At 44.1% G+C, this 144,179-nt stretch overlaps 1 protein-coding gene across 1 annotated transcript; it reads right to left on the bottom strand.

Moving 5' to 3' along the window:
* Positions 1–41,368: 41,368 nt before the first annotated feature.
* LOC138267909 (uncharacterized) lies at positions 41,369–95,981 on the bottom strand. The gene is made up of 2 exons (XM_069217170.1): positions 95,562–95,981; positions 41,369–45,286 (listed from the first exon to the last, which is right to left on the bottom strand). The coding sequence occupies exons 1-2, from the start codon at positions 95,883–95,885 to the stop codon at positions 43,115–43,117; spliced, it is 2,496 nt and encodes an 831-aa protein (XP_069073271.1). The 5' UTR covers positions 95,886–95,981; the 3' UTR covers positions 41,369–43,114.
* Positions 95,982–144,179: the final 48,198 nt, after the last annotated feature.

Here is a 144,179-nt window from a genome sequence, read left to right as displayed (position 1 = left end):
CCATGATTAGGCTATTTGGTGAAAAGTTCCACCCCATGGTACGATAAGAAAAATGATTATGCTATACAATGTATTTGAGTATGCATTGTAGACCCACATGACACAATACCCCAGGGGGAAAGTGAGGGCTGGGAAAGCAACTATGATACAAATGTAGCCACAGGGAACCTTTATGGTAACACAAAGACAGGAACCAGTCAGGCTAACAGGATGCAGGGTTAATCAGGATAAAAAAAAATCACAAGGCAAATACACAATGCGCAGACTGAGACTGGTCAAAGGTGGAACACCACTGTGGAAAATGAAAACTGTGTGTTCTTCTGTGTGTTCTTCTGTGTGTTGGAACGTAACGCAATAACCCAAGGGCTCTGTTACACAGCTGATTTATACGGCAATGCATAACAGTGTTATAGATAAAATGGCAGCTTCTATGCTGTTCCAGGCAGCTGCAAGGACAGTGCATGTCCAAATGGCTGGTCTGCATGGAGGTGCTCACAGGTGCGTGCAGCTTCAGTCTCTCACAAGTCCTGTAGGTGAGAATCAGGTTCAAAGGGCCAACAGCACCTTTCACATGGGAAGCAATGTACAGGTGATTACAGGTCCTAAGGACTATAAGGCAGTGCATTATTTAACCAGAAATCCATGCAGACAGAAGTACAATGACTACGGCATACCATACTAAAGAGGGAAGTACACTGGATTCACTTTGTGAGTCTGGGTGTGTGTAGAGGAGGGATTATCTGGGTACACATATTCCCTTTCCAGGGACCTCTAAAGAAGGGTGGGGTGAGGCAGGGAACATGGGTGTGGCAGGACTTAGGACATGGGCTGCCATGTGCAGGGGATGTCTTGTGAGCAATGGTAGTCATACCTGGGCCACTTGTGCTATCAGTTTGCTGCTTATATGGAAATCTTGTCACATATAGTCCTTGCAAAGATAGGTGATATAACACTTACTGCTGTCAAGGGTCTGTTCATACCTTCTTGTCACCAATGCAATAGCGCATCCACTGCCTCATGTATGAGGCATTTTTTTCCCTTATTGACTGATGGTGTCTTAGTTGTGTGCCATATGCTGTGATGAACCATGTTGCCAACATGTATGTGTGAAATAGCTGTGGTCCTCTGCTATTGCCCTTCAAATGTCAAATGTACAGGATATATGTCATCTACAGTGTGTGAATTTGGCTGTACATTCATACGCATGAAATTTGCTGTGGATTTTTCTGTATCCTGATCTGTATTTCTGAAATGCTCCATGAGGCTACCCTCTAATTCTGATAGTTAGGGATAATGTTATGCAAAAATGATTATCCAGACCATGATATACTGATTAGAATAGGTGTTTATTGACATATGGTAAGACAGTGGTGATGGATGAGTAGAGTTAAAAGAAACTTTGGACAATATGTTGTCTCCGACGCAATCCTGCAGCTGTGTTTGGATGGTCCCCCTCATGTTGATGGACAGCATCTTCTTCTTCCTCCTCTTCAGGCATTTGTGGGTCAGGTTTATAGAGGGGAATGTCCCTTCTTGAACATATGTTGTGCAGGATGGCACAGGTCAAAATTATTTTGCACACCATTTCAGGTGAGTATAGGAGGCTGCCTCCGGTGATGTTGAGGCACCTGAATCTTGACTTCAGGATGCCAAAGGTCCTCTCGACTATGGTGCGTGTCCTCCTATGTGCCTCATTATAGGCACGCTCTGCTGCAGTGCTTGGGTTTGCAAATGGGGTCATGATCCATGGCTCGATCCCATACCCCTGATCAGCTGAAAGAGAAAATGAGTGAGAACATGTTGATGTCGCTTGCACCATAATTATCACTTAGCATGGCACTTGTTCTCTTGTGTTGTCTGTGACTCATCTGTGTTTGTGTTATTGTGTGGAATCCTAGGATTCTAGGATGTACCATCAGCATTGGGTTCTTTCCTTACCTGAACGGGTGTTTGGCTGATTGACCAGATGTCAGCAGTATTTTTGTAGAGTTGCACTACAGTGTGTAATCCCTTGTGTTATGTCATGTGAAAGAGGTGTCCCTGTGTCTTAACTGGTGGTGAGATGATACTTCCATACACAGAATCAATTCCACAGTGGTGGTAACACGGTTGCATCTATATACCCTGGACATCCCATCCAATTTCACATATGCAATAGAATTATTTAAACATCAGTGAGACCCTTAGATTTGGCTAGGTGACAATGTACAACACATCTCCGTACGTTGCCAGCACTGATGTGTTGACAATTGACTATGCACTATTTTCACATGTGTGACAAGTCCACTGCAGACCTATTTCTCTGCCCTTGCCAAGTCGAATCAGGTTGTAACGTGTACCTATACTACTGAACATGTTCTAGTTCAGATGACTAACTTGGTTGTGAGGTTGTCATTTTGAGTGTCATAAGGTCTGTATGCCTGTACATCTGTTGTGTGTGTGTGAATTTGTCTCAATGCGGATGTGTAGGAATGTGCACTTTCAATATTATCCCATCAACGTGTGTTCTTCGCACAGTCCACTTGCTTGTTGGTAGTGGGCAATGTGAGAGCAGGAGTGATGTGAGATATTGGCACAGCCTCAATGATTGCATGTCACCTTCTTTGTAGTCATCATCATGGTACATGTGCCATGGTGTTTGACCTGCAGCATAACACATTACACACCCTTTACACAGTACATATTGGTTGGAAGGGTGTTTGATTGAGTGTTATTGATGTGATATTGAAAGATCAATCTTCCAAATTGTACTGCCAGTTGAGGCCATGTCATTGTCAATTGTGTTGTTTTAAATTGTCCCCTTGTGTCTGTGGAGTGGCATCTGTTGTTATTTCGTACTGTCATTTGTCCATAGGTGTGTATCCCATTGGGTGAGGATATCAAACATGCCTAGCGGTGTCACAACCTCATTGTCTTCCTGGCCACGTGTCGATGTCGTGGTGTATGTGTTCTGTGTCCTAGAGGGTTGCTGTGCTGTGTGTATATAACTGGGTTTCTGTACTTACCAACAAGCAGGCCATTTCCATATCGTCCATCCTGGAAGTGTTGATTGATGGTGCAGTGACGGAAGATGAATTAATCATGTAGACTCCCAGGATACTTTCCACAATGTTGGTGATCAATCCCCGGTGATCGACAATGGCCTGCACATTGATGGAGTGTGTGTGCTTACTGTTGCGGTATAGATGTTCGGTTGCAGCAGGTGGCACAAGGCGTACATGTGTGCAGTCAATGGCACCAAGCACGTGTGGGAAGCCATTTATTTGGTAAAACCCCTGTTTTGTCTCCTGCTGCTTCTGCTGTGTGTGCCACAGTGTCCTTTCCTAGGGATCTGCATGCCACCGAACAACAAGCCCACCTTCTGGCGTCACCAACTCAGAAAGCTATTATAGCACAGTTATGGTGAAGCCCCTCGGGGGAAGGGAATTGGGGTAGGGAACAGCAGGGAGAGAGATCTGAAAAGGAACAATGGTTAAGCATGTATGTATATACTTGCTCATAACAGCATTAACATTCAATTATACATTTAGACAAAGGCGTCTCCGTGAATGCAAGTGTTGAGACCCTTATGGAATAAACAAAGGTGTCTTAGTGGATGCAAGTGTTGAGACCCTCATGGAACAGACAAAGGCATCTCCATGTGTTCAAGAGTTGAGACTCTTATGGAATAGACAAAGGCGTCTCTGTGGATGCAAGAGTTGAGACCCTTATGCAATCGACAAAGGCGTCTCCGTGAATGTAAATGTTGAGACCCTTATGGAATAGACAAAGGAGTCTCCGTGTGTGCAAGAGTTGAGACCCTTATGGAATAGACAAAGGCGTCTCCGTGAATGCAAGAGTTGAGACCCTTATGGAATAGACAAAGGCGTCTCCATATGTGCAAGAGTGGAGACCCTTATGGAATAGACAAAGGCATCTCCGTGAATGCAAATGTTTTTTTTGGGATCCTCATTTACCTTCCAAATTTCCCTCACATGACGGGGGAGGAGCAGTGAAGGTTCTCACACAACTGCTTACCACCCATCTCTGACCTCGTCGCCCCTGTCTGGGAAACACTTTCCACCCACGCTCCAGTGTGGAAAGCAGAGGAGAGAGTATAATCATAGGATCACCTCCTACCTATTCATACCTCACCACTTCCCAACCATTGCTTCAGCGGATTCCAAAATCTGATCCTCTTACAAACTTTATGACAGTCTAAGTTAAGATGGTAAATTAGAGAGTTTTTCCATTTGGCAATAGTAGGGGGAACAGGGCTGATCCATTTCCTACAGATCTCCCTTCTTGTCCACAAGCATCATATAAAACAACAGTTTAGCTCCATCTCTACCCATCTTCTGCGCCTCATATGAACAGCCAAACATCACTATCAGAGGTCTTACCTTCGAACTTGTGGGAAGAATCTTGTTAATTGCATCACCCACCTCTTGCCAAAACTTACGGAGTAGAGGGCAATCAACAGACATATGTAGATCGTCAGCTGATGCAGAACCACACTTCTTACACCTCACCACGTTATCCTGTCTCAGTCTGCCCAATTTTTTGGGAGTCCAAAAGGCTCTGTGAATAGAAAATAGATGATTTCTCCTTAACGCAGCCGGTTTAACAGTATTATACAGAAGTGTAGTGGATACTTGCCAGAGGTCTTTAAGCTGCGTCTCCGGCAAGCACTTCCTCCAGATTTCTTCCGGGAGGTTAAATTCACCATCCACAATGTCCATCATCAGCCAATACCATCTAGCCACTTCTTTCTTCACCGGAGTATCCAGCTGCATCTGGTCCTAAAGTCAGTTAGTACTTCCCACTTCCTCTGTCACATTCCCTACCCAAGTCTTCATCTGAAGGTATTTAAACTTAGACAGCCTTCCTCCTACCTCAATATTAAGTTTATCAAACTCCCCAAGTTCACCATTGTAACAGAGATGTCTCCATTGCACAAAACCTGCCTCTTTCAGAGGAATAGCCAGGGCGTCTTTAGTCCACTCCGGAGATCCCAGAGAATCCCAGATCGGCGCATACTCATTATAATAAGACAGCCTTGTGATCTTCCTCACCTCATACCACAACACTGCCCAATCATGTAATATCTTAAATCAATTTTTTTTTAAAGAACTTAGGATCCCCAAACTTATACAAAAAACTTCTCTGGACCTCCTGACCTTTCATCATAGCAATTAACACCTGCCCCAGCTCTGAATGATCTAGTGCATTAAAACTCTGTCTTACATTTTTTAACAGATAAGCCCATGCGTAGTACTGCATATCAGGAGCCGCCAGACCACCTTTTTCTTTCTTCCTCCTGAGCTTTTTCCATGATATACGAACACCTTTAGATGCCCAAATAAAACTGCTAATTTTCCCCTACAATTTCTTTAAAGCAGCCTTATTAAACATTAATGGCAATGCATTGAAAATGAAAGTTAATTTGGGAACAATCACCATTTTCACAACATTAATCTGACCTATTATAGTTAGTGGAAGATTAAGCCATTTTCTCAGTAAAGGGTCCACCTCCCTCATGACCCGAGCAAGGTTTGTTTCTGCCATTTTACATATATCATGTGTTACAGTGATCCCCAAATATTGAACTTCTTTCTTTACATTCACTAAATCATTTAGTTCCATATTCCATGCTATAATTTCGGTCTTTTGATTATTAACAGCATAACCAGAAATGCCCCCAAAATCCTCCATTAACTCTTGTAGAACTAGTTTGGCCTGACTTAAATTTGCTATATAAATCATTAAATCATCCGCATATAAAGAAACCTTCCTAACCAGATCTCCACACCAGAAAGGAAGTATTCTCTTATCTCTCCTAATTCTACTAGCTAATGGTTGAATATGAAGGTCAAATAATAATGGGCACCCCTGTCTCGTCCCTCTTCCTATTTTTACCGGAGGAGTGAGCATACCATTAACCAAAATTCTTGCACTTGGGTCATGATAGATTTTTTGTAATGTTCTAATAAATTGCCCTCCAATTTTATATGATTCATATACCGTAATCAAATAACTTCAATTAACCCTGTTAAATGCTTTTGTTGCATCCACCATTACCACCGCCAAAGGCATATGCATAGAAGTGGCTAAATCGATCGACTCTACCAATCCCTGTGTCAATTCATGCATATGCCTAGCCTTCAGAAACCCTTTCTGGTCTGTGTGTATGAGTTTCCCCATAACAATCCCTAGTCTATCAGCCAGGAGTTTAGCAAAGATTTTATAATCGCAATTTAACAGTGATATTGGACAGTACGAATCACACTTCCTGAGGTCTTTACCGGGTTTTAAGATTAACGTAATAATCGCCTCTTATCAAGAAGGAGGAAGATTTTCATCCCCCCTATAATATTATCACATTATTGCTTAGGAACTTTAGCAGTACTACTATCCAGAACTTGATAAACCTCCATGGGTAACCCATCTGGTCCTGATGCCTTCCCCAATTTGCCAGCTAAAATGACCCGTTCTACCTCACTCTGCTGAAACAGATCATTAACCGCACTTCTCTTCTCTTCATTCAGAATAGGTCAATCTAATTCCCCAAGCCACCCCTTCAATACCTTCAAAAACGGCATCAAATCTTCTGTATATAAGACCTTAAAGAAATTGAAAAAGCCTTCTTCCACCTGCTCGCCACCTTTTCTAATCTCATCCGAGTCTTCATCTCACATTTCTGTCACCTGATTCCTAAACCCTATCTGATTTTAACTTCCAAGCCAACAATTTACTGCTGTTCTCACTATACTCAAAATGTATCACTCTATTAGCTTTACATCTCAATCTAATCCTGCGGTCCAAAAGAGCTGCCTACTCCAAACTAGCTGTCTGACGTTGCTTATATAACTCGCCAAATTCTTCACCCTGCTCCTTACTTAACATTCCCTGCTCAAATTGTCGTATTTGACTCTCCAACCTGCTTATTTCTTCATTATATTATTTCCTCCTGTGTGCAGCTATCCTAATCAGACATCCCCTCAAAAAGGCCTTAAGTGTATCCCAAACTATCGCTAAGGGAGCTGAACCCAAATTTATCCGAAACAAATCCTCTGAATCCGCCTGCAATTCCGTAACCACCTCATCTTCCCTCCTTTTCGTTGGCAACCTAAGATCTAAACTGACCGCCGAGTGATCTGATAAATGGGCCCCAATATGTACTACTGACTCAACAAAGTCCCTCAAAACAGTATCCAAAAGGAAGTAATTGATTCTGGACTGATGCCGATACTTCTTCTTATTATAAGAATAACCTCTCTCTGACCCCCTCTTATCCCTCCAAACATCATATAACCCCCATTGGGACATCATTACCTGAATCTGACCCTGGATTTTCTCGTTTATTTTGGACCTACTACCCGGTGATCTATCTAATTCGTAGTTCAATACAACATTAAAATCTCCTGATCATATTATTGGATCTAAATATTGCAAAGAGGATCTGAAAGTTCCCTTACTGGGCATACATCATCCCTATTAGGACCATAGCATCCTACCAAGGTAAAGACATATTCAAAAGCAGACAGCTTCCCCAACACCCACCTCCCTGAGTTATCTATGGGACCTTCCAGAAAGGTAATATTGGCATGATTCTTGATTAGAACAGCTACCCCTTTACTACCACTCAAACAATTTGAGCTAGCTATCTGCTGAACCCACCCGCATGACTTAAAAACGTCAAAACATTCCTCCCTAGAAAGATGGGTCTCTTGTAAGATCAAAACATCAAAAGGGGCATCCTTCAAATATTGCACAAATCTCTTCTGCCTACTCTTTACCCTAAGACCATTTACATTCCAAGACAGGAGTCTCAAATTCTTTACTGCCATTTTCCGAAATCAAAACCACCTACCTTCTTCCAACCCACCACCCATCACTCCCCCGCCCCCCAGGTCTACCGACAATAATGAGGATCTTTTGTTTCCCTATTATGCTCCCCACCCAGTGCTCCCCACCATCATCCCCCTTCACCTGGCCCATCCCCCCTCCTCCCCAGGGAACCCACTCAAACATTAACCTGACCAAAGTCTGAGGAGGGTCACCGTACCTAAATTGGGGCATCGCCCTTGTTAAAAAAACAAAACAAAAAAAAAACTCCTTACTAGGAAAAACAATAGAAGCTTAGGTCAGACCTTTCTCATTCCCGCTCCCTTTCTCAATTATCCTAATCAACTCGTCCACCTCCTTCCAGTCCGTAAAATAATACATTTTGTTATTCACTATAACCCTAAATGAAGCAGGGCATTTTAACTGAGCTGTTGCACCAAGTTTTTTCAACATGTCTATTCTTTTACCCAGCTCCCACTGTTTATTTAAAGTCACAGACGCTAGGTCTGACCAAATTTCAAATGGGGATCCGTTTACTGACAATGATTTCTTTTTTAACGCCAGAGCCAGAATATGTTCCTTCAGTGAGTATGTTTGAAAAGAAACTAAAATTTTCCTTGGTCTATCCCTGTTGGAAGGCATTTTTGCCGGGACCCGGTGCACCCTCTGAATATCTTTAGCAATGTCCACCTCTGATTTTTCCACATTCACCTCCTGCTTTATCAATCGAACCATGAAGCCTTTTAAATCACTTTTTTTCCAACCCTTCGGGACCCTGAGAAACCTCAGATTATTCCTCCTCTGATTATTTTCCAGGGATTCCATTTTAGCCATTACCCCTGCTTCCCCTTCTTTTAAATATTTTATTTGCTCTTTATTTTCTTCCACCACCATCCTTAACTCGCCCACCTCCTCCTCCAAAGCAGCTGTCCGGCCCACCAGGTTGTCAATTTTCTTCCCTAAGTCTTCACAGAGACCCCCTAATCTCCACCTGATTGGCATTAGAAGTCTCAAAGTCCACCCTTCAGTAAAACAGATAATGCTTTCAACATATCCGCAACGGAGTGCCCACGATCTTCTCCAACGGGCTGAAAATCTTGTACTGCATTTGCCTCCTCTTGCCTCTCTACAGATCTCACAGAAAAGGAATACTGCAAAATACCTCTCCCATCCACCCGGAGGTCTGGGCTGATGCCCTATGAACTAGCAGCAGACTCTAACTTGTCCGATTTATCCAGCTCTTGCATACTCGCACCCCCGGTTGACATTCTGGGTGATCCTGGCAATACTCGAAAATAAGTCCTTACTGATGGGGAAACCCGGATTTTCTATAGTTCAAACCTCCAACACTCTTCTCATCCTGTCTCTTTATAACAGAGCTTTTATCGGGTTCCGCCTTACTTCTCGCTGTAGAGGGTTTCTGGAGGGGGACCAGACTTTCAACTTCCACTCTTTTCTTACTTTTTTTAGCGCTGTGCAGGGAATACGCTACTTGTCCCAAACTATTTTTAAATGCCACATTCCCCCTTCCATTCTGGTCCCCACCAGCCCCTTTAACCTGTCCACCATATGGTCTGAATGAATTTTTACAGTGCTTATACCAAAAGTAGCGTGTCCCTGGTGCACAAAACATTCAAACCCTTTAAATCTTTTTTTCCCCCTTCAGTACCTGAAATCCCCAAGTCCTCGATGTTCTGAGGAATCCTGAAAATCCTGCTCTTCTTTCCTGAAGAATCCGGCCCTGTGCAGGCTCTGCCCTGGTTTCCCCAGTAGGGAACACGAGCCGCTGCCTCCCTGACCCGAAAGAGCTCCAGGGAGGCTCTCAACAACAGCACAACCGTGTGCTCTGAAGCGTCCAGCCACCTCCTTTACCACCCTTGCACCGCCGTAAAAAACAAAAAAGCAAAGCGGACCTCCACCGCTGACCCGTCAAACCTTCACGTTTCCCCAGTAAGGCATAATTTTTTTACCACGTCATTCACGGAACGGAGCCTTCCGCGACTGCCATCTTTAGACGGCCGCCGTGTTCCCTGCGTCACTAAAGGGTTGTCAGAAATTTGCATCCTCTATTGCCCTATTGAAGTTATGCGAGTGTTGAGACCCTTATGGAATAGACAAAGGTGTCCCCCTCAATGCAAGTGTTGATAGAATCATGATACTTCAGGATGGCATGAGCATTAAACAAAACAGGACGTGGCCTTTCTCTGAATCATGGAACAAGAACAATTAGTAAAATCATGATAATTCAGGATGTCATGAGCTTTAAACAAAACTGTGCATGGCCCTTGTCTGAATCATGGAACAAGAACAATTAGTAAAATCATGATACTTCAGGATGCCATGAGCATTAAACAAAACTGGGCGTGGCCCTTCTCTGAATCATGGAGCAAGAACCATTAGTAAAATCATGATACTCCAGAATGTCATGAACTTTAGACAAAACTGGTCGTGGCCCTTCCATGAATCATGGAACAAGAACAATTAGTAAAATCATGATACTTCAGGATGTCATGAGCATTAAACAAAACTGGGTGTGGCCCTTCTCTGACTCATGGAACAAGAACGAAAGGAGGCCTCTGAACCTTGAGAAGGCAAGAGCTTGGAACATGGAGATACTCTGAACATCAATCATGCAACTACTATGCATTCATAAACATAAAACGTTTGGTCTCAGTCTAGAAATTTGCAAAGACTTAAATATGTATCTCACATATAATCAAAGACTTAAATATGTCTCTCACGTATTATGCTTCCAAAAACAATGAAACTATGATTTGCTTATCTTTAAAATGTTTTCACATTTGCCACCAAGGCCTGAAAGTTTTCCTCATGTAAACTGAAGCGTCTTGATTATTGGACCAAGGGCGCTTTACTCATGTGAACTGAAGCGCTTTGATTGCTGTGCCATGGGCGCTTTACTCCTGTGAACTGAAGCGCTTTGATTGCTGTGCGAAGGGCGCTTTACTTCCTGTGAACTGAAGCAATTTGAATGTTGTGCCAAGTGCGCTTTACTCCTGTGAACTAAAGCGCTTTGAGTGTTGTGCCAAGTGCATCTTGTCCACCAATGACCTGAACCTGCAGCTCTATGAGCTTTGCCACAGGGCAGACAACATTGATGGCCCCTTTGGAACAAGAGGGGATGACAAGTGGTGCGCAGAAAGCAGCGCAGAGCCGCGCAGCGGAGTTTCGGGAGGGACCTGGACCGCGCATGGTTCTATTCCTGACATTACACCCTTCTCCCAAGTGCCGTCCAGGGCCCAGTTTACCAGGATGGAGGAGGTGAAATCGTCGCACCAAACGTGGTGCATGGACATTTTTCTCAGGTTCCCATGAGTCATTTTCCGGCCCGTATTCCTTCCAGGACACTAAATACCAAAGGGAAGATCTACAATATCCGGAGTTTAGGATAGATCGTACCTCATACTTCCAATGACCTTGGCCTAATGGAGGAGCAGGTTTCGGAAGTGAAGTGTGAAACACTTGATGAATTTTTAAGGATGATGGCAACTTTAGTTTGTATGTTACAGGGTTCACCTGTCGAAGCACTTCATAGCCCCTTATGAATTTTGGATGGAACATATTTTTACTCTTGACCACAACTTCTGGTGTGGTTTGGGCAGAAGCAGGCAGTCTGACAGGTAAAATGTGGGGACGGCATCCACATGAGCCATAGAAAGGAGTTGAGGCTATAGAAGAATGGTGGGAGTTGTTGTGAGCCAGCTCTGCTACAGCTTGAATCTTTTCCTTAGTCATTAGCATGCCATTAGCTTTGGGTTCGAAAAACAACAGAGAAGCTGGTAGTGATCTTGATGATCTAATTAGTTAGTTGACTAAGCATTGATTGAGATATTCTAGTAAAACTTGGTTCTTTTTCTCATGGAAGACATCAGTATATTCTGAATACTCTTGGCAGGTGGCTGTGGCAACAGAATGTTGGGGATTTTCCTTTTTGTCTTCTCTTGGAAGAAAACACTTATCTAGGCAAGAAGATGAAGAATGATGTAAAACCTGGTTGCACCAGTCTATACTTGGATTGTGTGACACTAACCTCAGCATTCTTGTCATCTTTGCAAATTATTTGTATTCATGAGGTTTGCATAGTTCGGGGCCTCCTGCCAATTCACTACCAGCAACTGTATGGACAATTTCAGGGACCTTTTTTTTTTTATACTGGATATCTGTGAATTTAGTGCTGTTTGTTGATCCACAAAATATTTTATTGTTCCTAACTCTATTAAAACCTGTACAGTTTGTTGTTCTAGGATTCGAAAATATTTGGTAGGCGATTTGTGAAGAACAGACTGAAGGTATTGTCAATTTGCCCAAGAGATCCCCTTCGTTTTTTCTTGGGCTCTTTAGTGTTTCCTCTGGCCAAGTGATTTCCACCACTGATTGAAATGTGATAAACATGTTATCAAGTCTTTGTTTCCTTGACGTAATCCTAGTAACTCTTTGTTTTCACTAAAGGAACTGTCCAAATAGCGGCATCACTAGTCCGGTATGATAAGAATACAATTCTAGATTATGGGTCCGGAAAAGCACAGGGACAACAATTAAAATGCAATTCCACCTGTGTGAGGAAACACTGAACCTTATCAACCAAATTGGCTGAATTTTTTTTTTTGATTCAGTTAGATCACTTTGCACTTGATTAATTACCTGTCTGAGGGTATTTTGAGGTGGCCATCTTGATCAGCTGATGTACAGACCGAGACTATGCTAAGAGGCGCGTTACCTTTTGGAAGTCACGACTTCCTTCAAACTTGGATTCAGCAAGGCCCTACCGCTACGAGTACGACCTACTCGTTTTTTAATGCACCAAGGAATCAAGGATACTTCGGTTGGATGACACTCTGCCATTCAGGAACTCAGCTCTTCTCCAGAGAAACCCCCACGAGGTCTGGCTGCATCGAAGTCTTCAAAATAGTGAGCAATGTGCTTGGGTGTGGCTGAGCTTTATAGGCCTGCCACACCCCAAGATGGCTGCTGCCTCTAAAAACATGGGAATTGTAGTCCCTTCATGGAATAGCACTGATAAGTGCATCTTGTCCACCAATGACCTGAACCTGCAGCTCTATGAGCTTTGCCACAGGGCAGACGACGTTGATGGCCACCTTTGGAGCAAGAGGGATTGACAAGTGGTGGCAGAAAGCGCAGAGTTTCGGGCGGAACCTGGACGGCGCATGGTTCTATTCCTGACAGTGTGTTGGGGAAGCTGATGTGGCGGGGTGTGAGGGAGATGATAGCATCCAGTACCTTGTGAAGAAAGGCAGAGAATGAGGGCTGTGAAATCCCGGCAACCAGAGCAGCAGTGGTTTGAAAAGGAGCCACTTGCCAACATGTGGAGTACAGATAGCAGGTTGGTTTCTGGTGGAATGGTGCGGGGTGTCTGCAAGCTGGGTACCAACTTTGGCTCAATGTTGCACAGCAGCTGCTGAATGGCTTGCCAGTTGAGCCTGTACCTCTGGATGATGTCTTTTTGGCGGAGTCCCAGAAGGGTTGTCCTGCTGCGGAATATCCTCTCCTGCCTTCTGCGTTGCCTTTGGGGTCCCTCCTGGTGTTGTGGAAGGTGCTGTTGTTGGTCCTGTGCTCTGCATCTGCATGCATGCTGGATGAAAAGCACCTCCATGTCTTCCTTTTGGAGCTCTGCTGTTACTTCTGTGTGTTTTCATTAAGTACAAGTGTGTTTGCCTCATTTTAAAGATTGCCCTGACCCAGGCGTTATTTTTTTACGCAAATCGGGCTGTTCGGCATTTTCCAATTCCGCCTCACGGCCGTGTGTGATTTTTGCGCGATTGGATAAATAAGGCGCAGGGGTGTTTAAGTCATTTTTTGGACGGGAACGCCTACCTTGCATGTCATAAACACAAGGCGGTTTCCCACATCCAGAAAATGACGCACACAGCGGAATTTTGGCGTTCGCGGGCTTCCAAGTTTAAATATGGTGTACGGATTGCGTCAAATGTGGGTCAAACATTTTGACGCACATTTGGCGCAAACAGAGTATAAATATGCCCCTAGGTTTAGTAATCTTGATGTCCCCTGGTGGGGGTATGGGATCGAAACTCTCTATTGATTAACTAATAACTCACTTAAATATACTGCAACTCATGAAAAATAGTTACTGGGCTCTCTGCCATTGGGTCCACACCCCCAGATGTGGTCACCCAACCTTTCAGATGTTCAGTTGTTGAGGGTACTACATGGGATATCACTGTTGAGTCCGTGCCAGTATAGTGACGAGTGAGCTTAGTGTTATCTTTTTTGCATCTTATGGTGCTCCTATGTTCACCAATTCGTGTTTTAACCTTTCATGTCGTCATCCCCACGTACATCAGGTTACACGGACACATTAGTACATATATCACATCACTTGAGATACAATTTGTCAGTTGATTCAGTACCCATAATTTTGCCAGGAATAGATCTATTGTATTACATTTTGGGGCGAATCCACATGCCCCGCATCCTCCACACGGTTGATGTCCTTTCGGGGCCAGGAGATCCCATTATGTTGTTTGGGTATTTCTGCTCTTTTTGTATGGCCATGTATGTACCAGTACATCCCTCAAGTTCTCACTTCGTCTAAATGAAAACAAAGGTGGTTCAATCTCAAATTGCTAGTGTTCAAAATGCCCCAATGTTTTTTTTATCAACTTTGTTACTTCATTCGAGCTGGGACAAAAGTTGGTGACACATATAGGCCTTGGTTTCCAGAGATGTACATACGTACCCATAAGAGACTCTCTATTGTTGTTTCTAGCCCATTTCTTTGCCCTGGCAATCGTTCTCTCAGGATATCACTTCTCCTTAAGTTAGACCATTTTACTGCATATTGTTGGCATTTTTTGCCATCTTTACAGTTGCGACTTAGTCTCAGAAACCGATCAATTGGGAGCCCTTCCCTTAAGGCTCAGGGATGAAAACTATTATATAGCAGTAAACTATTCCTATCAGTTAGTTTATAGTACACTTCTGTCTTCAGTTCCCTGGCTTTATGGTAAATCCGTAGGTCTAGGAACGGCCTCTTGATACTGCTCATGGCCACAGTGAATCTGAGGAAAGGGTCCATACTATTCCGCCTGTTGGTGAAGTTGATTGCCTCCTCTCTTGTCCCCTGCCAGATAACCGGAACATCATCTATATACCTCTTCCATAGCCTCATATGTTTTGAGAATGGATTTTCTTCTGAGTATACAAACTCTGTTTCAAAGTTGTGTACATATAGACAGGCCGGTCTAGGAGCACAAGTACAGTCCATGGATGTCCTGTGTCTGGAGAAAGAACTCCCCTTCATACTCCAATACGTTTCTTGTCAGCAACACATGAGCACAGTCCAATCTAAATTCAGCTGGTGTCATTTGCTCACTCTGTCTGGGGATCAGCATACATTCAATAGCCCCCTTTACTGCTTCTTGACGATTGCTTATATATTAAGCCTCTACATCCAATGTTAGCAGTAGCTCCCTATCTGGGTCAAAGGGAATCCCCACCAACTTGATCAAGATATCTTTTGTGTCCTTCAGGTCTGAAGGCATAGTGCTGACCACTGCTTTTTTAAAAAGAAATCCACACATTTAGAAAGGGGTTCCAAAATGGAACCTATGCCTGACACTATTGGTCTTCCTGGTGAGGGTATTTTGTTTTGGTGGACTTAGCCAAGATGTAAAAATATGACTAGGGGTAGAGAGTGGGCATAACACCCACTACTGTATTCCTTTTTGTACAAATTTGTAATCATGTCAAGGGTACCTCCCTAATAAAACAGGATACTGTCTGTGGTTTATCCTTAGGTATTTTTAACAGAATCTGGCCCTCAGTTCCTTTTCCAGCTAGAACATTTCTAAGAACTCCCTCAGGATAGCACCACCTGAGGTTGAGTCCGCCCTGGTAGTATCATCTTACCAGAGTGGGATGAGGTGACCAATGATGTAATGTTGTGAATCACAAAGTTTTAGGCTAAAATTAGTCGGAGTGCCATGCATTTTGTTGTGTTGCTATAGTCTGAAACATTACCATCTCTGACCTGATGAGATCCTCCCACTAGTTTCCCAGAAGCTCTCTACACAGGCAGGTTGGCTCCCACTCCTAAAGATACTGTTAGAAATGGGGTCTTTAGTTGGCAGTCGGTTTGCACCCGGACCAAGTAGGGACTCTTATTCCAGTCAGGATGAGGGAAATACCCGCTCGGATAATCCCTGCTCATCCCCTTGGTTGCTTGGCACGAGTAGTCAGGCTTATCTCAGAAGCAGTGTGTAAAGCACTTGCACATGACACACAGTAATACAGTGAAAACACTACAAAAGGACACCGCACCAGTTTCCAGCGGTGCAGGGCGGGTCTGTGCTTTGTGTGTCTCTCACTAGCCGTGTCCACTGACCATGGTGCAGACAGGAATGCCTGGTGACGACATTGGAGTCGATGGTCCTGGTGTCAGTGGACCAGGGCTGCAGTGCGGGACAGGATGGTGCTTTGTGCTTCTCGCGAGCGGTGTCCACAGGCCATGGTGCAGGCAGCGGTGCCGGTGTCATCAGGAGCGGCGACGTAGGGGAGGCTCAGCCTGCACTGTGAGCAGGCGATGCCAGAGTCCGGGGCCCACGGGTTTCGAGCAGCAGCTCGGTGAAGTCGTCCGATGACGGCGTTGGTGCGAAGCGGGGCAGCTCCATGTGGCGTAGGCAGGTTACGGTGCAGGCCAGTGGCTTCATTGGCGGTGTCGCAGTGGTTTCTCCTCTTGAACAGCACAAAACACACAGTTCCCAGTGCTGCAGGTCGGGGAAACTGAAGTCTTTGGTGTCCCTGAGACTTCCAACAGGAGGCAAGCTCTACTCCAAGCCCTTGGAGAACTTTCTCAAGCAGGACACACAGCAAAGTTCACCCTTTGCACTCTTTTCAGGCAGAAGCAGCAACTTCAGGCCATTCCAGCAAAGCAACACAGCGAAAGGACAGTACTCCTCCTCCAGCTCTTTAGCGCTTCTCCTGGGCAGAGGTTTCTCTTGATTCCAGAAAGATTCTAAAAGCCTGGGGTTTTGGGTCTTCTTCTAATACCCTGTTCTGCCTTTGAAGTTGGCAAACTTCAAAGCAAATTCTCAAGTGTTTGCAAGATCCTTCCTTGTCCAGGCCAGGCTCCAGACACACATGAGGGGGTTGGAGACTGCATTGTGTGAGGGCAGGCACAGTCCTTTCAGGTGTAAGTGACCACTCCTCCCTCTAATCTAGCTCAGATGATTTATGAGGATATGCAGGCTACACCTCAGCCCCCTTTGTGTCACTGCCTAGAGGGGAAGTGTGAACAGTCCAACAGGAAATGGTTGGAGGGGGGGGGCTTACATTTCCCTCCACTTTTGCCACTTGCTTGGCAAGTCTGGCAGATCTACAGAACGCGTCTGAATGTTTTTTCTCATTTGGGGCCAATGAAAGTGGGTAACACGCCTGTCAAAGGTCTTGCCTTGCCCCAAATGTCCTGCCAGAGGCACATCATTAGCCAAACCCAGTAGGAAGGCTATGAAGCACTGGGGTATCACCAGCACACAGGCTGCCCCAGGTTCAGCAACCTTAGACTTGCTATACAGGAGATCATTCTCCTAATATGTCAGGTGATCCTTGGGCTCAGCACCAGCTGCCTGGTCTCTGGCCTGCTGCCTAAGACCCATGAAAGTAGGGCACACCTTCTGCTCTGCACAGAACTCCTCTCTGGTGGGACCCCCCATTTGCTGCCAATGGGTCAGCTCAGGTAGGTGTCCCAGTTTAGCCACTTGCTCCCATGTAGGTCCCGGGCTTCTCCCTCGAGGTCAGCCTCCTCCCGGACCGTGGGAACTTTTGGGATGGGTTTCCCGCACCACTTGCCCTTTCTCATGGCACTCACCTGGGCCACTGTTTCAGGCTCCAAGTCTGTCTGCTCCCCCTGACTTGCTGCCATGGATTGAGTGGGCACACATGCCCATTCTGGCAACCCCAACATCCCCAAGTGCGACCTGAGCTCCTCCTTCTTCCAGGTGGAAGTCTCCAGGTCGTTGCCGAGCAGACAGTCAACTGGCATGGTAGGACCCACAGCTACTGTCAAGGAACCTGAGAACCCTCCCCACTCAGAGGGTACCTGCGCCACCTTACGTTGGCGCTCCGAGTTGTCCACTGCAACTACTTGGTGGAAAACACCAGGGACCATGTGCTCTTCAGATACCAGGTGACACCGGACCGTGGTCACACTGGCTCCTGTATCTCTGAAAGCTTCTACCCTCGGCACATTGATGGTCACCCACTGCCTGTATTTCTTAGTGTTATCAGGCATTAGGTTTCTCTGGACCACTAGCGCGAGACAACGGTCATCTCTTTGGGATCCCCACACCCACCTGGGCCCACCTCCTCCCAAAGCGCTACACTGGCCAACCCCTTGGTCTGCCCACCGGTGGGTGGTGGTGTCCACTTGGGACATTTGAGATCTCCCTCCATGTGACCCTCCTGGTGACAAGTAAAAAGCACTTACAGTGCCCTGCCTCTGCAATCTTTTGTGAAGAGGCCCATGGTTTTTTATCTCCTGGGGGGTGAGATTTCTTACCCGGGTTAGTAGATTGGGGCCTTTTGGGAGACTCCTTTAGTTTACCCTTGTACCCACACTCTGCTGCTGGGAACCCTGCCTACCTTTGGCAGAATCTCCTCCATGTACCTTTTTGTGGACTCTGGTACTCACCCAGCGGTCCGCCTCCATAGCAAGCTTCCTGGGGTCAGTCAGCTTACTATAAGTCAAGTGCTGGCACAGCTCTGCAAAACACAGACAAGTGCTCCCACGCAATTAAATTATACAGCCCCTGAAAATCTGTCACATTACTGCCCTTCACCCAACAATCCAGTGCTCTGCAAAACAAATCTACACATTCTAACCAGGTCTGGGACTCAGTTTTCTTACTCTGCCTAAACCGATCTCTGTACTTTTCAGGAGTGAGACCATACGGAATGAGAAGGGCCTCCTTCATGTCAGTGTAGGGGAAGTTGTACCCCTTACCCAAAGCTAGCAAAGTGTCCCTCCCCTCCTCTGTGAAGTGGTTCTACAATCCTGCCCCCCCCAATTCTTCTCAGGGACCCCATCCATGTGGATGGATGCCTCATCTACCTAAAACCACCTCTGTATGTCATCTCCCTTCTTGTACTCTCTCCCTACGTTTTCTGGAATGTGCACAATTCTGACTGCACTGATGAATTGCTGCCACCATCCTGGCTGGACCTGCTCCTCACATCCAGCTCTTTCACTTTGAGCTCATGGTCCAAAAGCATCTTTCTTTCCTCCATGGCTCGCTGCTCCCTCGGAGCCTCCATTTTTAATCTCTCCAACTCAATCGCGTGCCTCCTGGCTTCTCTCCTGTCCTCCAGTTCCTCTGGAGTCCTGCCTTTTGGTCCACCCCTGCTGCTTGGCACAGGGGGTACCTACCCCCCCCCCCCTGGCAGCTCCTGCACCCTCAGTACATCTTCCATAGAATTTGTGTCAGCAGACTCTCCATTTGGGTCCTCAGACTGCCCACTGGCAGCTCTGGTGGCTACCCAGGCCCTCAGCGCCTTTTGTAGCTCCTCCTTTTCGGTGAGGCCTCTGACCTGAACTTTGAGGTTTTTACAAACTGCCTTCAGCTCTTTTATGGTATAGGTTTCCAACCTATCCTCCTCAAAAATCAAATCCTGGGATGCAACTGAAGAAGCTCTGGAATGAGACATGATGTAATTGGGGTTCACTTGAACTCAAGATCAAAATTCAAACAACAAAAAATCTGTATGTAGCACGTAGTGGTCTGCGATATGGAATTAGTGTACACCAATCACTGTAAGTTAAGTGGTAGTGCAAGTCCTATCCTCACCGCTGACAAACGATATTAGAAATGGGGTCTCTAGCTGTCAGTCAGTTTGCACTCTGTCCAAGTGGGGACCCTTATTCTAGTCAGGACAAGGGAGATACCTGCTCAGAAAATTCCTGCTCACCCCTTGGTACCTTGGCACGAGCAGTCAGGCTTATCTCAGAAGCAATGTGTAAAGGACTTGCACATGACACAAAAATGACACAAAGTAATAGAGTGAAAACACTACAAAAGGACAGTTTTAGGAAAATAGCCAATATTTATCTGTGTAAAACAAGATCAAACAATAAAAATCCAACATAGAGTGCTAAAGATTTACATTTTGTAAGATTTATCTTAACAATACAGTTCCTTGAAGTCGATAGCTCCACCTGGGGCTATCACCGCGTTGTGATCAACAAAACCAACAGTTCAGGCCGGCCGTGGCGTCGCGGGCCAGCTACGGTGTGGGGAAGACCCGATAACAATACCTTGGATTTGCAGGGTGTTGTGATCCTCATGGTGAGCTCCGGAGAGCGGCGTTGCTGGTGTTGCGGTGTTAGTTACGGAGTTGGTGCATGAGTCGTCTGGTCCTTGAGGTCACACGCGTTGCGGATCGAACTCTGGGCTGATAAAGTCAGGAGCGCTGGCGTGGATGGCGTCGGGGCTGCGGTGCGAAGCGGGACGATGCAACATACGGTGCCCAAAGGTCACGGTGCAGGCAGCGGCTCGGTGACCGTGTCCAGCGGCGGGGGTGAGACCAGGGCTACGGTGTGAAGCGGGGCACTGTGACGTGCGGTGTCCACAAGTCACAGTGCAGGCAGTGGCGTAATGGTTGCTGAAGCGCTTTCATCGGTAGGCCCAAACCAGCGGTGCGGGATGGGACAGTGCTTAGTGACCCTCACTAGAGGTGTCCACATGGTGCAGGCAGGGATGCCTGGTGAAGACACTGGAGTCGATGGTGCTGGCGTCGGTGGACGGGGGGTGCAGTGCGGGATGGGATGGTGCTTCATGCTCCTCACGAGCGATGTCCACAGGCCACGGTGCAGGCAGCGGTGCCGGTGTCAGCAGGAGCGGCGGCATCGGGGAGGCCAGGCTGCGGTGTGAGCAGGCGATCTCAGAGTGCGGTGCCCAAACTTCAATGCAGTCTCAAGAGTTTGCAAGATCCTTCTTTGTTTAGGCCTGGCCCCAGACACACACCAGGGGGGTTGGAGACTGCATTGTGTGAGAGCAGGCAGTCCTTTCGGGTGTACGTGACCACTCCTCCCTCCACTCTAGCTCAGATGGCTTATCAGGATATGCAGGCCACACCCTTTGTGTCGCTGTCTAGAGGAGAGGTGTGAACAGCCCAACTGTCAAACTGACCCAGACGGGGAATCCACAAACAGGCAGAGTCACAGAATGGTTTAAGCAAGAAAATGTCTACTTTCTAAAAGTGGCATTTTCAAACTCACAATCTGTTGGAAATGGCCTTCCTGCAGTGTCACCCCCAAACGTTTTGCCTTCCTCCTTCTCTTTTTCTGAACTCATTTTTGCTGGCTTTAGAACTCTGCGCACTTTGCCACTGCTAATCAGCGCTAAAGTGCATATGCTCTCTCCTTAAAACATGGTGACATTGGCTCATATCCAATTGGCTTATTTCATTTACTTGTAAGTCCCTAGTCAGGTGCACTACATGTGCTGAGGGCCAGTAGATTAAATGCTACTATTGGGCTACAGCACTGGTTGTGCCACCCACATAAGTAGCCCCCTAACCATGTCTCAGGCCTGCCACTGCAGTGCCTGTGTGTGCAGTTTCACTGCCACTACGACTTGGCATTTAAAAGTAATTGCCAAGCCTTAAACTCCCCCTTTTTCTACATATGTCTCCCCTAAGGTAGGCTCTAGGTAGCCCATAGGGCAGGGTGCTATGTAGGTAAAAGGCAGGGCATGAACATGTGTGTTCTATAGGCCCTGGTAGTGTAAAACTCCTAAATTCGTTTTACACTGCTGTGCGGCCTGCTCCTTTCAAGGATAGCATTAGGGCTACCCTCATATACTGTTTGAGTGGCAGATCCTGATCTGAAAGGAGTAGCCAGGTCATATTTAGTATGGCCATAATGATCATAGAAAGTCTGCTTATTGGTGAAGTTGGATTTAATATTGCTATTCTAGAAATGCCACTTTTAGAAAGTGAGCATTTCTCTACAATTCAATCCCTCTGTGCCTTCCAATCCACACCTGGCGAGGTTTAGTTGACAGCTCCCTTGTGCATTCACTCAAGGCAACCCCAAACACAGGATGCTCAGTCACACTTGAACACATCTCCATTTTGAATGGGTCTTCCTGGGCTGGGAGGGTGGAGGGCCTGACACTTACATGTCAAAGGACAGTAGCCTGCCCTCAGACAAAGGGCTGCTACACCCCCTACTGGGACCCTGGCAGACAGGATGGAACCTTGTGCATTTCTAAGCAACTCTTTGAAGTCTCTCCCACTTCAAAGGCACATTTGGGTATTTAAGCAGGGTATCTGACCCTACCACCTCAGAAACGTCTACTTCACAAGACACTTCTGGACAAGATACTACTGGAAAAGAAAGCCTGAACCAGAACCTGCAACCTGCCAAGAGGAACTATCTGGCTGCCCAAAGGACCCACCTGACTGCTTTACTGCAAAGGACTGCTGCCCTGCTGCCTTGCAGTCCTCTGGCTCTGCTGAGAAGTGCTCTCCAAGGGCTTTGATAGAGCTTGCCTCCTGTTCCCTGAAGTCTCAGGAGCAAAAAGACTTAATTCCTTCAAAATAACTCCTTGTGTGGCGAAAATAGATGCTCAGCCTGCAAGAAACGAAGCACAGCCTGGCTCGCGGTGAGAAAATCACCGCACACCGAACTGTATTGACGCAGCCCGACTCCCCGAAGAGGAAAACAACACAGCGCCATTGTTGCAACCAGAAATTAGACGCACAGCCCACTGGATCGATACAAACAGAGCCGCAATGATGCAGCCTGACTTCCTGAGAGGAATTGATGCAGCACCTGCCGTGCGGCCCAAATTTCCATGCAACACACACTGGATCGACGCAGCCCCTGTGACTTCGTCCCGCACACTCAGGATTTTAACGCATCGTCCCCGGGGCGTCCGCAACCCGAAGAGGATCCCAGTCTCTGCACCAGAAATCGACGCAAAGCCTGCCCTGCGTGAAAACTCAACGAGGCATCGTGTGTGTGCGCCGGAAAGATTTACGCACACCTCCCCGTTTTCCACGCAACTGCTCCTCTGCAGTCTCTTGCAGAGAATTTGATCGTTTTGACCTGCATCTTACCAGATACATATTATATATTTTTCTAAACACTGTGCGGTGTTTTTTTGTTGTGTTCTACTGTGTTATTGCATGATTTATTGCACAAATACTTTACACATTGCCTTCTAAGTTAAGCCTGACTGCTCAGTGCCAAGCTACCAGAGGGTAGGCACAGGATAATTTGGATTGTGTGTGACTTTCCCTGACTATAGAGAGGGTTCATGCTTGGGCAGGGGGTAACCTGACTGCCAACCAAAGACTCCATTTCTAACACAATCTAAAACCCAACTTCACTAAAAGATGTATTTTTAAATTGTGAGTTCAGAGACCCAAACTCCATATTTCTATCTGCCCTGAAAGGGAATCTGTGCTTAAAGTTATTTAAAGGCAGCCCCCATGTTAACCTATGATAGGCCTTGCAACAGTAAAACCCGAATTTGGCAGTATTTCACTGTCACATGTCCTACCTTTTAAATATACTGCACCCTGCCCATGGGGCTACCTAGGACCTACCTTAGGGGTGCCTCACATGTAGTAAAAGGAAGGGTTTAGGCCTGGCAAGTGTACCCACTTGCCAAGTGGAATTGGCAGTTTAAAACTGCACACAAAGACACTGCAGTGGCAGGTCTGAGACATGTTTACAGGGCTACTAATGTGGGTGGCACACCACGGCTGCCGGCACACTAGTAGCATTTGATATACAGGCCCTGGGCACTTCTAGTACACTTCACTAAGGACTTATTAGTAAATCAAATATGCCAGTCGTAGATACATCAATCCACAGTACAATTTATATGGGGAGCACTTGCACTTTACCACTGATTAGCAGTGGTAAAGTGCGCAGAGACAATAAACCAGCAAAAACAGAGTCCAGTACACCATAAAACCAGGAGGTCAGAAGGCAAAAAGACAGGGGAGACATGCCAAGAAGGTGCCAGGTCTAACAGATACCTAAACTAGAACTTGATGATCTCACCAACTACAGGCCCATTGCTCACCTACCATTTATCCGAAAGATCATTCAAAAAGCAGTTCATGTTCAACTCCAAAATCACATCAATGCTAACCATCTCCTGCACAACACCCAATCTAGTTTCAGATCATGCTGCAGCATGGAGACGAGTACTTTACACATGGTAGACAATGCCCTCTTGACCACAGGTAAAGATGGCCCTTGCTTCCTGATATTGCATAACTTTAAATCTGCCTTGGATACAGCCGACCACTGTATCCTCTCACGCATGTTGGAGTCCTGAATGGGATTTACCAGCAGTGTCCTTCATTGGTTCTCCTCCCGCTTTTCCAACTGGCACAGTTTGCTCGCATGGCCACCTCTAGGTCCCAAAAGATCACCATCCCCTATGGAGTCTCCCAGACTTCCATACTGTCATCTGTCATTATCACCCTCTACATGGCTCTGCTTTGCACTCTAATCATAGATAACAACATAAAGATTCACCAATATGCTGATGACAAACAAGTTTACTTTAAAGTGTCCTCTGCTTCAGACTGTCAATGTCTCAAATACTGCCTGCACATCATTCAGACTTGGATCTCCAGTGCCTCCCAAGTTCCTATTTGAAGCTCAATCCAACTAAGACAGAATTCATGTTATTGTCTAGATTTGTAGAACAACAAACATGAAACAGTACAAACCTGACTCTGTGATATGAGCTACACCTTTTACTGACTGCCAGGTGTAAGGAAATGCCTTCCTTGGCATGGTTACCCCTTGACTGTTTGCCTTTTGTTGATGCCAGTTATGATTGAAAGTATACTGGGACCCTGCTAACCTGGCCCCAGCACCAGTGTTCTTTCCCTAAACTGTACCTTTGTTCCCACAATTGGCACAGCCCTGGCACACAGATAAGTCCCTTGTAAATGGTACGCCTGGTACCAAGGGCCCTTTTGCCAGGGAAATCTCTAAGGACTGCAGCATGTCTTAAGCCACCCTGGGGACCCCTCACTCAGCACATGCACACTGCCTCACAGCTTGTGTGTGCTGGTGGGGAGAGAAAGACTAAGTCGACATGGCACTCCTCTCAGAGGCCCATAGCCACCTCTCACTGCCTGTGGCATAGGTAAGTCACCCCTCTAGTAGGCCTTAAAGCCCTAAGGCATGGTGCACTATACCAAAATTGAGGACATATGTGCATGAGCACTATGCCCCTACAGTGTCCAAGCAAAACCTTAGACACTGTAAGTGCAGGGTAGCCATAAAGAGTATATGGTCTGGGAGTTTGTCAAATACGAACTCCACAGTTCCATAATGGCTACACTGAAATCTGGAAAGTTTGGTATCAAACGTCTCAACACAATAAATGCACACTGATGCCAGTGTGGGATTTATTGTAAAATACACCCAGAGGGCATCTTAGAGATGTCCCCTGAAAACCAGTCTGACTCCTAGTGCTAGGCTGACCAGTTTCTGCCAGCCTGCCACAATCAGACGAGTTTCTGGCCACATGGGGAGAGTGCCTTTGTCACTCTGTGGCCAGGAACAAAGCCAGCACTGGGTAGAGGTGCTTCTCACCTCCCCCTGCAGGAACTGTAACACCTGGTGGTGAGCCTTAAAGGCTCATGCCTTTTGTTACAGCATCCCAGCTACTGGAGATGCCTGCCCCTCTGGTCACTGCCCCCACTTTTGGCGGCAAGGCAGGAGAGGATAATGAGAAAAACAAGGAGTCACCCAACAGTCAGGACAGCCCAAGGTGTCCTGAGCTGAGGTGACCCCTGCCTTTAGAAATCCTCCATCTTGGGTTTAGAGAATTCCCCCAACAGGATTAGGATTGTGCCCCCCTCCCCTCAGGGAGGAGGCACAAAGAGGGTGGAGGCACAAAGAGGGTGTAGCCACCCTCCAGGACAGTAGCCATTAGCTACTGCCCCCAGACCTAAACACACCCCTACATTTTGTATTTAGGGGTGACCCTGAACCCAGGAAATCAGATTCCTGTAACCTTCACACAGAAGAAGGACTGCTGACCTGAAAGCTCAGCAGAGACGACGGAGACGACAGCTGACTTGGCCCCAGCCCTACCGGCCTGTCTCCAGACTCAAAGAACCTGCACAGCGACGCATTTGACAGGGACCAGCGACCTCTGAGGACTCAGAGGACTGCCCTGAACCCAAAGGACCAAGAAACTCCAGAGAACAGCGGCACTGTTCACAACCTGCAACATTTTTGCAACTTTGAAACAACTTTGAAAGAGCTCTCCCTTCCCGTCGGAAGAGTGAGACTTCTCACTCTGCACCTGATGCCCCCGGCTCGAGCTCCAGAGAACTAACACCGCAGAGAGGACTTCCAGGCGACTGCAACGACGTGAGTAACCTAAGTCGACCCCCCTGCACCCTCACAGCGACGCCTGCTTAGAGGATCCAGATGCTCCCTCTGACCGCAACTGCCTGGTAACAATGAACCCGACGACTGGACCAAGCACTGCACCTGCAGCCCCCAGGACCGAGGGGAACCACCTTCCAGTGCAGGAGTGACCAGCAGGCGGCCCTTTTCCTAGCCCAGTCGGTGGCTGGCCAGAGAAGCCCCCCTGTGCCCTGCCTGCATCGCCTAAGTGACCCCGGGTCCCTCCATTGCTTCTTATAGCAAACCCGACACCAACTTTGCACACTACACCCGGCCCCCCTGTGCCGCTGAGGGTGTGTTTTGTATGCCTGTTTGTGGCCCCCTGAGTGCTCTACAAAACTTCCCGGTCTGCTCCCCGAGGTCGGGGGCACTTACCTGCCAGTGGACCGGAACCAGAGCACCCCTGTTCTCCATAGACACCTTTGTGTTTTGGGTTCTCGTTTGACCTCTGCACCTGACCGGCCCTGTGTTGCTGGTGCGGTAACTTTGGGGTTGCCTTGAACCCCAAACGGTGGGTTGCTTATGCCCAGGAGACTGACTGTGTAAGTGCTTTACTTACCTCCAAAACCTAACCAAACTTACCTCGCCCAGGAACTGTTGAGTTTTGCACTGTGTCCACTTTTAAAATAGCTTATTTGCCATTTTAACCTATACTGTGTCTTCTACTGCTTTAATTCAAAGTCCCCTACTTACCTGTGTGGAGTACCTTGCATTTTATGTATTTACTTCAAATCTTGTGGTTCTAAAATAAATTAAGAAAATATATTTTTCTATATAAAAACTATTGGCCTGAAGTTAAGTCTTTCAGTGTGTGTTCTTCATTTATTGCCTGTGTGTGTACAACAAATGCTTAACACTACCTTCTGATAAGCCTACTGCTCGACCACACTGCCACAAAATAGAGCATTAGAATTATCTAATTTTGCCACTATCAACCTCTAAGGGGAAACCTTGGACTCTGTGCACACTATCTCTTATTTTGAGACAGTATACAGAGCCAACTTCCTACACCAGGTCACTTGGGCTCACCCTGGCCACCAAGATCACCCTCAAGAAACATATTGCAAAAAATCAAACATGAGCTGGTACCAATCCTCTGTTTGCAAGAAAGAGAAATCATTTCTTCCAGAAAGCGACTTCAAAACTGCTGTTCAAGCCCTCATAATCTTGCATCTTGATAGTGGCAATGCCCTGCTTCCTGGCCTCCCAGACTCCACACTAGCACACCTTAATGACATCTTACATGCCACAGCATGACTCATCCAAGGCATGGGGAAATATGATCACACCATCCTGATGGAACCCCACTTGCACACCTTGTCGGTGTGCAGAATCTTCAAAACCAGCAGCATTAGTCATAAAACCATTATGACCAGCACCCTTGATTACCAGCACCCTTGATACAAACAAGCTCACAGTTTCTGGAGGCTCTTGGCACACCTGCTGCCAGGATACCATCAGTCTGCAGACTAATTAGCGTAAACAAAAGAGAAAAAAACAAGGCAGTAGGGCTTTTTCATCTATGCACTCAGGATCTGGACCAACATGCCTGTATCCATTAGGGCTGCCCAAACACTGTTCAAATTTAAGAAAAGAGTTGAAGACTCACCACTTTACAATGCATTAACTGTTTGCTTAACTACCTTGCCAATTACATTATATATATATATATATATATATATATATATACATATATATATATATATATATATATATATTTAAACTGCCTACTGTAATCGTAATTAAGTTTACACCGTTCTCCTAGGCCGTATGCCTCATCCATAATCTCTGCAATCCAAACCAGAGGAGCACATTTCCAAATTGCTGCTTCCATACTACCATGTAGCCCGATGTGGAAGCCCTACCCCACTGTCCCAGAATGATCTCTTGCTACATCAACTGAGAAACATTGTGAGTCAAGAGACACTGCATTCTCAAGCTGCATCGAGTGTCACAATACTTCCTTTCCCTGTTGGCTGTATGATGGAATATAAGAAAGAACGTTTTTCTCAAATACCTGGTCATAGCATAAAAGGTCAAAAGTGAGAGTATGTTGTGGAATTGTACCAAGGTATGGAAGATCACCTCAAGCAATTTAAAAAATATTACTGATTAAATAAAAATCTTTTTAACAATCGTCAAGAATTCACTTAACATTGGCAGGAACTAATTTACAAATAAAATACTGAGCAATGAAAACCAAATAGTTCAAACCAGCTATTGCTTGTCATACTAATTCCAGGCTGTTGTTGGTAATGATCACCACAGAAGCCTGGAGTGGTTTTGCCTATAAGTTTGCAGCCCCTAAATTCTTCAAAACATCAGAATAAAAATGCTTATTACCACCCCAAAGTTTGACATGAGCTTTGTAATTTATAGGTACAAAATTCAATGGTCTGTTTCAAATACTATGGAACTGACATGTTTGGATGTAAAAGACCTCTGCATGGTAAAGTTCGTGGACCCCCTGCCCCGAGTTGCCCATTTCTAGTGATGTCTGTATCGCTAATGCACATTTTTGCTGTCATGGGCAAACACGGATTATGGGTGTGCACCATGACATAGGCCTGTCTGCTGGACTGTGGTCTTGTTGGACCGGAGGGGGCCCAAAGCAGTACCCTTTGCCAGGAGTTAAGAAGCACAAGTGTGGTGGTGGCAACATATGGTGTAGTGACCAGTAGGAGTTTACAGGTCCTTTTTAACCAGTGTGACTGGAGTGTAGCATACAGTTTCACTCACCTTTTAAAGTTCTGCGACTGTGTGCTGAAGTTCCTTGGTCTACATCTGGTTGGTGCGAAGTGCTGCACTGCAAAGAAATGGTATCTGCACTGGGTGTATGTGTGCCTGGGAAGGGTACAATATAGGGATAACACAGGATTTAGTGCATGCATGTGCTGGAGTTGCATGTGTCTGTAAGTGGAAGAGTCCCGTAAGGATTTGGGTTGTGCAGTGCCTGCAGGATAAAAGCATGTGCTGGGAGTATGTGTACCTGTGAGAGGTACAATACGTACAGAGGGCAGTACTTGCAGGATAAGGGCATGTGCCAGTTGTATGAGTGCCTACGTCTGGTACAGTACCTAAAGGAAACAATGATGGGCAGTGCATGCATGTGGAATGCAAGTGGTGGAAGGATGTGTGCCTCTGAATGACGCAAACGTGTGCCATCTGTTTGTAAAGCTGAGCCATAGTTTATAACAAGTGGTCCATATTGACAGCATACCTCCACCCATGAATGGTGGGAGCAAAAGACCCAAAATGGGCCTTAAAAGCCTGGGCTCGGGATTTCTGATCATGTGGAAGTATTCCATTAATTTCAAAAGGATAATTAAATAATACAATATAGCTGGGTTCATACTTGATATAAAAGAAAGCTTCATATTGCTGGACAGCTGTAAAGCAATCATGATTGACCTAATATGTATGCATAAAATGCATGTGTCTTCTTAACCGGTTCTGTGCCTTGGACGAGATGATCTCGTCCAAGGCTACAGTTCCCCTGTGCCTTGGACGAGATCATCTCGTCCATGGCACAGGGGAACTTGGGGGCGCGCTAGCGCGCCCCCCGTGCACCCCCCTTCCCCCCCAAAGTCGAGATGGAAGGGGAAGACCTTCCCCTTCCACCCCCGACCCCCCCCCACCCCCCCTGTGACGTCATTTCTTTTTTTTTTGGTGGGGAGCGACCCCTTAGGCAAGGGTCGCTCCCCTTGGGGGAAAATTATATTTTGGCCATTTCTGCCCCCCTTGGGGGCAGATTGGCCTATTTTGATGAGGCCAATCTGCCCCCAAGGTGGGTAGAAACCACTAGACACCAGGGAATTTTTTCTTTGCGTGAATTTCACGCAAAGGGAGCGACCCCTTAGGCAAGGGTCGCTCCCTGGGGGGGAGGGCAATTTATTTTAGGCCATTTCTGCCCCCCCTGGGGGCAGATCGGCCTATTATGAGGCCGATCTGCCCCCAGGGGGGGCAGAAACCTCTAGGCGCCAGGGCAAATTTTATTTTTGTGTTTTTTTTTTTTGTTGTTTCTTTTTTTAGAGATGAGGAGCGACCCATCAGGCAAGGGTCGCTCCCCTGGGGGGCAAACTGTATTTAGACCATTTCTGCCCCCCTGGGGGCAGATTGGCCGATTTTAGGTCAATCTGCCCCCAAGGGGGCAGAAACCACTAGGCACCGGGGATTTGTTTTGTGGCGCCAATGTCACGCAGGGGGAGCGACCCCGTAGGCAAGGGTCGCTCCCGGGTGGGGTGGGGGTTGGGGGGGCAAATTTATTTTAGGCCATTTCTGCCCCCCCGGGGGCAGATCGGCCTAATATTAGGCTGATCTGCCCCCGGGGGGGGGGGGGGGGCAGAAACCTCTAGGTGCCAGGGCAATTTTTTTTTTGTGTTTTTTTTTTTTTTTTTTTAGAGATGGGGAGCGACCCATCAGGCAAGGGTCGCTCCCCTTGGGGGGCAAATTGTATTTAGGCCATTTCTGCCCCCCTGGGGGCAGATTGGCCGATTTTAGGTCAATCTGCCCCCAAGGGGACAGAAACCACTAGGCACCGGGGATTTGTTTTTTGGCGCCAATGTCACGCAGGGGGAGCGACCCCGTAGGCAAGGGTCGCTCCCGGGGGGGGGGGGGGGGGGTGGGGGCTGGGGGGGGGACAAATTTATTTTAGGCCATTTCTGCCCCCCCTGGGGGCAGATCGGCCTATTATTAGGCCGAACTGCCCCCGGGGGGGGGGCAGAACCCTCTAGGCGCCAGGGCAAATTTTTTTTTTGTGTTTTTTTTTGTTTCTTTTTTTAGAGATGGGGAGCGACCCATCAGGCAAGGGTCGCTCCCCTTGGGGGGCAAATTGTATTTAGACCATTTCTGCCACGCAAGGGTCGCTCCCGGGGGGGGTGGGGGCTGGGGGGGAATAATTTATTTTAGGCCATTTCTGCCCCCAGGGGGGGGCAGAACCCTCAGGGCGCCAGGGCAATTTTTTTTGTTGTGTTTTTTTTTTTTTGTTTTTTTTTTTTAGAGATGGGGAGCGACCCATCAGGCAAGGGTCGCTCCCCTGGGGGGCAAATTGTATTGAGGCCATTTCTGCCCCCCTTGGGGGCAGATTGGCAGATTTTAGGTCAATCTGCCCCCAAGGGGGCAGAAACCACTAGGCACCTGGGATTTGTTTTTTGGCGCCAATGTCACGCAGGGGGAGCGACCCCTTAGGCAAGGGTCGCTCCCGGGGGGGGTGGGGGCTGGGGGTGGTCAAATTTATTTTAGGGCATTTCTGCCCCCCCCCCTGCCGGGGCCGGCTGAGCTAGAGGCCAAAGTCCACAGGTAGGCACTTTGCAAAAAACACCTCTGTTTTCTGTGAAAAAATATGTTCTGTCCACGTTGTGTTTTGGGCCATTTCCTTTCGTGGGCGCTAGGCCTACCCACAGAAGTGAGGTACCATTTTTATTGAGAGACTTAGGGGAATGCTGGGTGGAAGGAAATGTGTGGCTCCTCTCAGATTCCAGAACTTTCTGCCACAGAAATGTGAGGAACATGTGTTTTTTTAGCCACATTTTGAGGTTTGCAAAGGATTCTGGGTAACAGAACCTGGTCCGAGCCCCGCAAGTCACCCCATCTTGGATTCCCCTAGGTCTCTAGTTTTCAGAAATGCACAGGTTTGGTAGGTTTCCCTAGGTGCCGGGTGAGCTACAGGCCAAAATCCACAGGTAGGCACTGTTTTCTTTAAAAAAAATGGGATGTGTCCACGTTGCGTTTTGGGGCGTTTCCTGTTGCGGGCGCTAGGCCTACCCACGCAAGTGAGGTATCATTTTTATCGGGAGACTTGGGGGAACGCTGGGTGGAAGGAAATTTGTAGCTCCTCTCAGATTCCAGAACTTTCTGCCACAAAAATGTGAGGTGCATGTGTTTTTTTAGCCAAATTTTGAGGTTTGCAAAGGATTCTGGGTAACAGAACCTGGTCCGAGCCCCGCAAGTCACCCCTCCTTGGATTCCCCTAGGTCTCTAGTTTTCAGAAATGCACAGGTTTGGTAGGTTTCCCTAGGTGCCGGCTGAGCTAGAGGCCAAAATCTACAGGTAGGCACTTCGCAAAAAACACCTCTGTTTTTTTCCAAAATTTAGGATGTGTCCACGTTGCGCTTTGGGGTGTTCCCTGTCGCCAGCGCTAGGCCTACCCACGCAAGTGAGGTATCATTTTTATCGGGAGACTTGGGGAAACGCTGGGTGGAAGGAAATTTGTAGCTCCTCTCAGATTCCAGAACTTTCTGCCACAAAAATGTGAGGGACATGTGTTTTTTTAACCAAATTTTGAGGTTTGCAAAGGATTCTGGGTAACAGAACCTGGTCCGAGCCCCGCAAGTCACCCCTCCTTGGATTCCCCTAGGTCTCTAGTTTTCAGAAATGCACAGGTTTGGTAGGTTTCCCTACGTGCCGGCTGAGCTAGAGGCCAAAATCTACAGGTAGGCACTTCGCAAAAAACACCTCTGTTTTTTTCCAAAATTTAGGATGTGTCCACGTTGCGCTTTGGGGTGTTTCCTGTCGCCGGCGCTAGGCCTACCCACGCAAGTGAGGTATCATTTTTATCGGGAGACTTGGGGGAACGCTGGGTGGAAGGAAATTTGTAGCTCCTCTTAGATTCCAGAACTTTCTGCCACAGAAATGTGAGGAACATGTGTTTTTTTAGCCAAATTTTGAGGTTTGCAAAGGATTCTGGGTAACAGAACCTGGTCCGAGCCCCGCAAGTCACCCCTCCTTGGATTCCCCTAGGTCTCTAGTTTTCAGAAATGCACAGGTTTGGTAGGTTTCCCTAGGTGCCGGCTGAGCTAGAGGCCAAAATCTACAAGTAGGCACTTCGCAAAAAACACCTCTGTTTTTTTCCAAAATTTAGGATGTGTCCACGTTGCGCTTTGGGGTGTTTCCTGTCGCCGGCGCTAGGCCAACCCACGCAAGTGAGGTATCATTTTTATCGGGAGACTTGGGGGAACGCTGGGTGGAAGAAAATTTGTAGCTCCTCTCAGATTCCAGAACTTTCTGCCACAGAAATGTGAGGAACATGTGTTTTTTTAGCCAAATTTTGAGGTTTGCAAAGGATTCTGGGTAACAGAACCTGGTCCGAGCCCCGCAAGTCACCCCTCCTTGGATTCCCCTAGGTCTCTAGTTTTCAGAAATGCACAGGTTTGGTAGGTTTCCCTAGGTGCCGGCTGAGCTAGAGGCCAAAATCTACAGGTAGGCACTTCGCAAAAAACACCTCTGTTTTTTTCCAAAATTTAGGATGTGTCCACGTTGCGCTTTGGGGTGTTTCCTGTCGCCGGCGCTAGGCCTACCCACGCAAGTGAGGTATCATTTTTATCGGGAGACTTGGGGGAACGCTGGGTGGAAGGAAATTTGTAGCTCCTCTCAGATTCCAGAACTTTCTGCCACAGAAATGTGAGGAACATGTGTTTTTTTAGCCAAATTTTGAGGTTTACAAAGGATTCTGGGTAACAGAACCTGGTCCGAGCCCCGCAAGTCACCCCTCCTTGGATTCCCCTAGGTCTCTAGTTTTCAGAAATGAACAGGTTTGGTAGGTTTCCCTAGGTGCCGGCTGAGCTAGAGGCCAAAATCTACAGGTAGGCACTTCGCAAAAAACACCTCTGTTTTTTCCAAAATTTAGGATGTGTCCAGGTTGCGCTTTGGGGTGTTTCCGTCGCCGGCGCTAGGCCTACCCACGCAAGTGAGGTATCATTTTTATCGGGAGACTTGGGGGAACGCTGGGTGGAAGGAAATTTGTAGCTCCTCTCAGATTCCAGAACTTTCTGCCACAGAAATGTGAGGAACATGTGTTTTTTTAGCCAAATTTTGAGGTTTGCAAAGGATTCTGGGTAACAGAACCTGGTCCGAGCCCCGCAAGTCACCCCTCCTTGGATTCCCCTAGGTCTCTAGTTTTCAGAAATGCACAGGTTTGGTAGGTTTCCCTAGGTGCCGGCTAAGCTAGAGGCCAAAATCTACAGGTAGGCGCTTTGCAAAAAACACCTCTGTTTTCTCCCAAAATTTTGGATGTGTCCACGTTGCGCTTTGGGGCGTTTCCTGTCGCGGGCGCAAGGCCTACCCACACAAGTGAGGTATCATTTTTATCGGGAGACTTGGGGGAACATAGATTAGCAAAACAAGTGCTATTGCCCCTTGTCTTTCTCTACATTTTTTCCTTCCAAATATAGGAGAGTGTGTAAAAAAGACATCTATTTGAGAAATTCCCTATAATTCACATGCTTGTATGGTCACCCCGGAATTCAGAGATGTGCAAATAACCACTGCTCCTCAGCACCTTATCTTGTGCCCTTTTTGGAAATGCAAAGGTTTTCTTGATAGCAATTTTTTACTGTTTATATTTCAGCAAATGAATTGCTGTATACCCGGTATAGAATGAAAACGCACTGCAGGGTGCAGCTCATTTATTGGCTCTGGGTTCCTCGGGTTCTTGATGAACCTACAAGCCCTATATATCCCCGCAACAGAGGAGTCCAGCAGACGTAACAGTATATTGCTTTCCATAATCTGACATTGCAGGGAAAAGTTACAGAGTAAAACGTAGAGAAAAATTGATGTTTTTTTACCTCAATTTCAATATTTTTCTTTTTCAGCTGTTATTTTCTGTAGGAAACCCTTGTAGGATCTACACAAATGACCCCTTGCTGAATTCAGAATTTTGTCTACTTTTCAGAAATGGTTAGGTTTCTGGGATCCAGCATTGGTTTCATGCCCATTCCTGTCACTGACTGGAAGGAGGCTGAAAGCACAAAAAATTGCAAAAATGGGGTATGCCCCAGTAAAATGCCAAAATTGTGTTGAAAAATTGGGTTTTCTGATTCAAGTCTGCCTGTTCCTGAAAGCTAGGAAGCTGCTGAGTTTAGCACTGCAAACCCTTTGTTGATGCCATTTTCAGGGGGAAATCCACAAGCCTTCTTCTGCAGCCACTTTTTTTTAAAAAAACGAAATTTTCACTGTATTTTGGCCAATTTCTTGGCCTCCTTCAAGGGAACCCACAAAGTCTGGGTACCTCTAGAATCCCTAGGATGTTGGAAAAAAAGGACGCAAATTTGGCTTGGTTAGCTTATGTGGACAAAAAGGTATGAGGGCCTAAGCGCGAACTGCCCCAAATAGGCAAAAAAAGGCCTGGCACAGGAGGGGGAAAAGGCCTGGCAGCGAAGGGGTTAAAGGAGTGAGAGCACCATTGGGAGTAAGGTGCAGGGCAGTCCTGAATGGGTCCTAAGGCAAAATTTCTACATTACAGGGAGATGTACAAGTCTGTCAATTGCATCCTGAACTAAAAGCAGGATGACCTAGTGAGCACCTGGTGAACACCCTTAAGTCTAAATAGACAGCTCACTAGATAGAAAGGGCATGGTAAGTTGGTATCTATCTTGGTGGTCCTGCCCACTTCCTCTCCCAAAGCAAACAACGAATCAGTACCTTGAGAAACCTGCCTGTGTTATAACGGGAGCGATTTAAATGTGAACAGCAGTACTGGCAAGTTTACCCTACTTTTCGTCTTGCACAGCCAGGTGAGTTATCTTGAATGAACTACGCATGTGACATGCACCCCCCGCCTCCCCATTTAGGGAAGGTTTCATACACCATATGAAAGACATGCTGTTACAGACACTTGTTAACACAAAATACAAACATTGTAATAACCAGGACGCAGGAGCAAGTTAATCAAGCCAATTATCAATTTGCGGCCTCTTGTTAGAGGATATTGTTCTTTTAATACACAACTCTCGAGACCCATTTGCTACACTGATAGCATCAATCCCAGACAAAGCCAATAAGTATTGCATTTGAGACCTATTGGCTTTGCAATGTTTTAGCCACACTGTACGGTATACCCAATGTTTTGCAGCACGGCTAAAGAAAACAAACAAAAAAAAGGATGTGCCAGTCATGTCATTTTGTACGTGAGAGCATCACACCCTTTTCTCACTTATCGAGCAAATAAAAAAATAAGTAGTGCAAAAGTGAGTTTTTTCTTGTTTTTGAAGTTCAGGTGGAGTGAAGCAACACGTATAGTACGGGTGGGGAAAGCATCACAAAGGACGGGGGGTAGGCATCACAAAGGATGTGGATTTAGGAAAACAACCATGGAGGGCAGCGTAAGCACGAGAAGATAACATCGGGGTGCAGGTGGGCAGAGAAGCAATGGGTGAGAGAAAGCAAAGTGTCTCTGGCGAAGAGAAGCAACGAAGTGAGAAAGCAATACAGGGGGACAACTACACAAGGATGCGCTCAAAAGAGCCAGGGAGAAGCATGTGGGCAACAGAGGGCGACACGGAGTGCAGGGAGGGAAAAGTACAGAGGTGAGACAGCTGTAAAACATCTACAATCTTACACAAAGTGCTTATCCCACAAGAAAAAGTAGTGCTTAGAAAGCAAGCCCTGGAAGGTCACATTATGCTGCCATGCTCCATGAGAGACACAAACTCAAGAGGAAGCAAGCTAATGAATAAAATTCAAGCAAAGGAGAGTCACAATGAAGTCAATCAAATGATTAACAGTGGGCAGTCTCTAAATTCAGCGTAAGCTGACAGTAGGTCTTTTTCACCAGAAGAGAGCTTGCGCTGTCTGGTAGGTGAGACGTAACCATCAACTGATAATAAAATATATCCTTACCCTTTCAATGATTGGTAATGTTAGAGAAAGCAGCACTTTACATCTTAACACTCCAAGGTTCTTCATAGGATCTTTTATTCTGTTTTATTTATCGGTGATGTGGTGGCCCAGTGATTGTGACTAGTAGCTTTTATTTCTTAGATATGTTGTCATTAGAGCCAAATATTGCAGAAATATTTTTGTGGTGGAAACATTTAGGGCCAGATGTATCAAAGAATTTTGCATTTGCAAACGGTGTGAATTGCAAAATTCGGTCATTTGCGAATGCAAAATCACCTTTCTGAATGTAAGAAAGGCATTCGCAGTGCAATTTCAAGGAATCGCTAAAATAGCGATTCCTTAAAATTGCGACCCCATCTAGAGAATCTCAAATTGCGATTCTCTAAATGCGGCATCGCAAATAAGGAATCCTTATTTGCGATTTATTAAGCACATGTATGAAGCAATTCCTTAATGCAAATTGGGCATTAAGGAATCGCTATTACCACCAAGTTGAACTTGGTGGTAACATGTGCACATTTTTAAAATGCATTTGAAAAATTGACATGTAATGCACACATGCCCTTTTGGCATGTGTGCACCTTACATGTCTTCCAAAATTGTTTTGGTGTGCAGCAGAGGGGGCCTTAGGCCCCCAGCATCCTGGAGTCTGCATTTCCCAAATTGTGAATTCCCGTTAAGAATTCGCAATTTGGGAAATGCAAACAAATTGCAAATATGGGCCGACAGGCCCATAGGTGCGAATGGGGGCTGTATTGCAATTTGCGATTCGGTAATAGCATTAGCGAGTTTTAAGAAATCGCTATTGCGGAATTGCAAATATGATACATAGCATTTTGCGACGCAGAAATAGCGATTTCTTAAAAATTGCTATTTCCGAAACGCAAAAGGCTTTTTTGATACAACTGTCTCTTAGACTATTACGTTAAGCAGCTTTGAGGTCTTAAAGACGTAATCCATCCACTGAGAGTAAAATGTCCCTGAGTAGATAAATGGTCTGAATCATGAAATAGTGAAGCAAGGCAAAACATAATGATGGCTTTTAAATGATGCTGCCTTCAACTCTCAAAGCGGTGTTATCCTCAATATAGACAATTTGCTTTTTTGTGGTGAAGAATCCACTCATACTGTTGAGTCACATGCAACCACAAATTTAAAGATTGTAAAGTCTAGCTGTAGTTGTCAAAAACAGCAAGAGAATTGTTAGAAATATATATTAAACCGAAGACTAAATAGTGGGTCTTAAGATATACTACACACCTCTGCGTTATTCAGCAAAGATTGTATGCCTTTTTTTACTCAAGCAAATGCCTAGCAACACTTAAAGACAGTGGGGCATCCTTATGAGTCCCTTGTGCCACCGCAGCATCACTTTTTGTGACGGTCCGACGGCGCATACTACAAAATCATAGCTTTGAGGCCACACAAAGCCACTTTGTGCAGCTTTGAATGGCCTCATGGATCTGGAGTAAGGTAAGGTAGCGCAAATTGCTGTGTTGCCTTACTCTGCGCTCAGGAGCTGTTCCAGGAGCATTGCGTTGGGTGTTTCCACGCAACACTCATGGATTTTGAAGCTTATTAGAGGAAACCCATTTCTAAGATGCTCACTTTCAACCACAATGCATGAACACCCACGCACATGCATCATGATGCATGCATATGCTTGCATGCACCATGAAGCATGCACATGCATGCTTGATGTCTAAGGCATGCACATTCAACATGACACAGCCACCATTTTATTTAATTTGCTGTTCTAATCTTTGAGAAGTAAAAAAAAAGGTATATCCATACAAAAGCACATTTCAATACATGAGTGGCCTGGCAACATGTTGCAACTGCTGGACCCTTACCTTCCAAAAACATAAATAAAAATAATATTAGTAAAAACAATGATGTGATGGGGAGTGGCAGTGGTCATAAAGGCAGGGGTAGGGGAAAGTTAACTTCATGAGAGGTCAGAGCAAGGGTAAAGGACAATGAAGGAGTTGGGGCATTTAATTAAAAAAAAATAAAGAGGAAAGAAGCCGGGTGGGGAAGCTCTGGGTGAGCAGGGTGGGATAGTGGACCCAGAAACATGGCAAGGAAGGGAAAGCAGAACATCCGGGAGAAAGCAAGAAAACACAGGCACTCTCCTTCAATGGTTAAAGAAAAATATTAAAAGGAGTGTCCAGAATTCAAGAAGCATCTGCCGTGAAAGGATGAAAGTCAACCAATCAAAACACTGTGAAACTGAATTGCTCTTCAACAGAACACGCAAGAATAGGGAGGAAAGTCATCATCAAATCGGGAGAGAACTGAGATGGACAAGCTGGCCCAAAGCTTACTCTATGTATACTTGAAACAATAAGTATTGGTGCAGGAATGTCCCCTGCATAATGTGCAGTTGTGGACTATGCACTGAGTGACGGATTGCTTGTATCTGGTATCCTGATTTTTGGCCCTCACTTTAATCTAGGGTGTATGCAGAGGCAAAGGCCTGTTCCTTGACATGAGTGAAGTCCTGGACTGTCCTTTGACCTGAAGCTGTGCTCCAAGCATCCCTCCAATACACAATCTGTAGAGTACTGTCCTTGTCATGGACTTAGTTCCTAGGGGGGGTGGTGATATCTTGTGTAGCGAATCCATAATTGTGGCCAGACCTTTTTATCTGTTTCACTGGTGTGGAAGCCCACTGTCCCACTCATTTAAAGTTCCGCTCCTATGTACTAACCTAGATTCTAGCAATAACATCCCAAGAGCGTGTTGAGAGTGTTTGTCGCCTGCATGTTATATGCATGGCGTGTATGAATGAACCAGAGTAATGGAGACAAAGGGAAACCATTATGATGGTCCCTGGCCTGCCCTTTCCGCAAGATGGAGGCAAGGATATTTTCTAAAACAGTAGAATTACATTGGCGATATTCCTGAAGCTGGAAGGAGAAGACAAGGCTTCATTAAAAATTAAATTAGGCCTTTTGCTGAGAGGAGCTGCTGATTTGTCTTCTTGTAGCACTGTCCTATGGGAGACTGTGGGAGTGAAGGGTGGCACTGCTACCTCTGTTGTTCAAGGTGAAAGGGATTCCTTAGGTAGGACCATCCTTTTTTCTTAATCGCTCATCAGTGTAGCTGAAGACAAGTGCAGAAAACTCACACCTCTTTGCACCTCTGTTGTGGGTGCTGCAGGCTGAAGACTCCCTGCTATGGGGAGCATCACTATGCACAAAAATGGTGCCTGGAGAGCATCCTGAAAAGGGCACTTAAAAAGAATACCACCAGAAACCAGTTCTGAAAGTGCATACAGTTGATCCATATCTCCTGTCTGCTTTGACAGTATAAAGGTAGAACCTGCAGGCTCACTTGCTGTCCATTTCCAAGTTCTACCTGAACAAGGCAAGGAGTGTTCCATGGAGTTCTGAGACATCTGCTGGACAGCCAGAACTGGTATGTGCCTGACTCCCAGCTTCTCAAAGGTGAGAGATATCACCTGATTTGCTGTTCCAAGTAGTCATGTGTAGCGTGAACTGGGTCTATGTGCCAAAAGATTACTTTTGTAATATGTCCAGCACAACACATGGCCAACCACTGGTACTGCAACACCTTCTAACAGAAAATAATGGATTTAGAGACTTACTACAAAAGTGTAAGTTACTACAAAAGTGCACTTCGAGAATACCAAAAAGTAGTAAACTTACTCGAGTGTAACTACTGTAGTTCCAAGCAATCTATAACAAAGTGCAGTTTGTGAATCAGACGAATCGTGTCACATAAAGATATGCAACATGACATAACTTAGGATGGAACCGACTGCTGTGCTTTCAAAACTCCGCTGAACGTTGTATACGTTTAGAACTTTTAAAACTCCACTGGATGTTGCCCTTCAAGTACAGCCTGCAAAATATTGACTTCCTGCCACCTTCCTGCACTCGGCCCTGTTCGGAATGGTATCGGTGTGACTTGGGTCCTCTATGGGAAAATAATCAGGCAGATAGCTACTGAATGACTGGCGGGCCCATTTATCAAATTAAATGTCTAGCTAGAAAATGTATGCACTTATGTGTATTCCCGCAGAGACTAAGCATTTTTTTGGCAGCCCTTTCCTTATCCAGACCTCGCCCGTGAAACTTGATTGACTCAGTTTTCTTAATTTTTTCACATACTGTTGTGGCTATTTTCTCTACTTTTACATTTTGCTATGATGCAAATTATTATTACATCCTTAAGTGTCATACACAAATAGCACCCCACGCAATATTGTCCACTAATTCAGATAGTAGCAATTTCAGGTTCTGTGGGGCGAGTTTTGAATTTCCCCAAGCTAGTCTTAAATCTTGGGAAAGCAATAGTATCAAAAACTGTTAGGAAGTGTGCTACTCATAAGGTTAACTTTGGGGCAAAACCCGTTGTACACGGTTGTGATTTTTATTTTCTGTCTCACACCGAGAACATCAAAAATGCACTATGTAAGAAGGCAAGCGAAAAGATTTGTGTCTTAACTAATCAACATAAACCATTTTATTTAATTCATTTAACATAAGTAATGTGTTATACTTTTGTAGCATAGGCCCCGCAAAAGGTTTTATACCTATAATTATTTGTTTTATAACAGACAGCCTTGTAATGAAAATTAACCAATCACATGACCAAAAATACTTCCATTATACCAAAATTTATAGCACTTCTGAATGCTAATTCCTTGATATTCTCGCCTGCACATCTACAGTTGTGTGAAGGATGGGTTTGGAAATGAGAAGAAAAGAACCGAGTGGCCACGTGCCCCAGGAATAGTTAAGCAAGTTTGCCAGCATCTATGGCCCTCGTAAAGAAAAACCATTATTGACTCTAGTGGACGTGACCAGAATGAAGGCTGTATGGAAAACCCCTGCAGCAGCTCTACATGTTGTTTTTAGTTTTACTATTTAACAGTGGTTGCATAGTATTCGTCCTTCAATCATAAATAGGAGTTGCTGGCGAATCAAACACACTGACAGAACAATTGCAGCTGATCTCCTAGTTGTCCCTGCATGGTGATTTGTCTATGATGGCCACTCGAATGTGACCAATATTAAAAACCCAAATTCTATGAGACCAGTGTAGGTATAACATTAAGTGGATGGTACGAAAATGTTTTTTTCCATCTTGTTTCTAAATTCCGATATAACTGAGTTGGCAAATACTGATTCTGCAAATATAAATTCCCTTGCGATTATGGGAGATTACTGCCCTTTCCCAATTTTCACTGATCGTCATTATGCCCCATCAGTATATGCTTCTCCTTCCTGCCCCTTTCTGCCTCTCCTCCTGTCCCCCTGACACCCAACGTATGGCCAGTTCAACCCTGCTACCATTCTCTGCACCTGCCATCCTCCGTTCTCGGTCCCAGTGAATGTGGTCTCTTACTGTGTTCACCTGGTGATCCATTGATGCGTTTCCACCAGATTTATGCCCACTCTCCTTCTATGTCCTTTTTGCTTCTCCCCTTCTGGTTCTACCGGTGACACCAGCCATCTTTTCTCTTCACACAAGTTTCTGTTCTTCATCTATGCCTGCTTCCCTTTTGTACCAATTTGCTACTGTTCAATCAGACCTTTTTACTGCTAGCTCACAAGTCTCTATTAAGGCAACTCTTTTATTTTAAATATTATTTCATACCCTATTTAAACAGAAAACTGTTTGAATATTTTGTAATATGATGTTTTGTAGGAGATATTTTGACCCATTACAACTTGCATAACACAGGAATGTCTGTTCCATCGCTGTAACAATAGCAACAGTACTGAAACTGCGTGCTAAACCGCGTTCTTAATCATATTTGTCAACAAAATGTAGTTCCCCTTGAGCAGCAAACTGTAAACAGTGGTATACCACTTCATGACGGTTCGAACTTTTCTGAGGTAGAGGCCTGACATTCTGTCAGGGTCACAGCAGGTAGGGAACCGAAAAGTAGCAAAGATCTATGCCAAGCAGTAGCACAGGGCATGGTGGACTGCTGGGGTGTCTGAAATATGACCAGTTCTCTGTGCACACATCAAGACTTGGAATGTCTTGGCATATCCAGGGTCTTCGCCTCTCAGTGGGTCAAAACGTTGCCTGTATTCCAATTGATAGAGAAGTTGTCCAGATCCATTGCTTGAGACACTTAACACAGATGTATTAAAAACACAGGATGCAATAAAACACAGGAAAAATGACGGAAGAGTGATAGAAGAATGTTAAGTGAGCTGATCAAGCTGGCCCCAATTAGTCAAGTGAATCACTGGGATGGCTAATTACCACAAAGTCCTCCTTTGTGTCTTCTTTCACTTGGAGAATATAATCACCAACAGGCATGGTCGTGCCTGATGGATCTTGTTCACTTTTTGGGATTGGGAAAACGAAGGGTGCACTCTCAGAACTAGCAATAAAAGCCTGATTTTGAAAACTATCAGGTGGAATGTAGGTCAACCCGGGTGGTTCTCGGACTTCTCCACAGTTCTCTGAAGATTTTTCAGTAGCTGCCCTGTCGATACCTGTTTTTTTTGGCGATCCACAGGGGACCTCCTGAGGGCGGACAACCATTTTTAAAATATGATCATATTTAGCATTGCTCTGACCTGGATAACCACTAATTGGATCTGAATGTTTTGCCTTTAAGCTGTTTTTCTGTGGACTGTTGTTGAGAATTTCAGACCCATTACTTGTCGATTCCTCTACAGGATATTGCAAATTTCCCTCTGCACGTTCACTAATGTTTAATTTGCTTATTAATGAAGCCAGTTCATAATCATCTTTATTGGATACATTTGGTTGAGAAACATTGATAATGGTGGGTGACAGATTTTTTTTTTTTACAGCACTGGTTTCACCATCAAGTGGTTTAAACAGTGGGCTCCTCATAGTGAAGTTCGAACCATCCGTAAAATCACATTGTTCTGAAACAGCTTTAGATTCTTCTGTTATGGCATCAACTTTAGTGTCAGTACAAAACGCAAAAGTCTGATGCCCATTTTCACAGAATATCTGCGGATTAGCTACAGCAGTGGGTGCCTCCTCTAGCACAGTTCCTCCAAGGCCTGGTCCACTTTTATTTTCTTTGAGTTTTTTGTACTTTTGATGGCAATCGCCTTGAAAAAGAGGTTTTCGTCCAATGTTAATATCACTGTATTGAGTTAAAAATTCCTCACTCTCTGAACGAGTAGAATGGAAACATTCAGAGGCAAGACTTTTAGAGGCTGAAGATTTCTCTGTACTTTGGCCAGCGAAGCCTACGCCAAAGTTCTTGGAAGCTGAGCTGGAAATGTCTGTTACATCCTCATTTCTCATATCTGCTGCTGGATCTGAACGGTCTCTTCCTATACTGGCCCTGATGTCCTGAGAGGATTCTGAATCAGAAAGTACTCTACTGTTAGCCTTTGTTACTTCAACAGATTCAGGCAGTTCCTTTACGGTGCTGTCCACATTTGTATCTTTTTTAGATTTTAAGCCACTATGTCCTTCAAGCTTTATGCTCTCCGCTGATTTAGAAGATAGTTGTACTTTGCTGTCTAATTCTGTGTTTTCATTTGGTCTAGAAGTGTTCAATCGTTTGCTGTCTGTCCATTTGTTTTCTGCTGAATTAGAAGGGCTCATACCTTTGTTGCCAATCTTTGTTTTTTCAATGGGAGATTTACCATTGTTCAGTCCATTGCTGTCCATGATTGTTTTTTCTGGTGTTTTCTGGGAGTTCAACAGTTTACTGCCAATCTTTATATCGTCTGCTGAGGTAGGTGAGCTTAGACCTTGGTTGTTCTTCATATGGTACTGTAGTTCTGAACAGTTTGTTAATTTATTGTTCCTTCTACTTTCATCCGAGTCTGAAATGTGCAACCCTATGCCTTTACCACCAAAGTCTGTGGATTGTTTGGTATTGTATGCTTCCTTGTCATCTATCACTAAACCTACAGTTGTTTCAGGCTGATACATTTCTATGGTGCTTGTTGTAGTAACCTTGTCTGCTTCAAAACGGCCGCCCATTTCGGTGTCTCTTGCTCCTGGTGGCAGGCCTTCTATGCTTAATAAGCTATTCTTGGAGATTGGCCACGTATTATTCTTTTTTATGTTTGCATTAACCAACTTCTGAGGATCGTTTTTAAAGGTTGCTCGGGTCTCCTGCTCTTCAACCTCATTCTTTCCAGGAAGTGCAGCTCTTGTTCTCAGGCATTTTATAAGGTTGCACTTTTTCCCTCCGTTTGACAATTCCAAGATAAGTTCACATTCGATTCTTGCAAGAAATATTTGAAAAGCAATGTTTTGGCTCTTCTTTTCGTCTATCTTTTCAGTGAGTTGGAACTCAGTTGCTGTTAGTGTACTGTAGCCTAGATTATGTAAAACTCCTTTCACTACAGTTTCTGGAAGCACAGATCGAACATTGTAGACAAAACTACCGGTAAAGGTCTGAAAAATACAATAATGAAAACGTGTTAAAGAATGTACAAACGTGCATCAGCTAGGTTTTATTTTTTCAATAACAACATTTTATTCGTTTTTGGTATGTCAGAATATGTTGCGCATTTGACCATACAAGAGAGCAGATGCCCTACTACCTCAGCCTTCGATATAACATTGCAAACATAATGGAAGCAACCTCCCCAACACCGGTCAGCAGTTAACAATCTATTTGGATTCTTCCACCGTGGGTCCACAGCTCATTCTTTGTGATTATAAATCTGGATTGTGTCTTCAAGGGAGAGATGGGGGTTTCAACTCTTAGGACTAGTGCAGTGGTTCCCAACCTGTGGTCCGGGGACCCCTAGGGTCCGCGACTACTTAGAATATTAAATAATATTAACAGATTAAGTCCTCAGTTTACAGTAACGTCTCAGTAGGGGGTCCCCGAATTCCAATAATGATTCAGTGGGGGTCCCCGGGTTCCAATAATGATGAAGTGGGGGTCCACAGAAGTCAGAGGGTTGGGAACCACTGGACTTGTGATACCCCGCTAGCAACACCACTTAACCCATATTTTGTAGTGTTTCAGTGGACAGCCCTGCTTTACATATAGGGATTTGTAGGCTCATGCAGATGGTCTAGCCCAGATTTGCACCATTCCAAAGATCATGATTCGCTGTCTTTCCAAACCTTGGTTATGTCCCTCTTCGCTATCAGGAGTCCCAACATTACAGCATGGTGTGGTATCTGTCAGCTAGATTTTCTTGACCAAGAAAGTACATCATTAAAATGATCACAAAAGTTTGGTGTAAATCAGTGACCAGTACGAACTGCATACATAATAAAAAAGTATTTCTTTCCCACTTGTGTCCTATATCCTGTAGCAAACACCACTGATGTTGTTGCTAACGTAGCTGCTAAAATAAATTATGTCACTCGTCACCTGAGAGGACGTTTGGCAGGATTTCCAGCAACCCCACAGACAAAGCTGCTCTCTGCTGATACACGTGTCCAGAGATTTACAGCACTTGCTGCACCTATTAAGGTGAAAAACTACAGTTTACTTTATCGATAAAAAACAAACTTTGACTGCATTTACCAGGATGCATTGGGGGCTGACTGCATGCTGGAGTGTGAGGCAGGGTGCTTCCTTTCTGGTTTTCCTGTTTATGAAGTAATGTATAGTGGCTAAGGGAGATAGGTTGTGTAAGTAAGCATATCAGGCAAATGTCAGGGCTTTATAGATAATAATATGTACAACTTTGTTTCAAGTAATGGGTTTTAAGGGCATCAGTAAGGCTTTTTAACAATGCAGACTAGTATGCAATTTTACAGTCCCTCTAACAAAGAATTCAGGGAACATCTTGCAGAGATAGACCCTGGCGAAACCATCTACTGCAAGGATGGAATGCAGGTCAATGACTTCAACCATGTTTTATTTCTTTGTTCACTGCAATGTATGGCTGAGGGCAGTACTTAAGTTACATGGAGCACAGCATGCAAGAACTGCAGGGCTTGAATTGTGACCTTGAGGAAAAGGTACTGTGTAATATGGCTGCAGTGTTTTAACATATCCAAAGTAATTACTAGAGAGCCCTATGTTACTCGTAGGTCATTCACCTAATACGCCTCTTGAGGTCATTAGGCTGCAAATGAGTTTCAGATCTACGTGGTCAGTAGCACTGCTGTCAACACTGACATACATGTTCAATTGCAATCATTAAGGCACATTATACACATTTTTTTTTTCTTCCAGGGCTGCTCTCACATGATGATTTTGCATTCTGTACACAACAGGTAGACGTATTGGATTTGCAATCAGCATTTTATAGTATAAATGTCTTCAAGTTGATGTTTAAAAAAAAAAAAACTCAAGAAAATATTATTCCATAACAGATGCCCTTTTATCACTCTGTAAATTCAAGGTTTATATTGATCATATCAACTTTTGTATTGGTAACCTCAACATTAATCAGTATGTGTTATTCAAATGTCCTATATTGCCTCAATCATCTAGTGTCAAAGGTTGTGGGAATTTGTTGAGGACTGTTTTATGAGTGTTGGTTATAAAGACTTTGCCACAAGATCACTTAATTTCTCGGACATCTGTTGAAATATTGTCAAGATGCATTGTGCTGGGTACCTTCCCCTAAAAACTTTATTGCCTTTTCAATAGACTGAAGCTTTGTGATCTATTGATTGCCACAAAGGTGTTCTTAATTGTTCAGTTTTTATAAACTTTAATTAGTCTTTTGGAAGTACATTTTTAGCAATATTCATATGGTTTAAAAATGAAAATAAAACAGAAATATATGATGTACCCACTAGCAATGTACTTCAAGTCTTTGCATTCCCAATTTCCAGAAAGAATGTCTGGGAATCAGAGGAAGGTAGTGGCAAGCTTGCCCGCCTGACCACAGGAGCTCTGTAGCTGGTCCTACTATAGAGGAAAAAGATGGCGCTGTTAGCAATACTGTGTGGTGAGCAAGAACTGTGAGGTTTGTTTCAGATCACCAGTACTTTTCAGTACAATACTCCTTTTCACCTTATTTTTATTCTCCTCTGCCCGTTCTGGGGCTCTGTTGACGGGCGGAGCATGGTGAAACAAGATGGATGCTACTGCCTCGGAGTCCAGCACTTGTCTTGTGACTGGACAAGAGGATGTTGGTGACTGAGGAAAGAAGGAAAGATGTTGGTCATGTAACTGAGGAACATCAAAGTAAAGGTGTGAAAGGAGACATAAATGGGTGGCGTTTTGTGCACATTTCCCCTCCATGAGGATTAAGCTGCTCTGAATGGCCTGTGGAGAGATGAGGTTGAGGATTATTATGCTGGGACCACATGTGGGACTTAAAGGACTTTACAAAACCAAAGGCCCCAAATCAAGTAAATGTGAAGTCTAGTCCTCACACCACCTACCTCACAATGAATCTTAAAATTAAGCACTTGAAGTCAATCTGAGAAGTGCAAACATTCTCACAAAAACAAAGGTGAGGAAGTGACAGGTAAACCCTGTGTTAGTGCATGATATGGCAAAATGCTATGCCAATGCTGGAGAAATGAAAACATTATTGGAGGGTGAAAATCTGAACCTTGAACAAAAAATATAATTCAACTTCACCACATTACTGATTTCAATACAGCTACAAACACCAGAAATATCTGACAAATGTCAAATGAAACTGAGCCTGTTTTTTGGGAGCCACCACTTGATCTACAGGGTAGTTGTAGCTAAGGACTAGCCAACAAAGAACTCAATTATTGTAGATAGTAATTTAGCTAACGGAAAAAAAGTTATAAAAGGATACACCTATAAAAGAAAGGCTGTGATGTCCAAACATAAGTCCTGCAGAAAGAGTAGGTTTAACCCCTAAAAAATAATGTACTTGGTGCTTCTTTGAAGCTTAAATCCATATCATCCAGGTAATGTGAAACTCATGAGGTCAGAACTTAAAAATCTGCAAGAAAAAGAATGTTGTAGTAACTGCAAGGATGCACCTTAGGCTGGCCGCAGTGGGGCACAACTTCTGAAAATATTGATCTCTGGTTACTTGGTGGCATTAAGTGTTACGACGTGTCAGAGGGTCAGTATTTCACACTATCCTCACCAACCCTGTCTGCCCTGTCTTTCACAGATTTGCCAGCAGACCATAACGTTTCATCTTTACCCTAGGTTTACTTGTTTTTTTTTAAATTCTCCTATTTTTGGAGGGCCAAACAGCATCCAAATGCACAATTCAATCATTTTTAGAGGGTGGTATTATACATAATCATTCAAGGCGAGACAAATGTTCTTGAGGTTTGTGTACCTCGAAGGGGAACTCAGGTTTGTTGTTATGTTTGCAGGACTTTCTCTTTGCTGATAGCTGGACTTCACCCAAACATTTCTGTTACAGTTGTCTGTGAACCATAAGGTGTAACTCTCACAAGCTTTCCTGTAGAAGTGTCTGTATTCCTGCAGCTGTGAATGTTATTCCATTTCTTAACAATTGTTCATCTGCTTCGGCCCAAGATGTGGCCAGATGTTTCTTTGATAAATAACATACCATTCTAATATTGTTTTTTGCGATGGTGCCGTCCTGTAGGGTCAAATAAAAAATGTTCATAATCCTCTTTTGTATGTATGTATGTATATATGTATTGACAACATATAAAGTGCATCAACATAACAAACAGAGTCCTGGCACTATCTAGATAGACTATCGAAGAAGAAGGTCAGATAATGTTTGGGGAACAGCCTGGTCTTTAAAGCCTTATGAAATTCTAAGGGATAGTCATGCATCCTAAACTACAAAGGTAAGGAATTCCACAGCTTGGTAGCCACAATCAGAGGTGCTTATCCTCTGAACCATGTCCTGTGGAACTTAGGGGCCAAAGCAGATGAGCATTAGGTGATCGCAGGGTATAGGTAGGAAGATATGGTTGGAATTCGTCATGCAAATAATATCACCCGTTGCAGCGAAAGGCACTGAAGATCAGGAGCATGTCCTTGAATTCCACCCACCTGCCATTGGAAGCCAGTGCAAGGCTTTAAGCACTTCAGATGCTCGGGAATGTTCAGGGAGGTCCAATAACAATTTTGGATCAGTTGTAAGCATTGCAATAAAGTTACCGGAGAGTCCACGAGCAGAGCGATGTGTTAGTTGAGCTGACTTAGGATGTTAGCTCTAACAACCAAGGTTGTGGTCTGTGCTGGTCTTACATAGCACTCTCACAAGGCTGATCCAGATGGAACAGGCCTTGTTCGGATGCTTAAACAGGGCTAAGTCTTGGTCTATACGAATGCCAGAATTTCAGAGCTCAAGAACTCGGGTAGGAGGGCATCTGTACAGGTCAAAACCCAGATGGTAGGGAACAGAAGACTTTTTATCAGCAATCACCAGTAACTCTGTTTCCTCAGTGTTGAACGTTAAAGAGTTCTCAAACATTCATCTGGTCACTGCCTCCATACCGGAATTTCATTCACTAGAAAAGGAGAAGAGTGACACCTTCAAGTGTAAAGGGCGATCTGAGGAAAAATAAGCCTTTGTTCCCTGGGCCATCTGTAGCCAGCTTGGCACGAGTGGGAGATAGAGCTGATATAAAAAACGAATTTGGTGTAATCGATGAGGGGACTACTCATTTCACTTAGAACACTCCTAACTGCCATACCAGCATCCCCTAAAGGCAGAATGGTGCTGGCATGTTGGATCTGGTTACTTGAGAACATTATGTGGGTCATTACGACCCTGGAGGCCAGTGTATTATGACCATGGCACATTAGCCACGGCCATACCTCCAGCCCCTCCACTATACTGCCAGGCTTCTGTCAGGTGGTCATAATCCCCAACCGCCAGCCTGTCCATGGCGGTGTTTGGCTGGCGGTAAGGGGGGACTCGGGGTGCCCTTGGGGGCCCCTGCACTGCCCATGCACTTGGCATGGGCAGTGCAGGGGCCAGCAGGCACAGCCCCATTGCACATTTCACTGCCCGAATTTCGGGCAGTGAAATGCGCGACAGGTGCTGCTGCACCCGCTGCACATCAACATTGCCACCGGCTCTATTTGGAGCCTGCTTCAATGTTGATGTGACTTTTCCATTGGGCCAGCGGAAATGTCAAAATAGGGAGCCACCAATACAGCCAGCACTGGCAGTATTGTGGCGCACGTGGCTCCGGCGGTCTTTTTGCAAGACCGCCAAAGTCGTATTGAGGGCCTAAGTGTTATGGCCTCCGAATACTGCACTGTGAGATAGTATGCATTACAGCAAACAGGATATGCAGCAACAGTTGGAATGATCGCCACTTTTTCATTTGTGAGGGAGTGTCCATGAGTCACGCTCATCCAGTGGCTCCTAAATATTGCAAACCTGTCATCTCACCCACACCTCATCACAACACAACTAGGCCTGCGGAAGAAGAGGACTGGACCTAATGTCTGACCTGTGTGGGGGCCTGAGGGCTGAACCCACTTTTATCTAGGACTGGGAACTGGAGTCTGAGGATCAATTGACTACAAGATGCTTTTTTCTTGGAGTGACCAGCTGACCAGTAGCAACTGACCCTATACTGGACCTTGATGGGGGCTTCTGTTGGATCAGAAGATGTCAAGAGGATCTGCTTCAAAAAGTCTGGAAATCTAGGACTTAAAAAATATTTAAGACCTCTGGAGCTTCAGCCGGACTTTGTGGGATAGGTATCTAACTTGTTAGAGAACTTAGGGCTACATGTACGAAAGTTTGGTTTTGCGACTCGCAAATTGCGAGTCAGAGCTACTCATAATTTGCGAGTCGCAAAAACTTATGTTGCACAGTGTCAATGACATTATTTGCGATTTGCAAGGAGGTCGCAAATGCCCTACCTCATGAATATTCATGAGGTAGGTCACAATTTCCGACCCCATTAGGAATGGCCGCCCTCACAGGGATGGTGGCCTGCTGGAGACAGCAGACCACCATGTCTGCGACTACTTTTAAATAAAGCAGTTTTTTTTTTTTTTAAATGCAGCCCGTTTTCCTTAAAGTGTGACACTGGTGCTAACTGCGATTGTTTTGCGATTGTTTTGCGATTGTTTTGTGACCACATTTGCGGTCACAAAACAATCATACATGGGACTGCGACTCGAAATTAGGAAGACGACTCGCAATTAGGAAGGGAACACCCCTTCCTAATTGTGACTCACAATCCCTTTTTGCGATTCAGTAAATTGTTTACCGAATCGCAAAAATGAGTTGGAACATGCCAAAGTGCATTTTGCACGTCGCAAACGGCCCAATTCCCTGTTTACGATGTGCAAAATGCTACGTACATGTAGCCCTTAGTCGCATACAGCTTCCAGGTTTGCCCAGCTGGTGGAAGTGGAGGATCAAAAAAGAGACTAAGCCTTAAGAGAGAAATCCTGACTGGGCAAAAGGGCAAAACCTATCCTCAGTTAAGTAGGGAGTCCCTAACTAATGCTGTAGGTTGTTCAAGCTTGAACTCTAAAAGGATAATCCCCATTGGTATGCCTATCTCTGAATGAAACTTACCATTCATTATGGCGAATCCACAACAGGTAGCAATTGCAGTCGATATGTGACCACCCCTTACTGCACATTTACTGGCACATGGCCTAACGGCCCAGGAGGGTCCAGTCACATTTGTTGTTGAGGCTCACCCAGCCTATAGCACAGAATATTTTTATTCTTGGGTCACATTTCCAGCAGCTGATGGGAACACAAATACATTTCAACCCTATACATCTGCAAACGTACCTGCACAATACAGAGCATATGCATATCTAGAAATACCTCTACCTTATCAAGAACATATTAAGTGGCTTGATGGCGCCCTACCCCACACAATTTTACACGCTAGGTTAGGTCCTCTAAGTAATGATGGTCCCACCTGGCCTTTATTGGCCACTTATACACCACACCCTGCTGCAGCGAACTTAACTGCAGCTGAAGTCCTCCGCTCATATGCTGAGCTGACGGCAATATACAGGCGATTAGTACAGTTTGTAATGCAAACATTAAATACAAACCCAGCATGTGCTGCTCCAGCGCAACCACATGCAGGAACAACAGGCATTAATCCTGCAATTGTACATTCGATCATGGGTAAAGTATGCGCCAAACGAGAAGAAATTCCGTTTTGGTTAGCTAAAAAATAAACGCACTGGAAGCAGTATTTCTCCAAACGGGAGCTCAGAATAAACATAGAATATTAACTATGTGCTTGCCATTTGGAATGGTCCCCACAATAGATAACTTTAACACTTGGGGCACAGTATTTGCCATACTCTATATTACCGCACACGGTACACTGACACTTGCCAACTTAACGGAAGAGTTGAAACAAATTCAAGATGAATATGGGGCTGCCCCGGCCCTGGACTGGAGGATGCAACTAATGAGCAATTTTGCCACAGTATCCTCAATTATATTAAGTAACCTTAAAGGGGAAGCAGTCGCAGTAGCGGGGCGCATGCGGCTCCGTGACGTTCCTCCACAGGATCAAGAACGTGAGCTACCAAAGATTATCACAGAAACCTATTCTAGTATTGGTCAAGATAGTCTTGGGCCCAGATCCACAAAACCACAACTACTAGGTAAATCTAATAAAGATTCTACCAAGCAAGCTCTTAGGGTAGTAAGAAACGCTGGGACGAAAAAACAACAAACACCTAAAAAAAGAAAGGGGAGAATCTCCACATACGGAGACCTCATAGAATAGATATAATCTCAGAAATAGAGATAATATAAAAAAGCCTGACAGATAGCAATAAACGGATACATGCCAATCTCGTTCCTTTCAGGGCTCCCCAGAAAAACGCAGTGAGAGAGATGGGCAGTCAGAGCGAAGAACTGAGTACGTGAAACTGAGACAGGAATCACAACGCTCAACAGACGTTTCTGTAAAAAAGAACAGAAACGTCCCCAACAAGAACCCCAATTCAAAAAGAAAAAGGTGGCAGCAGTTGCAGTCTGACATGCCACTGAAGAAGAGGGCTCTATTGAAGAACAAGAAGTGGAATTAGCGCTATTAGATAGCGCGGCAGAGGTGGCAATAGTTTGCCGGAATCTTCTAGAGCATCTAGAGGTGAAAGCAACTGATTACTTCCTACAAGTAGAAACTGTGGACGTGTGTCTCCAAGTCTGTAGTATAACGCTACAGTTAGAATTAGAAATTGAGTGCACAATCGACACAATCTTTTGGGACCGCGTCGTAAACATATATGATATCCTATTGGCCGAGAGGGATTGGACACTTAATTTGTCCGTACCTGCCCATATGGGAAAGATATTATCAAACCTTCTTTCTCACCTCCTGTTCCAGAGGAGCTCGCAGAATCCTACGCCACTGATTGGGCATTGGTGCAGGCACCCGCGTTATATCGCAACCATGTAAGGTGGGATAAAGACTCCCCCTATCATGTAATCCCTATTAAAAATCAACCCCAACCACAACCCCAATATCCGATTAAACACGATGCAAAAGCACCCATGAGGGAAATCCTCACACATCTGGAGTACTAGGACGTGATTGAACCCTGTGTCTCACCAATGAATAATTCCTTATTCCCAGTAGCTAAACCGGACCACTTGTACAGAATAGTCTTAGACTACAGACATTTAAACAGTCATATACGCACATACGCTATTCAAAACTCAAATAGCACAGCATTCATGAACAACATAGTTCGTAAAAAATACAAAACAACACTGGACATTTCCAATGTTTTTTTCTGCCACAATATAGCACCTGAAAGTAGAGACTTAACAAGTTTCAGAGCACTAGGCTCCCAGAAAAAATTCTGTTGTTTACCCCAGGGGTACAAGAACAGTCCAGGACTGTTTGCAGCTTGTGTGACTTCAATACGGCATGACATTGACCCTGAAGCATTGTCCTACGTAGATGATAGCTATTTCATGGATGATGAATTACGGCAACATTTAAGACAGGTAGCCCGCATTGTTGTGGGATTTGCCAAGTTCAGCTACAAATTCAATAAAAAAATATATATATATAGCCTTCCTTAGCGTCCTGTTTCTGGGAAATGAGCTAACAAGTGAAGGAAAGAGCCGAGCGCCACAATTCTTGGAAAATGCACATAGTTACAACCTCCAAATACAATTAAAAAACTCCAATCCCTATCAGGTTTTCGAAACTTTGGCAGAACTTACATTCCTGATTACGCATCACTCATAAAACCTTTATATGACTTAATACGTTCTGACTTTTCAAGTAGATTTTGGACAGTCGAACACACTCATTTCCAGAGCTTTGCAAACAGACATGCTTGCAGCACAACACCTACACACAAGGGACAACAATAAACATCTGGTCATCAGAGTAATTACTGGTGCCACAGGTTTCCCTATGTAACTTTCAGTGAGGGTGAGACAGTCCAGATAGCATACAAATCACATTTGTATTCAGCAGCAGAACAACGCTTTGCTCCCACTGAGAAAATTCTCACTGCTGTTCAGATGGCTGTCATTAAAGAAAGACCACTAGCCCAGGGGAAACGCATTATTGTCGTTTCTACAATCCCAGCCCTTGAGGCTGTTAACAAAGCCAGCGTTCATAACGCTAACACATTACATCCACGTTGGATTCAATGGGCAACATCTTTGACAGCCACTGATGTTGACTACATTTTTGACCCAAAATTACAAACAAGAATTTTTGCAATATGAACTAGAATACCCAGTTACAGCAAATACACTGCCTATTGATCTATATCAAAGAGTCATGTACACCGATGGCTCAGCACAACCTGCAATTGGCACAAAACATCAATACTCTGCTGCTTCCTCTGTCTTAAGTGGCTACATGGAGGATAATAAATTTTGTCCCAAACATACATTCACGCAAGCCTTAGGGGATTGCACAGAACAATTAGCAGAGCAAAAGGCTCTGGTGATGGCACTGGAATATACGGATCCTGCACAGTTAACACTGATTGTTTGTGATTCGTACTACTGTGTCCTGTCATTCAATGAATACCTGCATTACTGGCGCCAGAATGGGTTCAGAGATTCTCAAGGCAACACCATCAAACACAGACTTTTGTGTGGGAAAGTAGCAGATCTGAAGGAAACGCTACCAAACGTCCATCTTGTACATACACTTGGACACCAGCGCGTTGGAATACACGTTGCTGGAAATACACTGGATGATGAAGCTGCCAAATCAGCAGTCGCTACGGCTGCTGTTGCTGCAGTAACCTGTTCTGGAACAAAACCAGTCGGTGACATATGGGCTGCTGTGAAAGCCACGGCTGAAGGCACGCCCTATCCAAAAGCATTTCCTGCTAAATATTCCTACCGAATGTGAAGCTGCCTTGAAGCCAAAGTAAAAATACCAGACGTAGGGGATTGAGTAATTCCCAACAAAGATATAAGATCAGAGTTGATTAAAACAGCGCATGAAGGGGTTACATCTGCCCATGCTGGTTTGGCGGCTACAATATCAGTGCTGCAAGCACGTTACTGGTGGGCAGGTCTATACAAACAGGCCAATCAGTATGTCCTTTGTTGTGACATCTACCAACAAATTAAGTGTTCCACCGTCAAACACCCACCGCAGACACCCCTCCTAATTTCCAACAAACCATTACAAAGTGTGTGTACTTGGACCATTGTGGTCCCTTAACACCTGACAGTGCATACAAATATATTTTAGTCACTCTTGACTCTTGCTCCAGATTTATATGGGTGTGGCCACAACGCTCGGCTGACACTCAGACTGTTATTAAAGATTTGCAAGTCTTTATCAGTACACATGCAGTTGCAGCTTTCCACTCAGACCAGGGCCCTGCTTTTGCCTCAAGGGCATTCAGGGACGCCATGGCTTCATTAGGGGTCCAACTCCATTACTCGTCTCCATTTCATTCCAAGGGAAATAGTGTTGTGGAGCAATGAAACTGTGATTTAAAGCAGTCCTTGACAGCCAGAGTCTTAGGTACGGGTTGTAGTTGGCTTAACTGCCTGTGTGGAGTACAGAGAGCACTTAACAATCTGCCTAGAATGTCCCCTGGGGGGTCGTACTTCATACAAGTGCCTCTTCGGAACTCAAATGTACAGATCTTGATGGTCCTGGCGTGGAGGCGGCAGAAACACTTTTTGGCATAAATGAACATATCACTGTCTTGCAGGAATTACAACAGTTCCGTGACGACAACGCTTCTGCTAGTGCAGCCTCCACAGGAATTAAGGATGTACCAGTAACACCTACCGGCTGGATTCCTAAAGTTGGGGATCTAGTACGTGAAAAGGTTGCTGTGAAAAAGGAGTTTGGTCCTTTTTATCATGCACTGGTCCCAGTCTTGGGAATACATGGCACCAGAACTGTCATTCTACCGCCGTTGGCTGGTGCTAAAGAAAATCGCTTTGTATCTATCAACAATGTCAAGTGGCCGATCCTGCACATAAGACCAAGAGGAGCAGCCAGTAGTTCCTGAATCCCTCTCACTACTGGTCAAGTAGTCCCTATACAAGTTTTGAGCAGAAATGCTGACACCTCTTCGAGCTTGGGGAGGGTGGAAAATGATCTCGCATTAGTTCCACTAACATCTGTTACAACAACCAATACTGAAAGTACTGATCGATTTGACACAACTTCAACACAAACAGAAGGCGTCATTTACTATGAACCACCGCAGGAGACCCCTACCAGTTCTCCTCCACAAATACAGCTCTAGCTTTTGCACACACTGCTTCTGGAAAACGACACCTTTTCGGACTCATTTGCCTCTCCAACATCTGAACTGCCAAAAACACATAAGCTGATAAATTGGCTTAAAACACATTACTTTATTTTCCCATGGAACTATCTGTGGCTTTCCTTGACTGTACTAACTTTCCTTCTTTGGATTGGCTTTGTCATAACATTATTTTTATTAATACATGGTCATTTTCTTCCTGAAAGATCAACAGTTGAACGGGTGGATGAGGTCCTAAAACCCAATTTTTCTTCTCACAAGACCTGCAGTCCCGGTTGGCTATAGAAGGCTATGAAGATTGTCTGAAGTCGATTGACTTAAAAAGTGTGTGGGGAACTAGAAATTGGCAAATAAAGGGGAAGGAAACTTTATTTAGAGCATACATGATACTTGTTCAAATTATATTTTTAGATGAAACTGTACAACAAACAAGATACTTAGGCTTAGCAAAAATTAAGGATTTGAATGTGCCCAGTATTCCTGACCCTGCAAAATTTTACAAATGGCAAAAGTATTTAAATGTAACAGAAGATCAGCTCGATGAATGGGTCCAGAATGGCACATTTAATGCCTCACTGTCATGTCCTGGCGGGTGGTTATTGTGGCCAATAGATACCAATGGGTGTCATGATCGTTTTATAAACTCCACGGGGGGAGTTTAGAACAAGTGGACTGGACCGTCGCTATGTGTCATCCAAACATGCGGGTATAGTAACAACATACAGTGTAGGGAAATGGTTGAAGAGTTCCTCACTAGATGCTGTTAGAGAATACATCATTCTCTTGTTGAATAACACTGACTTATAGGACTTCCTGTTAGGCCCCAGAAAACAATGCAGAAAGCGCTTCTCATGCGCCGTATATAATGAAATTTGGAAGCTTTCCCAACAAGAAGCCTCTGCCCGGTTAAGGCAAATAGACCAGGAAGACGGCATTAGCTGTTCTAGATAATGGGATTAATACCCTGTCCAACCGTATATACACCTTAAACAACATCGTCTTTTCTGCAATAGACATAATACAAAGTGATATGTCTTCTTTACACCATGGACAGCGTCAACTAAGGTTCATTATGCAGTTGGGTTGGTCACTTCAAACATTGAAGGCAGGTCGCGTTCCCTGGCAACGTGTTAGCGCAAGGGACATATTTTCAACATCTAATTTAATGCGACAACAACAACTAATGGCTAAGAAGGAAGCGACCTATGTTATGTTAAATATCGAAAAGTTAGAAAAGTTGCCTTTTATTGTGGCTGAAATACCATCTGCTGAGTGGTTAATACACGGGGTCATTAATCTGCCTATTTCAACACTCCAATTCACGCCCTGCTTAAAACACATTCCAGTAGGCAGATATGAAAGGCTGGGAGATAGTTACATCCATGATGTGTGGGAGCTGCCCTTCTCATACAAAATGTCTCAGTGGCATGAAAGAGGTCTTTCTTAGCAGTAGTGAATGCAAGAATTTTGTCAGCCATTCAATGGTTTGTAAACAGCTGTCCTTGTACGGGGCGTGCAATGCTTCAGCAGCAAACTTGGCTTGTTATCTGAAGGGAGTTCCAGTCCCCTTGATTAGACCTGCGTTCCAGGTGCTCTCAAATGGCAGCTATGTTCTCCTCAATAGTGAAAATTGTTGTGGATGCGAGCCGGAATAGTTTATGTTGTTTCGGTCTCTAAGATTGTTACATGCTGCGGGGAGTAGCTGAGATTTGGCCCCATATTGCTACTTCTAATGTGAATTTTGACAAGTTGAGTAGACTCAAGGCTTTATTGTTTCAAAAACATGTGGCGCTCACATCTGCACGCAAGACCTACGCTCTTCAGGTGCCAAGGTCATCAGCAGAGATACAGTCCCTTTTAAGTACCAACTTTCCGAAACACTTTGGTGAGCTCGTGGGACGAATATTTATTGCGTCCAGTACTACTGGAATTGCAAATTTCTTTAAGGCTGTTGGTTCTGGTTTCGTTCACACCTTCTCCTCTATATTCGGCTTAATACCATCAGCCATCCACTCAATATTCTCCAGTATTTTCGGGGGGTTTCCGATAACTTTGGCTAGAACAGGTGGTATTTTGCTATTGATACTTTTTCTGCGCAATAGCTGTCCTGCAGCAACAAGGAGGACTGAAAGCGCTCCCACCAGCGCAGCTGTGTCATGAACGAATGATGCAGTACTTTGGAGCAACACTCCTGGAGCAACTGGAGTGCGACTGGTCTCTGCCATTCAGACTGGTTTTGCATTGTGTGCAGCCCGTGTTTCGGTGCCTCTGGTGCTCGTTTGAACATGTACTGAAAGTTTGTCTTTCTACGCAGCATTTGCTTTCATTTGACTCTGATCTGTTGATGTTCTTGCTGAGGGCTCATTACCAGACATGCGCTTTGAGAGTGCGTTTGCTACGGGAAGCTGCTTATGAGTTGCTCTTCATGGAGGATGCAGCTCTTAACTCATTATTGGGCACATCACAAAATGCTGCTGCCTTGGCTGGAGCTCAGGCTTTGGAACACAAATGCTTCTTGGTTCTTCTTGGCGATGAGTTTCCTACTTTACCACCTGCCAAAGTGGAAGATTTCCTGTCTTCAATTATCTTGGATTCGATTGGCAACTTCAAAAATGACTCTGACTCCTGAAATTCGGCCTTTTTTACGTCACAAGTTAATATTTTTAAATCAACCTTTTATATATGCTCAAGTGTCTTTTTGACTTGTCATTATTGACATTCTTATATATATCTTAGGTTGAATTTTAGTCGCTTTTATTGTATATGTTATTAGGCTTTGAACCGGCATGGGGAGGGTGTTGTGTAGCCATTTTATGTATAGCTCCATATATGTTATTTTAGCACACTAGGCCTGCCGCTGTGCACTTTAACCTAGATATATTTTATTCAGCTTTGCTTATTATTTTAACAATTTGCGGTTTTGTTTTATTTCTCTCTATCTAGCTGTTCTTTACCTAGGCCAGCACTGCGTTCTTAAACAAGACATTTCTCTCACTCTGTGCTTTCTCAAGGCAGCAGTATGATAGGTTGCCGGTAGACGTGGCAATGCTTTGTCTCTGGTATTCATAGAAACATACACATCCTTACTTCGGGAAATTTTCTCAGAACATCAGCGGTTTTATTATAAAAAACACTTCTCTGTCCCATACACGTTAGTGGGAGATTCCAGCCAGATGACTACGACTATATGCTAATTGCTGAACGCTTCGCTACAGCTGCTTCCGCAGACTTCAGGCCTCTTGCTCAGGCATGAGGGATGACATCTTCGCAGGGGAACCTGAAGGGCAGAATTAGAGCTTAACGTGCTGTGCTCTAACAATAGCCTAAGTAGGAATTATTTTAATGACTCTAGTGACAACATGGTAGCATTATTCTTATGCTTTACTCTCCTTGTCACAATTTTAATCCTGTCATGCTTTATCGTCCTAAATATTGCAGCACTTGCTTTATTATCTAACATGCAGTTGCTTCATTACAACCTTATTGAAACATATACTGCCTCTGTTTGTCCTTGTATATGTGAGACTAATGTAACTGAGAGAAACGGATGCGATCTGAGTGACTACGATTTTCCTGAGGAGTCAATTGTGTCATGTGCTAGGCTACCCAATCATCCCTGCTCTTGGGTGGAGATGAGGCACTGCTAGTTAGCCGCAGCAAAACCCAGATTAGGCCGACAGGTGTCACCTGTAGTGGGTTAGACTCAGTCCCCTACCTCGCAGGCGATTCTGCCGCTCAAATCCTGTAGTCTCATTAGACTAATGAGAGCCTACGTGACAAGAGAAACACTAAATACCCCGTTAATACTAGTTTTTCCTACAATGAAAAAGGTAAAGTAATGTCAGAGACTGATGCCAATTTTCTCGAGATCACAATCTCGGACAGCAAGAACAGTAATGAAGTTGTTGGTCATAATGGCTTTTTGTATTGTTAGTTTCCTGTGCACATCTGTACAAGCTTCTGTTGCAAAAGTATTTGACATCCATGAAGGCACAAGTATCTGGGGATTGGTGAGATCTAGTGTTGTCGTCTCAGATCAAGCACAAGCCGAAATAGTTGAATGCACATAAACCCTGATAGAAAGACACCCTGCAGATACCCAGTCACATACAACACCCATGTAGGATACCCCTCTTCATGGATGGGGAGCACATATCTCCCTTTTCACAGTGCATGGAAAACGGTCCAATGTAGAATCACTAGCCCACGTCAATATGTTAGAATTAAAGGCAAACTTTCAAATACTAAAAGCTTTTCAGATACATACGTGGGGCAAAAACCTACACTGATATGTACAATCAACATGACAATAATTTTTACACATGGCAACGGGAAGGGACAAGCTCCCTACATATGTCTCAAAGTGCACAAAACAAATGGCATTGGGCTTTCAAATCGACATCCTGGCAGAACACCTTCCAGGTACAGATGATTATACAGACATTCTCAGCAGCTGCAATGAAACCACACAAGTGGGAATTGAATCCCAGAATTACCACACAAACAATAATAAAGAGGGGGAGGTCAAAATACCACAGTACCTCCTCCCATCAGAATACCAAATCACAGCAGGGTGCGGTGGCATGCAGGATAGCAACAATGAAGCCCTCTACAGAAATGTGTTATTAAACCCTAATCGGGTAGAGAATGTCTGTTTTGTCACTTGAGGAAAAAAGCCTTTTCTGGAAGAGGAAGCCTTACACACGAGTAGTGTCATGCTTCATCATCAGCAACCTCTCCCGACCTGGGTACGACAATATCAACCTTCCCTGATGTGGTAAGTTGGGGGGAATTCTTAGATAAATTACACTGGCTAGTGATGGAGATTCAAACAGAGTTTAAAATACCTCACGGTACCCAGATTATCACCTTTATTAATTTGGGAAAAATAGGTATGATTAAAAACCTGGTGGGGTTGTATATGAGAGAAATGACTCATGCCATCCCTTCAGGCCAACATGTATCTGCCCGTTTTAAAGACCTAATAAGTCCTTGACATTCATCAGGGCTGAAGGATCCCTACAACTAGACCTAATCACCAAGTAATGGAAGGCAAGAACAGGTAATTCCAACCTTAATAGGCTGGTACACTACCTACAGGAAAATATAAAAAGCATAATGAGTAAAAGATTGCACCATAAGAAACAAGGGCAACTTGCCAACTACGCACTCCTTTGGCAACTCATTTTGCGCTGAAAAGAAATGTGAGAGACTCACATGTGATACCGTAAACCAACAGCACTGCAAACGTGATAAAACTGTGGTGTATTTCATGCACATATTTTTAATGCACACACAAAGATGGCTAAGAAAGAAAGAAGAAATCAACTAGGTAATAACATTACCCTAACTGTAGCAGGCAACTAGCCTCATGGTCTGGGCGGGGGGGGGGGGGCAGAAGTGTCTATTGTCACCCTCTATTTGAATGATATAACCCAGAGTAAAAATATATAAACACACAATCAGTAGACAGTGTAGCGGTCCAAAATCAGGTCCAAACTAACCCACAGTCTTGTCCTGTCGCCTCATGCCCTATAGCTTCAAATATTGCGTAATAAAAGCCAGATGGGATACATGCTTCCAGACATGTCTTCTCATGGCTAACAATAACAGTAACCGGCATCCTATCTGCTGATTAACACGTCAAGAAAATGTCCGGAATCAAACGGTCACCTTTGCAACTACTTCACTATTGGAGTGACAAGATACAACATACATTATAATCACAGCATCTCATGGTCACAACAGAGATAATTATATTATATATATATATATATATATATATATATATATATATATATATATATATACACACACAAATTGGTCCACCTTCTGGCGCGCTCTTACATGCTGGTTCAGATTTGAGGAATGGACCTTTACTCCCACAAATTCGAAACAAACAGATAATAAAACTGCAGTACTGCACTTCAGGAGGAGAATTCATTTTCTCTTTTTCCTTTATTGCAGTCAAAAAAATCACCATCCATCACCACTGACGCGTTTTGACCAACTTGTCTTGATCACAGTAACTTGGTCTCATTTCAGTGTCTCTTATTTATAGTGTATCGCCTATTCACCCTACTAGTGCATTATGGAACATGTAGTCTCATTAAAAATAAAGTAAATTAATAAAATTGCAAAACTCTGCAAAACACTTAAACAAGGATCCATCCACCATAGAACTACCAAATTATACAAAATTAATTTACATTGTGTGCAGGGAATGTTGATCCCATTTGTTTCTAAACCAATTACATGGGGAATCTATTTGGGCCATCAAATTGTTACTCTAATTATTATACTCCTACTTCTAAGTCAACGTATGTGTGTATTTGCAGTTCCCTTTCTATAAATTAACATGTTGTCACATAGATCTACCTTATTATTCTATAGAATTTTCATTAGTACAACACTGCAAATATACTAAACGCTCCCTTAATATTCCTATTTAAAAGATATTATGACAGGAATCATTACTTCATAGATGATAATGTAATTCTTCATCCCCATTGAGGCCCTTCAGACTTTTTGTTTTGAGCTGTATTATAAATCGTGACTCCAATTGTCTCAGTTGTAACTCTCTGTTACCCCCTCTTTCATTACTATCCTCACTTGCAATCCCCAAAAATCTCATGTCTGTCTATTTAGTTCCATCATGAGTCATTAGGTGTTTCGCAGTGGCATAGGTTTGGTCCTTATTTTAAATATCTCTGATATGTTCTAGATTGCATTTTTTTAAAGGACAGATTGTGCTACCCACATAATGCAAGCCACATATGCATTGGATTATATATACCACATAGTTGGAATTACACATCATTCTTTTGTTGATAGTCACCTTATTACCATCACAATCCTCAAAGTCCTTCACATTCATCCCTATGCGGCATGCTTTACATTTATTGCAACATACAAAGCTAGTTGTTTGAGTTGAAAGCCAATTCGGTTGTTTTTTATACTGAAAGTGACTGTTGACCAAGAGATCTTGTAGAGATGGTACTTTCTTGAAGGTAATCATAGGTTTATCACCCACCAGCTTGCCCACATTAGGGTCCTTCCTATAATGTCCCAATATTTGTTCAAAATTTTCAAAATCAAATGACTCTCATTGCTGTTTGTCATTGCGAATCTTATAGTTGAGTCCTCATGAGGTCTCGCCTTCATAGATTTATTCAATATATCCTCTCTAGTTCGGGCTCTTGCTTTTAATTCCCAGATCTGATGTCTTTATACTTCTATTTTCTCTGAAGAAATCGCTGTCTCGTCTCGGTGAATTTCTGTTCCATTTCTCGCTCCGTAGAGCAGTTCCGTTTCATCCTAATGAATTCTCCATAGAGTATACTTCTTTTCAGTGGTATTGGATGAAAACTGTCACCATGCAAAATGCTGTTGGTAGATGTTTCCTTCCGAAATAGGGTCGTCTCAATTCGATTGTTCTCTATGTATATCATCACGTCTAAAAATTGAACACACACATCACTTATGGTATACGTGAATTGGAGGCCCATATCATTTTGATTAAGAGTTTCAAAGTAACAACTGGACGTCCTAGCGGGTCTTCCAAGCACTTATGTATCTTTGGGAGAAAGTATATTGTCGGGAGAGTGGGGTTCTCATTTCTAAGGAACGCTCTTTCATCAGTTAGCAGGCCATCCTCAAACCATGAGTCCAAATATTCATTTAACTCTATAATCACTTAATTTATGGGATTTCTCTGCAGTTTCAAATAATGGTTATTATTATTTAGTTGTCGATATGCCTCCTGCATGTATTGTTATTTCTCAGTAATGACTATATTTCCACCCTTGTTGGCTGGTTTAATTTCCAAGTTGTGATTTTCCATGAGTGCCTTGAGTGACTGGCGTTCCTGTAGAGTGATATTTCACTTTTCCTATTCTTGATCTTAATCATTCTATCAAGATCATCAATCACCAGGGCATGGAATGTATCCATTCTATTTCCAGGTGACAATATCGGACAAAATTTAGATTTAGGCTTGAAGTCTGTACGACAATGTCCTGATGTTTCGATCTGCAATTCTTCCAAAACCTGTGTCTCTGTAAGTTGATCATCTTCAAGATTATGCATCAAATCAAACTCAGTCTTAATATCCAATTTCTGTTGAATAATCAAGCCTGAACTAGTCAGACCACTGTCATTATTTGTAGCTTTCTTGGGTGCACTTTTTGCAAAACATTTTTTGCCAATTTCAATTTCTGCACATATTTATAAAGATCGACTCTAGTTTCTACATAGTTATAATGTTTCTCAGGACAGAGCGATAACCCTCTATTTAGCAAGGTTCTCTCCTCTTGCATAAATTCATGATTAGAAAGGTTGACTATCAAATTCACCTCCTGTTCCAATTCCATTGGTCCACTCAATTCTTTTGTTTGTTTCTCAGTGGATAATCTCTTGCTTTTTCCGGGTCCCCTCCTTGTTTTCCAACGTTTCCCCGTTCTGTTCCAAATCTTCTCCCTCTTCCTCGTGCCTGAATCCTGCCTCTCGGTGTTCTCTGATCCATATAGATCAGTTTAATTTTGTCTAAAAAAGTTACTTTATTTTTAGTTGTGGACATTCCTTCTCCTTCACTTAATTCCACATCCGATTCGCTTAATGATGTCTCCGGGGAACCAACTGTCTTCTCGGCCCCAATATTTGTTTGTTTCAGTAAGTCAATCCTTTTAGCAAATGTTAGAATTCTGCCAGTTTCATAATCAATTTTATTTCTTCCTCTGTTTACGCTCTTCGATTATATTTTCATACTTCTACAAATTGTTTTCCATCATCATTCTCAATTTATTGCTTTCATCTACCTTATTCAATAGCCTAATCTTCTCTTCTATTTCCTGGATGTTTTTTAAAAATCTCCTCAATGCCCTAGTTCACGTACTTAATAATACTATGCATCATATTTTTCGAGCATTCCATGGAATTGACTCCCCATTCCTCAAGCATTTCCGATTTTGTATCTGGTTGGTTCGGCAATGTAAAAATCCTCAAACCCCTGGGTACTCTCCCCACTTCTATGTATTTCTCCAATGTAAGACACTCCTAACTCTTAGAGATCTCCTTTTTCAATAACCACTCTAGTTTAACAAATAGCCACTTCAGATTATTCTCCATCTGAGTGGCTCCCGTTGGATTTGTAGTAGTTGGATTACAAGCTTTGTCTTTACCAAAGACACATTCTGCTCTCTGTGCCCTTTTGGCTGCTCTTGTTTCCATATTCCTGCACAAAAAGGCCTGTTCCCAAGCCTAAATTTATAATTCTGTTTTGTGGTAGGTCATATCTGAACCAAATACTCCAAAGTAGATTACATTCACATCATTTATTAACGGGTATAAATGACCACCAAGTGTAAGGAAAGGTATTTAAAGGTAAATAATTACAATTAAAATTTCTGAACTCAAAAAACATTCCTTTGTCGAAATTCAAAAGAAAAAACTAGGAACAAAATAAAAATTAGAAGGAGTTCGTTATTTAGGTCATACTTATGAATATAAGCTGGTAAATCTTTTGTCCTTAGCAGCACCGCTAAGGCCGTAAAGCGCCACAGAATATATCTTCCTTCAGGCCAAACAGGTCTTTACATAGTCTGTACATCCATTTTTGTTCGAAGATTAGGAGGGGCTTGGTCATATCCTTTCTTGTTGGAGTCAATTTCTCAAGGACACACCATTCCATTTCATCAGTACCATGTTGTTTTTCAATATAATATCTTATCAGTTTTGTGGAATCCCGTTAACACCGGATAGTGCTTTGGTGTTCGGTAATCCTGATGCACACACTCATAGCTGTCATTCCAATGTACAATAAATTACAGGGACATCTTATCATGTACACCACATTGGTGGAATTATATGTATTTGTATTAGAAATGTATAGAGCGCATTAAACCAGGAAGATATTAAAGAACTAGGAGGAGACCTCTTAAAGTAAGCAGGGCTGCCAAACCCAGATCTACCAGCAGAAAGGGAGTCCATCTCTTCCAGTTACTCAAATGTAAAAAGCCAGGTTTTGACCTGCTTGTGAAACGGCAAATTAGAACTCAAACATGTGAATAGGGAGTAAGTTCCACAGCCTAGCTGCCGCAACAGTGAATACCCATGCACTCCATCTAGCTTTCCTGCACCGCGGCACCACCACCTTGAACTGTCCCATGGATCTCAAAGTTCTCATGGGTACATACCAGTTCAGGGTCATCCTAAAGTAGTGTGATCCCTGCCCATGGAGAACTTTATGCATCAAACAGAGTGCTTTAAAAAGCATACACCTCTTGACAGGTAATCAATGCAGGGATTTTAACCCCTCACTGACTGAACAATATCTAGTCATACCCAGTGCCAAGCAGGCGGCCATGTTCTGGATGATTTAGAACTTACTTTGGGAAAACTGGTTCAGATTAAAATATAGGACATTGCAGTAATATAAGCGAGAGGTGATTAAAGCAATGATCACTGCAGCCCTGAGATCTTTAGAGAGAAAAAACAATATTTTCCTTAAGATACAAATCAACTAGAAACACAAACTCACAGTTACAATAGACTTAGGTTTTTGGCTGCCTTAACCATGACCGGTAATGCACCACAATCGTCTTGCCACCAGCAGTTGTTCCAGATGGAGCTGTCTACACTGAACAGAATGTTCTCTGTTTGCTCACCAGTCTTCTTTAACCAATTCTTTCTCATGCATGTGCTAATCTCTACCATGAAACTCCTAAATTGGTCTGCCACCTCTTCCCAGTCATTGGAGATGGACACGATGACCTGGGTATCATCTGCATAAAATGAGACCTGGAAGCTAAACAAGCGCACCAGTTTCACCAGAGAGGCGACATATAGATTAAATAAGGTGGGACTTAAGGAGGACCCTTGTGGGGCCCCACATGACAGCTGAAAAGGGGTGGCTCTAAAATTACCACAGCTGACTGTAATGGTTCTATTCATTAAAAAAGTATCCAATAACTTTTGGGCCGTGTCCTTCAACCCAATCTGCTGCAGCCTTTGCACCAGCAAGGAAGGAGAAATGGTGTTGAAGGCTGCTGACAGGTCTAACAGGACCAGTTTAGCTTCCCCACCGATCAAATTGTTTACGAATAAGATCCATAGTAGAAATGTGTTTTCGGAATCCATTTTGCGATGTATCCAAAGCATTAGTATCATAAGGATAGTCTGACAGTTCCTTATTAATATGCTTTTCCAGCATCTTAGCCAGTAACGGCAACAAGGAGATGGGGTGCAGATTTTTCCGATCACTATGATCTGCATCCGGTTTCTTCTGCAAAGGAATGACCATCACCTTCTTCCAGTCCTGAGCCCTCCAGATTCAAGAATCTCCTCAAATATCCTTTCTAGCACTTCTGCCATCAGATCTGGAACTAGCTGCAGGATCCTGGGTGGACTAGGGTCATCTTGGGAACGTGAAGAGGTTCTAGCTAATAGAGTCATAATCTTATCGGTGGACACTGGGGGGAATATATCTAGACTCCTGGAGCTATGTAGGTCTAATGACCCACCCCATACTCTCTCCAGCGGTTTCAATCCAGAAGCCTCAGGACCCTCAGGGGCAGCCTAAATTGCATGGATCTTCGAAAGCTTTTCTTTAAAAAAAACTCTGCCACTTTTTAACGGAAGGATTGTGAGTTATCAATTTACTGTAGCATCGGGGAAGCACTAAGGGGGTCATTCCAACTTTGGCGGGCGGCCTCCGCTGCCCGCCAAAGTTCCCCCGCCAGAAGACCGCACCGCGGTCAAAAGACCGCGGTGGTCATTCTGGCTTTCCCGCTGGGCTGGCGGGCGACCGCCAAAAGGCCGCCCGCCCGCCCAGCGGGAAAGCACCAGCAACGAGGATGCCAGCTCCGAATGGAGCCGGCGGAGTTGCTGGTGTGCAACGGGTGCAGTTGCACCCGTCGCGATTTTCAGTGTCTGCCAAGCAGACACTGAAAATCAATGTGGGGCCCTGTTAGGGGGCCCCTGCAGTGCCCACGCCAGTGGCATGGGCACTGCAGGGGCCCCCAGGGGCCCCACGACACCCGTTCCCACCAGCTGTGGAGGATTCCCTGGGGCAGCGGGAAGCCGGACGGAAACCGCCGGCTTCCCTTTTCTGACAGCGGCTTTACCGCCGCGGTCAGAATAGCCCCTGAAGCACCGCCAGCCTGTTGGCGGTGCTTCCTCCGTCCACTAGCCGCCAGGGTAGGAATGACCCCCTAAGTGGGTGCACTGTAATAAATAATGCCCTCTGGGCACTGATAGCAGACCTTATCACCTGGACCAAGTAATCAGATTTAGCTGTTTTAATAGCGCCTTTGTATTTAAGCGTTAGCTCCCTAAATTTAGATTGCTCATCTGGATTAGGGTCCAGTCTTCACCTCATTTCCTGCCTTCTGCGCTGTCTTTGGAGCTCTTTGAGCTGCGAAGGAAACCACTGGGCAGAGGGTTTTGTCCTACTCTTCGAACTGAAGCTCCTCAAGGGGACAGCCTCTTCTACCGCCTGACTAACCCAGTTATAAAAGTTCCCAACTAACGAACCTTGCTTCAAAGGGACCTTCTTCTTGTAAATTCCCTGGGCCTGGCGAAATTTGTTCACATTAATTTTACCCCAGTTCCTGGTACTCTTCATAAATCACAACCCCATCCCTGTTTCTGTGTATTAAGGACCTTAACCGGAATAAGATTGTGATCATTCCAATCTAACTGCAAGCACTCACTATTATTCAATGTCTCCTGTGAGGAAAAAATATCATTAAGCGTATGTAATTTTCAAGTTTATTATTGGGCCGCATTGCAGGATATATTGGCACGACACTTGGCTATCGGAGGAACTATGGATTTTTTGGGTCAATAGAATGATCGTAGAATCAGCAATAAGGGCCAGATGTAGGAACTGGTTTGCATGTCGCAAACTGCGAAAAACGCAGTTTGCGACATGCAAAACGGCCATCGCGATGCTGATTCACATTTTGCGAGTCGGTACCGACTCGCAAAATGTGAATCCGACTCGCAAATAGGAAGGGGTGTTCCCTTCCTATTTGCGACTCGCACCGCGATGCAGAATTGCTTTATGACCGCGAAAGCGTCGCAAAGCAATTCGCAGTTAACACCCACTTGAAGTGGGTGGTAACTCATTCGCAAACGGGAAGGGGTCCCCAGGGGACCCCTTCCCCTTTGTGAATGTCGCTGAAAATATTTTTTCAGAGCAGGCAGTGGTCCAATGGACCACTGCATACTCTGAAAAAATGAAACCAAATGGTTTCATTATTTTTTTGAATTGCAACTCGTTTTCCTTTAAAAACTACTTTATTAAAAAAGCAGTCACAGACATGGAGGTCTGCTGTCTCCAGCAGGCCACCATCACTGTGAGTGCAGGGACTCGCTATGGGGGTCGCAATTTGCGACCCACCTCATTAATATTCATGAGGTGGGTCTTTGCGACCCCATAGCGAGTCACAGAAGGTGTCTGAGACACCTTTCTGCATACAATTTTGCGAGTTGCAAATTGCGAGTCGGTATGACTCGCAATTTGCAACTCGCAAAATTTTCTGTTGCTACATCTGGCCCTTAGTCTTCCTGCATTTAATAAAACTACAAAACTCCCAAAAGAACTCGATATAAATATATTACGATTTTAGTAAAAGAGTAGAGATCAAATACCACTGGGTTATATTTTTCTACAATTACAATAGTGTAAATACTTCGGTTTACATCTTCCAGAAACAGTGATAGCCAAATGGAATAGCAAAGGGTTTAAAGAGGGGGATTTTATATTAAGAAATAGATACATCACCTGGGACGAGGTTGAAACTAGACTCGGTGATATCGCAAATAGACTCTTTTTGAAAAAAATTCAGATCTCCTACGTTCTCAGTCCTATTTTACCACGGCAAAGTACCCAAGAACACCCAACATGGAGGGCCCTAATCAGAAGTAAAGGACTTGGTACAGACTATTAGTGGAACGACCCGCCTCAGCAATAATTACAGAATTCAGGGATAATAATCTCTGAACAACACAATGTGTAATATCTGACGAAGAGTGGGGAATTATTTCGAAAATGGGCTATACATCTTTGAGGGCAGCTAACTATAAAAGAATGTCTTTTCTCTGCAGATGAATGGCCTATTATACTGCTAAAAAGATACACAAAATGTTTCTGTCAATTCCCGAACAATGTTTTCACTGCCATCAGGATGGGATGGGGAACTGGCTTCATGTCTTTTTTGATTGCTCCAAATGTACAACTTTTTGGTTGGAAATAGAGAAGGCACTAAATTACAGCTCTAACTCTAGGACCGAGTTAGATTCAAGTCTATTTTTGTTTGGAGCCTCTGAGGAAACACCTCAGTTAGCAAAACACCAACAATATTTTATAGCGATTGTCTTAGCAGTAGCTCGATTATTAATACTTCAGTTATGGCACACTCAGACGGTTAGTACCATGCAGAACTGGTAGAATAAAATGCTAAGAACTAAGAAATATGAGGAGGCATATTCAAAACGTGTCAGGAGTATAAAAAGGTTTACAGCGATATGGCAGTATTTAGAGGAGTAACAAGCCATGAACAGGGAAAACAGGGAGTTATATGAAAATATTGCTAGTGAATACAGTATAATAATGAATAAAATGACAGAAACCTTGGTGTGATTATAATTTGGAAAGTGACTTGAATTAATATTTCATTGAACTAAGGCAGGTAGCAAGGTTATTTTGATCTCACCAACCAACGAAATCGATTGTTATGGATTGACGCTACCTAGGTATAATTCATGTCTTATTTTTTTGGTGTATATGTATACCTGAAATGAAAATAACAATTGAAAAAAATATAATAATAATGTTTTGTTTGCGCAATTTTGTTGTCAGTCTCAGTGCTTGTGACTTAGAGTCACTGATTGTGGTGCAGTTGTTTAGTCGTCACAAGAACTGGCCCAGAGGCACGTTTTCTTGGAGGGATCATGGGTGAAAACTTTCAAAGCGAAGCAAATTGTTGCGGTTGGTAAGTTCTCTATAAACAGTAAAGAATCCAACACATTGATGACTTGAGAATTATAAAGCCATGCTGTGCCTCCTCGGCCCGGTAGGGACAAAATAACTTTATGTTCTAGTGGCTAGTGTTCCGGTAGGTCAGCGAGTATTGACTGTTACACGATCAATGCATGACCATTCCCTTCAAAATGTGTGGGCAACCATGCAAATGCTGCTGCTACAAAGCGGGTAAATACAGACCACATTATTTTCACCAGACTGAAGTCTGTGGCAGTGGCGCAGAGGACATTTGAAGCACGCTGTAAGGGCGAAGATAGAATCACCTGACCTGGAACTGTGACAAAAGCAGTGGAATGTCTGTGTAGGGAGCCACACTTGCAGGTGCAGTTCACTGTTTGTGTGGAAGGGCGGGCTGAGGTGAGATTATTTACTAAATCAACCATTAAATAATGTTTAGAAATGCTGATAACTAATTCGGATTTTAACTTTGGTTGGGAGCGCATGGTCTCTTAGAAATTAACAGATGTAATGACGTCAGGTCAAACAGTTCTGCTTTGTTGTATGTGGCAATGAAAGTAGGAGGTGCTGACATGAGATCACTATCCACAAGCAAGCATCCCTTTGTGATGTGTGTGTTCTTTAATGGTCAGGTTTATCCTCCAATTTTGTTGCCAATAAGGTTCTGACCGCTGACTCTGTCAGGCTAATGTAACCCAGAGTGTTGGACAGATGCAAAGTGACTCCTTTTGCCGTAAGTACAGCATTGCCAGATGTTTTTCATGCAATGACTGTGGTGTGGATGGGGACTACCACTATTGCATCAGGTCAGCTACCCAGACAAGATGTAGCTCGTGGGCATAGTGTCTCTCTTCAACCATCTACCCTCATGCATACTGATTTGTGCAGTTTATTGCCACATATTAGGGACACTGCACTGAATATTGCTTTTGTTTCGCTGCAGTCTACATCAACCACAGTGCCTCCAGGTTTAGTAGAACAAGTTTGCCACAAGGTTGAAAGAATTAATTTTGGCAGGTGCTTGCAGACATGCTATATCAATTATGCCAATGGCAGGTTAAGGGGGCAGAGGATGTGCTAGTGCAGATGTGGCAAGAGGCTTTTATATATCATTTCCAAATGGTTTCCAGGAGAAAACTGTGGAATGTGCACAACAACAAAAAGATTTTTCTGGACTGTATTCCACATAGAATTCCTTATTCCGTGGAGGTTAATGTCAACATTTCTCACCTGCTCTGAGCAAATGGTCAATGTCTGCTAGGGCTTCTTCCACTCAAGAGAGTCAGTGAAGGAAAGAGAAGATGTCATCCGGCTTGGGGAGGAGTTATGCCAAAATATCATATTACAAATATTGTGAGCTACAAATATTGTGGCATTAATATTGTCATGACAAATATTTTGTGGAACAGGACTGCACAGATATGAATATATATTTTTAATATAATTGTTGTGTTTTACTATTGATGTGATGTATATTGATTTTATGTGCATTTGTATAATTTTATTCTTGTAATAATAGCTGAATTTTAATGAGTAAACCTGACTCCTCAAAGGCCCCATTATGGCTAAATTTGAAGTTGGATTAGTCAATCTGCCCCACCCCCTCCAAAAGTCCAACACTTTCCCCAGTGTGGGTAAGCGCAAAGTAGGAACAGTGAATACATCCTCCTACACCAACGATTATAGACAACTCATAGTCCCCCTCTTTGACAAGACTCCAAACACAAGAAACAAGTTCACCGTCAGCATGACCATAGTAGCGAACTGCATGAAAGGCAACTGTCTCAAGGTTAAAACCCACAAGGCAGGAGTAGTGATCTTCAGCAAGAACACCTTGCCATGGGACTTCAACTGGTGGCTGGCTGAACTCGGACACATACCAGGAACCTCTAAATAATCTTCAACTGCAAACTGGACATGGTTGCATAAGCCAACGCCGTCACTGTATCCTGCTTCCACACTGAAGGTGCTGAGGAAGACCTTAGTCAGCAGCAAGTTGGACAACAGGAACACCCTCTATATTAGCCTCACCAAGCAACTTACCAGAAATCTACCTCCCACACAGAATTGACATCACATCACACCTCAGTGAGCTCCACTGGCTCCGTACACATAAATGGGCTAATTTCAAACTCTTCAAACATTCAAGGCACTACACAACTTAGACCCAATATACCTGAACAGGTGCATCTCTTTTCACCAACCACCCAAACACCTCCGCTACGCAGGACTCCTACTCACACACCCCATGCATGCACAGAACCAGATCAAGTATTCTCTTATATTGCTATTAAAGCAAGGAATGGCTTACTATTCAACATCAGAACCTACTCCTCTCTTCTTAAATTCTGGAATCTGAAGAGCTGACTTTTCAATTAACCAACCTACCCTAAGCAGGGCTAGGGACACACACCTGCTCAACACCAGGATGGCTTCACAGGTGATAGTGTGTTTACAAATACACATAACATAATGTGTGTTTATTACTGCAGTATATTTTAGTTAGTTTACCGTATTGCGATAGGCCTCAATTTAAAATGTAACATTTATATGTATTTGACATTGTTTTTAATGCTCTTTTACTGTGGTGCATTTTATATGAGGGTTGTAAATACTATTTACATGGATTCATATGTGTTTTTGTTACATGTGTTTTTCAGATGTCAGACTTTATTTTTAACCTGGATATATTTTTTTTTCCCAAAGGAAAATACTGGGTTATTTTAAACCAAATATTTGTTTATTTTTTCCTTATTTTTCGGTTTTTTTCTGGAGCATTCAGATTTTTCAGATTTTGGATGGATTTACTGATTACTGTAGTCGTATTGTATAGGATGCTCTATTTTTGTCTTGTTAGAGTTCAACTTTGAAACAGTGTTATCTTTATATATATATATATATATATATATATATATATATATATATATATATATATATATTTTTTTTTTTACTTTTATTTGTGCTTTTTAATACGTCTACATACAAATATGCGATTGCATCCATGGTCAGTATGTATTGACAAATATCACAGAAGCATGGGATTCCAACATTTGCCCCAATGATCCGCACAGGGGGTTTCCACATTACTATAACGTTAAATATCCAGGCCCACAATTTCACAAATCCGATCTCTCCCGCCCACACAGGTATAAGTTAATTCGCCCTCCAGCTCACCAGATTCTTTACCAACCAAGTATTGCTTATAAATATCTCAATGCTTTGCAGGCCTATTAGTTGGGGGAGCAGTTCACTATAATTATCTGCTTGTGTGTTACAGTACACCATGTCCCTGTGCCATTCTTCCACTGCTGGCACCGGACCCCGATCCCAGCGCATGGCAATGCAACGCTTGGCTAGTAGCAGCCCAATTGCCAACAACTTTCTAATTGATTTTGGTAAGTCTCTATCCCAGCCTAGGAGCGCCAATATCGGTTTGCGACTGAGCTGCTGTCCAACTATTGCCCCAAGTTCCCTGAACACTGACCCCCAGAAGCGCTGCACTCTAGCACAGGCCCAGGACATGTGACAAAAGCCTGATTGTTCCATTGTTCCTCCCCACACCTAGGACAATTAGTGCTAGTGCGTAATCCATATATATAGAGTCTGAGGGGAGTGTAATACACTCTGTTTAAGTACTTAAAGTGTATCAGACGATGCCTGCCATTCAAAGAGATCATACGAGTCAAAGAACAGCTGTAGTGCCACTGGTCATCTGTTATCTGCAACCCCAAATCCCTTTGGCACTCCAACCTTGCTTTCGTTAGCTCATGTATACGCGCCTTTGGTATGTGTGCATATAAACAGGAAACCAATCGTAGGGGTTGATCATTCATTACCACTGCAGACAAAGCCTGCAGGTCTGGGGGCTCCTGCATATCATCCCCCAAGAGCTCTGCCATAGCATGCCTTACCCTGTAGTACTGGTAGCAGAGAAATGTAGTCGGCCGGTAGCTCGCTCGTCTGTCGAATCCCATTTCTTCATAATACCCTCCTCAAACAGTTCCCCCATGGTGGTGATACCTAGGGTGCTCATAGCCTGTATTAAACTTTTATCGCGCCCTAACTCAAACCAAGCGCGCACCACTCCAATGGGACATGTGGAGAGTACAGCAGGGCCAGTCCCTGTCTATGCAACAGTCTATGCCAGGCCTGCATAGCAAACTCTCTTTTGCACCTTTTCGGGACATGGAATATTCTGCTCTGCAACGGAACCGGGGAGGACAGTTCTCGCTCTATTTTTAAAAACGGAGTGTCACTAGACCCGTGGATCCAGGCATGAGCCACTGACGCATGGGTGACCATACCATAGGTCTCCAAGTCCGGAGCATTGAGTCCACCCAGTTCATATGGGAGAGTCAGGGTGTGCCATTTTACTCGCAGCTGTTTACCTGCCCAGGCTAATCTAATAAGTAACACTCTCAGAGCCGTAAAATACGCCTTACGTTACAACATAGGGATGTTCTGAAAGAGGAACAAAAACCGAGGGAGCACTACCATTTTCATGAGAGCTATGCAACCCATCAAGGACAGCTGGAGTCTGATCCACCTCTCTACGTCACCTGCTAGTGTCCTGAGTGCACCATCAAAATTATCAGCCACCACTATTTTAGGATCCGTATGGACTCTGATACCCAGGTATCTCACCGAACATATCTCCCACCTGAGAGGGAACCACACGTCTCTACCTGTATGGTCGCCGTAACCTTAAGACCAGAGAATGTGCCATATCTTGCAATTTCCCGGAGGACCAGAGCATAGTTCTGAAAACGAAGACCACAATGCCCATGGTATTCCCTTAGGGCACACGCCAGGGGCTCTGCTACAAGCGCATAGGGAGAACAACGGGCACCCCTGTCTAGTGCCTCTAGTCATCTGAAAAGCGTCGGTGACTATCCCACTGACTCTGATCCTGGCTGATGGTTCCCCATATAGCGTTGACACTAGATGCAGAAAAAGGTCTCCCACTCCGAATCGCTGTAAAACTGCCCTCATGAAACACCACTCTACCCAATCAAACGCCTTTTCGGCGTCTAAAAAAACACCACTGATCTCAGCTCTGGGTAAATATTCTGTATTGTTCCAAACAGCATGCGGAGGTTCATAGTTAGATTACGGCACCGGAACAAACCCAGATTGCTCCGGCCAGACCATCCTCGGAATCAATTTGGCCAAGCGATCCGCCAAAACCTTAGCAAAGATTTTAACATCTACATTTAGTAGCGACAACGGCCGGTAGGATGAGCATTGCGTCGGGGGCTTACCCGGCTTGAGCAAAGTGATCAGCATCGACAGGGGCATAAGCCCCCCTCCACCATCTCCTCATAAACCTCTTTCAGGTGCGGGAACAATAGGTCTTTATAGGCTTTATAGAATTGCACGGTGAGCGCATCGAAGCCTGGGGCCTTACCCTCCGCCATGCCCCCCTCGTTCCATCCATTTCTTTCAGGGTCAAAGGGGGCCATAGGGGATTCCCTATCCGCATCTGTCAACTGCGGCATAGCAATATGTGCAAGATAATTCAACAATGCTTCCTGATCTGGGGCAACCCTGGAGACATACAGAGACTTGTAAGTTCTGGATCTCGAATCTCGCCGCCATCTTCGGCCTGCACTGCTATGATCATGCTTTTTTCTTAAGTAGGACGGATTAAGTTTGCCAGCACCAATCCTGGTCTCTGGCCCTCCCCATACGCTTGAGCTGTAGCATATTACACCAAATGCTGAGTCTCCGTGAGAGCGGTGTCCTGGAACTCAATCAACTTAGTATGTATGTGTCCTAGTGTCCGGCTGTCAGCTCCATGCAGATGTTCCTGCTCCAGTTGCGCAAGCTCTCATTCCAGTGAGCATAGACGTCACCTAATCAACCTCAAAACCCTAGCGTGTTTGGCAATGGTGACACCCCGGATATACACTTTAAAGGTCTCCCATACCACGCCCACGCTGGCCACCGAATCCTTATTAATCTGAAAAAAGCCTTTAATCGCTGTGGCTAGCTCGTCCCGAAAGACTGAGTCTAGTAGTGAATATGGGGGGAACCTCCACGAAAACGGAGGAATCAGTCTTTTTGCCAAACTGTCCAACAGACTCCTAGTGACCAGCCACAAGTCTATACTTGCATGTAAGTTGTGCACAGCGGAGTAATGTGTGTATCCGCCTCCCTCTGGGTGTCTATCCCGCCATATGTCCACCAACACCAACTCAGATGCCACCTCCATTACCGCTCTAGCTGCGGCCGCTGGCCTACGGTTCACCCCTTCTGATCTGTCAAGTGTGGAATTCAATGTACAGCTAAAGTCTCCACCCCAGAGCTGGGGATCGTTGAAATTTGGACCATATATACCCACTAGCAGAAATGGAGCAGTACTCCCCCCCACAATGCGCCACAATATATCCTCCTCCTGGGTCCACCGCGACCTCCCGGAGACTAATTCCGGAGGACCGGGAAGCACAAATCAATACACCCTGTGCGTGAGAGGTGAAATCTGCTGCCAAGAACTGCCCCTGTAGCCTCCTTGGGGTGAGCATCGGGCTGCCCGGTGCCAAATGCGTCTCCTTTAAGATAGCAAGATCTACTTTGTGTCTGTGCAGGTAGGCCACAATCTTACGCACCTTATGAGTATCATTGAGACCACGCACATTCCACGTGACTAGACGGATCCTGCCAGGGCCTCTACATCGATCTGGACACGAGGGATTATGTGTCATTAACTACAATAGGAACACAACTCCATGCCCACCTCACCTTATCCATGAGTCTGCAATCGCTTATCATCATACATACAGCACAATACCAACAGTTGAAACCCCAAACTCCCCCAAACCTCCACCCCCCACCCACAGCAGGCAATACCCCAACATGCCTGGCGGACATCTACTCCCCACCCACCCTTCAGCCCCTTCTAACGTAAACTACCCCTTCTATGTCTATAGGTGGCACACATGCACAGGTGGATGTTGCCCAGCCGCTTCGTACCCCACCTTTGTGTCGGCCACCTATATTTTGTTACAAACTATTTTGTATAAGAATGTTTCATGTTAGCAAAAAAAAAAGATCCACTTACCTACTTGTATTATATCCTGCTAAATATTCTACAGCACTGACATTTACTAGTAATGTATTCATCATTCAGTCAGTCATATCGAGTATAGTTGTATAGACATTGCCACAGTAACACTATAAATGTGCCCCTCAGGCTTTTAAATGTACACTTGAGATTCAAACACCAACTGTCTAGGAATCAGTATCATCCGTTCCGCAGCCTCCTTTATCTAATGCTGTGCGTATCACAAATTGGGCTAGCTTTTTGTGATCTGTAAAAAATAACAATTTCCTCTCCACCTCCACCCTTAGTTTAGCTGGGTACAGCATGCGATATTCCAAGTGTAGTTCTCTCAGTTGTTTTTTCCCCAGCAATAAACTGCTGTCTCGCCCTCCTTCACCTGCATTGTGAAGTCCGGATAAAGCGAGATCACCATGCCCTCATACTGCAAAGGTTTTAGTTCCCTGGCCAGGCGCAAGGCTGCGTCGCGGTCCCTACAGTTCAACAGCCCCGCTATAATAGGGCGCGGAGGAGCACCTGGAGGCGGACGGGTCGCCAAGGAACGATGGGCTCTCTCCACCACAAAAAGATTAGAGAAGGTGGCACGTCCCAGCAGCTGCACCAGCAAGCGTTCAATGAAGCCTTCCATATTGTCTATTGCAGTGGACTCTGCGACCCCCACTATGTGCAAGTTGTTCCTCCGGGACCTGGCCTCCAGGTCGTCCACCACAGTTTGTAAGGAGCTTAATTCTTTATTCAGCCTAGCATGACCAGTGGCCAGTTCCGCCTGACCATCCTCCATCTCGGATATTTGCCTCTCTGATTGATCGAGTCGCTCCGCATGCTTATCCAAGCACTCAGTCATCCTGTCCATGTGGTAGGAGAGGGAATCTATTTTACCATCAATCTGGGTCAAGCTATGCTGCATCACCACTAAAATGTGTTGCATGTCTTGTTCCTCTCCTGAGGGCATGCCAAACTCCCCCTCCCCCCCCATCAGGCTAGGCTCCGCACCATCACTCGCAGGGCTACCCGACTTGCGCCTGTCAAACTGCAGTTTAGCCTGATTCTTGTCTGCCTTGCCCATTTTGCGCACTCTGGGAGACATGCAGTGCACACTAAGTTTGGGTTGTTCAGTCACAAGGTACCCTTCCCCCGCAGACACTCCTACAGAGTCCTCGAGCGAGAATCAGCACCGCCCTCAGCTGGGCAAACGCACCACTCCCACAAGTCGCACCACTTTCCGGCTCCTCCGCGCCACGTCAGCCAGGTCACCCAGCTCAGTGCACCCCAAGCCTCCGGGCCGCAATTCAACACGCCACCATTTACCCAAGGGGTGTAGGAAATGCCCACGCACCTGGATCCGGTAGCCAGCCGATGTTCGGATCCAGACTCGTCTCGCTTGAGGAGTCAAATCACAGGGGGCCAAGGACCAGTCCCGCCTACCAGGCAATCCGGCCACTGCCCTTCAGGGCAAGCAGCCCGCTTTCTCTGCGTCGCTCCCAGCCCAATCCAGTCAGGCCTCTCCTCAACAAGGCACCGCAGTTCAGGCCTCGTTGCCCCAGCGCCACGTCTCCCCAGCGGCACGCCGTCAAGGGGCCCCTGGCGCACACACTCTACAACCGCCGCCGTACCAGTGCACATAGCGGTGAATTCCAGGGCCACCCCAGTCTCCATACACCACCTCAGTCGCGGCGCGCCGCAGTCGAGCTCCACGAATCCTCCAGGGCTGCCTGGTGGAAGGGCCGCCCAACTAGGCCTGGCCCCCTGGCGCTCCCACGCCACTGCACTCCGAGGCCACGCCTCGTCCTGCTCCAATTCTAGGGCCCTGCCACGACCAATGCCACGACTCACACCTCTAGGGCGATGTTACCAGCAGATCAAATTTTTTTCCGAACCAGGAGGAGAATCTACAGAAGACAATAATGAGACCGGAAGACCCAATCCCCATTTATAATTTGTCTTCATACTCCCTATCACAAATAGAGAAACAGGTTCTTAGTAAAGGACTTTCGTTTGTTCCTACCAGGAACCAAGACCCTGTAGAAAGTAAAATAGAAATACTGAAATTTCTCCGCAAGATGAGACTAAGAGCTTTTTTTAGCTCAATACCCATACAAGATGAAAATGAGGACAGTGGACTTAGGCCTAAATCTACTTTTCTACCAGAGAGAAATGACTTGCCTGATGAAATAAAGGTATTTGAAAATATAGTGCTGAAAGAATTGGATTTACTCAATTCTAAAAGAATTCATTACAATGACAATTGCTCCAAAATAGAAAAAGAAGCCATCAATGATTTAGCCGAAAATAAAGAAATCATAATAAAACCGGCAGATAAAGGTGGTGGGATTGTGATTTGGGGTATAGAACAATACAATCAAGAAGTCATGAGACAATTGAGTAACCTTTCACACTACCGAGAAATAGAAGAGGACACACCTAAAAAAGTCAGCAATAAAATTGAGTCACTTACAGCTATAGCTAGAGAACAAGGATGGATAAACAAAAAAGAACATGATTTTCTGAACCAAAACGAGGGAAGAACTCCTTGCTTTTATATGCTGCCCAAAAATCATAAAAACATAGAGCATCCACCGGGCAGACCAATAGTTTCAGCTTGTGGTTCTATTCTAGAACCCCTTGCCCAATTTGTCGACGTTTTTATAAAACCTGCTGTAGCTAAGACACCAGCTTATGTACGAGACTCAATGGACATTATCAATAAGTTAGAAAATCTAACATATGAGGAGAATAGTCAGCTTTTGGTTACTTTTGATATTGAGTCGCTCTGCACCAACATCCCGCAGGATGAAGCATTAGAGATAATTAAACAGACTCTGAATAATAATATCCAACCTAACACTCCCCCTGCAGATTTCTTAGTGGAGTTAGCTACATTATGTCTGAAATCAACTTCTTTAAATATAACGATCGGCTATATCACCAAGTGAAAGGAGTTGCAATGGGATGCAGTTTTGCCCCGGAGATTGCCAACCTGGTGATGGATTATTTCGAACAGAAATGGATCTATCCACAAACCAATCCTTATAGGAGACACATTAACCACTGGTTCCGTTACATTGATGATATTCTGATGATCTGGCAAGGGACGGAAGAAACTCTAGATTTGTTTCTTAACTGGCTTAAATCACCGCACAGTCGATTTTAAATTCACTATGAACAAAGATAAAACCAAAATCAATTTCCTTGACTTATGGATCTGGAATAAAAACGGTGAACTAGCAGTGAGTTTATATAAAAAACCCACAGACGCAACACTCTGTTACATTTTGCAAGCGGGCACCCACGTACACTTAAACTAAATTTGCCTTATGGGCAATTTCTAAGAATTAGGAGGAACTGTACTGAAAAAACAGATTATTTCGATAATGCGGAAGAACTGACCAAGAAACTGATTGATAGAGGGTACCCCCAAAAATTGGTCAAAAATTCAGCCAAAAGGGCTTGGTTTACCCCAAGAGAAACACTACTGGTCCCAAAAAAAACCACAAAAAAACGTTCCTCTGATATGTCATTACATTTAGCCCTAAGGCAAATAAAATACGTTCCATTATTGAACGAAATTGGAAAATTATCAGTGAGTTGAATATAGACAAACCACTTTTCTCGTTCAAGAAGGCACGTAGCTTAAAGGATCAATGGGTACAGGCGGCACAGAAACAACCTGAAAGAAAAAAAGATCTGAGAACCATGTTACAGCTCCCAGCAATTCAAGGGCACTATAGGTGTGGCAAATGTATAGCATGCCAATACACACAAGATACTAAAGAGGTTAAAATAAATGGCATAGTACATGTACAAAATGATTTCATTAACTGTAACACAAAAAATGTGATTTATTGCATTATGTGCCATGTGGGAAAGCTTACATCGGACAGACTTCGCAACCAGTAAAGACTCGGATCCTCCAGCACCGGTCCAGAATTAAATGTGCAGTTAAAGGAGCACCATTAGTCGAACATTTTCTGGATTGCACGCATACAGCAGAAGATATCAGGTGGACAGTATTAGCGGTAATACAATCTAAATCGGACGGATCCACAATGACAAGGAAACTATTGAAATTGGAAGCGAGGCTCATTGAGAGATTCCATACAGCCAAAACTGGACTAAATGACGTTGATGAAATGTGGGCTCTAATTAATTGAACCTCTCATTTTATTGTAATTGATTTGATTTTAGTTTAATTCATTCCATCTTGTGGTTTACACTGTACATATTGTATTTTCAATAGATAAGTGTTAGATATACATGTGCACACTCACAGAATGATATTGCACTATTCTTAACAACTAATAATATAGTGCCAAGGACGCGGAGGTGTCTTTGGAACAATATGGTCTAGTTCACTTCTAGGAAAGAGTATGCTCCTTTTGTTTAAAATAATTACAACAATAGTTATTGATAAGGGTGGAGCATAGAGTCAGTTGTTACCATCTTGTATATATACATACAGCATGTGACTACTGGTTAGATGTTGATATCACTTGTTTTAGAATAGATACTTCTAGTATAAATAATGGATGATTATTGGACATTCAAGATGGCTGAAGGGGTTAGAGGATAATGCCACTTATTTTAGAACAGATACTTCAAGTATAAATAATGTATGATTGTGGTACATCCAAGATGGCTGACGCTCTTGACTAAGAACTAGAAAGAATAGCTGCTACTTGACTGGTAGTCCAGGGTTCTTTATACACCAATAGTTTGCATCGGTGAATCATTTGGCAGCCAGGTAGATAATGTCAGACAGGGAAGGGTGTAGAAATGTGCATCGACTAAGATGGCCGCCTCACTTTCCCCGTGGACTGCTATAAGGAAGGTGACCCACATAGGCGTTTCCTTGACGTTCGGTGGGCCCTGATAAGGGAGACGCGAGCGCGCCACAGAGAACGCGATGTTGCTTAGCAACCAAGCAATCCGGAAGACACGGCTTGAGGCTGGGTTGCCGAAATGGGTGTGTACACGATCTAACGCCGTTCGCGGTAAGATTGCGATGATTCTGGGACTTTTAGTTAGTATAATCGAGTGCAAGTTTTAGTTGAAACATCGCTGTATGCTATATCGTTTTCCCTCTTCCTAGGTAAATGGTTTGAGCCCCGGCGCCATGTTTATTTGAAAACAATCCGAGTAACAAGGATTATATATAAAAACACTAGAGGATGGCAGGCAGCAACTCCCCCCTTCGCCTATAGTTCAGGTAAAGCTTGTGGTTTGACATATAACGCGTAGTATAATTGTGAATAGATGTAATAGTAAATATGGTTAAACATTATGTCATAGTCAGGTGTATATTAATAACGGTAGAAATTGTGAATTCTTTTGGGTGCTCCATTGTCAGTTTAATAAGGAAAATAATGAAATAATGGAAAAGAAGTCACATAATGCAATCTGTTGTCACTGGCATGACCTATACTGCTGTTTATATAACTATAACACCACTTGAAAGGTACTGTACGTTTAGTCGAAAGAGTTTTCTTATTGTTTTTCTAGAGATGATATTGCCCTTTTCCAGTCCTGATGAGGCCCTAAATCAGAAGGCCGAAACGCGTGGACTTCTTTCCTTGCAAGTGTGTGGGCTTGTTAAACAATGGATTATAATTCAAAGACTTGAGATGCACTATATAACGCCTGTGGGAAAGAAATACACAGCGTTTTGATATCTAAGTGCATTTAAAGCCCATAACCTTAGCAAGTAGGTGTGAACAACCATAGCTCCTTTTTTCAAATTGGTTGAAATAAATATTAGAAAGAAATGAACTCAAAAATAACAGAACCAAGTACTGTTCTTTAAACTTAGGATCAGATTTGTCCCTACCTGTTGCCTATATATTTTTTGATGTTACCAGCAGCAGCTGTGCCATTTAGGATCCTGCAATGTGTTTGTTGTAGAGGATTTTGTGTGGATTGCAAGGTGGCCAACGGAGCTCCGTTACAGCGTGGCCATCTTGCGACCGGGCAAGCTCCGCCTCCCCCTTTTCTTTAAAATATTTATGTTACTGCATGGGAAATGCTAATTTCTTGATGTTGTGAATTTTAATTTATTATGTTTTTCTCTTTTTTGTATTAGGATATGTGTAAAGGTGACAGAAAAGTGTTTGGTTATTAAAACACATGCAGACTTTTTTAGCTTGTATATTTATTTAGATTTATATATTTATTAATGCAATTTTAAATATTAGTCTGAAAATGTGTCTTCTGAAATTTTTAGTTATTCAGACTGGCGTTTAAAAGTTTGTTTAATATTATTTAATAATACATATTAATAAAGTATGACATTTAGTTTTTTAGGAAGGTTAAATTGCGTTGTTGTTCATCTTGGAGGTTTTAAGGTAAGGTTTTTGACACTGAATCTAGGTACGGTAGGCTTTAGTTTTTAGCAAAGAGTCTTACATTGTATGCTAGAACTTAATGCATTTTCTTTAGATTTTTTCCTTCATTTGTGGCTTGATTTTAACCAGGGATTGTGCCATTCTTAGTTTCTGACAGATCTGTTCTTTTTCATTATTTTGTAAAGTGTAGGTGGCTTTAGGAATTGTGCCATCCTTCCACTGCATTGTTTGTATTTTCATGTTAGGAAATGGTGTGCTCATAGACATTTTGCCATGGAATTTGATACTTAGGTTGGCGTATGTGTCCTGATCTGGAAGGGACAACAAACCCAAGTATCTTCAAAATAATCCATTGGTGGAGCTTATTTTGATTCATGCTTGGGATTTTAGGGGGATTCAATGAGCATATCATAATGTTTAGTGACATCTGTTAGAGGAACGCATAATAAAGCTGTTATTTTTTTATTTTGTGAGCAATTTCTAGGTTAATGATTCCGCACCGGGTCGATTTTTGGAGGTGCCTCCATATGCTCTGGTTAAAATGAAAGTAGCTCCCCAGAATTTCAGTTTGTCCGTGGGCTTTAGGTAGAGAGAAAAGCATTGGCTATTCAAAATCTATGATGTGTTTTTGTGGGTTCTAATTATTAGTGGGTTGTTTTACATGTGTTTGTATTTCACATTAAGTTCCACTTTGTTTATTAGGTAATATGTTAATGGGATGTTTGTATTTTGATATTGACCGTATACTACCTGAAGGGTAGAGAACACAATTTAAAAGCACTATCCATCATTCATGTGGTACAATGTGTTAAGGTTAGTAAGTTTCTGCTAGTAGCATAAATGGTAATTCTTTTATCATTATTGTGATTGTTGAATAATAAAAAGGTATATTTTTATGTGTGGTTAATAAGTGTTGGGGTATGTCTATTTATTCATATATGCTACTGGCATTTCCACTGTTCTGGCAATTAATCTTTTTAGGTTTGGTATGTCAGGGAGTTGGCCTGTTGCCTTTTCAGCAACATTTGTAAATATATTTGTAAATATTTTTTCTTGGCTTTTGTGAGCTTTCAGGTCCTGTAGAATATTTCTCACTTCTTTTTCAGTAATGTTAAGTGGATGGTTATGTTGCCTTACCATTTTCTACTATTTTGTTTTAGCGGTAGCCCTGCCAAATCATGAGTTTGAATAATATTTGGTGCATCTGTGGTATTTTCTAATTGGTGGTGTTCTCCTCACAATACGTACATCAACTATAACTTAATATGCGGCCTCACTTTATGAAAATTGGTGAGTTTTGCTGTTTTCAGCATTTAATCTGAAGGTTTTACAGTATCCAAACATCTATTAATCATTCTAAAACATAATACATGTTATAATAATTATTTTAGCATTTTTTACATTTCAGCTGCACATTTGTACTTGTGTTTTTTGTTTTGTACATTATCTTTGCTACAGCCTATTTGTAGATTTTTGGTTTGCATGCTTGTTTTTGTTGTTTATGGGACAGCTATCTTGGTTGGAGTCTATAGAGAGGAAGACATTTGTTAATTGTGTGGGCTCATTTTTAAAATTATTTGTAGTTTAGGTTTATATTCAATCATGTCTAAGGATTATTTTTACTTTATATGTTAGTTTTGTTACAATAATTTCTATTGAGGTGGATGGATCTTTTTCATATTGGGGGTGTTTCAAAGCCTATGCTTGATTTTCTTTTTCTCTTTGCATTTTTTAGGGTTGAGCGCAAAGCGCTCTGTCCCTGGTGTAATCTCTCTATGGGTTTTTAACCACACCCACAGCACGCCCATCTGTTTGGTTAGTTATTGGGCTTACCTTTTAAAATTTGCTTCATTTAATTAGTGAAAGGCATGAATATATCATGCCTTTTCCGTTGTTTAGCCCCCTCGAGCGCTCCGCTCAACTACTGAAAACATAAAAGGCTCCATGTTTTCTGTATGGTTTCTGGACTACTTTTTCTTTTTAATTAATAGGCAGCGTGATATCGCTGGGCAGTAGTCATGCGCTTTGCATGACATCGACCCTGTTAAATGGATAACTGCACTTTTGCCTGTTACATGGATAATTGCAATTTCGCCAATACATTTCACTGCGAACGAACTTCTGTTTCCTTTTGGGTGTGTGTGCTTTGCGCTGATTGCAGCCGTCTTATGTGAAACTGTTTACTTTTCATTTTCAGTATATGTGGCAAGAAAAGTCCAGATAGTTATGTGAAACTGTTGTACTTTTCATTTTATGTGGCAAGAAAAGTCAGAATAGTAGTTTACAATGCTAAATATCCAAGAAACGCACAACCCATTGCATTACAAATGCTTCTTTCTTCTTGTAGTGGATGCACCTGTATGTTGGAGAAATAAAAATTTAGCATAGTTTTAGTTGTTATATTAAATTAATTGCTAATTTATTTGTTAGGTGAAAATTACTGTACAACTTGCATAGTTTTATTCAGTAGTATTTGAAGTGCTGGAATCGTCTTATGTAGAATGTAAATCCAGCCCAGTGACACTGTCCTGCTCTAATTATTGCTGTTCAGGATGCATTTTGCGGTGCTTTTTGAGTCTTTTTTTATTTATTTGTTTTAAATTGGGAAAGTGTTTCTATTTGCTAACTGTTCTCAAGTTTAATTTTGGAGGTTGCTTTGAGAATAGGTTGCTTTTTTCTCACCATTTATGGTAAGAGATGATTAATGTGTTTGTTTTAAATTTAATTTATAGTAATCATATTTTATCTCTTTTCAAATGTGTGTTTGTGTATCATATTACCTAGTGGTGGTCGCCACCAGGTAGTTATAGTTAGTATCATGTTTCCATAGAAAAAGCGTTTTTGAATTGCCAATATCGTTGGCGCCGTTTGACGAATCTTCACAAAATGTTTTTTTAAAAAGTGTTGTGGTGACTCTTGTTGCACATGAACATTTTTGGGGTGAACCGTTAAGCAGGGGCCTAGAAAAAGGGGCGGTGAAAAAAGCTGTGTTTCCCAAGTTAATTCCCATAGGACCTTTGGATACGAATGCAGCCTGAGCTGGATGGAATTACACCAAATTTGGCAGAAAGCTAGCTTTCAGTGCGCAGATTGTACTTCGCAAATCCGTTCATTGGTTTTTGAGAAATTTAGGGAAATCCAAATTTGTATATATCTGGCCAAGGCGACTTTGTGATTACTTTGCAAATATCTAGCAGAAATTTGTGAACTTTCGCAAAAGCACATGCAAAAAGAAGAGTTGTAATTGGCTGACCGCAACCTGACGAGAAAGTTGCAGCAGCCATTTTATTTCATATGACATGGTCCCGGAGCAGTGAAAATCCTAATTGAAAATTGCATAACTGGTCAGGGTCATGGTACCCTGACCCCAGGAGTGTGATATAGGTGTATTTTAGGAGAAATATATAGGGTTAAAATAATTTTGCTTCTCCATGTGCAATATGTGTGAAAATTCACAAATTTTCGCATATTATTCACAAAATATTCATGAATGTGAAAAAATGAGAAAGAAAAGCCACAGACTCATTCATACCCTAATTCATTAACTCATACATGCACTCAGACACTCACACACCCACTTTTAGACACACTCATGCACCCACTCACAGATCCACTGAGAGAGACAGGCCCTGTGGCCAAGTCTGTGGCGCGGGGTTGGGTGGTTATAAAGGCTTGGCTGCAAGGCGTGGCAGCCGGGCCAAGCTATGCGATCAACTCCTACCACACATGGCTGAAGGCAGTACACAGCAGAGGCTGGAATAACGAATAGTAATTAAAATTACTTTATGTTAAAAAACATAGAAATTCACTAAAAAAAAAAAAAACGGTTACAGGGACGTTATAGTTAGGTTCTCAATGTACTCGTACAAAACCACAGACATTCAGCAGTTATATTTAAAGTTCTTTCAAATAACTATAACTCGCGCCCTAAAGTAACTATAACTCAAGCCTTCGCCATACACAGCTAATTACTTCACATATTATTATATAATTGATGAGATCTTGTATGGCATCTTTGATATTATCACTGCAATAAAATTATTGATAAGAAAACTGTGCATGGCAAGAGTGTGAGTTATAGTTACCTTACGCATTAAACCTGAAGACAAGTACTGTAGACACAGACAACAAGGAATAAAACTAGAATTGAGACGCATAAATGTACTAGTTGTATTAAAGAGATGAGATTGTGTATTGAGTTTGATTAAGTATTTTTTTTTCAAACTAAACATACATCAGTACAGCTATGTTTTCAGTTTTGAGAAATTGTGAAAAAGCCAGTAAAGGTAGACATTCTCACTAACAACCTCTTCCCTATGAGAATATCAGTGGAACGGTTTCTTAAGCATTTACTGCCCCCGAATTAGAGTGGTGCTGTTTCCTGCTGTTTGTGAATCGCATTTGAATGTGTGACTGTGAATTTCCCTATCTAGATGCCCTTTGGTGTTTGTCAGGCCTGCTCACAGTGTGCACTGAAGAAATCTATAAAGCAGTGGGTAGATCTAAGCATAAGAGGTAGACATGTGAACCCAGATGTAGGGTTGGGCTGCTGTTACTATGTCAAACTCAGCAAATGTTCATGTGCTACTGGTTTCAGGTATGAGACTTGCTGCATTTCTCAGGACCCATAGCAGGCTTGTGTGAAACACTGTGTGGTTTCTGCACCCTGACATACCAATATGGGACGAGTATCAGTCATGGTGGTGGTGGCTGCAGACAGTTATGCCCTTGGTCTCATCGCCTCAGCTTACAAAAATTGTAACCTATAGGCATCCTTTTGGGAGAAAAAAAAACACAAACCATAAAACTCTATGCCTAAAAGCGTGAACCCCTTTCCAGTTTTTTGTAAACCTAAATACATTCTTAAAAATCTTGTATCCTCTGTTCCGGAGATGGCCAGCAGATGGGGCTGGGGAGCCAGATGTGGACAGATGGAGACAGGGGGATGGTGGTCTCCGGAGGAACTTCAAATGCTCATCAACTGTCTAGAACTTCTAGTAGGCTCTTTTGCAGTGAAGACACTATCACAAATGAAAGCACAATGTTGTATCCTCTTGAAAATGGACAACATAACCACCGTCAGGTACATAAACAAGCTGGGGGGAACCCATTCCAAGATGTTAGTAGAAATTCGAATGGACATTTGGCACTTTTGTCTAGCTCACCAGATCTCTGTCACTGCGAAGTGTATTCCGGGCAAAGTGCACGTGATAGCAGATTGGAACTCCCGATTTCTTCAGGATGTCAGCGACTGGAGGTCACATTCCAGAGTTTTTCAATTTCTCAATCTTCAGTGGAATCCCTTTTCAATAGACCTGTTTGCGTCCCATCTGAATGCGCATCTTCCGCACTTTTACAATTAGAGACCAGATCCACAATCCCTCAGTTCAGATGCCTTCCTTCAGTCCTGGACAGAGGAATTGGCACATGCGTTTCCCCCTTTTTTGATGATTTACTGAGTTCTCTCCCAGGTCCTTCGACAGAAGGCAGAGATGGTCTTAGTGACTCCTTGCTAGAAAGCGTAATCCTGGATCCCAGTGGTTTTGGCCCTTTGTTGCGCAGCTCCAGTGCGGATTCAGAGATCGGAGGATCTCTTACTGGATCCGATGGGCCTTCCACATCCTCTCATTTTGGAAGGACAGTTATCACTCATGGCATGGAGGATTTCAGAAGATCGGAGCAAGTCTCTCAGATTTTGGTGAGCACTAAATTCTTTCTTGCCCAATCCTTGGCCCCTAGCACACATAAAAGATACGCTTCTGCTTGGAAGAGATGGTTGGATTGGTGCAGTCAGAGGGACGTTGACCCCGTGGGGACCTCTGTGCAAATGATTGTGGATTTTTTGTCACATTTGGCTTCTCAAGGTTTAGCCTATAGAACAGTTAATAATTTTAGGTCAGCTATTTCAGCTAAACATCCAAGAATTGATGGTAAACCGGTTGGTGAATATCCGCTGATATGTAAACATCTACGCCGCATTCGATTTGTGCGTCTCCCCCAACCTAAATATTCGGTTTTGTGGGACGTTAATATAATTTTTAAAATGTTGGTACCGTGGCCAGCTAATGAAGGTTTATCCCGGAAACCATTGTCAGCAAAATTAGCTATGTTACTTTGTCTTATTTCATGCAGGAGAGTGTCAGATATTAAAGCACTGGACATTGCAGGTAGAGTATTTACTCCTACAGGAGTCTCTTTTCAAATTACCAAACGTAGGAAATCAAATTCTACATGTATTTCTTATCCAAGTTTTAGAGACAATTCTAAATTATGTGTTGGTAAATGTCTAAAAGTATATGAGGATGTCACTCATGAATTTAGTAGGAATCTAACTGGACAGTTATTGATTTCTCTGCAGAAACCTTTTGGGCCCGTGTCCTCAGTGACTTTGGTCAGATGGGTTAGATGGTTACTTCAAGAAGCGGGAATTGACATTTCGGTCTTTGGGGCCCATTCTGGTAGGAGGGGCTATGGCATCAAAAGCATTTAATTCAGGGTCCAGACTAGAAGATATTGTGTTGGCAGCTGACTGGTCTTCAGATTCCACCTTTAAACTTTTCTATCATAAGCCTATTGTGGATGTCGCTTTTGGGATTGTGGATCAACTTTAAACTAGCATAATCAGAAGCCTCTGGTCCTGACATAGAATCAAAAATGTTCAAGCTTACGCAACAAGAATTTTAAATTCTATTAAGGACACTTAATTATTACATCCTCAATCCATAGACGTTTAGTGCAATTATAAGTCCTAGTAAACATTAAAATAAACAGAAAACTTTCTAGTATACTAAGATAAGAGACATCTTTTGGGATGTCAAAAGACTTTTGTTCTTTATTGGAGCCTCTGGCAGGCTCTTCAGAGGAGCTCCTTGAGCCCATGGTCACCCACACTGGGACAGAACCTACACTTTGCATTATATTTCATTTAAAAGATCAGTAAAATGGAAATGTATATTTTAACTATGTCTTGGGTGCTACATAGAGGATGTTATTAAAACTTATCAGTCATAATAGGACCATAAGACATCAATCCTAAACGATTCTTCTGTAAAGCAGAGGGGATGATTCACTAAAATACCAGGAGAACAGGAAGCTACATCATAAACTCCTTGATCCCCATACTGTCAAAATCAAAAGGGTGAGGCCTGCTTCCACCTTTGGTTCTAAAGCAGCTTCCTACCTGCTGGGAGGTTATGGATCAAGTAAAGAGAGGAAAATAAAGGAGGTAAAAAGGACCCCCTACAACTCTGTTGACTTTCAGCCCCTAGTGCTGATTTCATGACTTGAAGGACTAGGAGTAGCAAAAACAATACAAATGGTACCAAGCGGCAAGTCAGGGATAGGCAGTGCTTAATTTGTGCTTGTCTTTTCAGTTGTAGGTCACCAGCACTTATTTTTGATGGCCGGCGCTTATTTTTCAGCCTCAAGTATTTACTGTGAGCAAAAGACACATATGGGAAAGATGGAGGAAGAGAAAAACGAAAAAGCTACAGGATGGGAGAAAGCAGAAAGCTCCAAGAGTAAGCTGAAGCGGCAGGGAGTGGCTGTAAATGGATTGAAGAGGCCAGAGATGGCTTCAGGATTACACTGCCTTAGTATCATGTGTTCACATATTTAACTGCAGCAGCCCCTTTTAAGAGGAGGGCTTTGAGCACCGGTGTTTTTATTTACAAATTAAGCACTGGGGACAAGGGCTAGGTCAGCTCATATTTTGTGTGGGTGGAGAGTACCAGCACGAATGTTTGAAACCAGGAACTCATTTTTGTCCCCATCATCAGCCTTTGACCCAAGCAAACACGAGCAAGGCAGAAAATGCTAGGAGAGGAGGAAGTAAAAAGATAAGGAACAGCTACAAAGCGAGAAAGCAGGGATGAATAGCAACCTGCAAGAGCGAGATAAAGAGACAGAAGCGTTGTGCAGCCTTGGTATTCTGCCGGCTCATAGTAAAAGCTATAGCACTATTTTTTTCCCCTACAAATCAGTAACTGAACTAAGGTTCCTACTGGCTACACAACATGACATTCATACTGTTAAGTACAACCGAACATTTACACGGCACTGGAGAGTGGGTCAATTTTTGAAAGCGTGAGGCAGACCAAAGAGAGACCGGCAAATGTGATCACACGTCGCGGTACCCAGAGAGGTCAAAAACAATTACATCCTCCATCCATAGACGTTTAGTGCAATTATAAGTCCTAGTAAACATTAAAATTAACAGAAAACTTTCTAGTATACTAAGATAAGAGACATCTTTTTGGATGTCAAAAGACATTTGTTCTTTATTGGAGCCTCTGGCAGGCTCTTCAGAGGCGCTCCTTGAGCCCATGGTCACCCACGCTGGGACAGAACCTAAACTTTGCATTATATTTTATTCAAAAGATCCGTAAAATGGAAATTTATATTGTAACTATGTCTTGGGTGCTACATAGAGGATGTTATTAAAACTTATCAGTCATAATAGGACCATAAGACATCAATCCTAAACGATTCTTCTGTAAAGCAGAGGGGATGATTCACTAAAATACCAGGAGAACAGGAAGCTACATCATAAACTCCTTGATCCCCATACTGTCAAAATCAAAAGGGTGAGGCCTGCTTCCACCTTTGGTTCTAAAGCAGCTTCCTACCTGCTGGGAGGTTATGGATCAAGTAAAGAGAGGAAAATAAAGGAGGTAAAAAGGACCCCCTACAACTCTGTTGACTTTCAGCCCCTAGTGCTGATTTCATGACTTGAAGGGCTAGGAGCAGCAAAAACAATACAAATGGTACCAAGCGGCATGTCGGGGCTAGGCAGTGCTTAATTTGTGCTTGTTGTTTCAGTTGCAGGTCACCAGCACTTATTTTTGAGGGCCGACGCTTGTTTTTCAGCCTTAAGCATTTACTGTGAGCCAAAGACACATATGGAAAAGACAGAGGGAGAGAAAAATGAAAAAGCGTCACAAAGGGAGAAAGCAGAAAACTGCAAGAGTGAGCTGAAGGGGCCGGTAGTGGCTGTAAGTGGATTGAAGAGGCCCGAGATGGCTTCAGGATTACGCTGCTTTAGTATTACGTGTTCGCACATTTAAATGCAGCAGCCCCGTTTAAGAGGAGGGCTTTGAGCACCGGCGCATTTTAATTTACAAATTAAGCACTGGTGACAAGGGCTCGGTCAGCTCATATTTTGTGTGGGTGGAGAGCACCAGCACGAATGTTTGGAACAAGGAATTCATTTTTATTCCCATCATCAGACTTTGACCCAACAAACGCGAGAAAGGTAGAAAAATGCTAGGAGAGGAAGAAGTAAAAAGATAAGGAACAGCTACAAAGCGGGTAAGCAGGGATGAAAAGGAACCTGCAAGAGCGAGATAAAGAGACAGAAGCGTTATGCAGCCTTGGTATTCTGCCGGCTCATAGTAAAAGCTATAGCACTTTTTTTCTACAAATTAGTAACTGAACTAAGGTTCCTACTGGCTACACAACATGACATTCATACTGTTAAGTACAACCGAATATTTAAGCGGCACTGGAGAGTGGGTCAATTTTGTGAAAATACCTATTGAACGCGTGAGGCAGACCTAAAAGAGACCGGCAAATGTGATCACACGTCGCGGTTTACAAAATCAGTCGTTGCATAAAAATGAACTGAAAATAGTTAGAATAAGAAAGAAAAATAACAAACTCACACTGCAACAGAAACAGAATGCATTCCCTACCTTCAGCGACTTTATCTCCTTTCTCCAGGGAGAAAGGAACAGGTTGACAGATATAAGTTCCAGAAACTCAAATGCCCGTATCACATTTTTCAAAGTGTCCCCATCTTGGTCGTTATGCTTCCGTAAATAGGTCGCAATAATATTGTGCAGGGTAGCCCCGCCGAATTCCTCACAGAGGTAGGAAGCAGGGACTAAAATGTGTTTAGCTTTCTCTTTCGTGGCTTCCTCGTTGCACGGGGACAGTTTTCCTTGCAGCCATCTTTCTTCATAGTACGCGATGTACTCCAAAAAAAGGTGTTCGGCTGCTGTGTTGGGCTCTTTCATTTTTCCGGATCAATGTTTTATGAAAAGTACGCTGTTTTTTTCTGAAGTCGCAGCAAAACTCTAAACAAGGAAGTTGCATGTTTTAGCTCACTTCTTTCAATTGTACAAATGCTAAGTAGCCATTGGCTAGCTGGTAGCAATGCAGACGAGCCTATTGCAACAATCTGCTGTCAATCCGTTTTAAGGCGTGTACTCTCTAGATAAGGAAGCAGCAGCCTCAAAAGTAAAAGTGAAACTTAAAGGAAGAATTCTCGACTACAACCAATGCTGAAAAGCAATACTGAGTGTTTCTGCTTTGTGGAATTCGTTGCCAGTTCATGTGTTGAGCACAGAAACTTTAAACAAGCATTGGTAAATGCATTAGGTTTTGCCTATGTGATTAATAATTAGCTGTTGTAAGTTTTAGCTTGGTGAGCAGTTGTGCAATATAAGTTACTGAAACTCTGTTAAAGTGTTATGATTTGTTTATTACTAATTACACCATCTCACACACCAGAGGCTCACACGCCCAGTCATGATTTGTTTTTTGCCGAGGGATCGGAAGTGAAACACAACGACGCAGTGTACAAGCCGGGTGGTTGCCATCGGCGAAGCTGCGGAGCAAAAAAAGCAGCGCTGATCCCCGGGATTCTCCAGCTGCCTTTGGCCCAGGCACGGGGGTTCGCTGAGAGGGACGGCCGTCAGCAGAGGGAGGACAGCGTGAGGTACGAGCTGCTGCTCTGTATGCAAGGCTGTCCCCAGTTCTGACTACTCTCTTTCTCTTCCACGATGGGCCGGGCTCAGGCCGTCAGCGGGACAGTGAATCAGAGAGATCGCTGCCCGTGCTGCCGGTGTCCCAACTGTGCATACGAGAATCCCATAATTTCTTGCTCCTGTACTGGATGTTGCTGACTGTTGGCACCTCGGCCCGTAGACCGCAGCAGGTAAGCGGTGCTGATTTACAAGTGTGCACCCAAGCGTGCGCTGAATGCTGAATCGGAAGCACTTCGCGAGGAGGAACCGGATCGTCGCAGTCTGATCCGAGAAAAGCCCTGCGGAGGGTGCCCACAGCCCCCACAGCTCCTTGCCTCCCCAGCCTCCCTTCTCTTTAAGGGGAGCAATACAGTGCACGGCAGGAGGCAGGAGGAGAAAGGGGAGAGGGAACGCAAGTAAAGCAGGTGAAGCACAGCGTGCCGACCCCAACAGACCAGCGGCTGCCCCTACTGGCCAGAAACAATCCTACAAGGCCGCAAGAAGAAGGAAGAACAGGACAAACCGGACATAAGATCATGGGGCACTCAGCCCGAAAATCACAATAGGAGACTCCATCGGATCACAATCAAACCACTCAGGACCCAAAACCGAGCTACAATCCACAAACCCAGAAGCAACCACTCAGCTTCCATCAATGGAGAAGACCGACGGTTCTGGATTAAATCATAGATCCATCCCCAGCTCACTGACACACCAGAAAAGAACAAGTAAATAAGAACACAGCAAGAACCAGCTCTACTCAGACCAACGCAAGGCGTCGACACAGGTGTCCTTCCTCAGAAGGGACTCAGAGGGCACCAGCAAGCGGATCAGTGATCGCAACTACAAGGGGTCTACCCACTGGACTCCAAAATCAATGATGTCCTACCCAAACTCTCCAAATTACCAGCGTCATACAAATACCATGAATCAAGCGATCGCCAAATCAGAAGAAAAGACAACCATAGACGCTGCAGTTACATCAGCCCTGCACACTACTAATGGCATGAAATCAACAATTAAGCTCATCCCCCAAAAGTTGGGGTCGCTAACACCCTTACTTTTTACCCTTCCTACGAATTTCAGGAACCTTGGGACATCCTTAATCGAGGAAATCTTCTGTGAATCTGCAGTGCCATCCAAGGACTAGAAACAATAAGTAGCAAAGATCTGCAATACGTGGCCTTCATAACACCAAAAAAGGCGACATAAGTGAAAGTACGAAGTCCGCTTCAAAAACACAGAGATAGCACAGTTAGTACGTTCCAAAACAGAGATATTTGAAGACTGGAGCATAGAGCTAAAGGTAGCATGTGAAGCAAAATACCCCTCCTTTCTAATCCTGCAAGAAGAGACCAATAAAAGGGACAACTTCTGGACAACTATCTCACGAACAGCAAATCAGCAATCTTTTTCGCAACACGATAAAGGGGCATCCCCTACCTTCTCCAAGAACACAAGAGAGATCACTATATCCATCGTCCAGGGCATCTCACAGATAAGGCATTGTCAGGAAGGTGGCCTGCAAGACGAGAGATGCAGCTGGCATAGATCCACTTCTCGATCCTGACGGAACCTTGCAGCATAATGTCAGATCAGGAAGTTGCTCTGCCAAAACAATCCCAACCGGACTAATGATGTCCAAAAGCAAGTTGTGGGTCACAAACATAATATCTTGGAACATTGCAGGGGCCAGCAAAATCATGCAAGACCCAAATTTGGAAGCCTACTTTGTAAGGAAGTGCCTCCTTGGCATGGTTACCCCCTAACTTTTTGCCTTTGCTGATGCCAAGTTATGATTTGAAAGTGTGCTGAGGCCTGCTAACCAGGCCCCAGCACCAGTGTTCTTTCCCTAACCTGTACCTTTGTTTCCACAATTGGCACACCCTGGCATCCAGGTAAGTTCCTTGTAACTGGTACCCCTGGTACCAAGGGCCCTGATGCCAGGGAAGGTCTCTAAGGGATGCAGCATGTCTTATGCCACCCTGGGGACCCCTCACTCAGCACAGACACACTGCTTGCCAGCTTGTGTGTGCTAGTTGAGATAAAACGACTAAGTCGACATGACACTCCCCTCAGGGTGCCATGCCAACCTCACACTGCCCATAGGTATAGATAAGTCACCCCTCTAGCAGGCCTTACAGCCCTAAGTCAGGGTGCACTATACCATAGGTGAGGGCATAAGTGCATGAGCACTATGCCCCTACAGTGTCTAAGCAAAACCTTAGACATTGTAATTGCAGGGTAGCCATAAGAGTATATGGTCTGGGAGTCTGTCATGCATGAACTCCACAGCACCATAATGGCTACACTGAAAACTGTGAAGTTTGGTATCAAACTTCTCAGCACAATAAATGCACATTGATGCCAGTGTACATTTTATTGTAACATACACCCCAGAAGGCACCTTAGAGGTGGCCCCTGAAACCTTAACTGACTATCCGTGTAGGCTGACTAGTTTTAGCAGCCTGCCACACACCAGACTTGCTGCTGGCCACATGGGGAGAGTGCCTTTGTCACTCTGTGGCTAGTTACAAAGCCTGTACTGGGTGGAGGTGCTTCTCACCTCCCCCTGCAGGAACTGTAACACCTGGCGGCGAGCCTCGAAGGCTCACCCCCTTTGTTACAGCACCCCAGGGCACTCCAGCTAGTGGAGTTGCCCGCCCCCTCCTGCCACGGCCCCACTTTTGGCGGCAAGGCCGGAGGAGATAATGAGAAAAACAAGAAGGATTCACTGGCCAGTCAGGACAGCCCCTAAGGTGTCCTGAGCTGAGGTGAGTCTAACTTTTAGAAATCCTCCATCTTGCAGAAGGAGGATTCCCCCAATAGGGGTAGGTATGTGCCCCCCTCCCCTCAGGGAGGAGGCACAAAGAGGGAGTAGCCACCCTCAGGGATAGTAGCCATTGGCAAGATAGATTCCTGCAACCTAAGAAGAAGAGGACTGCTGAACTGAAAAACCTGCAGAGAAGACGGAGACACCAACTGCTTTGGCCCCAGCTCTACCGGCCTGTCTCCCCACTTCTAAAGACACTGCTCCAGCGACGCGTTCCCAGGGTCCAGCAACCTCTGAAGCCTCAGAGGACTACCCTGCATCTAGAAGGACCAAGAACTTCCGAGGACAGCAGCTCTGTTCACCAAAGACTGCAACTTTGCAACAAAGAAGCAACTTTGAAACAACACACGTTTCCCGCCGGAAGCGTGAGACTTTGCACTCTGCACCCGACGCCCCCGGCTCAACTTGTGGAGAACAAACACCACAGGGAGGACTCCCCGGTGACTACAAGACCGTGAGTAGCCAGAGTTGACCCCCCTGAGCCCCCACAGCAAAGCCTGCAGAGGGAATCCTGAGGCTCCCCCCTGACCGCGACTGCCTGCTTCAAAGACCCGACGCCTGGTAAAGACACTGCACCCGCAGCCCCCAGGACCTGAAGGATCCGACCTCCAGTGCAGGAGCGACCCCCAGGTGGCCCTCTCCCTTGCCCAGGTGGTGGCTACCCCGAGGAGCCCCCCCCCTTGCCTGCCTGCATCGCTGAAGAGACCCCTTGGTCTCCCATTGAATCCTATTGCAAACCCGACGCCTGTTTGCACACTGCACCCGCCCCCGCGCTGCTGAGGGTGTACTTTTTTGTGTGGACTTGTGTCCCCCGGTGCCCTACAAAACCCCCCTGGTCTGCCCTCCGAAGACGCGGGTACTTGCCTGCTGGCAGACTGGAACCGGGGCACCCCCTTCTCCATTGAAGCCTATGTGTTTTGGGCACCACTTTGACCTCTGCACCTGACCGGCCCTGAGCTGCTGGTGTGGTAACTTTGGGGTTGCTCTGAACCCCCAACGGTGGGCTACCTTGGACCCAAACTTGAACCCCGTAGGTGGTTTACTTACCTGCAAAAACTCACAAACACTTACCTCCCCCAGGAACTGTTGAAAATTGCAGTGTGTCTAGTTTTAAAATAGCTATATGTCATTTGTGTGACAACTGTATATGCTATTAAGCTAATTCAAAGTTGCTAAAGTTCCTAAGTGAAATACCTTTCATTTGAAGTATTACTTGTAAATCTTGAACCTGTGGTTCTTAAAATAAACTAAGAAAATATATTTTTCTATACAAAAACCTATTGGCCTGGAATTGTCTCTGAGTGTGTGTTCCTCATTTATTGCCTGTGTGTGTACAACAAATGCTTAACACTACTCCTCTGATAAGCCTACTGCTCGACCACACTACCACAAAATAGAGCATTAGAATTATCTCTTTTTGCCACTATCTTACCTCTAAGGGGAACCCTTGGACTCTGTGCATTCTATTTCTTACTTTCAAATAGTACATACAGAGCCAACTTCCTACATACTTGAATGACTTTGATATCATCTGCCTAGAGGAATTCTGTAAGATATCTGAAAATCCTAGCTGGATTTGAAGAATTCCTAAGCCCGGCACCTAGACCCAAACCTAAAGGGCACCCAAAAGCCGGCCTCTCAATCTACATAACCACACGCAAATCTTTCAATGCCAAGATCATAGCCCGGAAATCAGCTCACAAGTTAGCTATTATTATCGAAAACTGGATGTTGGAACAAATACCCATGTCCATCATAATAATAAATATTTACATCAACCCTAACATGACGCATAACCAGCACCTGCTAGACACAACCGAAAAAGAGTTACTATTCCTAAAAATGGCATTTGGAAACGCCCCTTGGATCGTCACAGGTGATTTTAATCTTAACATGGCCAGCCATGGCAAAAGAAGCTCCCGGTAAGGTGATCTGGACTATCGTCTGGGCATGCCACCGCAAGAATCGCCTTTCAAGGACAAGGACAAATGTGATCACCCCCTGGTCAGACTCCTAGAGGCACTAGGACTAAGGGCCTTAAAGGGCAGATTCCCTAAAGTCATCCCAATGAACCCGAGACACACCGCCAAGAAGTCCGCTTCCACCCTGGATTACATTTTTGTCTCAACAGACATCTTCAAGTACTTCCAAGATTTCAGCATAGTGGTGAGATGCGAAAATGACCACCACCCACAAACAATGAAAATAGCAAACAATAACGTTCTTGCTGCTCCACTACTGAGGATAGGTGAACAAGACCTAGGAAGCCACCTTCATCGCATAAGATGGTCCAACAAGTGTTTGGAGAAAAATGAAGTATGGAAAGCCAACTTAACGTTGGATCAAACTGAACAGGCAGACATAATTTCAAAATGGGTGCCACACTAACATCCTTAAGGAACTAGCTAGAGCCTAATCAACCATTCAAGGCCAGCCCACTACTGAGCAGAAAAGGTTGGTTCACGCAGACATTAAGGCATCAAAGACAACAGCTTAACAAAATCACCAGACTCCTAAAGAATCAACCACCAGGTAACCAGGTAACAGCTACCAGAGTACCTTTCATGAACTAAGAAATGAACAGCTGGTCGCTGTGGTCTATTGTCAATCAGTTGGGGCGCAGGACAACCGGGATCCAAAGTAACGCAGTTCCAGAAAGAAAGTGGAATTAACACATCTCCAACCTCTACGGCAGCCCCAACACAGAGGAACTATCTCCCACAGCAAGCAGCGAGGCAAAGCCATTATAATTCAAAATACAAAACGTCGAGGAACAGCTACAACGCTGCAGACAGAGTGGGGCTCCTGGGCCAAATGGTCTGCCAACAGGAATACTAAAACACGGCCCTGCCCTCTGGACTGGCCTGCTCTGCAACCTTTTTAATGTCAGCAGCATGGAAAACAAACTTCCGGATTCCTGTAAAGGGGCAATTTTCCACCCAATCTACAAGAAGGGCGCCTACGGGAACCCAGACAGCTATCGACTAATATCACTGCTTGACATCAACACAAAAATATTTGCGGGCCTCCTGCTCAAGGATCTCAAAGAATGGGCCAGCAAGTTCAATCTAATACCTCTGAATCAAACGGGCTTCCGGCCATCGGCAAGCACTTCTGGCAACTTGATATCGCTAGCCATGCTCGCTGAAAAATATACAAACAAAAAAAATGGCCCTTTACACCTGCTTCGTGGACTTGTCCAAAGCCTTTGATTCAGTGAACCGGAACATACAAACCTTAAAATCCCGCCAGAGCTGCTAAAAGGAATACAGCTTCTGTACTCAGAAAATTGGGTAAGGTGAAAGTTGGAAATAACGGAAGAGTATCGGTCAGAATTCACATAGACAGAGGTATTAAGCAGGACTGTTTTCTGGCTCCAATGCTTTTCAACCTTTACCTGGCAGATCTGTGCACACAGCTAAACACCACTAGCTCCCATCCCCCCAAACTGAGTAACCATCCCCTAACAGCATTACTTTATGCAGATGACATCGTCTTACTGAATCTCTCAGGTACAGGACTCCAAAAAGTGCTAAACACCTTCAATCAATATTGCATGACTAATGAGCTGGTGGTAAACAAGGAGAAAACCAAGTCAATCATCTTTGGCAAACGGATAATTAAGAAAAATAAATGGGTCTGTGGGAATCAATCTGTGGAAAGAAGCAGAAGCTATAAATACCTTGGCGTCTGGATACAGGAGCGCTGGTCGCATCACCTGCACCTAAACACCCTGAAAGCGAGGTTGGCATTGCTACTTGCATCAGTCCTAGCCCTGGTCTCAAAATTACAAATCCCAATCTGGTGTCCACTCCTCACAGTGATAAAGGCAAAATTCCTGCGAGCCCTAACATAAGGTGCGGAAATTTATCCAAGCAAACTGAACAACTTCATGAACATAGCACAAAGCAAGGTCTTTCGCCTGCTCTTCTGCCTTCCACACAGCTACTCCCCACCTTAGATTAGTTTGGAATTTGGATTACAAGATCAAACATTAGTACAAGACGGGGCATTGCTCAAATATACATCCATGACAATACTGGCCCAAACAAACACACTAAAGGCACTGATCTGGGAGAAAATCAACACAAACCAGGTGGAAGTCCCAAATCCATGGCTAAAGAGAATCTGCAGGCAGAGGAGTTATGGCAAAAGTTTTTACCCCATAAAAATTTCAAGCAACTTCTAAACAAACAAATCAAGATACTCTCCTGGAGCAAGGACATAGATCAGTTCAGAAATCGATATCTCTCTTGGATGACAATCAACACATATAAGGTTCCAACAGCACAACCTTATATGGCAGAAATATTAAAAACACCACTAAAAATAAAGGTGCTACACGCCAGACTTGGACTACTGACTGCATTGGAGGCCGAACCAAAATGGCTTAGATCCATAAACAGCAGACGATGCAGACTTTGCGCACACCACCGGGAAGACTTTATACACATCCTTTGTATTTGTCCCACTCTACTACCCTGGAGAAAGCTGTATCTGAAAAACATTTTCAACACCAATGGCATCAGAACATGCCGGCAGGCTATCCTGTTTAGTCTGAAAGGATTGACTCCACAACACATGCCCCAAAAAACCAAGACGAGAAAACAAGCCCTCAGCTGGCATAGGAAACGAACACTGGCATCCCCAGGCTTATGAGTAATGGCCGCAGCATCAACACCAACGGCACACCGCATACTCCAGCTGTAGACTGAACTATTTATATTTTATCAGTAAAAAAAAAATGTTTTCACCCAGATTCCCTTCAAGAAAATTTTAAATTAACAGTCAGTAACTCAGGGTTGTCCAGTAAGTAAGACTAAACATCTCAAGACGATCAACATGTGAACTGCGCTCAACTGGACTAAAAACCACAAAGAAAACAAGAATCTATTAATTGTTTTATGGTGTTTTTTAACGTCTTTGCTGTACGGTTGCAATGATTTTAAGTAATTACGCAATAAAGCATAAACTTCAAACTTGCTTATTGAGAAAAGAAAATGTGCAGCATGTCAATTAAAGCCTGTTACAACACCACTATGCAAGTGTTGCAAAGATTCATAAATATCAAAGTGTGCACCTCATTAGTCCAATGTTCAGCTGAAATTAAGCATGTGAAAGTTGTGCGTAAATAAAAAAAAAAAGCTATTCAATAGTGCATCCTGTCAAAATACCATATAGTGTTCAAACTAAACCATTACACGGATGGTGAGAACTAAAACAACCATTGGCAGTTCATGCAAAGGTCACCATCCTTAATTGAAATTTCATCTGTCTCACATATTAAAGTGAATGTAAAACTTCCATCTCATGGTTTTAAAAGGTGCCTTCTAAACTTTCAGCATGTTTCGTGAAAATCATTAAGTGCTTCATGTTAGTTGGGAAATTCCCTGAAAAGTGTGCTGAAGATTACCTGGTGTGCGGAAAGATGCAGAGTGCCAATGAGTGCCGTGCTCCTATGGTATTGTGTTTAGTACTGACCCATTTAGAAACAGAATGCGGTAAGTGATGTAAAGATAGGACTAAGGCGGTCATTCTGACCGCGGCGGGCGGCGGTCGCCGCCCGCCATGCGGTTACCGTCGAATGACCGCCCCGCGGTCAAAAGACCGCGGCGGCCATTCCAACTTTCCCGCTGGGCCGGCGGGCGACCGGGCGGTGTTGCAGGGGTGCGACGGGTGCAGTGAAATCTGTATGGGGCCCTGTGAGGGGGCCCCTGCACTGCCCATGCCAGTGGCATGGGCAGTGCAGGGGCCCCCAGGGGCCCCACAACACCCGTTCCCGCCATCCTGGTTCTGGCGGTGACAACCGCCAGAAACAGGCTGGCGGGAAGGGGGTCGGAATCCCCGTGGCATTGCTGCAAGCCGCGCCGCGATGGAGGATTCCCTGGGCCAGGGGAAAACCGGCGGGAAACCGCCGGTTCCCCTTTTCTGACCGCGGCTTTACCGCCGTGGTCAGAATAGCCCAGGAAGCACCGCCAGCCTGTTGGCGGTGCCTCCGCTGCCCTCCGCCCTGGCGGTCATGGACCGCCAGGGTCGGAATGACCCCCTAAATGTCTTGAAGAATGTTGTGTTTTCCTTGTTGGCCATTACAAAATATTCTCATTTGGCAAGAAGGCATCCCTGCCGTTCCACCCACTTGGCTTATGGGAGGCAATGTGTATGAAAGCTGCATTTGTGCACCAGCCAAGAAATGACCCTGACTGCAGGTCTCAATTGTGAATTGGGTTTGCGGTGCAGATTTGAAAGGGATGCTTTGAAACTTGAAAATATGCAGCCACGTTTGCATAAACCTGTCCTGCAAGTTTGGGAAAGAAACCATTGCGTGATTCATGAAACCCATATAGCATATGACTTTGCAAGCAGCGTGTATGCAGACAGCCTTTTAAAAACATGCTGCTACCAAGCAGCAGGTCGGGGCACGAGCAGTGAGCATTTCAAAAACATGCGGTGCCCAGGAAGCCGCTTTGACCACAAGCAGGGTGCCCTTCAAAAACATGTGGCGGCCAAGCAGCTGCTCTGACCACAAACAGGAAGCCCTTCAAAAACATGCGGTGCCCAAGCAGCCAATCTGACCTGATATACCCCTCCTCCCAGTGTAAGCTGACAGAAAACGCATCCCAAGCCTTGTGGAAGAAAAGCAACTGCCAAGAGTTTTAGTGGAGGTTTAGCGTGCACTACTTTTTATGAAGTGGTAGAGAACAAGGACACACCGTTAATCTGCAGAAGTATGTTGACATGTACTGGCTCGAGCGGTCTCTGTGAGTACCAAGCTCTGATCAGTATTTCTCCCTCAAGTGTCTATCTGGTGGCGCTGCCGCATGCAAAATGGGGACAGGGTTCAGGGCTGAAAGTGAGGCTTGGAGAACAATGCATACCAAGTTGTATGGAAGAAAAATGAAAGTTACTGTACAGAGCGAATAAAAAAATAAAAAAAACAGAAACAAATAAAAGATACCGGATGGGACGGAAAGGCGAACTAAAACTTTTAAGCCTCATAACAGAAATGCCAGTGTCACAAGGCCTTGAATCCAAACTGTTAAAGGAATGAGTGTATTTAAAAAAGTTCAGCTTCAAAAGCAGGTGAAAACAGTACTTGGTCGTCAGTACACTGATAAGAGCAAACACATTAGGAAGAACAAGAAATGGCATGCTACAACCAATAGAAACAGAGGGAAAGTAAGTGGTAAGCACTGAACCAATGGAAAGGAAGGGGGCAGGATATAAGCCCTTTTAAAATATATATTAACAATAGATTTCACAAGCACAGCCCAAACACTGTGCAGGTGAAACCTAAAAATGTCTCTATCATCCTCACTTCAGAGTTTGTCTCCTCCATCCAGCCATAAGAATGAAGGCAGTACACTTGTACTTCCTAGGAGAACATTCCTCACTCCCGATCGTCTGGTATATTTGGCCAAGAGCACCCACAATGGTCCCCACATGCTCCAATACACAGGCTTACTTACACTTACAAAGCCCACTTCTACACAAGCTACATGGACCACACATGGAAATGCACTCGACAGACAGACAGGATGCCTGCACAAAGTTTTGGGCATATACATAACAGCAGAACCTTAGACATTTGGAGCACGTAGGCCTCATGCCCAGTAATATAAATAAAAAGGTCTGGTCACTCCATCTATCATTCCAAAACATGCTTTGCAGCCAACAGTGCTTTAGGCTCTACAGCTTGGATAGGGATAAACGTTTTAGGCCCATAATAAGGACACAATGGGTGCGCTCCTCCAGGTTCAGAACTTCACATATCGAGGGGCAGGCCACTGTCTCTGCACACACTTAGATTAGTGTTATGCCAGAAACAAAATAAGTGTCAAACCAGACATGAATGCTATCAGGCTCTCAGGTAAGGACACAAGCCCACATACCCTGCAGGGTACATTTCTGTCAGAATACTGGTGGCTGTTCCATGAAAGGCTAGCATTTAAATCATCACAATCTTTAACGAAATGCCAGTGTCTTTCCACACCAGGGAAGCACATTTCCAGTTCTCACATGTGTTTGCTGTAAATCTAGCATTCCACAAAGACATGTTGGGATTATCACTACAGAGTTAGTCCCCAAGTGGTTCCCATCATTGCCGTAGAAGGAGCCTTGAGGGGGATAACACCTGCAGCTCTGGTGACAATCTGTAAACAGCATCGACCTTGCTCTGCCAGTGTAGCCGCTACCACGGACAAATTGATTGTGTGCCTGAAAATGTATATAATGACCCTTAATCACCTAATGATAAAGGAGCTGTTTCCAGTGCTTGCAAGCGCAAACCACACATTATAGAACATGCACATTACCTCCAAAGATTCATGGGATTAGTTCCATTGTGTCAGATCCAGAGATGTCGATATCTAAGATACCACAATGTATACATTCAGTAAACACAATATGGAAGGTGGGCAAGGAGAGAGCAACGTTAGATCCTTCTTTTTCGGTCTGTGTCATTTTTCGGCTGTGAACAATTTCGCAATTTACCTTTTGGAAATGAATAATGCTCACAGCTATCAAAGGGAATGCCATCAGAAATGCAAATTGGTTGCCGGATTTGAGAGAAAGGAAGGGCACGGTTTCAGAAAGGCTGAGCAATTATGGTGTGGCTGAGAGAAAGGCACAGAATGAGTGTGTTTGAAGTTGTGATTTATGCTGAGGAGGGGAGCGACCTCTAGTCAAAAATTGCCATGAATAAAGAGCCATCCGCAGCCCAGTGGCAGAGATTTCTTTAAAGCGGCCTATACAAAGAGTGAATAAAAGACACACTACATATCATTGAACAGAAGTATAATTTCGAATAATGGAATGTATGCAGTTATTGTGCACTGGAGTATTCGCAATCCTGTTTTGTAAAAAGACTGCAGCATTTTAGATAAAAGAAGTTCACCTGAGCTTGCATGATTTCTCTCTTGCAACAGAGATAAAAGGCCTTCAACAGCAGTGTAATGAGCTTTCGTAACACTTTCCCATTTAAAGCGATAGTTGATGTTCAAGGTTACCGGAAATTAAAACTAATCCTAGCAAAAGCAAACATTTTTATTGAAAGTAATAAGGCTCTGGACAGTAGGTACATAAAAAGCACTGGAAACAACATGCAGCCTTAACCAAAAGAAAACAAGCACTGTAAACAGTAAACAGTGTGTAACCAAAAGACAAAAAAGTTCCACTCACCAAAGCAGATAGGAATGAATAGTTAGGCCTCAGGAAACTGATAAGAGAAGCACACGAGGAACAACAGGCTATATCCAACAGAAACAGGAAAAGTAAGTGGCAAGCACACGAACCAATGAGAAGTGAAGGCTGGATGTAAGTCCCTTTTATGATATATTAAATACAGTAGATTTCATTAGCAAAGCGCAAGCTCTGTGCAGGCAAAACTTAAAAAAATAACATATATGGGCTCGATTACAATATGTAGTGTTTTATCTGTTAAAATAAATGGGGTTATTCACAACTCAATGTAAATGTGCAGATGTTGCCGCAGAAGTAGGATTGTTGCATGGCTGTGTGTTTTTCTCTTGTTTTTTTACTGGTCTGGCCTGGATTTCTAACTCCAGGGTGGTAAAAACATTGGGAAAAGCAAAAAAATTCAATACTTATTTCCAGCCTGAAGCATAGATCTAAAATAGTAAGCATGTGAAAAAAATTTATTCTAAGCGTTCTGAGGGATCTCTACATCATTTTATAATTTTTTAACCCCTTCCCCGCCGTGGACGTAATGGTTACATCCGTGGCTGCGGCACTGAGGCGCCACAGTTGTAACCATTACGTCCTGGTATCAGCCCTTGGGGAAGCACTAGCGCTCCCCACGAGGGTCGCCCACCCACACTCCCAGGGCAGGGCTGGAAGGGGAATTGCTTCCTCTTCTACCCCGTCCCCTCCGTGACGTCTGATGATGTCAGCACGCAATCGCATGCTGACCTCATCAGAGGTCACCTCCCATCGCGCTGGAAGCATGCTTCCAGCGCAATGCGGAAACAAAATGTTCAGTATTTCTGTTCCACTCGGTAGGAAGGGGCAGGGAGGGACATCAAAAGAAAGGAAAGCCTTTTCCTTTCTTTTGATGTCATTCTGAGCATGTCATGCAAACTAGACACCAGGGATTTTTATTTTTTTTACTTATGTGAGAAGGGGAGCGGCCCCTTGGGCCCCTTGGGCAAGGGCCGCTCCCCGGGGGGAAAATAATAATTAGGCCTTTTCGCCCTATATTGATTAGGCACAATCCACTAAACACCAGGGATTGGAATTTATTTTGCTTTTTTTAAAATTTATGTGAATAGGGGAGTGACCCCTTGGGCAAGGGTAGCTCCTCTGGGGGCAATAATTTTATTAGGCCTATTCTGCCCCCCCGGGGGCAGATCGGCCTAATATAATTAAGCCAATAAACCACTAGACACCAGGGATTTATTTTTATACTTACGCATAAGAGGAGTGGCCCCTTGGGCAAGGGCTGCTCCCCAGGGGGCCAAATAATTTTTAGGCCATTTCCTCCCCCTACGGGGGCAGATCAGCCTAATATCAATAGGCCGATCTGCCCCTCGGGGGGGGCGGAAACCCCCTAGACACCAGGGATAATAAAAAAAATAAAAAAATTAAATGTGGGGATCAATCCCTTAGGCAAGGGTCGCTCCACGGGGGGCCAAATTATTCTTAGGCCATTTCCTCCCCCTACGGGGGCAGATCAGCCTAATATAAATAGGCCGATCTACTAGACACCAGGGAATTGTTTTTTTTTTATACTTACGCATAAGGGGAGTGGCCCCTTGGGCAAGGGCCGCCTCCGGGGGGTGGGGCGCAAAATACTTTTAGGCCTTTTCTTACCCCCCCTTGGGGCAGATCAGCCTAATATATTACACCAGGGCTTATTCTTTTTTTTATGTGGGGAGCGACTCCTTAGGCAAGGGTCGCTCCCTGGGGGGGCAAATTATTTTTAGGCCACTAGACACCAGGGATATATGTATATTTTTTTATACTTATGCATAAGGGGGGCGGCCTCTTGGACAAGGGCCACTCCCCAGGGGGGGCAACATATGTTTAGCCCCGGGCAGATCGGCCTGTTATATTTAGGGGGAGAAACCTCTAGACACCAGGGATATATATATTTTTTCATTTACTTGAGGGGCAAATTGTATTTAGGCCATTTCTGCCCCGCTTTGGGGGCACATGGGCCTATTTCAATTATGCCGATCTGCCCGGGGGGCAGAAACGACTTAGGCACCAGGTATTGGTGTGTGTGTGTGTATGTGTGTGTTTTGTTTGGGGGGGGCAGCCCCTTGGGCATGGGTCGCTCCCCATGGGGGCACATTACTGTTGGCCATATTTCCCCCCCTTGGGGGCAGATCGGCCTATTTTTAAAAGGGAGGCAGAAATCCCACCAGAGACAGGGGAAGATTTTTTCTTTTTTTTAAATAAGAGGGTGGGGGTATGACCATATCCCCACCCCAAATAAATGGGGCCAAAGTTGTTCTGCCCACCAGTGGGAAGATTAGGCAATTACCCCTGATCCACACTCCGGTGGGGGGGCAGAAAGTCTACTAGATGCCAGAGACTTAAAAAAATAAAAATAGATAGTGGGGTGGTGGCTACCAACCAGTATGGGCCTGGTTATGCCCCACCCCAACTGATGGGGGTAACAGTCTTTCAGCTCTCCCCCGCACACTAAAACATCTTATCCCATGGCAAGCAAGAGGACATTTGATTATTTTAGGTTTTGTTTTTACATTTGGGCCATGAGAGCTTGGCTAACTCTCAAAATCGTCCCACTTGGAATGGTGAGGGCTGCACTTTTTGGACTTTGGGATGCTGCCATGTGGAAAAATCCACAAGACCTAGACACATCTGAAAACTAAACATCTGGGTGATTACAGGGTGGTGTGCTTCACATGCACCCAGCACCATTTTCCTACCCACAATGCCCTGCAAACCTCCAACTTTGCTGGAAATCACACATTTTTCCCACATTTTTGTGATGGAACCTTCAAGAATCTGCAGGAATCCAGAAAATTCCTACTACCCAGCATTGTCTCATCTATACAGATAAAACTGCTGCTCCACTTGTCAGCCTAAAAACGTTTTTTTTTCACACTGCACCTTTGGACCCGCTTTGGTTCCCCCTATATTTTGAAATATTTTTGGCTCTTCCCTGTCACAGGCACTTGGCCCACCTACACAAGTGAGCTATCATTTTTACCAGAAGACTGAGGGGAACGTTGGATGGTAGGAAATGTGTCCCTGTGCGGTGTTCCCACACAGAAATGTGGGAAAAATAAGATTATTTTTAGCTAAATTTGAGGTTTACTGAGGATTCTGGGTAAGAAAACATTGGGGGATCCACGCAAGTCACACCTCCTTTGACTCCTCGGGTGTCTAGTTTTCAGAAATGTCTGAGTTTGGTAGGTTTCCCTAGATGGCTGCTGACCCCAGGCCCAAATACGCAGCTGCCCCCCGCAAAAACAGGTAGTTTTATATTTGATAATTTTGATGTGTCCAGATAGTGTTTTGGGGCATTTCCTTTCACGGGCACTAGACCTGTCCACACAAGTGAGGTACCATTTTTATTGCCAGACTTGGGGGAATGCTGGGTGGAAGTAAATTTGTGGCTCCTCTCAGATTCCAGAACTTTCTGTCACCGAAATGTGAGGAAAAAGTGTTTTTTGGCCAAATGTTGAGGTTTGCAAAGGATTCTGGGTAACAGAACCTGGTGTGAGCCCCACAAGACACCCCATCTTGGATTCTCCTAGGTGTTTAGTTTTCAGAAATGCGCAGGTTTGGTAGGTTTCCCTAGGTGTTGACTGAGCTAGAGGCCAAAATCTACAGCTAGGCACTTTGCGAAAAACACAGCAGATTTCAATGTTAAAATGAGATGTGTCCATGTTGCGTTTCCTGTTGTGAGCATTAGGCCTACCCACGCAAGTGAGGTACTATTTTTATCGGGAGACTTAGGGGAACACAGAATAGCAAAACAAGTATTATTGTCCCTTGCCTTTCTCTACATTTATTCCTTCCAAATGTAAGACAGTGTGTAAAAAAAGACGTATTTTTGAGAAATGCTCTGTAATTCACATGCTAGTATGGGCACCCCAGAATTCAGAGATGTGCAAATAACCACTGCTTCTGAATACCTTATCTTGTGCCTATTTTGGAAATACAAAGGTTACCTTGATACCTATTTTTCACTCTTTATATTTCAGCAAATTAATTTCTGTCTACCTGGAATAGAATGAAAACCCATTGCAAGGTGCAGCTCATTTATTGGCTCTGGGTACCTAGGGTTCTTGATGAACCTACAAGCCCTATATAGCCCGCAACCAGAAGAGTCCAGCAGAAGTAACAGTATATTGCTTTAAAAAATCTGACATAGCAGGAAAATGTTACAGAGTAAAACATGGAGAAAATGGCAGTTTTTTACCTCAATTTCAATATATTTGTATTTTAGCCATTATTTTCTGTAGGAAACCCTTGTAGGATCTACACAAATTACTCCTTGCTGAATTCGGAACTTTGTCTACTTTTCCGAAATGCTTAGCTTTCCGGGACCCAGCATTGGTTTCACACCCATTTCTGTCACTAACTGGAAGGAGGCTGAAAGCACAAAAAATTGTAAAAATGGGGTATGTCCCAATAAAATGCCAACATTGTGTTAAAAAATAGGGTTTTCTGATTTAAGTCTGCCTGTTCCTGAAAGCTGGGAAGATGGTAATTTTAGCACCGCAACCCCTTTGTTGATGCCATTTTCAGGGAAAAAACCACAAGCCTTCTTCTGCAGGCCTTTTTTCCAATTTCTTCAAAAAACCGAAATTGTAGCTGTATTTTGGCGAAGGTCTTGGTCTCCTTGAGGGGAACCCACAAAGTCTGGGTATCTCTAGACTCCCTAGGATGTTGGAAAAAAAGGACACAAATGTGGCATGGGTAGCTTATGGGGACAAAACGTTATGAGGGCCTAAGCGCAAACTGGCCCAAACAGCCAAAAAAAGGCTTGGCACCTGAGGGGAAAAGGCCTGGCAGCGAAGGGGTTAAGAGAGGGCTAGTTACCATATTACAAAAGAATCCTGAAAACTGTATTTAAATTCGGTTTCACCTACCAGGATGTTGCAGAATAGTAAAACCTAAATTGTGGTTTGTTATTTGGGAGAAAGGTGGGTGCTCTAAGCAGAAGACAAATGCATCATATTAAGACATACCAACAGAATCTATGCCAATAGATCTGATTCAGGAAAGAGGTTGCCCATTTATAAAGCAAAAAATGGCTTTAGTTTAGCTGTGTCCTGCCTAAAATTGCCTCTTCTTCAAAGGAAGTAAAAGGGGACAAATCATTCCACCATTTTCTCAAAATTTCCTACTTTCCTGTTCTGAATGTTGACATGAATGCAACAGACTTAGGGGCACCCATGCACATATTATATACATGCAGGCAGAACAACACACTTACAGAAACCCATGCACACATAAAGGTACCCTTGCACGCAGACTAACAGACATACAGGCAGACAAAGAAACAGATTTCCGGGCACATGTACCCAAATCAAATGATAGAGCTTAACATTTTAGTGATGTCCCTCGTGTCACAAAGGCTTTCAAAATGTTACAGCTTGAGTTTTATGATAGACAACATGCTAAAAGCTTGATTTAGAAGCTACATTGACACACAATTTAAATGTGCACTTGCTTGTATTTCATAGTTCGCCTCAGGTGACATGTGACTTAAATTATATGTTAGAGGTACAGAACTGATGTTAAAGTTTAATTTAGACTCTAGACTAACTGTGCATATAGAAACAATATTGAATTTCTAATGATTGATGAATGGGTGCAGAATTGAAAAATGCAGTTCAGTTGTATTTAATGAAATGCAGGAACAAAGCTTTTTGTTCAAAATGAAATGTATTGCTTTCTATATTGGAATATTATTAATGTCGAACCTATAATTTTGCAGAATTATATGTGTTTTGCTAAAGGTATTAATTAAATGTATTTTGTTGTGTTAGCCTGTTTGAGGCCTTTTAAAGGCATGTAATTTGTGACTATATCAGAAAATGTTGATTTGTTTACTAACGTGAACTTTCTTTTAGGTTATGTTCTCATGAGCCACTTAGCAAGTTAGTAATAGGGTCTATTGATTAAAGCATAGAAAGATTGTAGCATAGTGTCCTTGAAGGAAGCACAGAGTAGAACGTGAACCAGTATTGTAAACAATTGTTTCAAAACATACACAGAGATACACGGATGGAAGATGTTCCTGTGACAGACCTGGTAAAACCACAGACTGTTTCAACTTGGTGTCTGATGATCAATTGTCATTGGATGATGCCCCGGCAACGTGATATGAACTAATGTTTTTGGCGAATCAGAATGCTTTGCAAATTCTAAAATACTAATGGACATTGGAATTTTGATCAGTTCGTCTTCAGACTTGTCTTGGATCAGTCATGAGCAGTTCTTGGCAGTTTGCAGATGTCTTGCTGATCCTAATGCTTTGCTGATGAAGAATTTCTGAATGCTGTGTCCCTTGCCACTTCCCCTTGGTATGCCCCTTTAGAATTAAAAATCCTTTCTGTTTTCTTGCAGAAGACTGTTGATCGAGCTTCTGACATGACGCTTTTTTTTTTTTCTCTTATTTTTGTTCCTCTTAGTGACCTGTAGTCTGAGACTATCTTTTTCTAAATTGTTTTTGTCCTTTTTTGTTTTTTTCTTTTGCCAGCATGTATTCCTCCCCACACAGGTATTTCCCTTATGTGGTTAGCTGTAGGTATGACCTGTATCCAGCCAAAGATTTTTAGCTCTGTTAATTTGAAATTACTGATGATTTTCAATTCTGAGCAACAAACTATGATTGTAGCTCAAAATGTTCTGCTGATGATATGTCTGCTTATTTTTAAAGGCTTAGTTTTATTAATGTTAATTTATTTGAACTTGTTTTGTCACCTTGGGCGACCTTAAATGGTTATGTATACTTATATTTTAGTTTTGCGCATTGTCTTCATGACTTTGAGCTTGTGTTTATTAGGAATCCCTCTAGCTTTATGTCTAATTGGAGTTTCCTTTCATGTCCATTTGGTCATGGTGTTACATTTCTAGTTATGTAGTGAAATGTTTTAAGGGTTCTACCTTACTCTGTTGCTGGGTCAGAAGGTCCGTTGACCTCTGTGAGCAGTCGATTCCTGCAAAGGATGAAAAATGTTACAGCAAATCTGGTAGCAGATGATGGGTTCGCCCCACTAGAGTGGAGAACCATTCCTTGTGTAGTGTAGGGAGTTAGGATTAACCCATGCTATTGCCCAGTCCAAACATTGCCCACTTCGTATTTTGTCCAATTGTTTAGCGCCTTTCCTGCAAGTGACAGATGCATGAGTATTAATAGGGTTTTGTGCTCGCACTGCTTCAGGCTTGAAGATTGCTGTGAAGTGTAATGTTGTGAAGTGTTTTGCGGAGTCACCATACTCGAAGTGACTGTGGCACTTTTTCCTAAAACATTTCTGCAGTTAACAGTGCTAGTAGTCTTCCTTGAGTGAATATGAGTTGTTGGCTGGTATTTAGTGAATCCTGAGTGCACATGGAGGATCTGTATCAACCAGAGTGAGAATTGCTGGTCAAAGTTCACTCGTTGTGTTATTGTGAAAGCTACAGTCGGAAAAGTGAGTTCCTACCCGTAGTGCGCAGACAAGATGTTGGTTTTTGCTCGCAATATTTTGCATTTAGTGTATGAGTGCATCGGTTGTGTGTGAGACAGTCACTGTTGAGAGGAGAGAGTGTTATGTCATTTTGCGCTGTACTGGTATTAGTCGGTTAAAGTAAAGTTGCGTTTGTGTTGGTGGACAGATTTGTGTTGGAATTGGTTGAGAACAGCTTGCAAAGAGGATTTGGGGATTGAAATTACTTCCTGGTTCGATTGAAAATCAGTGTGATTAATTGAATTTGAGCAAAAATTAAAATTGTCAAGGCAGTAAGGAGTGCGCTAAGAGTATATGTGTTTATTCCAGTTATGGAGGGTGCAGAAGCCCCACCTGAGGGAACTCTAGTTTATCATGTGGCATTATTAAAATGAGTTTCTGCATTTGTATGGTTAGAACAGTGGGATAAAGTAACTGAGAAAGAGGGGCATTGGCTTTTCCACATTATGGAGCATTTCATTTGAGGAGTTTAGACAATTGAAGGGAAGAGTTTTGCCCATCCTGTCAGAAATGTTTGAAAAGCGATGTCCCAAATGGGACTTCTGATGTTTTCAGGTAAATTGTCTCAAAAGCCATCAAATCACTTATAGTTCTGAAGAGACAGTCATAACAATTTGTAATGCTTGGACGTTGTGCCAGACAAGCTTAAAGCTTCCCAAGGATGTTTGGAATGACTCCCTTCCCCCAAAACGCTATGAAAACATGAAAGCAAATAGTGAATATTTTAGCAGAATGTAACTAAAACATTGTTTGTCCTTCAGGATGGGAAGATGAAGCAAGTAGTGACTGCTATGGCTTTTTTGCTGGTTTCTGTCCATTACAGCTACTCAGTATGACACACCAACGAGTCCCATGTTTAATTATCTAGTACACCTACTACCTTCCCAAACACAATCCTTTTTCTGAAAACATACAGAGCAATCAGCTAAAATAAATCACAGTTTGAAATAAATACTATGACGACAAACATCTCTGCTTTACACAAAAGTCTTGCTAAACTACAATAGAAAGATGGATGGAAGTTGAATGAGTATGGTGGTGTTGTTATATAGTTTTCCCTATCTTTTTAGAGTTTATAGCCGAGTTCTCAAAGGTTTAGGGGACCTTAACTCCCTTCATAGTTTTTTTCAGGTGTTTTTTCAATGGTTTGCAATTAAAAGTTTCTCTGCTTGCAGTGTTCAATGCTAGTGTTTAATGTGTTAAAACCATGTTAAAAATATATGTTAGTGATGTACACTTATTGTTTATAGGAGGCGATGAACATATTATTTGGGGCATTATTATTTAATGGATTCCAGGAATCTGATGCTTTATTCTAAGGGGAAATTCTAGTAGCTACAATGGTGATAGTAAATGTCATAAACATACAGTGTTAGTAGTATTTTGAATGTTATTGTGTATGTCCCACATACTTGTGTCTTAATGTGTTCTAAGGTATAGAAGATAGTAATCAATGAGTCACCTCTGGGAAAAAGGGAAAACAGTACTTGGCTAGTTACTATGAAAATCCAAGAGTTAAATCGTGCACACTATATTGAAAGTAATATTTCTTTTCATGAACAGGGTCAGTCCTTTCAGTTTATTTCCATATTTGTGTTTTATACTGAGAGTATGAGATACATTTGTGGTAATGTTGCCTAAAAATTCTGACTGTTTTTTTAATTGGATACTTGTTGACCATTCTGGTACATTCCTTTATGTTTAGAGTAGGATACATACTAGTGATTTAAATTGGTTGTTATTTAATTCTTGTTTTTAAATGTGTACAATATTTATATCACTCATGTCTAATTCTTCCAATTGCTTTAATGTTTATTATGAAACATTGGATTATATACTTGTGGCTCTTACTTCTTGGAGGTGTGATTATAATCCGGAATGTGTCTGTGTCATCTTTGAATTGTGCATTTGTCCTGAAGATAATGGTTACTATACTTTTTGTCAGTGGCTGATGTGCTGTGTTTAAAGAGAAGTCTTGAACCCAGCATAACTGCCGGTGTCCTCATTTACACAGGTGATGATTTGAGGGATGGGACAATGCCTCAGCACTTCAGCTGAGGAACAAGTGTCATGGTTTTTTTTTCATGCCTGTTTTGTGCATTATTACCAATGTGCGGAATGTAGTTTTACACTCGACATATGTGCACACTGATATAGTGCTGTTGTTTTTTTAACACAAATTTCTATGATGTGTAGAAGTGTATTTTCCTGACCCTTTCCTGAGGCCTCAATATTGGCACAGTAGCCAAATTGTTTAAAATAGATGTCTCTCCTGTCTTGCCCTGCTCATTTCACTGTTTGTTATTTCTGGAGCACACAGTCAAGGAGAAATGCCTTTGTTTACTTTTATTGTTTATACTTTTATCAAATAATCTTTACCATCCCAGTCAAAAAATTGGACCTTCCCTTTGAGGTCCTTCCACTAGCTCACTGTACCACATTCATTCATTCATAATAGCTTGCTGTTGTTCATGAATATAGTTTGTTACACCATCTCCGGATGGCATAAGCATAGAGTGGGCTGAATCAATATTAATGTAGTGGGATAGTGCTTAGGTGCTAAGGCAGTGATAAGCTTAATAAAACTGTGCTCTGATCTGCTGAGACTATAATACATTTAATCACATGACAATACATGTGTTTAGTGATTTCATATGTGAAAATAATGTGTAAAAAATCTCAATTTTGCGGGTGAGCCATTAGACTTTTCTGAAGACTTAGATGCTGCTAGAGATGCAAAACATGTCTCTCTTTATTTTGCTGTCCACTTGGGACTTCTAATATTTTAGATTTTGCACTTCCCTATCATGTTCCATTTTCGGAGAGGCTTCATGGCAATTATTCTTTACCACCTTTTTGAATTTTGTAACAAATCCTTCAACGTATTCCACTGATATAGAACTCAGGTTTTGAGTGGGCCTTTTTATTTATTTGACTGTATTTCTGATGTTTTTGATATGTTGGAAGGTTTCTTACCTCGTGGACACATTGCCTCATGAAACTGAAGTTTAACACCATGTCTAATTCATTGAATTGTGGCTGTTCTGTTGAGGAAAGGTTTTGGGATGTCCAAATTGCGGGGTCCCCTACGACCACAAATTCGTTGTAGCAGAGGATGGTTACGAGTTAAGAGCACCTCCTTTCTGTTTTAAATAAATTTCCTTTTTGCCCTTGTTAGTGGATTTTCCAGGGTAGATTTTTCCTGGTGGATTTAGCTGACTTCCTGACTTGCAGTACTGTTTCTGAACAAAATAGATTGCAATTATGAATAGGGCAGAATGATTCTGATGATTGAAAGTATTTGGTGTATCAGTTGAAGGAGTGAGTCATGTGTTGTGTCATGGTTTGTTATGCTTTGTGTGAGACATTTGAATATGCTTTTTTGATTGTAGGTATGATCACTGTGATTTTGACATACTTTTCCTATTTGTGACTTGCATCGAAGAAGTTTTGTTTTTATTATTGGTTGGTTTGGTTGTCAAATTTGTCGATATCAAAGATATTACTTTTCAACTTGACTTCATAAAGGTACTGTAGTTTGCAAGACACTGCATACACAGAGATGGGGACTTTTCTGAACTAACAAGTTGTCTTTCGAGGAGTATGTGTGTCTAATCTAGATTGTTGCCTTTTGCTCCGTAGTGCATGAGAGTAAATCCACTAGCAAGAGGTAAACTGCAGCTGGATAGGAATGTGCTTTAATGTGAATTGAGACTGACAAGTGCCATGAAGGTTCTAGGGTTGTTTCTGTCATGTGCAGGATTTGTCTTATTTTGAGCTACTGATTGGTTGAGCAGACAATTTATTTTGGTTTATCTATTGTGTATTCATTGAGAAAGGTCTGCTACTGTTTTTGCCTCCATGCAGAAGTTCAGCTGTGACTCACTAGTCAGCTGAGAAGTTGTGATGGGATTGGTGTGATATCACTCCAGAGTTACACTGTCATTGGTTGGTTGCTCTCAAAGCTGCACTGTGATTGGTTGTTCTTTGGCATAGACATGCTGGATTGGTTACACTTAACTAGCTTGTTTTGCATATTTGTTGGATAATTTTGTGTTAAAATAATGGGTTCCGTGTTGAGAAAGCCTAAAGTGCCTAGCATACCTGCTATGGACGGTGAGTAAGTACATACATTGGGTTCACCTGTGTTTGAAATGGTGAACCTGGATGCACGACTGGCATGAATACGCTTCTTGTGAAAGGGACTTTAGTTGCCTTTAGAGGGTACATTTAACATTAGAAAACTGGATTTCTTGAGACAGACCACGAATGATAGGAAGACTTTATCTCGAACTAAACAGTTTGAGGCATTGAACCAATGGGAAAGGATGGCTATAGATGAGGAGAGAAAGAAAATGAAGAAGGTTAAGGGTTCATTAAGACAGTGGTTTGAAGGCAAGTGGGCTCAACAAGAAAGATGCTATAGAGAGGATATGATAGAGGGAGTGAGAGTTTTCCCTGCAGTAGGCAAAGAAACAACAGACAAAAAGAAAAGTGATGAGGGAGACAGAGGAAAGAAAAGTCGAGAACGAGATTCAGATAAGGAGGATACATTTTTAGATGATCCTTTGAATTCTACATCTTGCCTTACACTGATGGGATACAGAGACAGGGGCAGAGTTCTACGGTACCTTATAAAGGTTGCAGCTGGGGATGGCGTGAGTTTACATGTACAGGGATGGGCTATGCTTACAGTTGCTGGTACTTCAGAGAGTATCTCACCTGAGATTACATTGACAATTTTGCTAAGTACTAGCAGGGATACTTCTGTTGTCTCTCCCCAGTTTCAAATTACATGCCTGCTGCTACTGTTTCTTTTGAGATTCCTAAATAGAAAGATATTAACATTGGGCTTTTAAAATTGAGTTTAGAGAATTCTTACAGGGGACAATTGACACAAACAGGTTGATGTTATACAATGTGGATCAAATGAGATATTTGATCAGCAAAGCAGCAAAATGTGAGACAGAAGCACATGCTAGGCTTAAGGAATTGGCTGATGAGTGTGAGGTTGATATTGGTAGAATAAGAAATGCATACAGAAATTACAAAATGGATTTGACCAATGACAAAATATAAGTGTTGGGTTTGCAACTTTACAAGCTCACATTAAAGATTTGGTTGAGAAGATAAAGGATTGGAGGGATTTGAGAAAGTACAGAGGAAGGTGGAAAAAGGTTACTACTAAAAAGAAAGCTCTAGAGACAGGAAATAAATTGAAGGAGTCTGTTAGTGATTCTGATAGAGGCAGTTTCAGAATTCCTCTGAGAGAGGTACATAGAGGAAATTATGTTCAATTGCCTTGGATAAGAGGTGATCTTTATGCTTTTACAACACATTTTCCGAAATTGTAAGATGAACCTGAGAAATGACACAGAGAGGTTCATTGATTGATGACAATTTTGAAAAATGCTTTTCACTTATTTGGATGCACTGTTTGAGATAGTTGTTTGTAGCAAGTTGTGGTCTGAGTGTTAGGTTGCTGTTGCTTGACTGTCTAATAATGCTCCATCTGAGGTGTTTGCTGACAAGTACAGAGCCGTGATAGAATGTTTGACCTGGCCCTCTCTGCAGGGTCACTCCCAAACATGTTTCCTTCACCCCTCTGGTTTTGCTGAATTCATTTTTGTAGGCTTTAGGACCCTTTGTCCTTTACTATGGCTAACCAGTTAGTTAAATGTACTTGGGCTCTCTCCCTTAAACAAGTTAAAATTGGCTCACTTCTAAATGAATAATTTATTTTACTTTTAAATCCCTAGTAAAGTGGTACCTGTAAATTTAAAACTACTAGTGGGCCTGCAACATTTTTTGTACCACCCACTAAAGCATCCTTTTAAAACATGTCTCAGGGCTGCCACTTTTAGAAAGTTGGCATTTTCTAGCCCTAACCATTTGGTGCCTGAAGCCTGTGTCCTAATTCACATGACTGGGTGTAGGTGGACGTTGTGTATTTCTCCCAGACAGTGAGACAAAGACTGTTCCCTGCACTGAATACATTTTAAAGTGGGGGGGGGGCGGGGGGGCTACCGACACACCAACACAAAGGAACTTGACACAAGCCTACAGTCACCGCAGACCATTTGGAGCCTGGGCAGAGAAAGAAAGAAATGGTCCAGAACCAGAACTAAGGTTGGTCTAGGACTTTTCCCCACTTCAAAGGCTGGAACCAGGTACTGGACCTCTTGAATCACCCATCAGATTACTTCTATACCCGTGGAAGACAGAGAGTAAGGACTACTCTGCTGCCATGTTGCTAGGTGGGCTGCCCTGCTGTTGGAAGGTCTGCCCTGCCCCTTGAGGAAGGAAACCTGGACGTGCTGCTTGAACCCAGGACCACCACAGTGACTCCACAGGCTGACTGGCTGGCCTCCTGGTCTGAGCTACAGTGACACAACAAACTCCAGAGGTTTCCCTGCAAATGCCCAACTAACCTGCTGCACTCGGCTTGCCAAGACCTGCAACTGGACCTGCCTGAGCTCTGCTGGCCTCGGCTAGAGCGAATCCATGATCCCCAACAAGTGCCTTTGCTGGCATAGCATTAGAAAGAACTGCTCCTGGCCTAAATGAAGGTTCCACCAAATCTGGTGCGAAGCCCCTGCACAGCCTCGCCACACAGTTGCAAGCTCATTGAGACCAAACTAAAGTCCTGTAAAGCCTTGCCGCATAAATGTCAGCTTCCTCAGAACTGACGCCGAGGGACGCAAAGCCTCACCACACAGCTAAAACCATCATCACACCTGACACCAAGCTACATAAATCCCCTAAAAGCCTTTCTGTACAGTTGAAAGCTTCATCGGAACTGACACTGAGCAACGCAAAGCCTTGCCGCACAGCTACAAGCTTCATCAGAATCAATGCTGAGCAATGCAGAGTGCCGCAAAGCCTTGCTGCACAGCTGAAAGCTTAATCAGAACCGATGCCAAGTGATGCAAAGCCTCGCTGTACAGCCTCATTGGAGCCTACGTTGGACGATGCACAGCCTTTCATAGCAACATCGCACAGACCTCGCATCAAGGACATAAAATCCAATACTCAGCAAGCCAAACTTTGTCCTGTGCCCGGCCTGCGCTCCATCATGCTGGGCCTGAACTTGTGACTTTGTCTCCGTCCAATGTGACCAGATACCCACAGTTAGCACTTTCTCCTTCTTAACACTACTTTTACTTAAACCTTTGAAATTCGATATCTCCAGTTCTTCTGGTTGGATTTTTGCCATTCTGGTATAACTTTATCTATTTACCTAAACTGGTGTGGGATTTTTCTTGTGTTGTGTTTTTACTCTGTTTCTGTTTGCGTGCTGCATAAATACTTTACACATTATCTCTATTTTCAGCGTAACTACTTTTGTGCCAAACTACCAGAGGGTTAAGCGCAGATTAATTTAATGACTTTTGAGTTTCACCCTGACAGGGATTATGGTGACATCAGTTACCTGCTATCATTCAATGATGATTGTTTAGAGTCCCTTTTGAGCTTCAAGGAAGAAAATTGTGCAATGCACCCACCCATGGAATGCCTGGTTAAAATATGGAGTTTTACCTTTGTTGCCGTGAGTGAGGCAGGTGTACTCTTTCAATCCTTACTCGAAAGCATGTTGGAATCATGAGTCCGGTGGCCTACCTCGCACCTGTGTTAGAGATCCATTAGCTTGCACATCTTCCTGGTTGTCTGAAGGCAGGTGAAGCTGTTTGCATTGTGTTTGAGCAAAGTGAAAGAATTGCAAAGGGAGATACATTGATTGCATTTGTTCCACATTTGGTTGTGATTGTGCTGACCCTAACTCATACTTAGTACATGATGAACAGTCTGACCAGATATGAATGAGTCATATTAGCAGCTGAGAGTACCTCTACTGAAATGTGTAATTTCATAAATCCTGCAATGCTGCTTCCTATTCCATACATTAAAGAAGAAAAAGACAGGATTAACGATGGTGATGATGAACACAGAACATGACTGCAACAATGTCACAGAATTATGTACCAAGCCAATACCAGGCATTAAAGACATTCCCTTTGAAATTACTATTCTGATTCTGTTTATGTATTGTTGTTGTTTGCTTAAAGCATCATACCTGCCAAATATAACTTCAGCACAAGTGGTACAGTTGATTGCACTGACAAGAGTTTGCTGCCTTGCGGAAGATTTAAATGTAATGATCTATACCGACAGCTAATATGGTTTTTGAAGGCTCCATGTCATAGGACAGTTGTTGTCAGGGCACTCCCATGAGGAACAATTCCTACATACTTGATATGTTTAAAGCAATACAGCAGCAAAAAGAAACTGCAGAGGCTAGGTGTACTGCCCATAAGAATGGAGAAGATTTGATCACTCTTGAAGTCGGTGAAGTGAAAATCCTGGTAAAGACACCAGTAGCAGTAGCTAGTTTGAATTTGAGGGCCAGAGTGAAGATCTGTTGCAATGTCACAAAAGGCTGCAGAAGATATAGGCCCTCATTATGAACACGGCGGAAAAGACCGCACCGCTGGCGGTAGCGGTAACTACCGCCAACAGTCAGGCAGTCTGGGCCGCCAAATAATGAAGCACATGAAAAACAGGGAGCCTGAAAAACACTCACCGCCAGCAGAGGAGCGCCGACAACGACGGAATAGTCCACCCACAGTCCGACGGAAAGACCCGACCCGCCCAACAAATAATGAAGCACTAGACCTCCATCAGTTCCGGGGCAGGAACCACCGCCACGCACAGCCAGGCAGAAACGAACCAAATAAAAGGAAACACTCACCGGAGGCTCACACAACACGCCGAAGCAGACATGGATAGAGAGTTGCAAATCATGCAAGTCCTGCCCCTTGCCATATAACTCCACAACCAAGACCGCCGTCGAAGACGATGACGGTAAGTACCACAACCTAGTAAACAAGGGAAGAAAGGGCACAGTTACATACCCACCCACTTCACAATGGACCCACAACCCCTCACAACAGCACAAGCCACACACGCCAGAGGTACTTACCCAACACAAGTCAAATTAAACCTGCCCAAAGTACACACATGTGCACAACACCCCCCAACAATGAAACGAGTAATCATGGATCCAGAGTGTGCCAACACCAACACTGGCCACACAAACTTTATTAAAGCTCCAGGAGCAACAGAACGTCCACATTAGGCCAATGGCCAGTCTATAGCTAAAAGGCTGATGGGACCAAATGGCCCCAACTTGACCCCCACATGTGCACATGGTACTCCACCATAAAGGGGCATCAATGGGGCATCCAGGCACCTCAGGGAACAGGGGCAGAGGATGGTGGGGTGGGGACTTACGTCTGGGAGGGGGGGCTTGGCATTACGTTTGGGAGGTGGGGGGTTTGGTTTTTTTCTTGGAAGGTGGTGGAGCAGCCTTGGACTGGGGTGAGGCAGATGTACCTGGGCCAGCACAGGGCCTCTTGCTCACAGGGGAAGTGAAGGGCAGACACGGGTGGACTTGGACGTGGAAGGAGTGGACAGGGCAAGGGGATGGGCACATTTAGGGACGAGACGGGGTGGGCCGGTGGGTTCAAAAAGGTCTACACAGGATAGGAAAAGTTTCTTAGGGGCAATCTGGGTGGACCTGGAGAAAGGTGTGTAGGTGGAGGTAGAGGGAGTGGTCGTAACAGGTATAGGTGTGCATGACGTGGATGCAGGTGACTGTACAGTATGCTGAGGTGTGTTGGATGTGTGTTGGGTGGATGTCTGGGAACGTTTGAGTGCCTTGGGAGGAGGGGGGTGGACACAGTGGGACAAGACAGGCTGCCAGTGTAAATGGATGTTGTCTGGGTGTCTGCAGGTCTGGTGAGTGTGCTGCATGTGACAGTCAATGTTGTTGTGGTGAGTGCAGGTGTGGTATCTGGGGTGCATGACTGGAAGTCTGCTGTTGTGGTGACTGCAAAAATGGGGCCAGAAACAGTGAATGAAAGTGCAGTGCCTGTGAGTGTGCATGTAGAGGTGACAGACATGGAGGCGGGAGACGTGGACACACTGGGGGAAGTGGATGTTGGTGTGTGTGCCTTTGTATGTTGGCTGTGTGTACGCCTGTAGTGGGAAATGTGGTGCTTGTGTTTCTCTGTGTGCTTCTTGTGTGTTGAAGTGTGTGCATGGCTGTCAGAATGTGTGATGGGACGGGTGAAAAGAGTGGGGTGCTGGAAGGGGTGGAGGTGCTAGGAGGGGGGACGGAAAGACCATGGACACTGGCTGCCGTCAAAGAGGAGGCCAGAGCCTGAAAAGATCTCTGTAGGCCAGACGCAGCACCGTGAATGCCATCCAGGTAGGTATTGGTCTGCTGCACCTGTGATGCTAGCCCCTGGATGGCAAATACAATGGTTGTCTGCCCTACAGAGATGGTCCTCAGGAGGTCAATAGCCTCCTCCGTGAGGACAGCAGGGCTGACTGGGGCAGGGGATGAGGTGCCTGGGGCAAAGGAGACGCCCACCCTTCTGGGTGAGCGGGCACAGGCAACTGGGAGGGCGTTGATGGTATGGGTCGTGGCAGATGATGACAAAGAATGGGTGGGCTTACTAGGGTCCGCCACTATGAGGGAGCTCCCATCGGAGGAGGTGTCAGAATCACTCCGTTCAGTGGTAGTTGCCTCCACATGGTACTCCCCTCACCCTCCAACCCACTGGTGCCCTTGGCGTTGCTCGTCTCTGCCTCCTTGGAACCGTGGGCCGGTGCATCCCCACTCGCCGGCGCCACTGCTCCCTCGCCAGATGATGCTGATGTATACAGACAACGCAGGAGAACAGGAGTGGGGAGACAAAACAGGAGAGACATTTGTAAATAGCTGAATGGATGCACATAACTGGTTCACACATACTCCCAGCCAGCAAATATTCCACCATCCAGCACCTACAGCTATACTCATGGCTATGCCCCTGACTATTGGCCACAACCCTGGTATACATCCATCTCCAACATCACAGAAGGACCTGAAGAACTGCAGACCTGTCCCTTATCATCTAACTACCCATGGGGGCCACTATGCCAAATGACATCTGTCAGAGTTCCCTGCCACTAAACAGCATACCTACCACAGCACCCTCAGACATCCATCAAGGAGGCATTCAATGGTCTCTGTACTCACCCCCTTGTGTCTGCTGTGCAGCCTTCAAACGCCCATCCAAGTCTGGATACGCCGCTGCTAGAAAGCGGTGCAATAGGGGGGGTCAGTGCCCGACGGGCACCCCTTCCTCGATGGGAGGACTTCCCCAGCTGGGCCTCGCAGGTCTTCCTGGCCCTGCGGCGTAGGTCCTCCCACCACTTCCTGCAGTGGGTGCTCTGCCGGTTGTAGACCCCCAGGGTCCACACCTCCCTGGCGATGGCCTGCCATTGTCCCCTCTTTTGATGGGCGCTGACCTGTGGGGGACACACAGAAAAGTGACACAGAAGTCAGACACTGCCCATTTGATACAGCTGGCTATACGTCCCCTATGGGACGGACACTTAAACAGCATTACAGCACCTCACATTTGCAGTATGTCATGCATTCTACAGCTGTACAGTGTCAAATCGTGCACACATGTTTACAGCCATCTACCACCATTTCACACATCCATGCACCCTAATCCTCCTACTCACCTATACCTCTGGTCGACCGTAGAGCTTGGTGTACAGGGGTTGGACCCTGTCCACCAGCTTCTCCAGTTCCTTGGTGATGAAGGCTGGGGCCCTTTCCCCGCCACTTGTGCCATTTCCAGGACCAGGGTCAGGACACAGCAGCACACTCAGTGGAGTACTTGCATGCACGTAATCCGGGAGTCAAGTGAAGTTGGGGTGACGAGATAGCGTACGCTCCACGGCGGTGTGCACCGTCACCGCTGGCGGCGATCTTGATAGGCCCATATTCCCCATTGACAAGCATGTTAACCAATGAATGGGTGCACAGCGGTGAACACCGCCTTAGGCCATTACGACAACCGCTAGCAGTATGAGGTCACTTCCACTGTTCCATATCTGGATTCCTGGGGGCAGACATTTTGCACACTACTGTGCAGTTCTGAATTTCTCATTTGCCCCATGCAGGCCCTATAGACCGCATCCCCGAAAATGCATGGACAAAAAGAAGATTTACTCACCACAGTCCAGATGTATCAGTGAGGACATGCCATTCCAGTTTAACATCCTACAATGCATATGTGTCATCGACTTGTTTGCCAGAAGTGCTGAATACTCAATATGTTGGGAAGATTAATATGTGTCCCTCACAAGCATTCTCCACTCCTCCTAGGTACAGACCCATGTGGCGAGGGAGGGCCCCATCGATGTACAGACCACTTATTGATTTAAAGACCATGGTGGAACGTAACATCATCATCAATTACAGACTCACTCGTGCTACTATTCATGAACTTTTTGCATTACTGGATCCAGTCCTGAGACCGGCTAATCGTAATAAACATGCCATATCTACTGAAGTGCAAGTGCTCTCTGCACTTCATTTCCTGGCCACAGGCTCATTTCAGGTGACAGTGGGCATGGGTGCTGCTGTTTCACAGCCAATGTTCTGCCTCATACTGTCCAGATTCCTGAATGCATTTGTACGGCACCTGCAGTCATATATGAGGTTTCCCCAAAGGACTGAACTCCCTGCCATCCAGTCAGACTTTTTATGCCTTTGCCACCATGCCTCATGTGATAGGTGCCATTGATGGCACCCACATAGCTCTCATCCCCCCAAGAGTAAGTGAACAGGTGGACAGAAACAGGAAGAACATTCACTCTATGAACATTCAATTGGTATGTACTGCAGACTAGTACATCTCACATGTGAATGCCATGTTCCCAGGATCAGTCCATGATTCCTTTGTGCTGAGGAACAGCAGTGTGCCACACATGATGGAACAACTACAAGGGGACAGAGGATGGATCATAGGTAAGTGTGTCTGACACATTTTTTACACATAGCTGCCAGCCAGCCTGTCTGCAACTGAGGGTTGTTAGTCACAGTCCTGTTTTGCCCGCTTTTGCAGGTGATTCTGGCTACCCCAACATGCATTGGCTCCTGACACCAGTGAGGAATCCTAGGAAAGATGCAGAGAGGAATTACAATGAGGCCCATGGATGTACTAGGAGGGTGATAGAGCGCACTATAGGTCTCCTGAAGGCTAGATTCCATTGCCTCCATATTTCTGGGTGATCCCTGGCCTATGGCCCTGAAAAGGTGTGTAGAATAGTTGTGGAGTGCTGCATGCTGCAAAACGTGGCTCTGAGGAAATCCACTCCCCTCTTGGAGGAGGAGTGTGCAGTATATCCAGACCAGCTTCCTCTAAGAGGGGATAAGAGTGATGGCGATGATGAAGAGGGGGAAGATGTACACTCCAGGAACCAACTGATCCAACCAGTGACTAAGATGTACCATTTGCTGCTGTTGTTGTCTGTGTTGCATACTGTCGGTATGACTTATCCCTTATGTGGGTGTTGAGTCAATAGACATTTTCACTGTAACAAGGTTTGCATGTGACATGATGAACAACTTGTTAGACATTTTTGTTGACACCACCCCATATTGTGCGTGGGGTGCCATTCCTGCAATAAAGGTATGATTACAATGACAATTGCATGCACAGTTCAATTTGATTCAACATACTGACAGGGGACATTGACATTGGTGTACATGTGTTTTATTAGGTGTCAGGGATGCCAGGGTGTTCTTTACAGTGATGGGAGTGGGCTGCTGGTGGATATCAATACTGGCTACATGGTCTCAGCAATTGTTGGCAGGTGTAATATGTCCATCTGTTTTTTACATGTTGTTGAGGTGGTATTGCACAGTGGGGATGAGTTGAGTGGCACACTTGGGGACAGTTCGTGTTACAGTCACTTCTTTGAGGGTGCCTTGGTCTTGGCAGGTGTTCCAGTGCCATATCTGGGCCTGAGAGACTGTTTGGGTGCCTGGTGTTGGCCTGTACGGGTGGAGGTGCTGGTCTCCTGTGTGTCCTTAGATAGTGGCACCAGTCCAGTTGCTACTGCTGCTGTTGATGGCTGGTCTCTATCTTGGTCTGTGGTGCGGGATTCCTGGTCTTTGGGGGTCTCAGGCTGGGTTGGGAAGTGGTGCAGCAGCGCCCCTGCAATAGTGGCTGTGGTGGTACTGAGCTGTTTCCACTGCTCCATGGCCTCCCGGTGATGTGCTATCTGCAGCCTTTCATTCTGCTCCAGGGTCGCTACAATCTGCCCCATCCTGTCCTGGGTATGGGGGTATTCTCCCAGGACCTCAGAGATCACCTCCTGGGCTGCAGCATCCATCCTTTCCCTCCCCCTAGGCCACTTTTGCCCTCCCACTGGGCCTAGTCCCCTGTGCCTGTGTCCCCTGCGCAGGTCTCCTGCCTGTTGGTAGGTGGTGACTGTGGCCTCTGTCCTTGTGTTCCACCAGTCTGTGGCCTGGATACACAGGTGTGGGGCTGGTTGACCAGAGCTGATGTTTGTGGCTGGGTAGTAGGGGTGTCATTGGTGTCCTGGGTGGGGCTGCTGGATGGTGAGAGCCCAGGACTGTGTGAAGGGCCAGGGTATTCCTCTCTGTCCAGAGTTCCCTCCGCAGTGTCCTGAGTGGTGCCTCTGTCTCCATGTAGGCCACTGCCACTCCTTGTCCTGTCTGTCAGGGTGGCATGGGTGGTGGTGCCAGTTGGGGGAATGGACATGTATGTTACAATTGCAAAATCGGAAGGGGTGCACAGGGCAGGCCTATTTTGTGCAGGGCTTCCACTTGTGGGCCATGCAGGGTGCTTTTGTGAGGTTGCCATTGCATTTTGCTTGGGATGTGGAGGTGCATTGTGGGTGGTGTAGTGCCATTGTGATGCCTTGCAGGGGTACGTGGCTGTGCACAGGGGGAGGGTATGTGGGCCTGTTGGTGGGTTTATGGGCATGCAGGGTGACTGGATTTAGTGGTTGTGGCCTGGATGGGGTAGTGGTCTTGGTGGTAGTTGGAGGGGTGGGGTAGTGCATGCATTCAAGGTGTGGTGGATAAGGGGTAACTGTGGATGACTTACCCAAGTCCATTCCTCCAGTGAGTCCAGTGAGTCCCTCAGGGTGCAGGATGGCCAGTACCTTTTCCTTCCAGTCTGTAGAGGGGTGTTGGTGGAGGTCTTCCCCCAGTTTTCTGGACCGCAATGTTGTGCCGGGATGCCATGGACCTCACCTTCCCGCGCAGGTCGTTCCATCTCTTGCGGATCTCGTCCCTCATGCGTTGATGGTTTCCCACGGCGTTGACCTTGTTGACAATGGTCTGCCATAACTCCATCTTCCTGGTGATGGGTGTGTGCTGGACCTGTGCCCCGAATATTTGTGGCTCGACCTTGAGCATCTCGTCCACCATGGTCCTTAACTCTTTTTCTGTGAAGTGTGGATGCTTGTGGCTGCCATGGTGTGTGTTGTGGGTGGTGTGTTGTGTGGATATTGGTGAGGGTGCTGTTGTGTGGTTAGGTGTGTGAGTCGTGTGATGTGGCGCTCAGTGTCTGCCTGTAGTGTTGTCCATCTGGCTTCTCCTATTGGCAATGCAAATGAATGGTGTGTGTATCTGTGTGTATTGTATGGTGTTGTCGTTTTGTGTCGGTGTGTAGGTTTCAAACTTGCCAACGTGTGCATTTCTTACTGTTGGGTCCACTTGTTGGCTGTGGCAGTCTGTACCGGCAATGGTCGTTCGACATCCACTGACCGCCGCGGTGATTTGTGCATCATTATTTGGAGGGCGGGGATTTGTGTTCTCGGCGGTGGTGGGGTGGGATGTGCAGCTTTTTCACTGACAAGGCCCTGGCGGTGACTGGTGGTAGGAATATTTTTGGCGGATTCTGTTTTTTGCATCTTTATATGGCGGGTTTCTGTTCACCGCCAATGGTGGGATTGTGTTTACCATCGCCACAGCGGTAGATGGTGTTTACCGCCATAAACCCCATAGTCTTTTGTGCAACTAGTGAAAAACTCCATTAGAAAGTTTGAGTCTCAGGAACCCCCAAAGAGAAAAAGCAGTTCACAGTGAGTCACATTGCTAATGCTGATCAAAGCTCAAGTTCATCAGTGATTGGAGAAGATACAGCAGTAGCCATAAGTGAAGGTGCAATGGTTGTGAAAACCAAGACTGTAAAGAGAACCCATGAAAGAAAACACTGGCAGAATAAAAGATTACACTCCATCAAAGAAGAACCTGAAGGGATAGAAATAGACTCAGAAAAGAGTAAAAGTGAACTATCAGTTGCTAAAAGACCACAGAGAAAGAGAATTCCAAACAGAAAGGATGCTTCATCTGAATGGGTGTATGTAGCATCTATGCCTGAAGAAGAAGAGTCAGATACAGAGATCTGCAGTCCAATAAACTATTGCTAATTCTATTGAAAGTTAACTAGAAGAGAAAGAAACACCTTGAACTCTGAGAGAAAAGATTTGCAGTGGTTGAATTCATTTTTGAAGTTTGCAAAAGAATACAGATGGATAAATGAGTTTGAAAACATCAGCTGTATGAACTGAACAAAAGAGCTGATAACAAAACTATTTTGATTTTTAATTTTCGATTATTAGTTTAAAACAAAGAAAAGACAACTTCTATTATTGTTTTTAAAGAAGCTTTTGCTGATGTTTGGAGTTTCATCTTCTTTCTGGTTTTTGATCTCAATGGAAATGGCATAAAACAAACGTTGCAATATTATTGGTTTAATGTCCTTGATAATGGCACTATTAGTCTTTGTTGGTTTATTGTTGTGCCTCCTTTCTCCAGTGGGATATATCTCCACAGAATTTGAATTACATTATGAGTACACGATGGTGTGTTGCTATGTTGATATGACCCTCATTTGACCATCCACTCTTTCTTGTTTTGACTGATTCCATTTTGTATCCTGCAGCAGTTGCAGGGCAGCGCAGGTGTTTTTCCTCACAGAAGTTGTTTTTCTCTTCATAAGTACAAAGTCGGACAGTGCTGGAACATTGTATGTGGGATGCAGACTCGTTAAGAGTTCAGAAGGCAGAGACTGTTTTTACCAGAGGAATGTACAAATCTGTTTCAGAACAAACATGGGAGTCTAGCCAGCTTTTAAGGGTATTTTCGACGCAGACGACGAAGTACAGCCAGCATTTAGTTTCATAACAGAGGGGAGGAGGTTCTAGAACTCTATTTGTGAGGTGTTTTAAGGCATAAAATACAGGGAGACTTGGCGCTCAGATGGTAGCTCGCCACTGGAATAGAAGCCTTGCCCAGGATCTACTTGTGATCCAGATTGGGTCTCCCATCTGACTGATCTGAGGGCTTCTTCAGTCGCGCTGGCGAAGATGTATTTTAAATCTTGATTATTTAGCTCATATATTCATGCTCTGTTGATGCATTGCACATTTCTTTTTAAGTCCTGACCACTTGATATATGCATTATTCTTTGTATATACACACATGTGCTACTGCACTTGAGTTATACGATTATTTTCATATAATTGTATAGTCTTTATTTGATATTTAGGAAGTGCTTGATAAATTAATTATTCAGACTAAGAGTGCTGAATTCTTTTAACATTGTGTCCTCTTAGTTTAAGTGAAAGCAATACAGATGGTGTTGACTGTAATATACTGAGACATAGGGAAAGCTTAGTTAGTGGATTTCTTGATGTCAAATACTAAAATGTAGGGTGAGAATGTGGATATTATGGGAGTCAAAGATTGTTTCATGTGACTTTTCTCCCGTATTCTGCAGGTGGAGGAGCAACTTATCTACAACTTCTGATGTCTTATGGTTTAGCTCATAATGTGTTTGTTTATTAGTATTATGGTTAATTTGTGCAACTATATTCAGAGACTTACCATATTTTAACCCGTTTTTGGCGACTTTGAAAACAGGAAACATTTTCCAGTGAAACATTGAAATCCGACAAATAAGGGGACAGAAACTCCTGTTCATGAAATGTACATGAGTTTCTGTCCCCTTATTTATCGGATTTCAATGTTTCACTGAAAAATGTTTCCTGTTTTCAAAGTCGCCAAAAACGGGTTAAAATATGGTAAGTCTCTGAATATAGTTGCACAAATTAACCATAATACTAATAAAACTAAACTAAAGTATGTGTGCAGTTTAAGTAATGTAGAGCACAAGCTTTTTAGGAAATATAATGAGAGAAGAGTGAAAATTGGGAGGGATTGAGAAGAAGAAGAAAGATGAGAAGAAGATAAAAGCACAGATTAAGGCTAAGGAAGAATTTAGGTTTTCAAATTTACGACCAAAATTGCAAATGGCTCATGAAAGAAAGCGTGAGTTGACTATGGTGCATTATGAATCTACAGGAGTAAGGTCAATTGAATATGTGGGTGAGCATGCGTTTGAGAAAAGTTATGTTGTTAGTGATGATTTCCTAGTTGGAAAAGAACCAATTCTGAGAGGGATTTATTATATGTGTAGTAAAACAGCTTGTTACAACCTGCTGCATAATGGGGTGGTTCCTATTAATTAGCGTTAGTGTTTCCTTGAGGTTATCATGCGAGTGGAATGAATCAAGAGAGTAAAATGTGGTTTCAGCAGATTGTATTAGATATTTAAGGCGCTATGATTCCATTTATAGCTGTGTTTGTGAATAATGTGAAAATTAAACTGCAGCTATCTGAGAAAGATACAAATTTGAGCATAGGTCACAAGCTGAATGGAAAATAGTGGAAACATTTATCATGGCCCTTAGGAAGCTGAGGCCCATGCCAAGTTTGGAGCTTTGATAAGCAGTAGAGTTAGAGATCAATTCCTTCCAAACTGTAGAAGAGAAAAGGCATGGGAGAAGCTTTGGTTAAAGGACGAGTGACTTCAGAGTGAGGGTCTGTTAACAGGTAAAAAGACAAGTGTTACAAATTTACCCCCTTCTTGGGTGGTCACCCCCAGTTTTTCATGTATTATGGGGACATCCCTGCTGGTCATTTTGGAATCTAACATACATGAAAGTATGTACTTAAGGTCCATGGCTCGTTGCTTTTGCTTCACTTGTTAAAATAACCTCCTTTGGGTTTGAATGAGTCTTGTATAGTCCGGGAAAAAGTAGATTTTAAGCGAGACATGTCTTGCCTCACCTAGACTTCTCACAGTATGCAGGATGAGGTCTCAGTTCAGAAAACAGGCAATGATGCTGTGTGGGGGAGGGGGTGGTGGTTCCTTGTGGTGGTCACTGGGAGAGTGCACAATGCGTCCATTCCAAAAAGCAGTTGAGATCTGACCATTTGGAAGGAGGTCTCTTACCAGAATTCCAAAAACCTCTCTAGTTGTCAGGGAGACCAGATCCTCAGGGCCTGCGCACGTTCCCAACATGTCCACCACTAGACAGCTCCAAAGCTCCAATAGAAATATCACAGAGCCTGAGAGAGTCCAAGAGGGGGAAAAGGGGATTAGGTAGGGAACAGCTGGGAAGGAGACCTTTAGGAAGCAAAAGATTCAACAACACAATATCAAGATATAATCACATTGAGTTTCATAAAAACTCTCTGTTGAATCTAGGGTTCAATGATATTTGGAACATGAAATAACACTGTTGAATCTAGAGTTCAATGATACTCGGAACATGAAATAACACTCTGTTGAATCCAGGGTTCAATGATACTCAGAACATGAAATAACACTCTGTTGAATCTAGGTTTCAATGATACTCAGAACATGAAATAACACTTAGAATGAAGGAACATGAATGGCCTAGAACTAGACTCTAACTAGGCCTCAAGAAATCTATGTACCTGGAAAAAATCAAGAATGGGTTAATACAATGTTTCATATGAACTTTACATGAAATGTCACATGTCTAGAAATACATGAACCTTCTAGAATACTGTTTCAGAACAAACACTGCATTTTTAACATGAGGATAAGACAATCTGAAACATTCCCTGGAAAACAATTGGAATTGTACTAGGGACTTAATATGCACAAGAACGTCACATTTTGAATTTATCATCTTCACAGGAAATCCATAGGCTCAGGATAAATGTGTGCACTTCAACAAACATTACACATCAAAGTTTTTACTTGCCATGAAATGATTGCGCACACTGTTGCCGATCTGAACACCAAGTTTTACATGCGGGAAATTAATCGCGCCCACTGCAGATTCTAACAAGAATATGTAAAGGCCATGAAATGATTGCGCAAGCCTTTGCCGTTCTGAACACCAAGGTTTACTTGCGGGAAATGAATCGCGCACACTGCCGATTCTAACAAGAATATGCAAATGCCATGAAATGATCGGGCAAGTTGTTGCCGATCTGAACACCAAGAGATTTACATGCGGTAAATGAATCATGCACACTGCTGATTCTAACAAGAATATGTAAATGCCATGAAATGATCGTGCAAGCTTTTGCCGATCTGAACACCAAGTTTTACTTTCGGGAAATAAATCGCACACTGCCGATTCTAACAAGACTATGCAAATGCCATGAAATGATCGCGTAAGCTGTTGCCGATCTGAACACCAAGATTTACATGCGGTAAATGAATTGTGCACACTGCTGATTCTAACAAGAATATGTAAATGTCATGAAATGATCGTGCAAGCCTTTGCCGATCTGAACACCAAGTTTTACTTTCGGGAAATAAATCTCACACTGCCGATTCTAACAAGAATATGCAAATGCCATGAAATGATCGCGTAAGCTGTTGCCGATCTGAACACCAAGATTTACATGCAGTAAATGAATCGCGCACACTGCCGATTCTAACAAGAATATGTAAATGCCATGAAATGATTGTGCAAGCTGTTGCCGATCTGAACACCAAGATTTACATCAAGGCAATGATTTGCGTACTCTGAAAGTTTCACGAGTATGCCCAAAACTCAAGGGTCTTTTAGAACAGGGTCGGGGGCCCAGCCCGACCTCCTTCTTACAACCCTGCTCAAGGCTCACCAAGATAATGCGGGGCAGGCCTGGAACGTCAAGGTAGGCCTCCGGAACAGGAGCTCAGGAAATTGCTGCTGCTCTGCACCGGGCCCTCTGAATAGTGAGCATGTGGAGCTGGGCTGTCTCCCTTATATAGAGTCTGGCACAGCCTACAAACCACACCCAGTCATGCTGTAGGGAAAGCTTCTAGAAGGTCCTAGAAAGGGACCACACCCTGATACACTCTGTAAGCCTGCAGCAATACCTTGCAAATGAACATTATTTGCAAACATCATTAATAGTGGTTTCAAGGTGAAACTCTGCAATGCAAAAGGTTAACAAACTGCATATAAACACAATGCATGAATTATGCTCTTGCATAAAGACTGGGTTTTTGCATTTTAGTCGCCCGTAGAGTGCGCACTGTCCTGATGTTGACACTGGGTGAGAACCGTCAGCCCCCTCACAGAACCCCAAAAAGCAAAGGTTATTACAGGGCAGCAACTCTCCGCAACCTCCATCCTAGCTGCCATTTTTCCCTAGCACTTAGTAGTCACTGAACTGTCTTCTGAAATGTAGTCGCAGAATCTTCAAGGTAGGGTATTCACTGTTCGGCCTCAGTGATGAGACCGATCATACTGTGGAGGTCTGGCCTGAGAGGTGGCACGTCTGCCCCCACCACTCTGATTTTTATCTTGAGGGCCTGCCTGGAGGAGTGGATTGCTTGCAAGGTAACACATTACTTGCCCCACCACCTCCCTCTGAGTCCACCGTGGCTGGCGGACCGGTTACCTGATGACCCTAGGGACCCTCAACCAGGGGGAGGGGTTTGGTGAACTTGTCCAGCTTGACATACTTGGGGAGAGTCTTGTCTTTCGCCATTACAGAAAGCTCCTGGGTGACCCTATCTCTCCTATCAGACCTCCTGGTACAGAGCAGCATGTGTAGTCTAGTGACTGACATACGTTGCTGGGACAGCTGGGAAGAATAGAGAAAGAAAGGAAGAAAGGTGCAGAACTCATCTCCCCCAGACAAGCAATGAGCAGACTGTTCGGTCTCACAGTCGGCCTCAATCCTGTTCCCGCACTTGGAGCCCATGCTCAGCACCGCAGTGAGGGTGGGACCACGAGGTAAGCCCCTGACTAGGGTCTCGGAGGGTAACTCCTTTTGAGCTGACTCTGCCTATGTTGCCAATCAGTGGACTGTGGCCCAGGGACGTGCGTTGAGTCCCTCCCCAGGATCCAGTTCACTCAGCCTCAAGCTATTGAGAGGGGAACAACCTCAAAGCCAGTGGGCTAGCAGCGCAGCACTGTTGTCACAGGGTTCCCATGGTAGCAATCTCTAGCACTGGGTGGGTGGGTCACGCCACTGTGAGGGCTGCCTCTTCTCAGGAGGAAGTGTGGCCTGCGACGGGCAAGACCAGGCCCTGCCAAAGTCCCAAGGTCCACAATGATACACCAAAAGTGGCCCCCTGCAGCCAGCCTCCAGAGGTCTGCCTCAGTCCCCAAGTACTCAGCGATGATAAGGGCACCTCTGCAGATCCCCGGCTGTGTTGGAGGCTGGCAGATCACCTTGCAAAGGACTTCTGCTGGGACCCGTTTGCTACAGTAATGCATTTTTAATAGCTTACCACAATCACAGTTTCACATTATGAGTATAATCCTGGCATCTTTAATTCTTAGAATGGACATTTAGTCAAATGAGATGATATCTCTGGAAATATGCCACAGACACCAAATTGATCTTTTGTCTGAACCTTATGCAAGGAATTATGGACCCAATTTATATGTTGGTGGAATGGTTACTGTTTTGGAAGGGCAATGGAGTACCCTTACTACCAGTATAATGGTCTTCCTGTCAACTTAAAAGTGGGGGGGACCATAGTTTGGCGACATACAACTGTTGATTATGAACCCTAGGTAAGGAATTTTTTGTATTGTGTTGTTTTATATAGTGCTGTCCTTGATCTTCACCATTTGATTCTCATGAATAGATGAATTAATCTTTGAAGAAGTTGACTATGGCATCTCATCAATAATGATTTGTGACTATCAGTTAGTTTTCTAAAAACCAAATTACATTAGATTCCCCCACATTGGGGGCATCGTATCAGTAATGATCTGTGACTATCACGCAGTTTTCTAAAAAAACAAATTACATTAGTTTCCCCCACATAGAGGGGCTATGAGTGACGGTAATGCAGGATGTTATTACTTGTTTCCAGCATGCTTTCTTACTTATGAATGTTATGCTTGAGATGCTCATCTGCAAACAATACCAACTTAGGTTAGTTACTCATTTGTTTTTTTCCTTGTAGCGGGGATGGCATTGTAGCTTTTTATAGAGTGACGTATGAGCATGAATGATATGGTTGTTGGGATGGGAGGTATATAATTGTTATGTATTAGGGGGTGGGGTCCTATTAAGAATTATTGATTTATTGTATCCTATTATTTTTTTTATTTTAAAAATGATATGTATTATACAATGAAATAAGGAAAGGTTAAATCAGCTGTTGATTTATGTTAGCCTATATAACAAATTTTGTTGAAAGGATGAATTTTAGATTCTACTTTTAAAACCTTTGTTCTAGAGGTGAGGGCTTTCTTTTCTTAGCTGGTTCTTGTCCCTGCCCCACTCCAGCATCAATCCTGTCTCATTGAACCCTTCTCTTAGTGACACCGGAGAGTACTGCACCTCTGCTGTGGTCAAACTTCTCTGATGGCCCGAAGGACTGAGGGCCATTGGAGAATTGGCTTAATGTCTGCCCACCCAATTTTCATGGACTGATGTATAGCTGTTTTTTTTCTGCCCATCCCCGTGACGGCGTTTCCTGTGAATGCTAGAAATGTTCATCAGCCCGACGGACATTTCTAAATTTGTCTGTTTGGACTTCTGCAGGGCAATGGAGTAAAACACTCCATTGCCCTGGCGGAGGATGGGCTGACCACCTATATTTAAGTCAGCCCTAAATCTTTTGGCATAAATGGGAATGCAGTACACACCATTTTGAAGTTTACACAGAGCTCCCCTAATTTGTCTCTGTATCACAAATGGGGCCATGTTTGATGATTTAAGCAGTCAGCTGATTAAGCAACCATAACAGAAAAAGGTTAGGCATGGTTAGATGTTAGCTTTGGACTTCTTCAATGTATTATCTGCAGATGATCATTATGGGATGGAAAAATCATCTGTGTAATGAAGACTTGTACCCGTGCCCTAAGTGCCAAGCTGTATTGTTGTCTGGATCTCTAACGCAGATTTTTTGGTCATAGGCGAACAAAGATCATGTGTGTGCCCCACAACATTGGCCTGCCTCATGGATTGTGATCTTGTTGGACCAGGAGTGACGCCCAAAGTGCTACCCTCATAGTGGTGGAAGGCTACTGCCGTCACCTGGAGATAAATAGCACAAGCGTGGTGGTGGCAGCATACAGTGTAGTAATCAGTAGTTGAGAACAGGTCCTTTTCACCCTGTGTCACTGGAATAAGGCCTACATACTCGCTAACCTTTTTTAAAGGTTCCGCTTCTGCATGTTTAACTCACCCTTGACCTACATAAGGTTGATATGGAAGTGCATGCGTGTTGAATGCTGAATGCAGGTGAGTAATCAAGACATACACTACACAGAGGGTGCAGTGGGGAATAGTATGCACTTGGTAACTGTGTGTGCACTGGCAGTGTGTGTTTAAAGTGACATACTCTAGTACAGTACAGAGAGACTGTAGTACTGAACAGTGTGCGCAGCCTGAGTGTATGCTGTAGAAGGGAATGCTGATGGTAGCATGGTACATGAGCACAACAGTACTAGAGGGTAAAGTGTGCTGTGAATGTACTCTTATTGCAGAAGGGTCTGCATAGTTACATTTCATGGAGGACCTTGGGTTCCATTTTGGGAAACCCAGACCTGCCTGGTGAAAATGTGAGGAGAGCTGTATATAGCTGCATTCCTGTAACCTAAGTGGGACAAGCACTGGATGAAGGGGACCCAGGCTCTCTCTGGGCATTTCCGAGGACTCTGATTCAGTGACCAATCACAAGGAATGTACCTGGACACTTCTTAGGAAGAGACAGATGGGGCTGATAAGAAACTCATAAAGGTTAGGGCTGAGAGCCCAGGATTAACCTTTGATGGACATATCACAGTGGCTGACATCCAAGTATGAACTTTGGTCACTCCCATGAATCTTGTGTTGGTTAATCGGCTTCGGAGTCCTGGCTGTTGTGACAGACATTCTTTCAGGAGGAAGATGAAGGGGAGAAACAGAAAACTTCAATGGTCCAGTCCCTAAATCATATTTGGTGTCTGTAAAGGAACTATAATTAGGGGAGTTTTTAGGGCTCCAACTTGTCATCTACCAAGCAGTCAGCCATGCAGCATGAGGAGGGGAAGCTCTGCAAGACTTCTGTCTGTGACCAGGACTAGGGCCATAGTCTGCTAGTCTCCTTGCTGGGAGAGGCAGGCATTACCCAGGGAAACCAAGACCACCTGTCCTGGATCTTGGAGCATCAGCACCTGCCTGCTTGCCAAGACTAGTGTGCCTTTTGAGGAAGAGGAGAGCATTGGAGGGAGTGAGGTCCAGTGGGGAGCCCTACCATGAGGACTCCCTGTGTGAGGTGTGAGGATTCAGCTGTGCACCAATTGGGCCTTAGGCTGTGTTCAAGACTGTTTTCAGTGATCAGTGAGTGCCCGAAGAGAGGGCTGCCGTAGACTATGCCAAATATTGAGCTGTGTTTGGAGGGCACCAAGCCCACACTACCTCGTTGAGGTGACCCTGTATGCCAGAGAGGGCTACTGGTGAACTAAGTTGGGCCGAAGCATGAGTCTTTTGTCCTTTATGTGTAGGGATATAGCACCGGAGGGTCTGCACCTAATAGTATGCAATGCAGCAACCCTGTGTGCCAAAAAGGGCTGCTGGTCTTCCTGTGGCCAACTGTTGTGTCGTGGCCTGACTGAAAAGATTATTACAGCGATCTGCAGGTTGAGCCCACCAACCTCACCTGACTGTTTTCCAGAGGTTATGCCGCAACCAAAACAACATTACCTAATGGATAAAATATAAAGTATCCCTAAGATTAGTCAGTATTTGTTGTTTTTTTCTGGACCCTCGATATAGGCGAACATTGCTTTGGATGTGGTTGACTCTTCCTATTTACCTCCCCAAACGAAGTGGTTGGACCGAACAGCAAGTAATGCCAAGTGTGACTTCAAATTGAGGGTTAATTCTACGTTATTTCAGGTGTTTCTTTTGCCATCTAGATTGTTTCGGTCCGTTAGAGCACATCTTTACTTCTTGTTTAATGATAATTTAATGAGAACTATTGATGCAGCAATGGACCGCATCTTTACGTTAAGTACAACAGCTACTGCATTGTAATATATAGTAATCTCGCTTTGTTAACAAATAAATAATAACACCAGTATCTGTACTACGGACCGTGTGATTTATTAATTTTCCTGATATCTGTGTAAACGTAGGATCGTTATGTGAGTGGAAAGTGCATTTTGTTAGCATTATTGATATGGTCATGACAGTTTTTCTGGCACATCTTTTAGTATCTTATATTATTCTTGGTTCATCAATCAAAGTAATTTGTGAGCGCACCCAAGCAGTACTCCGGGTTGAACTACACTTGGCAGCTCAACACTGGCACAACTTTTCTAAAGGAAGACTGAGAGAGCTTTTCCCGTACCGAGGTATCCGGTCATATCCTGTTCCTAAAATCTCACGTGAAAATCCATTTAGTTCCGAGTGATTTTGAAAAGGTAGGTAAGAGAAGTCTGGAGTAAAATGACAAATAGAAAACCATTGACATTGTGTGTGAGCCTGTCATGTTTTCAAATGCGGTAAATTTGAAAAATGGCATTCTCTTGATTTTAGTTTTCAAATTCTGGGATTCGAACCTTTGAAAAATACACTTCTCTGAAAGGCATCAAAGGCCTTATGCAGAAATGCTACCAGTGCCCATCTTCTAGGATGGGGATGTTTCACCTAGCTCAGTGAGAGAAAATCCAGGTCAAATTAAGAAAGTGGTTTCCATTTCCATTTACATTCAGTCAATGGAAATTCGTTTTATGTGGACAACCTGAAAATCTAACATGGATCCAGCTCTCTTGGACATAAGTTGTAGTTTCCTGCACCCTACTATATATAACAGCATATGCCATCTTAATGGACATTTTGGCCACTTTAAAAACAAGTGTATTGTGAGTGAATAAGACTACACGAACATATAAAAAAATACATCAGGATATTATGTGCACTGTACAGTACAAACACATTTGTTTTTGTATTGATTGCATATCTATAAAAGAAGAGTGTATACGAGAAATTCCAAAAGCTGAAAAATGCTTAAGTAGTTTCACCAGTATGGATATTAGGGCCTTCCGAAACAGCCCTAAAAATTGGAAAAAATCCTACTAATAACAAAAAAGATCACGTTTTTCTATCATACTGTTGTTCTTCTGTTAAGTACTTCATTTTGCGAAAACGTGGCCTATATATAACCAAAATGCTTGGAATGTCTATTTTGTTTAAAGTATTCTGTTGAAAACAGGGTGGCAGGCAGTTTCTGGATTTCAGAAGGCTCCCATTGGCATTAGCTGAATTGGCTGATTGTGGTCGCAAACATTCATCTGATACGTGGGAGGAGCTTCTTGACTGAGGTGGACCAAGGAGACTGCTGGGATGCTGACCCTCCTACAGTATGACAGAATAAAAAAATATGTTTGACGAGAGTCGGCCTAGCGGGCCAACATGGATGGGCGCAACTTGAGGGAGCTCCCGCCACCCGGAATACTTTGACCCATCCTGCCAACAGTCTGACGCGGCAATTCAGAGCTCTTTCCGCAAACCCAAAATTCTCTTCTTGAGAGCCGATGCCGACACACAATTCTCTCCTCAAGTAAGGGTTAATCCACGAGTATGGTCTGGAGGAATAATAGCAAGAGTTGTGCCAGGGCCCACACATTCATCATAGCTGAAAGGAGAGAAACCTAGGATTTCATTTAAATGGAGGCTCTCTTTAAACTGTTCATCATCATGCCTGCATTTTATTTCCTACTATCCACCGTTAAAGGTGCACCAAGGGGTTTCTACCAATGAACCGTGCTATGTACAGAATAAAATCTATAACTGTTGGAAGAATTTGAGTGTTGTGTAGGAAGTAAGTGTTCGCAACAATTTGCCTCAAATTGGTAACAGGCAAAATGAAACAACTCTCGGATAACAGCTACTTGACG

Source organism: Pleurodeles waltl, chromosome 12 (assembly GCF_031143425.1).
Source record: "Pleurodeles waltl isolate 20211129_DDA chromosome 12, aPleWal1.hap1.20221129, whole genome shotgun sequence".
Taxonomy (NCBI): Eukaryota; Metazoa; Chordata; class Amphibia; order Caudata; family Salamandridae; genus Pleurodeles; species Pleurodeles waltl.
This window is presented reverse-complemented; position numbering and strand designations above follow the sequence as displayed.

What these genes read in the sequence shown, in the direction of transcription:
- LOC138267909 (XM_069217170.1), bottom strand. Translation starts at nt 95,885, where the DNA reads ATGAAAGAGCCCAACACAGCAGCCGAACACCTTTTTTTGGAGTACATC. An exon ending in AGGAGATAAAGTCGCTGAAG is followed by an intron (nt 45,287 to 95,561) that starts GTAGGGAATGCA and finishes TGTATTTTTCAG; the next exon opens with ACCTTTACCGGTAGTTTTGT.